General features: G+C 35.3%; 1 long non-coding RNA gene and 1 other non-coding gene across 3 annotated transcripts; both read left to right on the plus strand.

The window, feature by feature from the left end:
- The first annotated feature begins 7,712 nt into the window (after window positions 1-7,712).
- LOC110741378 lies at window positions 7,713-72,935 on the plus strand. 2 transcript variants are annotated; one of them, XR_004177954.1, is made up of 4 exons: window positions 7,713-8,184; window positions 69,143-69,296; window positions 70,650-70,810; window positions 72,908-72,935. It is a non-coding gene; the product is annotated as an uncharacterized LOC110741378 (long non-coding RNA). The 2 variants fall into 2 exon arrangements; XR_002517483.2 differs by lacking the exon at window positions 7,713-8,184 and adding an exon at window positions 35,256-35,473.
- A 14,456-nt stretch (window positions 72,936-87,391) lies between these two features.
- LOC116270210 lies at window positions 87,392-87,496 on the plus strand. The gene has a single exon (XR_004178125.1). It is a non-coding gene; the product is annotated as a U6 spliceosomal RNA (small nuclear RNA).
- The last annotated feature ends 56,683 nt before the right edge of the window (window positions 87,497-144,179 follow it).

Genomic DNA, 144,179 nt, shown 5'->3' on the forward strand with positions numbered 1-144,179 from the left:
GGTTTTTAGTTTGATTTAATCTGATTTGTCTATTTTTGCTCTTGTTGCCCATGCATTTTGAGGTCTTATTCATAAAAGCCTTATACAGACCAATGTCAGAATCATTTCTTGTGTGTCTTCTTGTGGTAATCTTATAGTTTCAAATCTTATACTTAAATCTTTTTAATGCATTGTGAATTGACTTTTGAATATGGTGAGAAATAGGGCCTATTTTTATTCTTCTTCATGTGGATATCTAATTTTTCCAGCATCATAATGAGAAGATTGTCCTTACTCCAATATGTACTTTTGATGACTTTCTCTAAAGTCAGTTTGTTGTACCTGTATGGATATATTTCTGGGCTGTCTTTTCTGTTTTATTGGTCTACGTGTCTGTTCATATGCCAGTTCCATGCTGTTTTGGTTACTAGAGCTTTGCAGTATATTTTGAAGTCAGGTACTGTGATGCCTCCAGCTTTATTCTTTTGCTCAAGATTGCTTTGGCTATTCGGGGTATTTTGTGGTTCCATACAAATTTTAAGACTGTTTTATCTCTTTCTGCAAAGAATGTTATTGGTATTCTGAAAGGGATGTCATTGAATCCTATTGATCACTTTGGGTAGTATGGATATTTAAACAATAGTAATTCTTTTAATCCATAAACACAAAGTATATTTCCATCTAATTGTGTACTTTTGAATTCATTTCATCAGTGTTTTTTTAAAATTTATAGTATAGATAACTTTTATTTCTTTGGTTAAATTATTCCTAGGCATTTTTTTAGATATTATAAATGGACTAGTTTTTTTTTCAGATAGTTCACTGTAAGTATATAGAAAAAGTACTAATTTTGTGTGTTGATGTTGTATCCTTCAACTTTACTGAATTTGTTTACTAGTTATAACAGTTTTTTTTGTTTGAATGTTTAAAGCATTCTATATAGTAGGTCACATTGTCTTCAAACAGGCAGTTTGACTTTCTCTTTTCCTATTTGGATGCTTTTTAATTTTTTTCTCTTGTCTATAGTAGATGTGGAAAAAGTGGGCATCCTTCTCTTGTTTCAGATAGTAGAGAGAAAGCTTTCAAAATTTCCCCATTCAGTATGCTGTTATTTGTGGCTTTGTCATTTATGGTTTTTGTTGTGTTAAGGTATGCACCTTCTATGTCTAGTTTTTTGAGAGTTTTTATCATGACAGGATACTAAATTCTGTCAAATGCCTCTTCTGCAGCTGTTGAAATGGTCCTATGATTTTTGTCCTTCAATTTTTTAACGTGGTGAATCACATTTATTGATTTGCATACGTTGAACTGTCCTTGCATCCCTGGGATAAATCTCAGAGATTCTTTCAATTGCTGAATCTGGTTTGTTGTGGAAACTCTCTATTATATTTTAGATGCAGTGTGTGTAGCCTTCACACAGCTTCTTCGGGGACAAACAATGTCAGCGATAACTGTGGGTGTGTTGGTGACTTAGGTTAGAGAAGTTTGTGGCCATGATGGTGGTAACAACAGTTGTTAGGGTGCTTGGTGGCAAGGGATTGAGAGGCTTTTCTATTCTTTTTTCCCCTACAATAGGGAGACTTAGCAGAGGGGATCCTTCTTGGTTTTGCATCTGACACAGCCTATAAGCAGCTTCAGTGGCACTAGGATCCATGGCCAAGGTGCTCAGAATAGCTGTGGAGCTGGGTTTCTGATCTCAAGGTGTCATAAACTTATTGTGGCACTTGGCGACAGGGCACATCACTGACCCAGCTCCCGAGAAGAAGCTGTACTATAAAGGATTGGGCCCCGGAAGTGGGGTATACATACCATTTGGGAATCAGAGCAATATGGTTCACTGGCAACTCAAGTCCCTGGTGATGAGGCACTGGCTAGTGGTGACTCTGGACTCTGAAACTTGGCAGTACCCCAGACTCTGTGCAGCCAGGTTCAGCAGCAGCAAGGACCCCATAATGTTGGAGCACAACTGTGGTTTCATTTTTGGGGAGCAGGGAACAGTATAGTGATGACTCTATTCTATGGGGTGGAGGTTACCTCAGCAACTTGTACTCTAATGGGCTACTCCAACATCAGGGAAACATAGTACTAGAGCTGTTTGGCCTGTAGGCTTAGTGTTTCAGCCTAGCCACTGCTCTGTCTCCCTGGGACATGTGATACCATTGCAGCTCAGCCATAGGATGTGCAACTGCTCAGTTTGGCCAAAGTATCAATTCTTCAGGTGGCTTTATGTGCTGCTTTAGTTTGGGCCAGGAGGATGGTGATTGCTTTGAGTGGCCCAGGCACCATTTATCTGGGAAGCTGGGTGCCACTTCAGTTTAAGGACAGGGGTGCATAGCCACTCTGGGCAACAAAGTTACCTTTTCCAATGAGGCAGGTTGCTGCTTCAGCTTAGGCACTAAGGAAGTGATTGTGACAGCTGTGGGACACCAGGGTACTATTTTCCCAGGAGAAAGGGGCATTCTTTCAGCTTTGGCACAGTGGGACAGGGTTCAGCAGCTACTGGGTGGGGTATATGGAGTAGCTTTGCCAAGGTACCATTTCCCCAGCATGGAGTGAGCAGCTTCAGCTTGGGCCTGAGAGAGGGGTGCACAGCTCTGACTGGGAGGAATAGGTGGGGCACCTCCACTGCCTTTTGGCCCCATAAGGTAGAGTATAACAGCAGCTCCCAGCTTGGCTTGGGGATGTGGAGCCATTAAGCGAGGGTGGCTTGGCAGGAGCAGGGCTAAGCCTCAAGGATGACAGGGTGCGGCCACTTGCTCCCTGACCAAGACACACTCCAGTAGTAGTTGCATCTCCACAGTGGTGTAGTGTAGCTGCCTTGCAGGCCACAACAGCTAGGGTACAATGTTTGCTACTTCTCTTGGGGAGCACAGCTTTGTTGACTCCAGACAGCTCTCTCAGGTGTGCTTAGTGCTTTTGAGAACTGTAGGCATGCAAGGTGTTGATGAGGGCTGCTGGGGCCTTCTTGCTGATCTTTTCCCTAAAGGGAGAGGTTTCTCCTGGTTCCTATCTGATCCTGGGCTGGGTGATGGGGTGATAGAGGTTGGGTGTTTCCTTCTGTTCTCTAAGTGACTTTCCTAAGTTTCTGTGCTCATCAGAGTTTCTGCTACCCCTTTGATGTACTTCTGTGCTCCCCTTAAGTTATCTTCACTAAAATGTAGTTGCTTATTTGTTTTGGCTGTTTTTGTATTGGAGATCAGGACCAAGGGCTTCTGGTGGACCATCTTACTGACATCACCCTCTATAGATTATATTAGTTCTTCACTTCCATGGGCAGAGAATCACTTTGAGGTACTTCAGATATTTTCTTGTCATTTGCATCTTCATGAGTCATTGAAAATTTTATTTCTTTGTATTTCCTTTGAGAAGGTTACATGACATTTTACTTTCCCCAAGAAGTTCTTCATTAAAACAGAATCAAACAAACATGAATCACCTTTTGAAATTTATTTTTTATTCTAACCTGAAATAAAATTGAATATCTGAAAAAAGACAATTAGGGCCTCCTCTGTATACTCAACTAAGCTTATCTAATTTTGATTTGCTGTTTAGAGCAGGGACTTATTCCAAGCTTTTGAAGGTGGGGTCATTTTTAAAATATGTTTTCTTGTAAATAGTTGATGCACATCTTTAGACCGTAAGTCGATCTTTCAAGTCCTCCTTTCCTTGTAAAGCTCTGAGCATGTTTATTATTACTGAGTAGTGATTCACAGGAACGTAGGACCCACCGTCTATTTTCTTATGACTGTTACCAAAAATATCACATATGTGGCTAAATATCATATGAGATAAAATATTTTTCAAAGACCTTTGCCCTATACATTATACTTAAAAATATAAAATTCATCAGGCCAGTAAAATTTTCCCCGTTTGACATGAAGATTTTAAAAGTTAAATTATCTGTTTCTGACTCTTACAATATTCAGGGAGCAGTAGATACCCCTAACTGTATTTTACCAAAGCAAGACATCAATAACTGGCATGATACTTTATTTTGCGGAAAGCCAATGCCTTTACAAATGATTTCTACCAATATGAGAAGAAAATGGAGAAATAAGACAATAATCAAGGAGGTAATTTTCATTAGCACAGTTATTGCCTGTGTCATTATTGAATCATATGTGCCTATTTGTGTAAGTGTTTAAAATGATCTGCTCTACATTTATTTCTCTTGTGCCTACTTACTTTAGTTATTTCTAAATGTAAAGGAGATCTTTAACAGCTGTCAAGCAAGGCTTAAGAAAATTGTTTTGTTCATGTAATCATACTTAAATATATATTAGAAAATATATGTGTATATATATGCACACACAGAATTCTACATATACATTATGGTCGCAAAACTTGGCTATATATTTATATTTGTTACGTATATGTATATTATACATTTATGTTTAATTATCAGCAGTCTCCTGCTAGCATATAATTGCATTTTTTCACTCACATTTCTGGTTACACTTCACTTAAAATTATATTGAATTTTGCTATTTCTGGTTTTTATCTCTTATTCATCATCCCCCTGCTGTGGTTATGGGTGCTTGACAGTGAAAATAAGATTCTTAGGTTCATGGAATCTTTATTATACAAAATGTACATTAATGTCATTTTTATCTACTAATAGTCTCCATAAGCAGGAAAAGCAATGAAAGGGAATGAAAATTATTATTTATTCACCAGCTTGGTAGGGCATGTCACTAATGAACCATGACTACAGATTGTCTGAACAAATTTCCAGGGTCAGGGAGGGTCCTATCTTTTGATTTTCTTGAAACTATGCATAATAAATATTTACATTTTCAATCCACATTTATTTTAGTAAATTGGAAATATGGTAGGAATCATATACAGCAGATATGATGCTTGATAAGTGAGAATGCTATTAAATTTCTTGTGATTCACTATAGCATTATACATTTTCTACTTGCTATGGAGTGGTAAATTTAGACTCTCTTAAATTCTTCCATATTTCAGTTATTAAATGGAGAAAAATGTCTTCATATAATTTAGATTCTTAGAACTTGAAATTAAATAAATATTGATTCAGTGTGCCTGAGTTTATGCCAGTTGTGTGGAAGAGAGATAATAGTGAGACACTCAATATCATCAAGAAGTCATTGCAGAAGAAACAGCGTGTCAATGAATGTGTAGATTTTTTTTTTTTTTTTTTTTTTTTAAGACGGAGTGTCGCTCTGTTGCCCAGGCTGGAGTGCAGTGGCCGGATCTCAGCTCACTGCAAGCTCTGCCTCCTGGGTTCATGCCATTCTCCTGCCTCAGCCTTCCGAGTAGCTGGGATTACAGGCGCCCGCCACCTTGCCTGGCTAAATTTTTTTTTGTATTTTTAGTAGAGACGGGATTTCACCGTGTTAGCCAGGGTGGTCTCGATCTCCTGACCTCATGATCTGCCCGTCTTGGCCTCCCAAAGTGCTGGGATTACAGGCTTGAGCCACCGCGCCTGGCCAGAATGTGTAGACTTTTTGAAAAAGTTTCTCTGATTACCCTGTCTTTATTGCTGAGATTACCACCAATTAACATATAGCAGCTAAAATTTCACTTGCTCTAAAAACTTTTTGTATTTATGTCATGTTGTGAGATTTTTCTAGTTAGCGATCTGATACTTCTGTGGTGTGTTTGTGTGTCTCTGTGTGTGTGTGTCTATGTGTGTTGTGTGTGTGTTTATGTGCATGAGTTTGGTTATAGTGCTTTATAACAATTATCACGTTTAGTCCATATGACAGTTCTAAAATCAACATATATGTGTTTTCTCTTTCCTCATTCTAAACCATAGCTTATTTGATGCCCATATAGTTCTGCTAAATTATTGCCATTGTACATTTAGATCTTAAAGTCACCTTGTTTCACTCACTAAATGAATATTTCTTTGCTCAGGGTTTTACTCTCGATTAGTGCTACTGTATTATCAGTGATATAGCCAAGAAGACCCATCCATCACCCCCAGTTCTGTTTCTTGACTTCCTTACTTCCAACAAACTTTTGAAAAATCTCCTATATTTAACATTCTGATAATTAACACTAGACCTGTTCATATCCAGAACCATAACTGTATGAGTCTGACCCCTTCCATTTGCCCTTGACTCTAATTGGTCCACTCCAAGTTACTTTTTACCTAATTTAGACCTCCAATCCATCAATCCATCAAACTTTTCCACTATCCAGTCTCCATATGCTATCTTCATTTCTCTTTGTACACACTTAAGCTCATAAGACATTATTTATCCAGTTTTTTGCAAGCAATCTCCTGGACTCCCTTTTATTCCTCTCTCCCTTTACTCTCTCTATCTGAGAACACCCTAATTTGGGTTGTAATATTCTTAAGTATTTTATCTTGCAATTATCCCTTATTTCTCTGAAACATTATTCTCCATTTCTACTGAGTTATCCCCATCAGTTTGTCAATACATGCCATGTAAAGCCAATAAAATAAAAAAAAAAATTATACTGACCCCTCCATTCACACCCAGCCATTGCTCCACTTCTCTGCTTCTTTTCACAAAAATACTCCAAAAATGAGTTGTTGCTCTTTCTTTTCTCTATTTCCTTGCTACTTTTTCACTCTTCAACCTACTGCATCTCCCTCAAGTTTTCACATCTCTGCTACTACTGTTGAGGTCAGCAAGGGTATCTCTTGGTGCCAAATTTAACTTTTTGTTCTGTGGTCCTTTACATGCCTCACCAGTACCCTTGCACACAAATAGCTGCTCCTTTCTTCTTGAAATACCTCCCTCCCCTTGCATACCTTTTGGTCCATATGGTAAATTGACTCTTTTGATATGTGTTCCAATATTTTATATATAATTTATTATTTGAAAATAACATATGCAGGGATTTTAGTAATGACCGTGGCAAAGTATAGAGATTGAAACATTCTTTTTGTGTAGCATGATTATTTTTTATTTTTTATTTTTTTTTATTGATAAACTTTATTTTTTATTTTTTATTTATTTTTTTTATTTATTTATTTTAATTTATTTATTATTATTATACTTTAAGTTGTAGGGTACATGTGCATAACGTGCAGGTTTGTTACATATGTATACTTGTGCCATGTTGGTGTGCTGCACCCATCAACTCGTCATTTACATCAGGTATAACTCCCAATGCAATCCTTCCCCCCTCCCCCCTCCCCATGATAGGCCCCAGTGTGTGATGTTCCCCTTCCTGAGTCCAAGTGATCTCATTGTTCAGTTCCCACCTATGAGTGAGAACATGCGGTGTTTGGTTTTCTGTTCTTGTGATAGTTTGCTAAGAATGATGGTTTCCAGCTGCATCCATGTCCCTACAAAGGACACAAACTCATCCTTTTTTATGGCTGCATAGTATTCCATGGTGTATATGTGCCACATTTTCTTAATCCAATCTGTCACTGATGGACATTTGGGCTGATTCCAAGTCTTTGCTATTGTGAATAGTGCTGCAATAAACATACGTGTGCATGTGTCTTTATAGCAGCATGATTTATAATCCTTTGGGTATATACCCAGTAATGGGATGGCTGGGTCATATGGTACATCTAGTTCTAGATCCTTGAGGAATCGCCATACTGTTTTCCATAATGGTTGAACTAGTTTACAATCCCACCAACAGTGTAAAAGTGTTCCTATTTCTCCACATCCTCTCCAGCACCTGTTGTTTCCCGACTTTTTAATGATCGCCATTCTAACTGGTGTGAGATGGTATCTCATTGTGGTTTTGATTTGCATTTCTCTGATGGCCAGTGATGATGAGCATTTTTTCATGTGTCTGTTGACTGTATGAATGTCTTCTTTTGAGAAATGTCTGTTCATATCCTTTGCCCACTTTTTGATGGGCGATTATAAAGCAAATTAATCTAGTGATGACTTCTTGTCTTTACATTGTGGCCAAGGAAGTGTGATCCTGTAGCCAGCACTTGAGACGACACCAATATTTTTCATCAGATGTATGACTATAACATGCGAAACTATTCCCTTGATAGGCAACCTCAGTTACCTTGTTCTGGGAGTAAATTTATGGAACAAGCCCAACCACCAAATTTGTAAGCATCTAATTTCCTGTGTCTATATTCTCTTATTCTCTTATCTGCAACTAAATTCTGTATGATGCAATTTCTGTAACATTCTCTTGTTCTCTTTATTTCTCTTGTTGCCACTTTGGAGTCTTCTCAGCTAACAACTTTTCTTCTGCTCAACCTCAAACAGTAAACATCAGGTATCGTGAAAGCATTTCTCTAATTAAAAGAAGATTTGATTTACTTTCTGAGATAATCTCATTCAGTCTCACGCTGTATATATAATACCATCTATGTGCTGATGGCTGCCAACCCATTTTCATCTTTTAGTTTAAATGTCTTATGAGCTGTATATTTTTATATCAAACTTCTTCCTTCATATCACCACTTGTATCTCTTTGACACATTCTAAAATACTCATTTTTTCAAAACAGTATACTTGTTCCTCAACTAGTACCTTTTCTTCCCCATGAAATTTTTATTATCTTTCCAGGATTATATATTTTGATAAATTGCTCAGCAATCAACCTGAATATCTCAAAAATTTCCAGAGATTAGTTTAGTTAATTCTTACAAAGAATCTTATGATGGAGGTGCTATCATTATTATCATTTTACATATAAGAAAATTCAGAGATGTTATGTAACTTGTGACATATTACATGGTAAAATGTAGAGCAGGGATTCAAAATGAAACTTCTACTTTTAGAAAACTCTACTTTAAATGACTAAACTATACAGCATTCTAATGAAAATGAGTGGTTTTAAACTTAAAAGAGCTCTAACATTTGTCAAATGTTCTGTACTGGGCTGCGGGGCTGTGGTTAGATCCCCATGGAATTCTCACAACAACCTCATGTAATAAGCATGTTTATTCCTTTGTAAAAATGATAAACTATATATTCAAAGAGATTCATAAGTTTATCAAGTAAACCTTCACTAAGGAAGGACAAAGACTAATGGCAGACAAGATATACACAGAAAAGGTGTTTGGTACCCAGATATTTATAGGACATCTCCTTTGTTATTGGGCTGAGGTTTCCAAGATAAGTAAGCAGGATTCAGATTTAGTATCTGGAACTCAGTGAAAGGGAATGAAATTAGCAGAACTAGAGTCAGCAGTTGTCATGTAGCAGGTCTTTATCTTTATCTTCCTCAGACAATGGTCTCCATGGAGATCAGTTGCTTTGCATGAACATGACAGACCTGCAGGATCCGAAACTGTGGTCTATCCACAGAAGTACAGTGTGTAAAGAGAGAAGAGTCTCTGAATTAGGGGAACCCTAAGGGGAGGGATGAGTTTCTCTCATGATTTCTCCTCTCCTCCTCTTGCTGCTGCTTCTCCCCCTCCTCTATTTCTTCCTTTCCTCCTCCTTCTCTTCCTCTTTACCTTTTTGTCCCTCTCTGTCTCCCACTTTTCCCCCTCTTTCTTCCAATTGTGTCCTTTATTTTGAAAGACATTTTCCTAAAAGTAAATAAAGGAAATGTCAGGGTTGGAACTCTAATGTCCAGAAGCAAGAAATGGCTGTTCAGAGTTGGTTAGTGAAATCTAAGTTTCTTTTCTTGTCATTTTCAAGAGTGCAGGGATGAGTAAAATTTCAGAGCACATCTTGTCCAGTAAGCCATTCATTCCTTCATCCATCCATTTATCATTTTCTTAAACACGTGTCAAATACTGGTAAGTGTGAGCTACTTGACTATCCTGAAGGTAGAAACAAAACAATCTGAAATTTTCCTGTCCTTGAATGTTGACAACTCAGTAGATATACAGATCTAAAAAGAGGTAGAAATAATATTAAGTAAATTTTTAGCACCATGCCATGTGCCTTGTACAGATTTAACACCTAAATCACACTGTGAATTAGGCATTATTCTTATTTTACAGGTGAGGAAATTGAGGCCTGAGAAACATTTCTAAGATCTCTCAGTTACTGAGTAGAAAAGCTATGATTATAACCCATTTTATTCAGACCCTGAAATCTATACCTCCTTTACTACACTATAGTGAATGTTCTGATAGCAATACTACATATTAAGTGTTAAAACTTATTTGACATTTAAGATGCTGTGAAACTTTAGAAAGGGGCAAGTGACTTTGCATGTAGTTATTATAAAGAGCTTCAATGGAGTCTATAATGATGCGTTTGGATAGCATGTACCATTGTATTACATTTTAAAAAATCGGATTCCTTGAAAAGTGCTGACTACTTGGATTACTAACCTGAAAAAAAAAAAAAGCAGTTTTTAAAATTCGGTTTGTTCAGGGTTTGTTTTTATTTCGTGTTTTGTAACCACTATTTATGTGGTTAATTTGCATCTGTGGAAACAACACATAGCCAAAGCTCAGAGGACATAAGTATGGTGTGTTAGTTACCTGTGATTGCTGTAGCAAATTACTACAAACTTGGTAGCTTAAAACAACAGAAATTTTATTCTCTCCCACTTCTGGAGGCCAAAAGTCTGAAATCGTTTCACTGGTATGGAACCAAGGTCTCAGCAAGACCACACTCCCTCTGGAGGCTCTGGGAGAGTTCATTTCTTACTCCTCTGAGCTTGTCGTGGTTGTTGGCGTTCTTTGGTTTATGGCCACTTCACTTCAATCTTTAAGGGCACCAACTTCGTATCTCTCTCTGCTCTGTCTTCACCTTGTCTTCTCCTCTATGTGAGTCCCATCCCTCTGCCCATCTTTTATAATGATGCTTCTAATTGCATTTAGGGCCCACTGGATAATTCAGTATAATATCCCCATCTCTCAAGATCCTTAATGCAATCACATCTGCAAAGAACCGCTCCCCGTGGTAAGGTAACGTAAGTTCTAGGAATTAGTACCCAGTATCTGCAGGGGCAATTATTCAGTCTACCACGTATGGTTAGCCAGGATGAAAATGTTTCCAGTCTTGACAATTTAAAAATGAAATAATGCTGGCATAAAGTGGACAATAAAATACAGCAAAGAGAGGCGGAGAATAGTATGGGCTATTATATCTTTCTGGAAAGGCCTCAGAGTCTTTACCTCATGAAATAAAGATAAGCACATTCATCAGTCAAGATGAACTTGGTTATGCTGCAGGAAAAAAAATGGCAAAACCATATTAAAGCTGATAAACCATCTTATACCAACAAAAGTTTCAACTGACTCCTATCACTTGTCTTTCATGGGTCAGCTGTGGTTCAATTTCATGTTTCCTTCACTCTGGAACCCAGGGTTATGAAGTAACCTCTATGTGGGTAACTGTGTGTTGTTCTGGAAGAGGAAAAAAAAAATCATGACATAGACTGACTCTTAAAATTTATTCCAGGCCAAGTGAAGTGCCTCATGCCTGTAATCCCAGCACTCTGGGAGGCCTAAGCAGGAAGATCCCTTGAGTCCAGGAGTTTGAGACTCCTGGGCAACAAAGTGAGACTTTGTCTCTATAAAAAATAAAAAATTTGGCTGGGTATAGTGGTGCATGTCTGTGGTCCCAGCTACTCAGGAAGCTGAGATGTGAGGATCACTTGAGCCTGGGAAATCAGGATTGCTGTGAGTCATGATCATGCCCTTGCACTCCAGCTTGAGCAACAGAGTGAGACACTGTGTCAAAGGGAGAAAATAATTTTAAGTTTTATTTTAGAAATGACATACTGTTCTCACATATGTGATTTGAACAAGATTGGGGGTTTAATCCTTCTCCAGGAAGAGGTACCAAATATTTGATAATTAAAGCTAATTATTAATATAATATAAATTAAATATATTGTTAATATATAAATACACAGGCAGCCAATAAATAGGGTAACAATAGGTAGGTAGGTAGATAGATAGAGCAAGAGAAAGACAGAACAATAAAATATAAGGTAATCCTCCATTGTTGTGAATGAGAAAGTCTTTAAACATTTTTTGGCCTAATTTCTATGAATAAATTTAAAGATTTAGGTGAATATGTCAAATTCTACTTTTTGTAATGTTTAGTTTTGTAACTTAGTTGCATAGTTAAAATCATATGTGTAAAAATACACACATACAGATTTAACTTTCTTTCCTCCAATTTTGTGAACAATTTTATTCAAACTCCTTTCATGCATCTTCTATATCATTCGTTGTGACCATTAGAACCACTTTTCAAATAATCTAGCATGGAATTTTAAAACCCATCATCCTCAATTCCATTTACATTATTTGAAATGTAGCAACTTTTAAATTCAAGTATGATCTCACTGGAAAAGTTAAGCCAAGTTCCAAGTAGCATTAACCAATACTGATACCGAATTCTAGTACCAGTATAAATACTATATTGTCTTTTAACAGATTTGTTGTTGTAAAAAAGTATTTTCTTCATAACAAAATTTTTTTATTACCTTTAAAAATGAGTTTTAAAGACACATCTGTGAAGACAGCTAACAGCTGACTGTGATATCATATAAAGTGTTAGTGACTAAATATTTATTGTATCTCTTTGCCTTCTGTTTTTACTCATAGCACCAGATTTTCTTGAGCATCTCAGACAACTGAGGTCATATTGTGCCTTCCTCAAAATATTTTATTTTGTTTAGAACAAGTTAATGGGGAAATGGCCTATGAGACGGAAGCATTTTTTTTTTTTTAATACTTTAAGTTCTGGGATACATGGGCATAATGTACAGGTTTGTTACACAGATATGCATGTACCATGGTGGTTTGCTGCACCCATCAACCCATCATCTACATTAGGTATTTCTCCTAATGCTATCCTTCGTGTTGCCTCCTACCCCCAAACAATCCCCGGTGTGTGATATTCCCCTCCCTTTGCCCATATATGCTCATTGTTCAACTCCCATTTATGAGTGAGAACATGTGGTGTTTGGTCTTCTGTTCCTGTGTTAGTTTGCTGAGAATGGTTTCCAGCTTCATCCTTATCCCTGCAAAGGACAAGAACTCATCCTTTTTTATGGCTGCATAGTATGCCTTGGTGTATATGTGCCACATTTTCTTTATTCAATCTATCATTGATGGGCATTCGGGCTGGATGCAAGTCTTTGCTATTGTGAATAGTGCCACAATAAACATACGAGTGCTTGTGTCTTAGGAGCAGAATGATTTATAATCCTTTGGGTATATACCCAGTAATGGGATTGCTGGGTCAAATGGTATTTCTGGTTCTAGATCCTTGAGGAGTCTCCACACTGTCTTCTACAATGGTGGAAATAATTTACACTCCCACCAACAGTATAAAAGCATTCCTGTATCTCTACATCCTCTCCAGTATCTGTTGTTTCCTGACTTTAATGATTGCTATTCTAACCGGCGTGAGATGGTATCTCATTGTGGTTTTGATTTGCATTTCTCTAATGTCCAGTGATAATTAGCTGCTTTTCATATGTTTGTTGGCCACATAAATATCTTCTTTTGAGAAGTGTCTGTTCATACCCTTCGCCCACTTTTTGATGTTTTTTTTTTTTTTTTCTTGTGAATTTGTTTAAATTCCGTATAGATTCTGGATATTAGTCCTTTGTCAGATGCATAGATTGCAAAAATTTTCTTCCATTCTGTAGGTTCACTCTGGTGATAGTTTATTTTGCTGTGCAGAAGCTCTATAGTTTAGTTAGATCCCATTTGTCAATTTTGGCTTTTGTTGCAGTTGCTTTTGGTGTTTTAGTCATGAAGTATTTGCCCATGCCTGTGTCCTGAATGGTATTGGCTAGGTTTTCCTCTAGGGTTTTTATGGTTTTAGGTCTAACATTTAATTCTTTAATCCATCTTGAGTTAATTTTTGTATAAAGCATAAGGAAGGGGTCCAGTTTCAGTTTTCTGTGTTTGGCTAGCCTGTTTTTGCAACACTATTTATTAAATAGGGAATCATTTTCCCATTGCTTGTTTTTGTCAGGTTTGTCAAAGATCAGATGGCTGTAGATGGCTGGTGTCATTTCTGAGGTCTCTGTTTGTTCTATTGGTCTATATATCTGTTTTGGTACCAGTACCATGCTGTTTTGGTTACTGTAGCCTTGTAATATAGTTTGAAGTCAGGTAGCGTGATGCCTCCAGCTTTGTTCTTTTGGCTTAGGATTATCTTGGCTATATGGGCTCTTTTTTAGTTCCATATGAAATTTAAAGTAATTTTCTTCTAATTCTGTGAAGAAAGTCAATGGTAGCTTGATTGGAATAGCATTGAATCTATAAATTACTTTGGGCAGTATGGCCATGTTCACAATATTGATTCTTTTTAAACATGAGCATGGAGTGTTTTTCCAATTTTGTGTTCTCTCTTACTAAGAAGGAAACATTTTTAAAACCCATACATAAGATGACTCATTTCAGAAGAAAGATTTTAGGGAGCAATCTTCTCTTATATCTGGGCATATATGGTTTATGAGAGAAAAGCAGGCTAAGGAAGAAAGGGAGAGTATAATTAAGCAAAATTCTCAGTTATCTCAGTAGGAAACCAATAAAACCGCTGTACAATCAGTAATTTGCTAAGGAGCTGTATGCATGTATGATACAAAGAGATTAAAGTAACAACTGGAAAACATAAAACGTTAAATGTAGTTTTTGACATTAAAGGGAGGTATTTGAGGATGGAGCAAAATGATTTTTAATTAAGATATCTTTATTATTTTATTTTAAAATTATATACATTATATTTTAACAATTATAACATAGTTAAACGTCAACAAAAGAAATTTAACCCATTAGGCAATACTGTGGGCCTCATAATCCATAACATCTAAAACAAATCTCTATGAGCATATGATAAACCTTAGGTAGCTTGCTCCTATAATCATGTTATGAATTACTTCACTTCAATTAGGAGATACACCACCAAAACATATGCTGCCACTACAGTACTCCTCTGCATGAATTAATGAAAATGCTGCTTTATGCTCTTTTTGTCCTTTTTGGCTGTAATTTGGAAATGCTTGGCTATAGTGCTGTTTAGAAATAGTTATAGGTGGTTGCTAACATTTGTTACGCATCATGTCCTATGGATCCCCTTGGATACAAATGTTTTAATTACTCCAGTGGAATGAAGTGAAACACTTCACTGTATTGATTTGTCAGGTATAAGACATTCCTTGCTCTGCTAATTCTTGGCCCTGGCTGTTAAAGAGCCATGGCATCTTGGTTTGCAGCCCAGAATAAGTTACATAAATAACTTCCTTGTGGCTGGTCCACCTCCAAACTTGATGTGGTGCCACTGTTTGTTAATATCATATCAGTGAGCAGACCTGCTCGGAATATGCAATGGCTTTCTTCATCTAGAAATTGCAGGAACAGTGACAGGTTAAGCACATGAATACAGGTGAAATAGCATTACAGCCCATGGCATCACCCAGAATTCATTTACATAAAAAAGCTATTTTCACAATCAGGTGGACCATATATGTCTACTCTGCTCTTTTTGGCCCAGCTTTTAATAACATTACATAACTTAAAACTTTTCTAAAATAAATTCTTTCCTGTTGATTTAACAGTGACAATTATCTACAGTATATAGGATATAATTATGGATTAATATTAGATGGATTTATATGCATTGTGTTACATCAAAGAGAAATTATATTTCCTTACCACTCCACTTATCACCATAGAAATGACATGAAAACTCAAATAACCTGCATCTCCATGTGATTATTTTCTTTGCTTAATCTCGGGTGTCTCATACTGTGAGTAGGAGGAATACATTTGTTCCTGACTACAACTTAGATGACTGTCCAACATGTGAGGTGATGGTTACTGTGTATAAGAAGCAACTATGACAATAAGAAGTCCAAGCATTTTTCAAATAACTTCATGCACAACTCTGCCCAGTAGCGGAACTCTCTTTGGAACAGGAGCAACCTGCTCTAATGGAAGTATTTTGATGATACATGCAAATGTTAGGAAGAAAAAAAAAAAAAAAAAAAAAACAAAGCAGAGAAACTGCTCTTGGTCTCTGGGAGAATTCTTTCAGCTCTCAGTGTGATCTGTTTATCTTAGACTTAGAAGCATGTAGTCATGCTGTGGTTTAAAAAAAAATACTGTTCTATACTCATACATGTGCAAGTATCATTTTAATAAATTGTTTATCAAACAGTTGTTATATTTCCCCTATTGCAATCCCAACTATGTATTTAGGAAAGATATCTGCACTGTTAAATCTTTCACAAAAATAAAGCAGTAGTTACAAAGATTTTAGGCTGTAGCTGAGGAAAGGGGGAAGGATAATATGCTCTCCCTTTGCCTTTACCTTCTACTAGATTAAAGGTATTCCTGGACTGTAAATATGATTTTGAGAAATGTAATACAATTCTGTCACTCCAGAATATTTTGAAAGCCTCATAAAGCTATAAGATTGCTATTGGTTTTAAAATTTTTATACAGTGCTACTTTTATTTATGAATACTAAATCATTCAAATAACAGCGAGTAAATGGTATTCCAAAAACTTTAACAGTCCCAAATATATAGGAAAGAATTATTTACTCAAAGAAGCCACTTTATGCAAATATGCAGTTGTAGAGTGATGTTTTGTCACATGTAGAAATAGATGATAATAAAGGAATAACAGAGAAGGTATTCGTTTTATAAAATCTAATTTATTGTTGTTGTTGCTTTAGGTTTAATTGTTATCAATTTATTTTGGTAAGAGCATTTTACAAAATAAAAATGTCATGTCCAAATCAGAAGAAACAAAAGCAATTTTTAGCAATACTTATACTAGTAAGGTTCAGAAAAATTGAAGAGTGACAATCTCATCCTCAAGATTCTGTTTCTGTGTAGATTCCAGAAATAATAGAAAAGTACCACGTTGATCAAACCGGTTTTGCTCTCATGGACTGAGTTTATTTATACACCTATATAAAAAGGTATACTGGATTAAATAATAATATATGTTCCACATTTCTTTTTGTCTAAAATATAATTCTGTCTATATATTCACATGTAAATATTTAAACTTTTTTTTTTTTTTTTTTTTACTCAAATCTCTTTCTTCACCATCAGTCATTCTTGGGTATATTTTTCAAAAGGTTTGTAATGAATTTTTAAAATGTTTAGAATAGATTTAGATATAGAGATTAGTGGCGAAGGTAGTACAGAGTTTCTCTATATCCATTACTCTTTGACTTGTTAAATCTTGCCTTATTATGGTCCATTTGTCACAATAAGTGAAACAGTAGTGATACATTCTTATGAACTTAAAGTTCATACTGTTTTCAGATTTTCTCACCTTTTAACTATGTCCACTTTCTCTTTCATGATAACACATTCAATATTCATGTTTACGCAGGCTCCTGTTTACTGTGATAGTTTCTCAGATTTCTCTTATTTCTGGTGACCTTGACATTTTTGAAGAGTACTACTCTGGCATTTTTACAGTGCCCTGTAATTGGAATGTGTCAGATTTTTGTCTCATGATTAGGCTGAAGTTATCCTTTTTTGTGAGGAAGACCACAGAGGTAAAGTGGCATTCTGGATACATCATATCTAGTAGGGTGCACACTGTTAACATGAATTATCACTATCGATGTTAACAATAATCACTTGGCTGTGATAGTGTTTGTCGTATTTTTCCACTGTAACAGAAACTGCTTTTCCCCCTCTTTCCATACTCCTTGGAAATATTTCACTATGTGCAACATACACATAAGGAGTGGAAAGTCAGACTCCACTTCTTTGAGGGCAAAAACATCCTAATAAGCCATTTGGCACTTTTTCTGTGTGAAATATTTGTCTACTCTTTCCAGTTGTTTATTTATTAAATCATTTGTTTATATTAACATAGACTGATGGACATATATTTATACTTCGGACTAGGAGCCAATACTATGTTTATGTGTTGCATAATGTTACAGATTTGACCACTGGTAGTTCTTTCATTTTGCTCCCATATTGCATTCAGATACCCCCATAATTACGATTTTTGTTTTTTGTTTAAAGCATTTCTTTATCTTCAGGCACTACAAAATGCTCCAGGACCATGTTGTACATTTCCTGCCCCAGTTCTAGAATCAGTCATTCCTCCCAGAATCCCTGGTTTCTTTGATTAGAGAATGGTATTAGAAAATAAGATCTGAGTGTTAGAAGCACTCTTTACTACCAGAGTGTCATTGCCTAAGCCCTCTCAGCTGACTGAGCAAGGAAATAACTCTGTGTATACAAATGCATATATATGTGAATATCTGAACATATTTATAACACATCCATCTGTGTCTATATTAAACTGAACATGAGGTCATGTTGATGCCTCCAACTCTAAACCATTAGCATATGGATCATTCTAATATTCTTCTCTTGCTTATCTGTAACCTCCCACTCCAATAGTTTGAAACCTGGCTTCTGCTGTCTACCATCTATTTAACTATCTGATACTAGTATATACATGTATTGTGGTTTTAGGACTGTTAACCTTTACTTTTGTGGGAAGCAATGTTATCAGTTAGAAGTGAAGGTTTATTATGTGCAGTCCCTTTTGCCTTTAGTCATATAGTCCCCATTCTTTTCCAAAGATACTTAAAGTCACTGTATTTCCCCACCCCCCACTATCCTCTTCAGTGAGGTTGTTTCATAATTTGTAATGCAGATAGACTATTTTCTTACAGTTCCCATTCCATGCTGGGATTCCTGGAAATCCCAAATTCTTCAATTTCTATACGCTAAGGTTCACTCTTTATGTGGAGAAGTTCTACGGGTTTTGACAAATGCACAATAGCATGCTATTTTGCATTGCAAAATCAAACAGTATAGTCTAACTACCATTAAAAATAATCCCCTCTGGATATTCAGGCAACTCTCCTACCACCCTCCCAAATCTCTGGTAAGCATTGATGGATTTGCTATCTCTGTAACTTTGCCTTTACAAAATTGTATATAAATAGAATGATGCTATATGTATCATTGTTTGACTTCTCTCTCTTAGCAAAATATAGTTAAGATTCATCTATCTTTTCGCATGGCTTGATAGTTCATAGTGTTTTATCACTGAAAGATAGTGTTCTAGTTTATGGATGTTCTTCTGCTTGCTTATCCATTCATTTATTGAAAGACATTTGGTTGCTTCCCATGTTTTGTGATTTTGAATAGAAGTGTAAATCTTTGTGTGCATATGTTAGTATGAACATAAATTCTCAAATTGATGGGAAATACTAAGGAATGCTATGTCTGCACCACATAGCAAGGCTTTATTTAGCTTTATAAGAGGCTACCATACTGTATTCTAAAGTGGTTATCTCCTTTGGCATTTTGACCGTTAATAATTGAGATTTCTTATTGCTTTGCATCTCCACCAATAATTTGTATTGTCCGTTTCTAGATTTGTAAGCATTAGACTGGGTCAGCACTGGTATCTCATTTTTTAAATTTTCATTTCCTTAATGGATAATGAAGTAGAGTGTGTTTACAGATTTATTTTCCATTTGCATATTTTCTTGGTAAAATGTCTGCTCAGATTTTTTGCTCATTTTTTGGTGGGGGTTCTCTGTTTCTCTTGTTGGGTTTTATGACTTGTGTATGTTGGCTATATTATTTATCAAATATATGCTTTGAAAATATTTTCCCCTAGTCTGACTTATTTTTTGATTATCTTGAGTGTTTTTGATGAAACAGAAATTTGGCATTTTTCTCTCTGCTTTTTGCATGTGGATGTCCAATTGCCCCAGCATCAATTATTTAAAAGTTTATTCCTTCTCAACTGTATCACCTTGGTAGTTTTGCTAAAAATCAATTGACAATATTTGTGTAGCTCCACTTCTGTGATCCATATTTTATTCCAGTTTTCTATATGTCTATTATTTCATCAATACCATACTTATTAATTGTAGCTTTATACTAAGTTTTCAAATGAAGCTGTGTAAGTCCTGCAACTTTGTTCTCCTTTAGGTTTTGTTGGCTATTCTTATTCTTTTATCTTTCCATATAAACTTTTGAATTAGTTTGTTAATATTTACAAAATTGTTTCCTATGATTTTGATTTACTTGGATTGAATCTATAGATCTACATTTTTTTACTTAAGGATGAGAGTGACAATTTCCAAACCCTACATTTTGAAGTTGAAAGTGAAAGTCAGTATCCTTTGATTAAAAATGATATGTTATTGGTGTCTACTAGCGAGATAATAGGATGAGTATGGTATTCTTTTGTCATGGTGGATAGTGTTTCAATAATTTGTTTTCAAATAAGATTCAAAATTAGAATATATTTTGTATGAGCATGACATATATGGCTGTCTTAGTGAAAATAGTAATTATTACCTTGATTTTTCTGTCACAAAACAACTCCCCTCCTTGAAAAATTTCAGTGTTACATTTGATAGCAGATACCCTAATCAAAATGAATTTTCTTTGATTTCATCTGATTTACTAGTACTTAAAAGTTACTGACAAAGTTGTCATAAGCCAAAATTTTAATGTTCGTTTGTTATGTCAATGATTTGGTGATGTAAGTTAGTAGAAAATCAGAGATGGCTAAAAATACCTCCAGCTGTTAAAGGGTCCCAGCCTAAGTTATCCGAGTAAATGCCACATTCCTCTATAGGCTTGTCTGATGTAATGATATATTCAGTGTTAATTAACCATAGAGAACCCATCTGGGAAAACTTAGACAAGGTTGCATAGGAGTGAGACAATAGTTAAGAATCAAAAATTGTAAATCTGGAAATCCTGATGCCCCATGAAATCTTAGCTAGACAATGATTAAAATTATGTAGATATTTTTAAATGTTAACAGCAGTTAACACAAATAGCATTTTTATTACATGCAGAATTAAATTGTATTAAATGCTTGAACTGGAAAATATGTATATTTAGTTACTTGGTTGGAAAATTGGAAGAAATTTACTTATATCCAATATCTTCTCATCATGCATAAAACAAAGACCTAAGCAATCATATGATTCTGGGAAATATTTACTATTTCAAAAAGATTCTCATTGTTATAAACAATTAAGTAGATGTCATAACTGCTTTTAAATAACTCATACACACACACACACACAAAAAGAAAACATTCTGAAACTGTGTCTAAGTTACAAAGGCCCGGGCTAACAGTAACCACAAAAAATGTTTAATAGTATGTTGTATTATGTCATGGTAGATTATTTATGGGCAATGGAGCAAGATATTCTTAAGGAGAGTTCTCAACATATGACAGCATTCCAGCAAGGAAGTCCATAAACCATATCTTCTCTACATTTTTGTCACATAGAAGGGAGACACAACTTTCTCCAATAAGGTGCAATAAGAATATTCGCAGAATAGACATCTTTAACTGTCCCAAACTACCTAAAGCCTAATATTTGCATGGATATGTGATTATAAAATATTAGTAAAGCAAAGGACAAGGGCAAATAAATATTGATGATGAAATTTACACAAACTCTTGAGTAAATAGCACAGAGAAATGAACTATCTAAACTAAAATTTGTCTTCAATTAGTGTAGCAGTCCTAAATGGAGATGGTGATTATATTGATGAGTGTTAACACACAGTACCGACCAAAGTGTTAGCTCACAATACAGACCAGAGTGGGTTACAGTAATGGATCAGAGGGTGATATGGAACCAGCAACAGGCCAGAAAGAATGATGAAAAAATATTTTTTTCTCTAGAATATTATGAATAAATTAGAAGTTAATGTTAGTTTAAAACTAAAAGTTATGTATGTGAATTCCAGTTTTGCATGTGTGGTTATGAAGGCAGTTCATTGTGGACAAATTGCTCAGATTTGATTTCTGGTCCTAATACTTAACAGTGGTATAATACTGGAGAAAGATTCATTTTCCTCATCATCTGAGATAATAAATATAGCAGTACCTCAAAACCATAGGATCATTATGAGGATTAGATAATATAATAAATGCAGTGTGCTTAAAAGAGTGTCTTGCATTTAACAATTGCTCATACAATTAGTTTCTTCATTATATGTTATATAAACAGCATATAAAATGCTGATATGTAAAATACATATGTGTATCATAAATTATGTATGTAATAGACCAGCAAAATTATGACTACTATAGAAATATATGTTAATCACATGTATAAAGTAAGTTTTGCATATTTTTATTTAACATTTTTGTTCAAATATTTGAGAGTGGGGCATTTTATAAAGTTGATTCTATACAGTAAATTAAATTATTTTCAATTTATATTTTTATCCTTCTATCCATAAAATCAAAAAGAGGAAAACATTCTATAGGGAGTAACCTGACATTAGAGTATCACATTATGGAGAAAAATCTCTATTATTTTTGGAATGAGCAATCTTCAGTAGGCCTCATATTAGTGAGTGTAAAATGCACTTGATTGACATATGAATGTTAATCTACCTTTTGTGAAAGAATATTTATAAATTCCATTAAGGGCATCTTTTATAGTCAAATGACTAAATTTTTCTTGTAATTATTTAATGTAATTATACTTGCAATCTAGATTCACCATATAATTATATACTTTCTATTTTATGTTTTATTAAGTTCCTTGAAAATGAGGAATACAACATCAAATCTATAAATGACTTGTCATATTACAATCCCTTACCTGACTTAGCAAACCACACAATCACAGACACACATATGCAAATGCAGCACACATGCAGACACACACACACACACACACACACACACATCTACATACTGTTTCAAACTTTGAAGTAGAAATAGCTTGATTCCAGCAATATGGAGTATAATTAAATGACCACATAATTTATCATCTAAAGCAGAACATCTTGAAAGTGAAAGGTGGCTTTACTTATAATTACTCAGGAATGACAGATGTGAAGGAGATTGTCATAGGCAAGCCAAAATGCATGGTGACCCTAACTGGAATATGGGAAAGAGAGCATATACAGTGTTCATCAGCTTGCATGATAGCAAACACTCTTGATTTGATTTGAATCCAGGTGCTAACCTTTTACAGTTGGATAAGTTAGTTAATAATCTCCTTAGTCACGAGTTTTCTCATCCCAAGAGAGGGGTTAATATTACCTTTCATAGAATTGCTATGATAATCTGATGTGAAAATGTATATAAAGGAATAGTTCTGTTATGTAAACACAAGATAGGTTAACTGCTGTGTTACTACCTCCATAGTTTTAATGATAAAACAATTTGTTTCCTGGTGATAAACAACATACATTAGTTTATCTGTTCTGTTGATAAATATGGTGAATTAAAAATAATTGCATTTTAGGATGTGCTTTGAAAGGAAACTACTTAGATCTTATATATTTGTGAGCCTTCTGCTTTCGTTCTTACCTATATTAATCTCTACATATACTTTCTTCTTAGTTTGCAATTTTCCTGAATATAGGGACCGTGTCAGTAATTTACTTTAAAATATTTAGAGTTTCTCTAAATATTGCTTATATTTTGGAACAAAAATAGTTTTACCTAACTTTAAGTTCTATTTTTGTAACAAATTAGATAACTCTTGAAGCTGCTTTAAAGCTTTAACATGTAGTATTTTCCTATGTTCCAATGTAAAATATATTGCATAAATACAAACAAAATTGGGGATTTTTTTTCAGATTCCATGTAACTTTTAATCTGTTCTGGATATATTACTCAATACTGAAATGCATAAATCTTGTTCTAAAATATGCACAAACTTTTATATACAGAACACAAAACTGTACCCTTAATATGGTTAAATGGTAAATTTTATGTTATATCTTTTACCACAAAGAAAATTTTTGAAAAAATGAAATACTAGCTAATGTATTCTCTTTGGATAGTTAACACAATTTGTGAAGATACAGGCCTCTAAAACATTATATTCGTAATCTTCAATGTGCCAGCAAAAATGAATCATTTAGTTTATTAATGAAATGCAGTGAGGCTTATGAGTAAATTTAAATATATTACTGTATGTATACACAGAATTTGTACATAGTAGAATCTTGAATATAAGTGTCTAGCACAAAAGCTTAGAGTTACAAGGGATCACCCTACAACTAATCCTCCTCCAATACAGATACCCTTTTAAATGACATTTGCAGCAAAAAATGCCCTCCCCATTGTACAGTCTCATTAACAAAGAATTTATTACTTTACAAAAAATCTCACTGTGGTTAAAAAACAATGGGTAAGAAAATTCAATGTTGCCATAACAGTAACTTGTACTTATTAGTTCAGCTTCTAGATTTTGTACTCTAATAGGTAAGTCTAATCTCTTCTTTGATATTCCTTTAAATCTGTGGAAAGAGCTATTAAATCCTCCATTTAGTTGTTAGTTTGTTTTGTTTCATTTTAGGATGAAAGGAAATTATCCCACTTTTAAAAATTATCCTGGTAATTCAAAACTTTTATTCACAGAAGTGATTATGGGAGATGTAGTATAATTTATGCCAGTTACAATGGGTTTGCTATACCGTTTTTTCTGCATATTATATTCCAATTAATACATCCTGAAGGTAATGCTACTTTGTACAGTTAGTTTTAGACTGCAACTGCATTTATTTAAAAGTGTGTGAAAGTAGCGTATTTGTATTTGATATGTAGTGTATTTGTGGAGTGTGTGTTCCAAAGACTGGGATGTTGTATACTTATTTACCAAAATTGGCGTGCTTATTTTTGGAAAATAAATGTTTTACTCATTACTTTGTCAGTCTGCCCTGTCCCCATTCATTATACCACTTGTGCTCATATTCCCTTATAGTTAATTATCAAGCAAAACTCTCAGAGACAAAATACATGGTGATCAGGACAAATATAACAACATGAGAAGCTTTTTAGCATCAGTAGCACAAAAAAATCCACAAATAACCAAAATGCTCATAAAACTCTCAAGTTGAAAACACTGAACGTGATAAAGGAAGGGCTGATTATCTGTTGCATAGGATTATAAGGCAATGAGAAAGGGACATGCGAATAAATTTTGAAAAGAGGACATTGATATAAGAGTAGTCTTAGTACAGAAGTCATATTTGGTACTTTATTGTATTATTTGTATTTTATTTAAACACACCTATATTACATTGATTAATAGACTAATTTATGTAATACTTTGATATCTATAAAATAAAATATTTGATACATCAAAATCAGATTTCATAACCGAAACATCTCAATCACTAAAAGGACACATTATTCAAAAGACTGGCTGTCTTTAAACTTCTCTTGGCTGTTTTCTCACTTTAAATTGGGCAATACAAACTAATCTTCAACTTACCTTCAAATCTGAATAATCTATGATTGAATAATATATAAGAGATCTTAAAGAGAAGTTACAAAATTTACCAAAGGCCAAGATATATAAAGTTCTGAGGCTATTACCATCCTGTCAACTTTCCTGAAAGTGCAGCCTCTTTAGTTCAGAGAACCTTTGTATGGGATTCCGTCTTCAAGTGGAACCCTTTAGACTAAGGTCTATGATTCATATTTATATCTCCTTCCTTAAACCTTCTCATTCACAAATACATGTGTATCTCTAATACCCCCACATAAATAATCAGTATCCATATCTCCCTCTATTCCCACATCCCTTCCCAAATGGAAAGCAAATACTATAGTTACCTTATAACTACTTTTGCTGCCAGAGTCCTGAGAAGAGTTCCATCTTCTATCTAAACCATTGTACTGCCTAACCAAGAAATGGCAGACGTCTCTTCTACAGATTTCCAATCCAACCCAAGCAGGTTTGTTAGAGATACTCATTATCAAGTTTAAAATGTTGTCCTCTCTTCCTAGTTTACTGAGAAGCTTTATCACAAGTTGGTTTTGGATTTTGTCAAATGCTTTTTCTGCATGTGTTGGTAAGATAATAGAATTGTTCTATTTTAGCTTGTTAATGTGATAGATTGTTTTTCCTTCATTCAACAAATATTTATTAATACATTTTTAAATTATGTGAACTGACAGATAATAGAGACAGTTATTAGATGCAATATGATGTTTTGATTTGTATTTACAATGTAGATTGATTAAATCAGACTAAAAGACATAAACTAAAACATATAAAAATATGGAGAGATGCGTCTCTATTCTGGGAATGGCTGGATCTTTCCTCATTCCTTACATACCTGGGAATACTCCCACTTCTTTGGAAGATCAAACCTAACATAACACTATAGTTGGTTTTTCACATAAGGCCCAAATCAGTGTTATGGAAAAAATACTGATGTTTAGTTTTCATTTCATTTCATTTTCATTCATTTTTTTTCTAAACTTTTCATTTTAGAACAATAACATTTTTACAAAATTATTGCAAACTAGTACAAAACTTCCCCATTCTTTCCTATTATTAACATTGTACTTAGTGCTCTGTGTTTGTCATAATTAATGAACCAATAGTGATACATTATTAGGGAGAACAGTTCTACCATTTTCTTTGTAAGTCAGCTATGAAAGTTATTCTGCCTACCCGTTATTTTTTAAGATTTTTCCGTGCCACAGTTACACACCGGTTTACTGTGTCTCCCAAAATACAAGAGATCGTAAAAACTCTATGACTTGTCCTGTCAGAATCTTTTGCCTAAGCTTGAAGTGATGTTAGTGTGAGGGGTTGTTAATCCCTCTATGGAGAGCTAAAAGCTCTCCAAAAATCTTCTCTTATAATACCCACACTCCCTCCCCACTTACATGCTGATATTGTTGAGGGCGTTAAGTCTCCCATAGTAAGTTTTACCCTTCCTCTGCAATTTCCCCATCTTACCCAAGAATATAGTGTCTATTATTTGTTTTCTGTAGCTGAGATTCTCCAATACTTTTGTTATTATATCAGAACAATGCAAATCAAAATCACAAAATGATATACTGCACACATACCACAATGGTTAAAAAGGAAAAGAGAAAATACGAAGTGTTATCTAAGCTGTAAACCAACAGACTGTCAAAGCCTGGTGATGAGACAGTATGTACTTGTAGGATCATTTTGGAAACTATTTGACAGTATCTCCAAAATTTGAATATATTCTTCTTATGATCCAGAGATTGTATAGCCAACAAAAATGTGTATGGATGTTTACCAAAAGATAATCACTAGAATGTTTGTAGCAGCATTGTCTAAAATAGATTCAATCTGGAAACTACCCAAAGGCCATCAATTATAGAATGGACAGATAATAAATAATGACATGGTCAAATCAGGGAAATTATGCCAAAATAAGAATAAATAATCTTTAAAAATCCACAGTTAGGGTTCTCTTTTCTCTACATCCACTCTAATAAAAGGTAACACTATGGTTTATTGACTCCCTGTCAAATACCTCAATAGTAAAAATTATGAGCCTTAATTATCTGGTTCGCATTACATCTGACTTCTATAATTATATAGAAACTTACTGACATTCATCTTTTCGTTAATAGCCGTTCTAACAGGCATGGATGATATCTAACTGTGGCTTTAATTTACATTTCCCTGATAATTAGAGATACTGAACATTTTCTTTTATGTCTGTACACTGTTGGTGGAAATGTAAATTAATATAGTGAATTTGGAAAATAGTATGGAAATTTATTAAAAACTAAAAATAAAATTAACATATGATCCAGTTATCCTACTTCTGGGGTAAATATCCAAAAGAACTGAAGTTGGTATGTCAAAAGGATAGCTGCATTCATTTCATATGTTCATTTTAGCATTATTAATAATAGCCAAGAGATGGAAGCAATGTAAGTGTCCATCAACAGATAGATAAAGATAATGTGTTATGTATACTGAATGGAATACTATACAGCCTCTAAAAAGTAGGAGATTTTGTCTTCTGTGACAACACAGATGAAATTGGAGGACATTATGCTAAGTGAAATAAACCAGGTGCAGAAAGACAAGTATGGTATGATCTCACTTATATGTGGTATCTAAAACAGTTATTCTCATCCAAACAAGCTAGAAAGGTACTTATTAGAGGCTAGAGTAGGAAAGGGGGAAAAAAGGCTGGAAAAAAAGGAGATGTTAATCAAAATGTACAAAGTTTCAGTTAGACTAGAGGAATAAGTTTTGGTGATCTTTTGCACCATATAGATGCCACAGTTAATAATAGTGAGTTCTATATCTCAGAATTTCTAAAATAATGCATTTTCAATGTCCTCACAACAAAAAATGCTAAATTGGTGAGGTAATGGATTTATTAATTACCTTGATTGCATCTTTCTACAATGTATTCATCATATTGTACCCCATAAATATATAAAATTATTTGTCAATTAAAAATACATTTTAAAAAATAGGCCAGGTGCAGTGGCTCATGCCTGTAATCCCAGCACTTTGGGAGGCTGAGGTTGGCAGATCACAAGGTCAGGAGTTCGAGACTGGCCTGACCAACATGGTGAAACACCGACTCAAAAAAAAAATACAAAAGTTAGCTGAGCATGGTGGCGTGCACCTGTAATCCCAGCTACTCAGGAGGCTGAGGCAGAAGAATTGTTTGAACCCAGGAGAAGGAGGTTGCAGTGAGCCAAGATCGGCCACTGTACTCCAGCCTGGGTGACAGAGTGACACTCTGTCTCAAAAAAAAAAAAAAAAAAACAACAACAGTGAACTTCAAAAACAAAATATCTGTTGGAGAATTGCTTTATGGCTGAGCATGTCATGTGGTTGATCTTAGAGTATGTATTGGTGTGCAGGTGAGAAAAATGTATTTTTTTATTGTGTTTGGTGGAGTAGGTATCTGTTAGGTCCAGAGACCATTATCCTAAACAACACAGTAACAGAAAACCAAATATTACATGTTCTCACTTATAAGTGGGAGGTAAACATTGGGAACACATAGACACAAAGCTGGAAACAATAAATACTGAGGCCTACTTGGGGGAGTAGAGTAAGAATTGAAAAACTATCTACGAGGTACTATGTTCACTACCTGGGTGATGAAATCATTTGCACACCAAACCTCAGTGACTTGCAATCTACTCATGTAACAGACCTGCACAGGTAGCCCTGAATCTAAAATAAAAATTGAAAAACGGTAAAAATAAAAACATAATGTTCAATAAGTAAATTCTGACGCAAAATAATACACGTTGTATTATCTCATTTACCTAAAGTGTGTGTTGGAAGAGAAAATCAAAATTGTTTATAAATCGAGCTAGTGGGCCTCCTCTGGGGAAGATAAGGACTAGAAAAGAGTGTGATAGGGGTTCTGTGGCAGTTGCTCTTTTTCTGAATATGAATGCTGGTTTTACAGATATGTTTAGTTTGTGGAAATAAGTCCAGCTATTTATTTATGTTATGGCATTTTACTGCATGTCCATTAGGATCTTAAATTAAATTTAATCCTTTGTGCTGGAGCTGCAAAGTAAGTTAAAAAAAGATTTAATTTTTTTTTCTAAAAATAAGGAAAAATTATACCATTAAATTAATATGGTATAATCATTGTTTCTCCAGGTTTCTCTTAAGTTAGACTTTTTCCATGCAACTGACAGAGGCTCCCTTGTTATTTGATTCTTTCTGATTGTAGCAATTTCTGTTCTAATAAGAGCTAGTACTACCACTCATTGACTTCCTATCGAGTTCTTCACAAAGCAAAAGCTTTGAGCCTTAATTCCCTGGTTCCATTATACCTAACTTTTGTAATTACACAAGAATAGTAAAAAATGTATGTTCTAACACAGCTTATCACTTAGACGTTCCATTTTCTCACGACACCAACAATTAACAACTCCATCATTCTTGTGACTATCCTTTAAAACTTGTTATCTCAGTATATTTCCACATCATGAATTTTATTTTCTCATAATTCATGCCCTTAACTTGAAGACGGAGTCTCGCTCTGTCACCCGGGCTGGAGAGCAGTGGGGTGATTTCCGCTCAGTGCAAGCTCCGCCTCCCAGGTTCACGCCATTCTCCTCCCTAAGCCTCCCGAGTAGCTGGGACTACAGGCGCCCACCACCTCGCCCGGCTAATTTTTTCGGTTTTTTTTTTTGTTTGTTTTTTTTTTGTTTTTTTTTTTCAGTAGAGATGGGGTTTCACCGTGTTAGCCAGGATGGTCTTGATCTCCTGACCTTGTGATCCCTCCCAAAGTGCTGGGATTATAGGCGTGAGCCACCTCGCCCAGCCAATAATCTTATTTCTTTATTCTCTACATCTGTTCACGCCAAGAACTTCTGGTGGTCGTGGTACCGTCTGGACTCTCTTGGATTTATTCCCTTCTTATCAATCTTAATTTTTTTTCATATATCACTTCAGTTTCTGCCATTATCTGCAATTGCCTTATCTTTTTATAATTGGACTTTTTTTGTCAATTCAATAATGCCCAGTTCTATATCTGTACCTAGACTTTCAAATTCTATTGGAGAAAATGGTATAACTTATATGTTGTGGCTATTAGACTTGTGTGTTCTATAAGTGTGACTAGATCTTTGACACATGCATCAGGACATACTGCTTAGTAATGTTGTGTAAGAAACCACCTCAAAATTTTGTGACTTAAAACAACAATTAATTTATTCTCACAGATTTTTGGGTCAGATGGGGTGACTCCATTTTATGTTTGATGTCTATGGGTCTAGGTTGGTTCCACAAGTTAGCTCATTCTTGGTCAAGTAGGCCAGCTGGAGAATTCGTCTCACAGCTATGACAGAGGATCAAAGAATGATGTCTAATAATGCAAATGATTTCTACGTATCTGCTCGCAACACATCTAAAATCCTTTGACCAAAGCACTCACAATCCTGAGCTCAAAGTCAAAAGTGGAGAGTTGTGTGGAAATTTAAACGGCAAAAGACAGTACACAGTGTCCGTTAACAAACCAATACTACGGTATGTTTCTGTTTGGCTCCAAATATAATTCCCTCATTGTAACAGACCCTTTGTCTCCTACTTCACAGGGAAAAAGTCTGTTCAGCATGAATTTCTACAATTTTCTATCTTCTCATTTCCATCTTTGGATTTACCTGTATTTCTTTTTATGCTTTCCTATATCTTTCCATTCTCAAAGTGAAAGAAAAATTTGTTCGTTTTTAGTATATTCTCAAGCTACTTCTTAAAAATTTAGATTCCTGTTTCTCAATTGAGCACATCTGTCTTTCTAATATCTGTGCGTGTACGTGCGTGTGTGTGTGTGTGTGTGTGCAGGTACACATCCTCTAACTTCTCCTGCCTTGTTTATATAAGGTGCTGTAAAAAAGTCTATGTCCTGGAAGCATTTTGTTTAAAACATAATATTCAAAATCAATTATTGGGGAAGGCAAATGTAAAAAATATGTATTTCATCTTTTAAAGCTAATTGCTTTAAAATCCTTCAGGGAGATTACGGGAAAGAAAAAAGTTTGCCTGATTTCTAAGAATCCCTTAGACAGTAGTGGCAAATTAGCAAGGTCAATGCAAACTTCTCAGGATGTACCTTCCTCGACTCCACTGGAAGTGGTTCCTTTTGCAGCCATGGTCTTATCGTTTGGGATGAACCATGTATCCTCTGTCACCTGGCAGAATGGTCTTCTCCAGTATCATATTTCTCTACTTGCTCCTTGTATGTCTTTTTTAAGGTGATTTTGAATATCTGTGATGTAATCTGTTATGTCAAGGTTTATAACATAACTACCCAGGAGAAACCATATTTTTTCTCAATTTGATTTCCTTGAGGACACCACATTGTCAACCCAAGGCATCCTGTTCGTCTCTTTTACCCACTTTTCTTAGTTCCCATCTTGCTCTTTTGAATTACATCCTTCCTCATGAATGCCTCTGGTATTTTACCTGGATAAAAATGTTCCTGTAGTGAGGTGAGTAATGCTGCACAATGTGATTTATTTGGCTCCCATGTTCTCCAGGGGATTGTCCTACTACTGTGTTTTGGATTATTTTGAATTCCACTGTGAGTTATAATAACAATTTATCTATGAAATAAGCCATCTCTCACCACAAAAGATTGACAGAATTGAAAAATGTTTGCCTACAAAAGAAGAAAAAACATACAAAACTATTGAAAAATGCATGAGGAATTCCTACTGACTTATTTAGAAATTCTAGCTACTGTGGGGATAGACAACAAAATTTCAGTTACTTTTTTTTTTTTTTTTTCAAAGTAAACCTTTCCATCAAGTGGGTTGATTTGGATCATGATTTCAGAATGTTTATAAATTCATATGTATCCTCTTGAGAAATATCAAGCTCTTAAAATAGTTTTAAGAATGTCTGTTTGTTGTCAGTGATAAGAACTTTATTTTTAATAATAAATTCAGTACTATAAAATCCAGGTGAAGGAAAAAAAAAAAAAAAAGAAAAAGGACTGGGATGATTCAATAGCTAGCTAAAAAAGCATGACTTCAGGAGATAGATGTTTCTGGTTTGGCTAACTCTCCTCCCACTTTTCTTGTAAACAATGGTCATTTATTTAAAAGGCAACAGAACAGGAAAATAAAATAGTATAAAACAAAACTAAACTAAAATGACAAACACAAAAATATTGAAAAGAGAGAACTTGAGGTTATCATCAGAGAAGGAAGGACTGGGTCTATGAGTTAGCCCTGTTCTTGGCCTGGCCTGAACCTACTCATAAGAACCTAGATTCCTCAGATTTTGATTCTTCCTTTTTCCACTGGCTTTTCTCATGGTCAAGCAAGAATTATTGAAAGTCTCTGCCTTATTTGGAAGTATTCTCCATGTTCCATGCCTCTGAGCAGAGGTTGAAACACTATGTGAGAGGCTGGGTTACATGTGAACTGGTCAGATGCTTCACTGAGTTCTGCATTCACTAAGTCTAGAATTGTGCCCTCAGTTCTCGGACCTATTTTCTTCTTGCATCTCTCAGTCCTAATCACTGCAGACAGGGAAAGGGCAGTAGTGAGCGTAGGAGAAAGGAGCTGGAAGAGAGGCAATTAGTTCTCCCTCTGTTTTTTACTCAACTAGATAGGACTGTTGGAACCCTTGATTCTGATTATAGCATTTCTACCATCTACCCAGCGACTCTGCTTCTAGAACTATCTCTACCACCATGCATCTTTCCTCTAACAGGCTGAACTCTTAATCACAGCATTCCCATTCTGAATTGACTGTGTCTTTTTTGGAACTTGAACTTAGGTATCACATTTTCTAGTAGCCGGAAGAGAGAAACTTTTATAAGGATCTGATTAGTAAATCCTTATTCTCGCTCACCCTAAAATCCTTTAATTAGGCTTGATTTTTCTCTTTTTCTACAAACCTGTGACTCTCATAATGCATGTGTAACCAGAGTATTCAGTAAGCAGTTTAGCAGTGATATTCCCAACAAGTGGAGTGTTAACCTGTATTGTTTTTCTTTGCTTCTGTTTCAAATTCTATCTTAGACAAAAAGAGCACAGGAACATGAAGACATGATGTGAGTAGAAAAGGCTCACCTGTGAGTTTGAAAGCATGAGTGTCAGAGTAACCTGAAAGCGATGTAGAATCCAAATGAGCTCTGAACCCAACTGTGAGCTCTCATGTTTCCTGCAGTTTTCACATTAATCTTAATCACTTTTAAAATCATTTTCTTTTTATCAGTGTTTTATCAATTCCTTCTCTTTTTCTTCCTAAAGGAGGTTTTCACTCACAGAAAAATCAAGAAACCTTAGACATGATTTTTTTCTGCCTTAATTTTCCTGGGGACTTCCTGGATCAGGGATGCCAATAATCACCAAGGATGTCATATTATCCACCCAAAGTTGTCTGCTCTCTTATCCAGTTTCTTTGTAAGGCCCTGAAGGGAAAACTGGACAGAACACACCTGTCCATCTGTTTACTACTCTGAACTCAATTCTGCACTACATTGAGACAATCTCTCTCTCTACATAGATAATCCAACAGGTTGAACATGTACAGAAGAATAAAGGTTGGTGTTTTAGTGAATTTATGCATCTCCCTCATTGCCTCCTCTTATTCCATAGAGCCAGAGGATGTAAATAACTCTGACAGGGGAACTATCTAACAGTTGGATAGTGTGTTTCTCTGAAAAAAAATATCAGCATGCTGTTATCATGCTGAGTATGGTATTAGAAGCTGGGAAAACAAATACATAAAATCTTAAAGGAAAGAACGTCCAGACTCAGCTATAACAAACAGGATCCTCTGTACAGACTCTTTCTGCTTCTGATCTGAGTTTTCTTCCTTGAGTACCCCTCTCCTTTTCCATTATACTACCTTCTCAGGTATCTACCCGATTCCCTCTCTTAGAAAAAAAAAAAAAAAAACTACATCTTCTATGGGAATAGGCTTCTTTTTGTTCGTTTGTTTCCTTCTATTTTCTGGAAAGAAAATTTATTCTTTGGGTTTCATTTGAGTGAAGATTGACATTCCCCTCTTTCACTATTAACAGGTTCCTGAGAACAGAGGACTGTAATCTTCCTGGATCCTACAATTCTAGATCAATAGTGCTACCACTTAGTTACCTACAGGGAGATATATTTTCATATTATATCAAATATGCGGTAAGCGTATTACATGGAAACTACTGACAATTATCACTGGAAACCATACAGTTTAATTGTACATTTGGGAAATAACATTTCCCCTACTAATTCCTATCACCCAGCCTTCAATTACTGACTTTAAGAGCATATGGTTGTTTCTTTTCACACTTGAGAATTCGGCATCACTGAAACTGTCACTAAGCTGCTCCTCAGAAGCTGCTCCTCTATTTTCATTCTGGTCCTACTGTTCTAGAATGAGAAGGAGTTAGCTCATCCATCTTAACAATTAACTATTTCTATTCTCTGCTTGTCTGTTGCTATGAACTGAACTACGTCACTCCCCACCCCAAAAGTCATATGCTGATGCCCTAATCCCCAGTGAGGTGGTATTTAGACATGGGGCCTTTGGGAGACCATTAGGTTTAGATGATGTCATAAGGGTGAGGTCCTCATGATGAGATTAGTGCATTTCGAAGAAGAGATAAAAGAGTGCTTATTTGTTCTCTCCTCTCCACCATCAGCAAATCAGAAAGAGAACATTCACCAAAAATCAGTCATGCTGGCACCCTCATCTCAAACTTCCAACCTACAGAAATATGAGAAAATAAATTTCTGTTGTTTAAACTACTCAGTCTACAGTATATTGTTATGACTGTCCAAGCCAACGAAGACATCCATGAACTTAATAAAGTCAGGGATTGCGTATAGCTTCTTTATAAGTACCTGATTTGTTTTATGCAACCACCAGAGCAGGCGCCAGAGAAAAGGCAAGTAGGCAAGATAAAAAGAAACTTTATTAGCTAGCCAATGTGAAAGAAGAAAGGGCAAAGTTCACCGGTCTCCGGCGGCGGAGGCGGAGGCGGAGGAAGTCACTCCAGCGTTCTGGGAGGAAGTTCCTAGATCCGCATATGCGGAGGGGCCGAGGAAGTTCACCCCGCGTGTCTGCCCGGAGCCGCTTTATGTCTTGGGCCTGGGAGTGGGAGGGCAGTAGGCCGAACATGGGCGGGTTGGGGGCCATGCGGTAGGCGCAGCCAGGTAGGTTTCGGTTCCCTCGGTCGGACGTCAGGTTGCGCGTGCGCAGTTGACCTGTGTCTTTTCCCGGGCGCGGGAAAGTTGGTGATGAAGAACCCGGAAATACGCCATCTTAGTCCCTTTTGTTCTTTGTCCCTCTCCTCCCTCCGTCCAGACAGTACCCACAGGTACTTTACATGTGCTTTGTAACTACAGGTGTTCTTCTGCTTATGTTCCAATAAATCCATGGTAAGTTAAAAATACTATAAGTCAAAAATTCATTTAATACATCTAACCTATCAAACATCATAGCTTAGCCTAACCTACTTTAAACTTTCTCAGAACAATTACATTAGCCTGCAGTTGGTTAAAATCACCCAACACAGAGCCTATTTTATGATAAAGTGTTGAATGTCTGATGTAATTAATTGAGTACTGAGTATGGCTTCTACTGAACACGTAGATTTTATACCATCATAAAGTTGAAAAATCATAAGTTGAACTGTCATAAACTGGGTAGTGTCTGTACCTTCTAAATACTTGATTAAGTACTCAATAAATATTTGTTTACTTAATAAACATAGGTGATAGGCCAGAGAGAAAAAATCTGTTTCATAACTCAAATAATCCAATCCAATTTATCATGGCCAGAAAATCTACATAAGGGATGGGACCTAATACCTGTAGTAATAAACTTTATTGATTTGGGAGAAGAATATTCTTGCATTATGGATGAGCCTTGCAGTGGCAGCAGAAAGCTGACTAAGGAGTAGGACTCTGGCCATCTCTCAATCTCTCTTTATATCAGAAAGAACACTTATATAATTGAAAGCCTGACATATCTGAGCCATCTTCAACAATTCAAAATGTAAAAGAAAGGAAGCAATTAAGTTGGTTACTTTCAAGTAAATCAAACAGTCTCCATTTTCCTGTGAGAGTGAAGTCAGAAGACCCCATTAAAAATCACCTGTGCTTATGTCCAACGCCACAGAAAATATCGCCAGTCTCTTTCCATTGCCTTAATTCTAACACCTTTAACATTGGCTTCATGCATGTGATTTTCTCCCAGTTTCTTTACTGCTAATTTCTGCCTCACTGCACAGAACTTTCAAATTCTTCAGCAGCAATTTATTTTCTTTAATCCAGTTTTTTCCACTAGATGATAGTGGTTCTATGCTATATTGCTCATGGACCAATCTCATTCCATTTCCACATATCAGTTCCCTAATGACCCTGGAGGGTGTTCAGAATTCATTGCTATTGTTTAGAATCCATTACCTGAATTGATAGTTTTTAGGGATACTCACTTGTATCCCTACCCCATGCCTTTGGGCCATGAGTTGAAATGCAGTTCCAACAAGGGTGGAATAAAAACCAAAACCAAACCAAAACAAAACCTTTTTAGATCTGAACCTGTTTTACTATCATGGCTTGGGGCCATAAGTTGAAATGCAGTTCAAACAAGGGTGGAATAAAAACCAAAACAAAACCTCTTTAGATCGGAGCCTGTTTTACGAATGTGGCGGCGCTTGCCTACTGGAGTTGAGGCTTTCATCTCTGCAGTTCCTGGATAAAATCTTGGGAGGTCATGTACATTTTCAGGAAATGCTAAGATCTCTGTTATAGAGAAAAAGAAGTTATAGGTAGGAAAAGGATGATAGGACCTCTTGACACTATGTTTTCTTCTGGTTTGTTTTGTTTTGTAATGGCAGCACAATGGCAAATCATTTCTCTCCTACCACAGGACTTCACAAGACACTCCAACTCTTCTAGCAGTAGCATATTGTAACTATGAATGTCCAAATCCAGAAAGACATGCTGCCATTGCTATTCACAGGCCTGGAAGAAGTAATTAAATGAGGGAAAATATGCAAACATATGATGCTGCAAATAGTTTTGTTGGCAAGAAAATAGGACATTGCACAAAATGTACTCAAATATTAATTTAACAAGAGGCCAGGACATTCTGAGTGTGTAAGGAACTAGAGAAGCAGTTTGAAGAAAGTGTGAGAAGTTTGACGATATCTCTGAGGAAAATGGTGGTGGGAAATTACTAAGTGCAGTCAAGAAAAAAAGAAAATTTTCAAGAAGTATCAAAGGATTTAACTGAAGTATCATGGATTTAATACCATAAATGTAAAGAAACACCTATCCAAACAATTATGTGAATTTCTGTGACAGTGACCAGAATTGTAAAGTAAAGTAGAAGAGTATCTGAGGTGTTCATTGGTTATGTATACAGGGTATGTGGCAAGAGAGTTAAGGGTGCTGACCGGATTGCTTTGAAGTGATATCTCATGGGATATGGGATGGATGAGGGGGAAAGGAAAACTGATAGGTTTTAATCTCTTCCATTTTCTGACTGTAACTTTTATCCCCAAACTTAATGTTTATTCTGGTTTAGATTTCTGATTATTTTCTGAAATGTATTATTCATGGCCCCAGAATATTTAAAGTTTATGCACTCACCAACACATATCTGGTGAGCATTAAAATAATTTTCCCAAAGTATATAACTTTTTTTACTTTTTATTAGTGTTGCAAATTCATTGTAAACTATGCATCTGGTCTTTATGCACCATAAGCAAACAAAGTATAAGAATGACAATCCGTAAAAGAAACAAATGGCAGAAGAAAAATTCACTTTAAAAAAAATTCTAAATTCTGCTATTGGAGAGAGATAATCGCTATCTCTATATGATTTTGTCAAAGGAAATGTTTTCATTAGGCTCTGAGACAAGAAAAAATATATTTCTACAGCCTGGTTTCATTGGTTCAATGTCAATAGGTGGAGTTTAGTTTTGTTTTTTATTCTCCCAGATATGTATCATCTTCATATTCTTAGGACCTTCTATACATTTTTGCTGGTTTTAAAACTTTAATTTTTGTATTGTTGTGAGAAGTATTGAATCTGTATCTACAAAGAAGTAAGCTACATTGAGGAAGCAACTTTCTTATGTTTATTATTACGAAAGAACTATTTTGATTCTAAAAGCAAGTCAGAATAGGCAATTAATCCATTTCTTCATTGAAGACATTATTTAATTTGTAATTAAAATTGTTTTGAATAAAAAATTATGGAATGTTAATTTTATATAGATAAATCTCTGTAGACACTTCATCATGTAAAGTAATGTGATCAAAAGCAATACTGTTCCAGGGAAACAAACAGTAGCTGTAAGAATTTCTTTTTTCCCCTTTGCTGGAATTAGTATCAATCAATTGAGAACTAACAAATGGAAATACTAATGTAGGCACCATAAATATTAACCTGTGGAATTTTGATCACTTCCGGTTATCAAGTCAAACACTCTGTCCTGATAATTTTACGTTTGTTAGTAACAGCCCACAGTTAGGCATACCATGACAAATCTGATAAATTTTCAAGTTTCAGAGTAATAATTGATTTGTTAAGGGGGAAAAGAAATTATTTCCCATGAAAAAATTCACCTATCCAAACAATTGCTAGCTTTTTATTTTTCCCAACTTAGTAAATTACTTTATTTTAGAAACCTGAAATAGGTCACCACAGATACAAAGTGAGCTGATCCCAAGTTTTTCCTTATCTTAGCCTCTGAAAACAGAGACTTGAGTTTAAATCATAGCTCTAATACTTAGCTAAGATACTTCGGACAGCTATTCAGACCTTCTAAGTCTCAGATTTTTTCCTTTTAAAACATGGATAGTGATAGTATCTATCTTATGTGGTTATTGTGAGAATGAGATGAGATGAGAAATATATGCTTAGTATTAGGCCTAGCAACAGGAACCATTTAATAAATGTTAGCAATAATTAGTAGCATTTTTAAAATTATTGAAGGATGTCATACATATTGTTCTTTTTGTTAGGGAATAGCTACAAATCTAAGACAATCAGCATAATTAAAATAATATATTCAAATATAACTTGCCTGAAGGATTTTATTAATGATTTGGCTCATGGAAATTCAATTGCTTTTATTTGCATTTCCCATTTGTAGTACATAAAATTATTATTTTCCATCTGGAATGGTTTGATAACATGTCTTGCAATGTTAAATATTTTTAAATGTCGCCATTATTTTAATGAATAAATTTAAGACACTGAACTGAATAACAGAGATTATTATTATTATTTTTTATTATACTTTAAGTTCTAGGGTACATGTGCACAACATGCAAGTTTGTTACATATGTATACATGTGCCATGTTGGTGTGCTGCATCCATTAACTCGTCATTTACATTAGGTATATCTCCTAATGCTATCCCTCCCCACTCTCTCCACCCCACAACAGGCCCCAGTGTGTGATGTTCCCCTTCCTGTGTTCAAACGTTCCATTGTTCAATTCCCACCTATGAGTGAGAACACATGGTGCCTCTATTGAGATAATCATATGGTTTTTGCTTTTGGTTCTGTTTATATGCTGAATTATGTTTATTGATTTGCATATGTTGAACCAGCCTTGCATCCCAGGGATGAAGCCCACTTCATCATGGTGGATAAGCTTTTTGATGTGCTGCTGGATTCAGTTTGCCAGAATTTTATTGAGGATTTTCGCATAGATGTACATCAGGGATATTGGTCTACAATTCTTTTTTTCTTATGTCTCTGCCAGGCTTTAGTATCAGGATGATACTGGCCTCATAAAATGAGTTAGTGAGGATTCCCTCTTTTTCTATTGATTGGAATAGTTTCAGAAGGAATTGTACCTCTGGTAGAATTCGGCTGTGAATCTGTCTGGTCCTGGACTTTTTTTGTTGGTATGCTATTAATTATTGCCTCAATTTCAGAGCCTGTTTTTGGTCTATTCAGAGATTCAACTTCTTCCTGGTTTAGTCTTGGGAGGGTGTATGTGTCCAGGAATTTATCCATTTCTTCTAGATTTTCTAGTTTATTTGCATAGAGGTGTTTATAGTATTCTCTGATAGTAGTTTGTATTTCTGTGGGGTCGGTGGTGATATCCCCTTTATCATTTTTTATTGCATCTATTTGATTCTTCTCTCTTTTCTTCTGTATTAGTCTTGCTAGCGGTCTATCAATTTTGTTGATCTTTTCAAAAAAAGCAGCTCCTGGATTCATTGATTTTTTGAAGGGATTTTTGTGTCTCTATCTCCTTCAGTTCTGCTCTGATCTTAGTTATTTCTTGCCTTCTGCTAGCTTTTGAATGTGTTTGCTCTTGCTTCTCTAGTTCTTTTAATTGTGATGTTAGGATGTCAATTGTAGATCTTTCCAGCTTTCTCTTGTGGGCATATAGTGCTATAAATTTCCCTCTACACCCTGCTTTAAATGTGTCCCAGAGATTCTGGTATGTTGTATCTTTGTTCTTATTGGTTTCAAAGGACATCTTTATTTCTGCCTTCATTTCGTTATATATCCTATAATCATTCAGCCACAGGTTATTCAGTTTCCATGTAGTTGAGCAGTTGTGATTGAGTTTCTTAACCTTGAATTCTAGTTTGATTGCACTATGGTCTGAGAGACAGTTTGTTATAATTTCTGTTCTTGTACATTTGCTGAGGAGTGCTTTACTTCCAATTATGTGGTCAATTTTGGAATGAGTGTGATGTGGTGCTGAGAAGAATGTGTATTCTGTTGATTTGGGGTGGAGAGTTCTGTAGATGTCTATTAGGTCCGCTTGGTGCAGACTTGAGTTCAATTACTGGATATCTTTGTTAACTTTCTGTCTTGTTGATCTATCTAATGTTGACAATGGGTGTTAAAGTCTCCCATTATTATTGTGTGGGAGTCTAAGTCTCTTTGTAGGTCTCTAAGGACTTGCTTTATGAATCTGGGTGTTCCTATATTGGGTGTATATATATATTTAGGATAGTTAGCTCTTCTTGTTGAATTGATCCCTTTACCATTATGTAATGGCCTTCTTTGTCTCTTTTGATCTTTGTTGCTTTAAAGTCTGTTTTATCAGAGACTAGGATTGCGACCCCTGCCTTTTTGTATTTTCCATTTGCTTGGTAGATCTTCCTCCATCCCTTTATTTTGAGCTTATGTGTGTCTCTGCACGTGAGATGGGTCTCCTGAATACAGCACATTGATGGGTCTTGACTTTTTATCCAATTTGCCAGTCTGTGTCTTTTAATTGGAGCATTTGGCTCATTTACATTTAAAGTTAATATTGTTATATGTGAATTTGATCATGTCATTATGATGTTAGCTGGTTATTTTGCTTGTTGATGCAGTTTCTTCCTAGCATCAATGGTCTTTACAGTTTGGAATGTTTTTGCAGAGGCTGGTACCAGTTTTTCCTTTCCATGTTTAGTACTTCCTTCAGGAGCTCTTGTAGGGCAGGCCTGGTGGTGACAAAATCTCTCAGCATTTGCTTGTCTATAAAGGATTTTATTTCTCCTTCACTTATGAAGTTTAGTTTGGCTGGATATGAAATTCTGGGTTGAAAATTCTTTTCTTTAAGAATGTTGAATATTGGCCTCCACTCTCTTCTGGCTTATAGAGTTTCTGCTGAGAGATCCACTGTTAGTCTGATGGGCTTCTCTTTGTGGGTAACCCAATCTTTCTCTCTGGCTGCCATTAACATTTTTTCCTTCATTTCCACTTTGGTGAATCTGACAATTATGTGTCTTGGAGTTGCTCTTCTCAAAGAGTATCTTTGTGGCATTCTCTGTATTTCCTGAATTTGAATGTTGGCCTGTCTTGCTAGGTTGGAAAAGTTCTCCTGGATCATATCCTGCAGAGTGTTTTCCAACTTGGTTCCATTCTCCCCGTCACTTTCAGGTAAACCAATCAGATATAGATTTCGTCTTTTCACATAGTCCCATATTTCTTGGGACTTTGTTGGTTTCTTTTTACTCTTTTTTCTCTAAACTTCTCTTCTTGTTTCATTTCATTCATTTGATCTTCAATCAGATACCCTTTATTCAAGTTGATTGAATTGGCTACTGAAGCTTGTGCATTCGTCGTGTAGTTCTCGTGCCATGGTTTTCAGCTCCATCAGGTCATTTAAGGACTTCTCTACAATGGTTATTCTAGTTAGCCATTCATCTAATCTTTTCTCAAAGTTTTTAGCTTCTTTGCTATGGGTTCGAACTTCCTCCTTTAGCTCAGAGAAGTTTGATCGTCTCAAACCTTGTCTCTCAGCTCGTCAAAGTCATTCTCCATCCAGCTTAGTTCTATTGCTGGTGAGGAGCTGCATTCCTTTGGAGGAGGAGAGGTGCTCTGATTTTTAGAATTTTCAGCTTTCTGCTCTGTTTTTCCCCCATCTTTGTGGTTTTATCTACCTTTGGTCTTTGATCATGGTGACATACAGATGGGGTTTTGGTATGGATGTCCTTTCTGTTTGTTAGTTTTCCTTCTAACAGTCAGGACCCTTAGCTGCAGTTCTGTTGGAATTTGTTGGAGGTCCCCTCCAGACCCTGTTTCCCTGCATTTCAGCAGCGGAGGCTGCAGAACAACAAATATTGCTGAATAGCAAATGTTGCTGCCTGATTGTTCCTCTGGAAGTTTGTCTCAGAGGGGTATCCAGTCATGTGAAGTGTCAGTCTGCCCGTACTGGAGGTTGCCTCCCAGTTAGGCTCCTTGGGGTTCAGGGACCCACTTGAGGAGGTAGTCTGTCCGTTCTCAGATCTCAAACTCTGTGCTGGGAGAACCACTACTCTCTTCAAAGCTGTCAGACAGGGACATTTAAGTCTGCAGAGGTTTCTGCTGCCTTTTATTCAGCTATGCCCTGCCCCCAGAGGTGTAGTCTACAGAGGCAGGCAGGCCTCCTTGAGCTGTAGTGGGCTCCACCCAGTTCAACCTTCCCCAGTTTAACCTTCCCAGCTGCTTTGTTTTCCTACTCAGCAATAGCAGGCGCCCCTCCCCCAGCCTCGCTGCTGCCTTGCAGTACAGTCTCAGACTGCTGGGCCAGCAATGAGTGAGGCTCCGTGGGCATGGGACCCTCCGAGCCAGGAGTGGGATATAGTCTCCTGGTGTGCCGTTTGCTAAGACCTTTGGAAAAGTGCAGTGTTAGGGTGGGAGTGACCCAATTTTCTAGGTGCCATCTGTCACAGCTTCGCTTGGCTAGGAAAGGGAAATCCCTGACCCCTTGCACTTCCTGCGTGAGGCAATGACTCGCCCTGCTTCGGCACATGCTCGGTGTGCTGCACCCACTGTCCGTCAAGCCCCTGTGAGATGAACCCAGTACCTCAGTTGGAAATGCAGAAATCACCTGTCTTCTGTGTCGCTCACGCTGGGAGCTGTAGACTGGAGCTTTCCTATTCAGCCATCTTGGAACAAAAACTAAACATTAGATTTGTCAAATTATAGAGATATTTTAGAATTTGTCCTATTTGAGTATGATTCAACTGAGATTATCCCAGTTGTGTTATTTAATGATGTTATGAAGAAGCTATTTTTATTATAGAATGTAATATTATTAAATATAATTTTAATGTATATATAATGGTAAATAATTTATAAAGTTTAAAGGTTTAATATTAATAACATACAGGATTTTTCATGATTCACTTTCCTGCCTCTATTTCAAGTTTTATAGCATGTCACTCTATAGGTTTACTTATGCTCCAGTGCTTACAAGCTACATCCTGGCCGCAACCTTCAGTTTTTCAAATGTTAATTCTGACTAAAATTCAGTACCCTCTGCTTTCCCCCTTTCCATGTTTGACACTTTTTATGTCATCCTTCATAATTCAATTAATCCTTTATTTTCAAGGTGAATTCTTCCATGAGCAGCATCTGTTCTCTGTCACGTCTTTCTAGGCCAACTAGAGATATCATCTGTATGTTAATTATATATGAAGCAAATCTCTACTAAAGATTTGTGTATGTGTCTCTTTATAAGTCTGCCTGTTCCAGTATTCTAAGATCTTGAGGGGAAGGAATATGTTTTACTTATTCCAATACACATCTCAGTACTTGACAAAAAGTAAAAACATAATGAGTGGTTGTTCCATAAGCAAATAGATGAATAAAGAGATAAATAAGGCCGGGCGCGGTGGCTCAAGCCTGTAATCCTGGCACTTTGGGAGGCCGAGACGGGCGGATCACGAGGTCAGGAGATTGAGACTATCCTGGAGAACACAGTGAAACCCCGTCTCTACTAAAAAAAAATACAAAAAACTAGCTGGGCAAGGTGGCAGACGCCTGTAGTCCCAGCTACTCGGGAGGCTGAGGCAGGAGAATGGCGTAAACCTGGGAGGCGGAGCTTGCAGTGAGCTGAGATCCGGCCACTGCACTCCGGCCTGGGGGACACAGCGAGACTCCGTCTCAAAAAAAAAAAAAAAAAAAGATATAAATAAATAATGGATACTATTTTTGGCTCTTGAATTACTTCAAGTTGCATTTGGCAGGTCTCTACAGCAATACTGAATTCTTCAAATAAAGTAGATATCATCACTTTCTAAATTGAAGTTTCTGCTATGACTAAAATTCTCAGTTAAATTTGAGGTTTGAATATAACAGTCTAGAGCTTAATAGATTTTACTTCGCTAAAATGGTTTTATTTATAAATAAAAACCAAAAGTAGGTTAAAATAGATGTTTTGATTATATAATCAACATTATAATATTTATAGAACCCTAAAAAAAGATACAATTTTAGCCACAATCTATATTCCCAACAAATAAAAAAATTACTTCAATTTTTCTTCCAGTTTGTATTCATCTTGAGACTTAAATTTACATTTGTAGCCATGCTGTAGAAGCAACTTTATATACTGCTTTTTCAACTTTTTGTTGCGTATTTTATGCAAATTGTTCATGTGTCTTTATATTCACATTACCTTTTTGAAAATGTCTGTATAATAATATTTTGCATGAGTATATCAATTTAGATATTTAGCTTGGATTCTTTTTTTACAGTATAGATAAAGATACAGTGGGTATTTTGTCATTTATTTCTTTCACTTTCTTGTACCTGATTATCACTTAACATTATTTTAAAATATATTTTATATGTATTCACTAAATAACACAAAGTCATCTCATTCTAAAAAATGCAATCGGTCTATCAGAAGTTTGTAAGTGCTTTCCTCCTAACCTTCCTCTTCCCTACAAGCTATTTTGTTAACTTTAAATAAAAGCAATCCAGTCTATCCAAAGGTAGAACATACTTTTTCTGTTATACTTCAGAATTCAATGAATCTTTTATTTTCAAAGTGAATTCTTTCATGAACAGTATCTGTTCTCCGTCAATTCTATCAGAAGTTTAAACATACTCTTCTAACCATCCTCTTCCCTTAAAAGCTACCTTTGTTAACTTTAACTAAAAGTGATCTAAATTATTCTATTTAATAAACAATAGTAAAATCAGAAATATATCCAAATTCTGCTATTAGCCATATTAGCCATGCATTAATTTTTTATTTTTTATTTATTTTTATTTTTATTTTTTTGAGATGGAGTCTCGCTCTGTCGCCCAGGCTGGCGTGCAGTGGTGCGATCTCGACTCACTGCAAGCTCCGCCTCTCGGGTTCACCCCATTCTCCTGCCTGAACCTCCCGAGTAGCTGGGACTACAGGCGCCCGCCACCAAGCCCGGCTAATTTTTTGTATTTTTAGTAGAGACGGGGTTTCACTGTGTTAGCCAGGATGGTCTCGATCTCCTGACCTTGTGATCCACCCTCCTGGGCCTCCAAAGTCCTGGGATTACAGGCTTGAGCCACCGCACCCGGTCGTATTCAAAATTTTTTAAAAAGTAGGTAACGTTTACCTTTTATCTAGTTTGCCAACAGTTTTAATATTTAAAAAATAAAATTTATGGCAATACTTAATTTTGGCAAAGCAGTCAAAAGAGCTTAGTAGGAAGAAAAAAAAAGTCCTCATAATGAATAAAAGAGTAAGAAATCTCAGCAAATGGATGGGATATATAAATATATAAAAATAAAACATACAAATTTCAAAACCAAAAAATTCAATATGTGTGATAAAAAAAAATTGTTGGGCAGTCTTAACAGCAGAACGGCAATAATGGCAGTAAGTCAGCAAACTTAAAAAATAAACCAACACATATTCTCCAATCTGAGAGAGAGGAAAAATACACTGTAGACATTGAATAAAGCCTCAGTAACCTCTGAGACAATTTCTGGAGAGCTAATATGTGCGTATGAGAGTTATTACTGTATTAAAATGTAAACATTGAGTTTTTAACGGTGTGGTATGGCTCATAACTATGATAGTATAATTATTGTATTTATTATATGTTTAATTTTTTTTACAAATTTGCATTGTACTTGAGATGACTGGTCGATATCCATTTTCTTTTTCCTTCCTGATCTTCTCAGTCCTCTTCTTTGCCTTGGAAGAATAGATTTGTAGTGACTACATCAACTTTTACTTTAGCTTCTAGTTGGGTCTGGCTAGCAAGGAGAATGGGAGGTTGAAGGGGAAAAGGGAATGTGAAATCTGGGTTTTTTTCTTCCTGATCCTCTCTCTGCTAGTCTTAGGCTGTTGGTCTTGCCTACCTCTGCAGTCCTTTCTCCAAGACTGTTCTAAGAGCCACCTTTCCGTATCTCTTAGACCTAGGAGTGGTAACAACCACACTGTCCCTAATTGCATTAGTGGCTTCAGTATACCTTGAGCTTACGTTTCTTCTTCCTTAGAACTTTTTAATTAATCCCTTTATTACATCCTCCTGAATTATAATGATTTAAGTATGTGTCAATTGTTTTCTGATTATACTGACACAATGACAAATTGAACAAGTTCTCTATGTTCTGTTTTTGAATGTTATCCATATTGGACTTAACGTGGTTCGCATACATTATCAACCAAATACTTGGCTACATTATCACACTTCATCTGTCTATCTATTAATTGTATTTTGTGAATATTTGTTTTGAGTTAACTTGAGCCTTACTTTTTTTTCTTAAATACATTTCTACATTTAGATGTAAAGAGTTTTAGAGTAATAAGATTCTTTTTCTTAGAAATTTTCCTTCCAAACCCTATCAGTGTTTAGAACACATTAGGAACACTGTAAATATTTGTTGAGTGTGTGAAGAAATAAATGTGAATGAGTGAGCATGTAAATAAATAAATAGCATAAATAAAAGCTTCAATTAGTTTTAAGTAGTTATTTGTTGCCTTCTGTGTTTACGATATGTATTTATCTCCAGCTCTCCCATTTGCTATTGACAATAAATAAGAGGAAGAAACTTTAAGTAGAACAATCCAAAAACACTATTGCCTTGTCTTTGGAAGTACCCTAAGGTAATTAATCCTTTGTGGAGAAGCTTGGGGGCCATTAAACTGAGAGTCAATTAGACTGACGATCACTGAGATACAAATTACTCACTGGAGACCTGAATTGGGAACATTTGAGTGAAAAGTAGTTGAATCTCATTGTTCTATTCTAACTGCCTTATTAGACAAACATTTTGGGAAGAAATTACTAGAACAAAACCTTTGGTAAACCTCCTCATAGGAGAAAGGGGTAAGAGGTGATGTGATTTATCCTCTCTTTGACCCTTGTATGTAATTATCATATTAGAGATTTTATAATTTTCAAATCACATTTTTGAATTAGATACTAATCATTGTACATTATTATTTTAAGTTTCTTTGGAGTCTAATTTGCTAATATAAATTTAGACTTTTTCAGGTAACTCTACCTTAAATTTATCGCCTAAGGTTTTTTTTTTTTTTTTTCCCATTTGGGTACTTTCTTAAATTTTGTTATCAGCATTATAATATCTTTGTAAAATATATTTGGCCCTGGTTACTGTAAACAGCATAGGTGTTGTATATTCCTTAATGCTTTCGAAGACATATGTAGTTGCATCTTCTCCTGGCACATTTCCTGTGGTAATTGTGGAAAGCATTTCATTTCATAGTGAAATGGGGAAGTGAATTATATTTCCTGGATCCTGTGTTTTCTTGGGTTAATGTTGATCATAGTTGGTGAAGTAAAAATTTAGGAGTCATCTTTGAGTTAACCCTTTCCTTGATCCTCCACATCTAATACACCAACAAGTCATGTTGATTTTACCACCAAAACATTTCCCAAAATGCGTTAAATTCTCTCCACCTCCAGCTGCCCTACAGAAGCTAAGGTTGTATCTTGCATTGACTTCTGAAATAATTTACTAACTGATTTTCATACTTGTCTCTGCAATCCATTCCCTGCTATAAATAAGATGATGCCATTCTCCTGTTTAAAGTACTATGTCTATATCATCATTCTCCAATATTTGCTGCTTGTCCTTGGTGAAAGTGTATTTTATGCAACAAATTAAGGCTACGCATATGACTTGCACTGGTCAATAAAATATAGGTTAATAAAATATAAGTAAGAGGAATGTGTGCCTTTCTGTACAAAAGCTTTAAGAAACTTCAGAGACACTTCTCAGTGATCCCTTACCCCTACATAATATCACATATGGTCCTTTGTTTAGTAGAAGCTGGCTGTATGTAGAACATGAGCTGTGAGAAAGAGTAGAAATGGAAAGAGAGATTTAGTTTCTATCCTCTAATATGCAGAAGAGAAGATGGCAAGAGGGTTGGAAATGAGTTGGATAAGCCATCCTTGAGTGTCTTCCACAGACACTCAAGAAAAGAGGCAAGATACAGCAGAATGATTTGTGGAGCTATACAAGATTAGGCTGAGGTGAAGTAAAATGAGGAAAATAATGTTTTCTCACACTTTAAATTCTACCTATTTCTAGAATAATTTGTTCATCTTATTTTCTCAAACTCATCAGTTATCTCCCTGTATAAGAAAAAAGACAAACTTCACTTAAAGCACCTTTTTCATTCTCACTTATTTCTAAATGACATGATTGATATATTTCTTCCTGACTTTACTTACGTCTTCTTTAAGAATCAGATAAACACTTGAGATTGAAAATTCATTAAAAATTACTTGCCAGAGGAGAGTAATTGCCAATGCTAGGCAGAACAGGACAGATAAGACACTCTTAGATAATTTGGGTGGTCCAAACTGTTTTTGATTGTGTTTTAAGCTGGAAGGAAATTCATAAAGAAGGAACTATGCTACTCTAAGTAATTGAGTGGAAATGGTATTTGATTTTGTTTTATTTTCAATGCTGCAATAAAATAATACAATTGTATTTGATAATACTTTACTTTTTCCCCTGAAAGATTACTATACAAAACTGTATTACTTATAGTGGCATTTTATTTTTCTTTTAGTTTTTGTTTAAATTATTATGTAAACATAATAGTTGTACATATGTATGGGGTACATATAATAAATAATAAATGCTTGATTTGATGGAGTTACCCTTATTTGTTCACTGCACACTGTATGCCTGTATAGTATAGTGAGTTTTAAATACAAGAAACCTATGCTGACATTCTTTTTTAGAACCAGAAAAGAAAGAAATATGGTCAGGCCTATATGACAAATAAGATCACATGGGGAAAATCAAACCACATAAATTAAGACCTTACTAACGTTTCCCAGTTTAAAGGAATCCTGCCCCTAGAGAAAATTTTACATATATCATAAGTAGAAGATATGGTACAACTGCAAAATCTCATCTGTAGTTGCCTCTATGATATGCACAATATATTTTGTATGTGGTTTTGTTTTGGACACTCAGCTCAGTTGTGGAATGAATGCTAAAGATGGCTAGAGCTTTAGATATCCCGAGAAATAACATTTTAAGTGATAAAAAGATGTTTAACACTTGGAAGTTTTATGTTATTGAAAGTGACAGTGATTTCAGAGATTATTTAGACCACCTAACGTAGACCTGATTCTTATATGAAAAACCTAGGCTCTGCTTTTCCTTAAATTTATGTTATTTAAATCATGCGTGGACGATGCATTTTTAATTTTTGTTATCAATATAAAGTGGTAATTTTACATTTCTTCTTTTGTGGTTTCTATTTGGAGTAGTGGTATTCAAATATTAATTATTTCTGGTTCTTAGGGTTAGAGAATTTGAAACTAAGATGAAAGACGGCACCCAGAGTTGCTCTTCCAAAGCTGGATAACTGGATGAGGTTTCCTGGAGTTGCTGGCCCATCACTTTGGTATACATATATACACATTTGCACGTATATACTTGGCTTGAGGTCAGAGGATAGAGTTTGTGCCTAAAAGAAGAGACAAAAAACTTGGTGGGAAATTCTGGAAAGGACGAAGTCACAGAAAGGACAGGCCCCAAAGTCTACATTTGAAATTTACTCAACTATGTGGTTATCTGTCAATGTATAAATGCTTGGGAGAACACAGGAGATTTAGGTAAATGTAGTAACTAGAAGCTGAGAAAGAAAATGGAGTATGTTTAAGCTTCTGCCTAACAAACAGGAGGTATAGATTAGAGTTTGGGTTCAGTCAAGTCAACTATCTGATGGAACAGAATTCACTTTTCATAGGAACATTATAGAATGCAGAGTATTCACAAATATCGTGTGTAATATTCACTATCTTTAAACATTTTGTACATTCTAAATTTTCTGGGATGAAAATGAAAATAACATTTGTTGTGAAATCATTATTTGTGAAATTAATATATTTATATTATTTGTGTAAAATACTATGTATGTGAATTACATTATTTAATTTTATAGTGTTTGTCAGGTTTTTTATTCTGTTCTTTCTGTGTCTGAAACACTTTCTAAAGGTTAATAGTCACAGACATATTAATTTAAATAATACTGGTTTTAAAATGTCAGTATTGTTCAATTTCATTAATCATTAATTTAAGATAAACATATTATTTTTGGAATTATGGTGCTTGGTAAAATCCTGAAATCTACTTTAAAAGCATCAAAACAATTTGATTTTCTGAAATATATATTTTTGGCTCTCATAACTTTGTTTCAGTACGAAGGAATTGACCTCTAGCAAACAAATGCAATCCATTTATAATTCAGCAAATTAAAGCTTAATTACTAGCTTTAACAAAAGAACTATACAAAGCTTAATCATTAGCTTTACTGAAAGATTTATATTGTCATAGCTATATAAAATTAATAAAAAGTGTTTTGCCTGAAAAGTGGCTGTGGCAGTTCTAAGATCTTTTCTAGGAAAACGACTATATGACTGACCAGAAATGTGTACATTTTACTATATGAATATGGTGCCCCATGGAGTCATGCACATATTCAGTGACTTTGATTCTATGCTAAAGTCAATGAATCTTTAACACAAAACAAAATCAAATTTAGTGACTGTTATTGGCTAAATTGTGCCGCCCACCATTTCATTTGTTGAAGTCCTAACCCCTACTACCTCAGAAAGTGACTTTATTTGAAGATAATCTTTTTTTATTTTTATTTTTATTATTATTTTTTTTGAGACAGAGTCTCGGTGCATTGCCCAGACTGGAGTGCAGTGCATGATCTCTCCTCACCACAACCTCTGCCTCCTGGGTTCAAGCGATTCTCATGCCTCAGCCTCCTGAGTAACTGGGATTACAGGTAAGCACCATCATGACCAGCTAATTTTTGTATTTTTAGTAGAGATGGGTTTTCACCATGTTGGCCAGGCTGTTCTTGAACTCCTCTGGCCTCAAGTGATCTGCCCATCTCGCTATCCCAAAGTGCTGGGACTATAGGCATGAGCCACCCCACCTGGCCAGAAGATAGATTCTTTAAGGAGGTGATTAAGGTTTGGTTCTAGTCCAATATGGCGGGTGTCCCTAAAAGAAGAGATTAAGACACAAACATTCACAGAAATCACATGAATAAGGGAAAAGATGACAGCCACCTACACACCAAGGAAAGAAACCTCTTAAGAAATCAACTCTGCTGGCACCTTCGTGTTGGACTTCTAGCCCCCCGAATTGTGAGATAATGAACTTCTCGTATTCAATTTGTAACCTCCCAAGTACACCTTGCCCACTGCCTAGACAGAGCCGACTTAACAAGAAAGGGGAGTTGCAGTAGAGAAAGAATAATTCACACAGAGTTGACTGTGCAGGAGACTGAAGTTTTGTTATTACTCAGATCAGTCTCTCCAAGTATTTGGGGATCAGAATTTTTAAGAACAACTTGGTGGGTGGAAGGAAGCCGGTGAGCCAGGTGTCCTCATTGGTTAGGTAGGAGATGAAGTCATAAGGAATTGAAGCTGTCCTCTTGCACTGAGTCAATTCCTGGGTGGGGGCTACAAGATTAGATGAGCCAGTTAATACATGTGGGTGGGGCTGATCCATCAAGTGTAGGGTTTGCAAAATATCTCAGGTACTGATTTTAGGAGCAGTTTAGGGAGGGTGAGAATCTTGTAGCCTCTAGCTGCATGACACCTAAATCTTAAGTTCTAGTTTTGTGGCTAATGTTAGTCTTACAAAGGCAGTCTAGTCTCTGGGCAAGAAGGAGGGGTGTTTTGGGAAAGGGTTGTTATCATCTTTGTTTTAAACTACAAACTAAGTTCCTCCCAAAGTTAGTTCAGACTATGCCCAGGAATGAACAGGGACAGCTTAAAGGTTAGAAGCAAGATGGAGTTGGTTAGGTTAACTCTCTTTCACCGTTTCAGTCATAATTTTGCAAAGGTGGTTTTAAAGCTACCTGGTTTGTGGTATTTTGTTACAGCAGCTCTAACAAACTAATACAGTGACTGTTTAAGTAAAGATGCTATTGTGTTTCTATATTCTCATACTTGTATCTACTAAGGAGCTAGAGATTAGAAAAATAAAAATTTGGCCAGGTGCAGTGGCTCACGCCTGTAATCCCAGTACATTGGGAGGCCAAGGCAGGTGGATCATCTGAGATCAGGAGTTCAAGACCAGCCAGGTTAAAAATAATGAAACGTCATCTCTACTAAAAATTAGCTGAATTTGCTGGGCATGGTGTTGGGTGTCTATAATCTCAGGTACTCTGGAGGCTGAGGCAGGAGAATCACTTGAACCTGGAAGGCGGAGATTGAAGTGAGCCGAGATTGTGACATTGCACTCCAGCCTGGGTGACAAGCAAAACTCCGTCTGAAAATAAATAAATAAATAAATAAATAAATAAATAAATAAATAAATGAATGAGAGAGAAAAAGAAAAGTTTAAAAACTGAAAGTCCTTGCAAAGTAGTCATCTATCAAAAGCATAAAAATGAAATTTTAATATACAAGATGAAAAATACAGCTTAATGTATAAATGTTTACTTAGGGATAAAGTTAAGAGTTAGTATAACCTATATAACATATTAAGAAAGCAATATAACCCATTATTTATGAGTACTTAACTTTGCCACTTGTTATAGTCATGTCCAAAGTGAATTACTTTTCTGTGTCATGAATTTCCAGGGATATTGATGAGAACTTACCTTATTTATTATAGAACTAAAACGACAACATATTTACATATTAAGCAACACAGTGTCTGTTGTATATTATTGCTTAAACAATGTTAGTTATTTTTTATCATTTATTCATTTATGAAAGGAAGTACATTAACAGTTATCAGGTTGTTTACTTATAAGATTTGACCAAAGATATATATGAAAAGCCATTATCACTTTTCCAAAATGAATTCTATCTGTTAGCTTTTCATCAAACAGATAAAACATATCACTATCGTGTTCCTCTTCAAAGATATCGTATTAGGTTTCTTTGTTGTTGTTGTTGTTGTTTTGCTTTTGTTTTGTTTTTTTGCAGTGTGAAGCTGATTAGATTACTTCCAGATCTATTTTATGTGTTATTATAATTCTACAAATAATGGGTTTGATTTAAAATATTGTACTAACCACATAATTTTTACTTTCTTCAAGTTCAATTTATTTTTCTAAAAGTTAAAAAAAAGACTTAAAAAAAAATCCAAAGCCTCTAGTAGCTTACAGTTTTACCAGTCTACTTAGTATGATATTTTAAGCATAATTTAGGACATTATTGGAAGATATGCAAAAACATGGGGCAAGTATATCAAAATAAAATAAATATTCAATAGTTACAAAATTGAGGTTCACTGTTGTGGAACTTGATGAGACCCCAATGTGTAACCAGTTCCAGGAGGGTTATTTTGTTTTGTCTTTATTAATAAAAATAACAGAAAGAATAACAGTTATAGTACAGTAAAAGTTTCATGGGTTTTATAGAGAAGAAGGGATAATTAGTCTCTGAGCTCTTTGGAGCCAATAAGCCATTATCTGGGTTTTGCCTTCAAAAGCAAATTTAGAAAATTTATACAGCAGCAAGTTTAGTCTAAAATATATATGTATTTTTAAAAAACTACAAAGAGACCTCTTTTTTTTGAAGCTTTGATAGGATAAAATAAACCTAGAAGCTGTTTACTATAAAGTTAGTTACTCTAAAATTTGATAGAGATGGTGGAATACAAATGTAGGCGAGGATATTTTTGTGCCTGAAAGTCTGCAAAAAGTGCAAAAGATACAACAGAGTATTATTTTAGACAGTAATTGATGCTGATATAATAGCAGTATGTCATTAACTTGTCCTCGGGTAATCTAATTTCTGAAATTTTACTCCTTATATGATGTCTCTTGCTTATTCATAATAAGATTTCCTAATATGAAATCTATCAAGTACTTTAATTTCTGGAACTTAATTTTAACCTATTACTTGTCTTTCTAGTTTCAGTTCAGTCATCATCTCCTTTAAGATATCCTACTTTATTCCTTTAGTCTGGGTCAAGGGCAATTTTTATTTGGTAAAAATTACCATGTGTGTGCCACTGTTGTAGCATTTATCATATTCTAATTTGTATTGCTTATTAGGCTGTATAACTTGCATGTTTTCATTATCTATGTCTTCTAGCTGACATCTAGACCATGAGGACAATGTCTGCTTATTTTTCTTCTTTATTAATCTTTATTTGCAATCTTAGCACCTAGAATAGTATTCACAAGAGAAGGTGCTCAAAATAACTTCAATTAATACATGAACAATTGTGTAGGAATTAGTCCCATTTAGAAAGTACATTTATACATTTCAGAGTTCCACTTCCACCTTATGGAAAATATTAGAATTCAAAGAATAAAAATGTAAGGGAAAATAACCTCCTCTTTCTTAGCAAATCCAAGTATATTATAACACCATAGGGAAGGTCAGAAAGTTCTTCTGTTCTATGTTACTGGACTATTATAGAGTTTACTCTTCAAGTTAATATTAGGCCCTATGATATATCAGAGCAATTTCTGGACTTTGCTACTTGGTATCTTCTTGCAGAGCTTATTATGAAAAGAATGCAGTGTTAGCACAAACTTCCCCCACAGTGCCAGACTGGGAACCATGGGTTTTATTTTTCAGTGGCCCCATGTGAGCAATTCCCCTATGTTGGGAGGTCCCACTGGACATACACCCTGAAGAGTCTAAGACAATAGCTAAGTATATGACTGAATATTTCACAATTTTTCTTTCCAAAATAAAACTATGGGAATTTTATGGAGCCTAAAGGGGTTACTAGAGATAAAAATGGCTTTTCCCGTATGAGTCAGAGTGACAAAAATAGCTGACACAAGCAAATGTGGCAGTTGCAAACTGCATGCAAAAGATATTTGATAACACTAAGGATTCTCCACAAGGTAGAAAACTCTGCATACTAGAACATAAGGTAGTTAGATTTGAAACTGAAAACAAAACACAAAAAATAGAAAGTGCTGACAAGACCTATGTTATAAAATGCATAACACAACACAATACTACAACATTATACACTAGACTTCAGTTAACTCCTGTGTAAATGCTGCTTTTAAATCCTGATCTGGCTGCCTTAGAAGGTTCATACGAGGACTAAATAAAATGACAAACGTGCGAACGTAATTTGGAAATGCAAATGACTGTATAAATATGACTTGCCCATGAAGTGGTTAATCATAGACAATAGGTGGGGAAATTAGGGAGGTAATGATAGCTTCATATAAGCCTGGGGAAAGAGGAAGAAACTGGTGTTCTACAGAAACTACTCATGCCCATGCGAATTCTCTACCTCTTTGGGTGATTATCTCTCCCCTGCTTACTACTGTTCAAATGCACTGGACATCAGTAGGTCGTCAAATATGCCTGAGACTTTCCCTCCTCAAGCCTGTAACTCAAGCCCTTCCCACTGCTCATATCACCCTTCACCCAATTATTTACAGGGCTCTATTGTTCTCAGCCCCACCTAAAAGCACTTTGTCAGGGAGAGGTCCTCTCTGACCAATCTGTAGAAAGAAAGATTTCCTTCCCAATTGCTCCTAATTTTCTATGTCAATATCCATTCACTGATTTTTCTTCACTTACCAATATTGATTATAAATACAGAAAATTTAAGAGAAATTTAGCTTGAGTCTCCCTCAGTCCACTATAAGCTTTATAGTGAACATTTCTCTTTTGTTGGTCTTAAGTATCCAGAAAAATTCATAGTGCCTGTCACATAGTAAGTGCGATTAAATAAATGAATACTGTGGTTTCTGGGTAAATTTTTATGATTTCAATTTACCTGTAAATTTGGATGATATAAACTACCTCCATGTTTCTTTCTAAAAATCAACACTCTTAAATACATTGACTATGGAAAGAAATCCTTGTATCCCATTTGTCTCTTAAGATACCTATTTTTGCTACACATTTCACTGTGTAAACAGTAAAGAGCAAATAAAGGAGGCTGGAAAGAATGGAACATGTGCAGCAAAAGAAAGACTGAAAGATCACCAGGTATTGTAACATGGGATTGGTCAGTTGATTAGTATGCAATATTGGATAAATCATTTAACTCTTTTGAATTATGGTTTATTCAATTATAAAACATAATTGTTGGAATAGATAATTTTAACTTTCTTCATATCAAAGCCATCCTAGGGGAGTATTTCATTTTATTATATATATATATATATATGTGTGTGTGTGTGTGTATATATATATATCTATTTTTTTTTTTTTTTTTTTTTGAGACAGAGTTTCACTCGTCACCCAGGATAGAGTGCAATAGTGCAATCTCGGCTCACTGCAACCTCTGCCTCCCAGTTTCAAGCTATTCTCCTGCCTCAGCCTCCCAAGTAGCTGAGATTACAGGCACCCACCACAACACGTGCCTAATTTTTGTATTTTTAGTAGAGATGTTTTCACCATAATCGCCAGGCTGATCTCAAACTCCTGATCTCAGGTGATCCACCAGCCTCAGCCTCCCAAAGTGCTGGGATTACAGGCATGAGCCACCACGCCTGGCCCAGTAGGGGAATATTTTTAAAAACTGAGCAAAAAATATTAATTTTGAATTATAGATTTAGACTTGTGTGTTTGAAAGTAATATGATTTATATCTATAATGCATCTTACAATTTCTATGTTATAAAATATATATGAATATATACCTAATATATATAATTACATATGTATGTGAAAACATCTGTTTAAGAAAAATATACTTAAGAAGTACATATTCTGCAAGTATTCTATAGGCTTGGAGTGGTGCTATAATATTGCAATAAATACATAACATTAAAATAGCTCGTGATACACTAGGAAAAATGTGTTAATAAAAGTCACATGGTAAAGCACACAAGTTAATGCTACAAAAAAGTGATATTTCAAAAGAATAACAGTTGTTTCGAGATGTTTTACATCCTTTTTCTGTTTCGTTGCCTTCTAGTGGTTGGTTTGCCAATTCCAACCAAGGAAACATACTTAATGGACTGCTTTGAAATGGATTTTATTAGTTCAGCCCTCTGTAAGCATTCTCATGCATCATTAATATTAGACATTGCAAAGAACTGCTTTCCTTAAACTGTAGATCTTTGGATATAAATTGAAGGCTGTAGTAAATAATTGTCTGACTGTGAAATGAATGCTTGTAGTATATACGCTCATGAGTTAGCTGAAGTGTATAATTAGGATACACATTTTAGTATGGCTTATTAAATTACAAAACACAAAAAGGCCATTGGAATTTGAATGATTGTAAGGAGTAATGAGATTTGAAAGGGGTTACAATGACAGATAGCATTTATGTTTGATATTTCATGTTCATAAAATTATACTTGAATTGAGAATTCTGACTGCTTTATGTATATATCAGGCGATATCTATAATAAGGCAAATAAAAGTTTAATTAACTAAGACGTTCTAAACTATTGCAATACCTTTTAGAGTAGCAAAGTATGTGATTGACCAAGTTGAATGAGCATTTCCATTTCCATATAAAGTGCAACAGATTTAAAAATATGCTTTATTGCTTGTATTTGTAAACCTTAAATTTTCGAAAATAATCCTCTGCACCCCAAAATTTATGTTCCTTGACTGTTTTACTCACCTCCCAATTCTAATTTATCACCAGATCAGACTGATGCCATGTTTCACAAGAGGCAACTGATCTGTCCACTTTTTTTTTTTTAACCACACCGCAACCTCCCTATTCCAAGCCATAAGCATCTCATACTTAGATCATTGTTGTACCCTGCTCACTGGTCTCAAAGGTTTTATTCCTCCACTTCTTCATTCTGCTATTTAATCAGCTGTCAGAGTGATCTTAAAATGTAACTTGGAAATGGCTCTTCCTAGCTGTTCTTGTATGGGACTTAAGTTCACATCACTTTATTGCGCTCTTTTTTTTTTTTATTTTTTATTTTATTTATTATTATTATACTTTAAGTTGTAGGGTACATGTGCATAACGTGCAGGTTTGTTACATATGTATACTTGTGCCATGTTGGTGTGCTGCACCCATCGACTCGTCATTTACATCAGGTATAACTCCCAATGCAATCCCTCCCCCTTCCCCCCTCCCCATGATAGGCCCCGGTGTGTGATGTTCCCCTTCCTGAGTCCAAGTGATCTCATTGTTCAGTTCCCACCTATGAGTGAGAACATGCGGTGTTTGGTTTTCTGTTCTTGTGATAGTTTGCTAAGAATGATGGTTTCCAGCTGCATCCATGTCCCTACAAAGGACACAAACTCATCCTTTTTTATGGCTGCATAGTATTCCATGGTGTATATGTGCCACATTTTCTTAATCCAGTCTGTCACTGATGGACATTTGGGTTGATTCCAAGTCTTTGCTATTGTGAATAGTGCTGCAATAAACATACGTGTGCATGTGTCTTTATAGCAGCATAATTTATAATCCTTTGGGTATATACCCAATAATGGGATGGCTGGGTCATATGGTACATCTAGTTCTAGATCCTTGAGGAATCGCCATACTGTTTTCCATAATGGTTGAACTAGTTTACAATCCCACCAACAGTGTAAAAGTGTTCCTATTTCTCCACATCCTCTCCAGCACCTGTTGTTTCCTGACTTTTTAATGATCGCCATTCTAACTGGTGTGAGATGGTATCTCATTGTGGTTTTGATTTGCATTTCTCTGATGGCCAGTGATGATGAGCATTTTTTCATGTGTCTTTTGGCTGTATGAATGTCTTCTTTTGAGAAATGTCTGTTCATATCCTTTGCCCACTTTTTGATGGGGTTGTTTGTTTTTTTCTTGTAAATTTGTTTGAGTTCTTTGTAGGTTCTGGATATTAGCCCTTTGTCAGATGAGTAGATTGCAAACATTTTCTCCCATTCTGTAGGTTGCCTGTTCACTCTGATGGTAGTTTCTTTTGCTGTGCAGAAGCTCTTTAGTTTAATGAGATCCCATTTGTCAATTTTGGCTTTTGCTGCCATTGCTTTTGGTGTTTTAGACATGAAGTCTTTGCCCATGCCTATGTCCTGAATGGTACTACCTAGGTTTTCCTCTAGGATTTTTATGGTATTAGGTCTAACATTTAAGTCTCTAATCCATCTTGAATTAATTTTCGTATAAGGAGTAAGGAAAGGATCCAGATTCAGCTTTCTACTTATGGCTAGCCAATTTTCCCAGCACCATTTATTAAATAGGGAATCCTTTCCCCATTTCTTGTTTCTCTCAGGTTTGTCAAAGATCAGATGGCTGTAGATGCATGGTATTACTTCTGAGGACTCTGTTCTGTTCCATTGGTCTATATCTCTGTTTTGGTACCAGTACCATGCTGTTTTGGTTACTGTAGCCTTGTAGTATAGTTTGAAGTCAGGTAGCGTGATGCCTCCAGCTTTGTTCTTTTGACTTAGGATTGTCTTGGAGATGCGGGCTCTTTTTTGGTTCCATATGAACTTTAAAGCAGTTTTTTCCAATTCTGTGAAGAAACTCATTGGTAGCTTGATGGGGATGGCATTGAATCTATAAATTACCTTGGGCAGTATGGCCATTTTCACGATATTGATTCTTCCTATCCATGAGCATGGTATGTTCTTCCATTTGTTTGTGTCCTCTTTTATTTCACTGAGCAGTGGTTTGTAGTTCTCCTTGAAGAGGTCCTTTACATCCCTTGTAAGTTATTGCGCTCTTGTAAGCAACTTATACAGCATTGGCAGTACTCCTGTAGCTCCATAGTAAATGACTTCTAAGCACCATGCAGAATAACAATTCTTTAACTGTTCTTCCTTATGTAATTTGCACAGAAACCCTGAGAGGTAGATGTTATTAGATCCACTATGTGTATGAGGAAATTGAGGTTTGTAAGTCACACGACAGGTCTCATCTGAGTAGTGACAAAAGCTAGATTCCATGTATAGAGAGTTGTGACCCCAAAACCCATTAACTTTCTATTGTATAATTAGAAACATAAGGATCCCAGTAAATCAGGTGAGCCTCCCTTTGAATTTATGTTTCTCCTTCCCCAACCATCAACATTGATCCAATATTTACTCATATCAGCTTGTCTGAGAATGTTATGCTCAATAGTAGGTAGAAAGTAACAGGTGAAGTGCTAGCCCAAAAAAGCAGTCAAATGGATCTTTCTCTTCTCTTCTCACCCCTGATTACTATCCTGTGATGACTCGTTATTGCGTGATAAGCCTCCAAGCTTCTCATGCCATTAAATCACTACATTGCTGCCAGGTTTTGCTCAAAAGAATGAATATCCATTTCTCTTTGTCATTTGGTGCCATGTGTCATTGTCTCAGACTTGACTGGAAGAGAGTTGGACTTGTGCACTTTTAATACTTCTGCCCTGCTGTGGAATCCTGAGAGCTCATATCAAGTTTCTAATAGCTACATTAAGTCTTGAAAATAATAGTTGGCCTCATAAAAAATCCTCTCTCCTCATTACGTTTTTAAGTTACAAAGGCTGTAAGGATATTATATTAGTAATATTGTTCTTGGACAGTTATGACTACTGAGGGGAAGTCAGCCAAAATATACCCAGCCTCTCCCATGTACCTGGCAAGAATAGTATATAAAAAGCAAGACTGTATCTGCTGTCAAATATCTATGACTTTGAGATTATCAAGAATATGAGATATTTGTAGTTCATTACTTGGCTTGTGTCCCAAGTCTATCTCTTTGTGGCCTCTATAGCCAGTAAGTACTGGATCACACTGTCTTCTGTAGTCTTGCCCATTCTGTGGATAGGAACATGGTCACTCTACACACTGCATCTTTCCCAGTTTGTTTTCCAGGTCCATCCTCTGGGGCTTTTGTGTATGCTACAGCCAGTCATATCATAGAACAAAGATCACCTAGTTTACCCTGTGGAATGAACTGGGGAAAAATTTGCTGATAGGACACATTATAGTAAAAGCTCTAGAAGGGCACAAAGGCCTAAGTATATAGTGGCAACTCTGTTTTTCCAAAGGAGTCTCTTTTAGTTTAAATAAGATTCTAAAGTCTGGGGCATAACTTCTACAAAACCTATGATGATAATGGACTCCACAATTCATGTCTTGTTCGTGAAATAACTTCTGAGGAACCATCCCATGGGTGTAACATTCAGCTCTGCCAAATCACGTTCTCCCAGAGGGAATGATTGGACTCTGAGGCTACCTGTCAAGTTTTTCCAAACTTAAAGTTTTCCCACTACCCTTCATCATGTTCAAACTTTCCACCTTCCTTCCAGTTTCTGTCCTCTACTCCAAATTAAGTCTTCTAATCTTCACTCAGGGATGGACTTTGGGGAGGTGCTAAGCCTTTGTTACCCTTGAGAAGGGTCTACTATGATGCCATAGGCAATAGGCTTAGCTCCTTTATCTACTGTAAATTATTAAAGAAATTATCCCCATCACACTTACTAAAAGCAATAAGAGACATTCTAATATAGCTAGGGTATTTCATTCTAGTTTAAATATATTTATTCTTCTTCTTCCCAGTGTAATTATGAGTAATGCCTCCTTTCGGTTTCAAAAAAAAAAAATTGACAAAGTGTGATCACATTTTCTACAATCTACAATCTCTACTTCAAGGTACTAGACCATTTCTTACAACTCTCTGAACCTGATGAATTCTGTAACAACACATACCACTACCCCACCATTCTCCTTGCATATAACTTTCTCGTCTCCTCCAGCTGTATTGGCACCTTTCATACACCATCGGTATATAAATTATGCTTGTTGATTTGTTTCCTTCTAACAACAACAACAAAAAAAACCAAACATGTATGTGTTTGAAATGTTTTATATATTTATATGAAATGTTATGTGTGTATATAAAATGTTATATATGATATATATATGCATACATACCATAAATTTTGTTTTTTAAAATATCTATATAGAGAGAAAGAAAAGGAGTGAAAATTGACTGTATTGTATTGTGATATAGACTTCATCAATAGACTGGTCCTCCCTCCTTCCCTCCTGTTTCCTTTCTTTCTTTTAAAAATGGTGAACTTTGAATTTAAGTTTTATAGTGGTAAAAAGTAACTTGGATCAAATCAGTTCCTTTGCTCAAAGACCTTCACGCCTGACCATCCCAATGCAGTCCATGAGGTTCTGTGTAATATGACTCATTACGTAAATTCTCTTTTATGTTTGATTACATGGAATTCATGTCCTTTTTATGCTCCAGCAGAGGGAGGTTCTTTCAGTTCCTTGGTACACCAAGCTACTCTACGTCCCAGAACTGATTATTTCTCTCATGTTCTAGACTTTACTTTTGTAAATCTTATACCTGGAAGGCCATTCAGGTAAGCCTCATCAGCCTCCTTTATCATCATTGATTCTTGCTTTCACTTTCCATGTTTTCAAAGCTTAATTTCCCCCGACACTTAATTGGATTGCATGGAGATAAACACAGAAATGTTTATTGAACATCTTTGTCACATTTTGAATCCCGAGCACTTAGGTATGGTAGAGATTTCTGCCCAAAGTCTCAGAAGGTGGAGCTTTTAAGCAGTTGTAATAATTTTTTTCCCTCAATTAGGAAGGCTCAAACTCAGTCCATACTGAAACAGGAGAATTCCCTGATTCCCCTCTCAGGCATGTGACAGGGGTGTGGCTCACCTGCTCCATCACCCAGCAACTCAAACCCGTGCTGGGAAAAAGCAGGTGGGCAGGTGCAGAGGCCAGTCTTCTGGGCTCTAGTCTTGTGGTAATGTGTAGGGAAGGGTGCCTGCAACCCAAGTGTTACAAAGCTCTTTCAGCTCTGCCATCTGCAGATGGTGTGAGTGTTAATTAGCTCAATGAACCCTCTTCCTTATCGATAGCAAGGGCAGAGGGATAGTGTGACTGCTTTCTGTATCCTGAGCTGTTGCCCAGCATACTGAAAGAATCGGATCACTCGTGGGCTCCAAGAATGAGTGCAAGGTTTTATTGAGTGGTGGAGGTGGCTCTCAGTGAAATGGATGGGGAGCCAGAAGGTGGGAATGGAGTGCGAAGGTGATCTTCCTCTGGAGTCTGACTGTTCTCGGCTTATGTTCAGATGCCTCTTCCCTCCTTCTCTGCCATGACACCCCACCATTCTCCGCTGCTCTGTTCTTCTGCTGCTCAGTTCCTCTGCTGCTTTTGATGTTCAGCTGTTTGTGTGTGTGTCCACTAAGGTCTAGGGTTTTCCCCCTCTTTGATCTTGAAATTACATATGTTTTTATTTCTCCTCGATAGGAGTTGATGTCTTTTGATACCTCACCACCGACCTCATTTTTACCTCATTTGCTAGGTCTTAGCACTTTGCTAGTACTCTTAAAAAGTAATTCAATTGACTCATTTCAGTGCTAATATCTTGTTATAGACACAGTCTATATATGTGGTAACTATACTGAAATCTAATATACAATTTTACCCATCTTTAATAATCTATTAGGTTATTTTTTTGTAATGCTATCATCTTATTATTAGCTGCTAAGCATCTTATGTGACCAGATATCAATAAATTATTTCTCTTCTCTGCTTGAAGTTTCAAATTAGAAACACATTTGAGTGATGAAGCTAGAGCTATTTTACAAAGTTGACTGCTATTATTGGATTGATGAATTTTAAGATGTGGATATATGTGAGAAACTCACCCAACAGATTTCACTGGTTTCTAGGTAAAAAATTGATGTCAAATAAGGAAAGGAGGTAGGAGTAGTAGTAATTGAATATTATAAGGAATTTTCTCTGTCTCTCATTTTGTTTCCAGATAGCCTTTATCTTTTAAATTAAACTCATGTATAAAATCATATATTAGCTCCAGAATTATTGAAATATACACTCATAATTTCCATGAGTTGTCAAAATTTTTGTGATTTCTAAGCCTTAGCCTTTTCAATTTGTATTTTAAATTCTAGGATAATGATTGGTGAATATATTTGTATCTTGTTAAAAAACAGATACTCTACAAAGAACTGTTAGATATGTTGATGAAAACTATTATGTCTTTAGAAGGCATTGGTTAAATATGAAAAACAATCTGGAAAGAAAAAAAGACATCTTTCATTTTAGAAATCAGCTTTTATTTAACGAAACAAAATATTGTATTTTAACATCACTTCTATTGGCACACCTTGGGATAAAAAAACCAAACATGACATATATTTGTTTTCATTTACTTCATTTATTCAAATAATCTTTCATATTCCACAAAAATAGTATATTTCTTCAAAAAGATTCTATGTTAGGTAGAATTGTCTCCTAGAATTTTGATTTTTTTTTTTCTGTTATAACAGATTTTCATCGGTGTATAAGGAAGTTTTAAATTTGTGTTACAATTTACCTTGAATAAAACTTTGTGAGTGAAATCCCTAAGTTTATCAACAAAGGGACCACTTAAAGATCTGTGAACCTCCTCTCTTCAGTCTTCCCCTCTCTGAATCCTCAGCAACTCCTCCCAAACTCAATTGTCTGTCCCTTTCTCTCTCTTTAATGTATTGGTGTCTGAAAAGGGCTTCCAGCAGGGCGAGGTGGCTCACACCTGTAATTCCACCACTTTGGGAGGCCTAGGCAGGTGAATCGCTCGAGGTCAGGAGTTTGAGACCAGCCTGGCCAAGAGGGTGAAACTCAGTCTGTCTCTACTAAAAATACAAAAATTAGCCAGGAGCGGTGGTACACCACTGGGGAGGCTGAGGTACGAGAGAATCGCTTGAACCTCGGAGGCGGAGGTTGCAGTGAGCAGAGATCATGCCACTGCTCTCCAGCCTGGGCGACAAAGTGAGACTCAGTTTCAACAAAACAAAGACCTCAATAAACAAAGAAAAAAAGGGCTTCCAGGTGCAAAGCCTCCAATATCATAAAGGATAATTTTGTTTGTTTTCTTTCTTAGGCACCACAGTTGTACTGCTATCCAGTATCTGAAAATAAATGTTTCATATATTTTATTCAGTTTTCTAGTTGTTTATGATGGGAAGGTTAGTCTGATAATTAGTTTTTCTCATGACAAGCTGTAAAACACCATGAACGTTAATACTGGAAAATTTAATCTGTATAAAACTGTTTTATTACTTCTAAGAAAAAAACCAAAATGATTTTTAATTGGATTAATTTCTTTTTTAAAGTATACTGCACCATAAAAAGTGAGTTTTACTTTTTTCTTTAAAAGTTAAATATTGTAGTGCTAATAAATTACAGAATCATGTGAACTAACAATGTATTTTTATCTTGTTCTGCACTTTAAAGTGAATGGCTTTAATAATTCTGGTTTTATATGATTGTTGGAATGTTAGTTTGAGATTAGAATTTATTTTTCTTAAGAAAATATTTTAGGAATATTAAGAGAAATTTCATTTTTCCTAATGTCCTCTCAGCATCATTTTTCTCTATTACTGCTTTACTAAACCATTCTGGTATTCCTGAAATAAATTCTGCTTGATAAAAAGTCACTTACTATTTTTTAATAACTAAGAGCTAGTATTTTATTTTGGAATATTTACAACTATATTCACAACTGAAATGAGCTCATATTTTTATAATGATACATCGTTGTGGAATAGATTTACATTGTTTTGCAAAATGGGTAGTGGAATTGTCCATTTGTCTATCCTTTACTTTTACAAAATTTATATGGAAATAATAGAATAATTTATTTCTTTGGAAGAGTTTTGGCTGGGTGTGTTAACTCATGCTTGTAATCCCAGCAGATTGCTTGAGCCCAGGAGTTCAAAACGAACCTGGGAAACATAGCAAAACCCCATCTCTACAAAAAGTACAAGATTTATACTGGCATGGTGGAGTATGACTGTAGTTCCAACTACTTGGCAGGCTGAGGTAGGGGTATTGCTTTATCTGTGAAGGCTGCGGTTGAGGTTGCAGTGAGCCGAGATTGTGCCACTGCATTCCATCCTGGGTGACAGAGCAAGACGCTGTCTCAAAAACAAAATGCATTTTGACACACATATACACTTGTGAAATCATCACCACAATTAAGATAGCATCCACACATCATCTTGTTCATTTGCAATCCCTCACTTTCTCTCTTCCTCCTTCTCTGCAGGCAACCCTTGGTCTCCTTTCTGTTACTATAGATATAGATTAGCTTGCACTTTCTAAAGTTTTACATAAATATTACTATACATTTTAAATTACTTTTAACACAACATAGTTATTTTGAGATTCATTCATCCATGTTGTCCATATTTTATTGTTTTCATTGCTGATTAGTAGTATTTCATTCCATAGATATATTACAATTTGTACTAGTGAAAGAATTTTGTTTTGTTGAGTTTTTGGCTATTACGAATAAAGCTTCTATAAATATATGTATGCAAGTTGGTGTGTGGGCATATGCTGTCATTTCTTAAGAGTAGAGTGCTGGGTCATAGCATAGGTGTATGTTGAACTTTTACATTAACTTCTAACCTGTTTTTACAAAGCGGTTGTATTGATTTAGATTCCCATCAGCAGCGTAAAAGAATTGCAGTTGTTCCAGGTCCTTGCTAACACTTGCAAGGGTGTGTGTGGGATGTTTGTAGTAGCATCTGATTGTGGTTTTCATTTGCATTTACTGGATAAATTTTCATAGGCGTGTTGCTCACTCCTATTCCTCTTTTGTTGAAGCATTTGTTAGATTTTTTGAAAACTTTTATTTTTTTTCCTAATAATTGAATTGAAGAGTTTTTTTTTTTTTAAATGAAAGTCCTTTGTTGGATATATGTTTAGCAAATACTGTTTCCCAGTCTGTGACTTGCCTTATCATTTTTGTAATAGTTATCTTTGAGAATTGTTTTTAAAATTTTGATGAAGTTTAATGTGTTGATTGTTTTTTATGCTTTGTTTTAGATTTTTTTTTCCTTTTTTTTATTTTAGATGAAGTTTCACTCTTGTTGCCCAGGCTGGAGTACAATGGCACAATCTTGGCTCACTGCAACCTTCGCCTCCCAGGTTCAAGCAGTTCTCCTGCGTCAGCCTCCCAAATAGCTGTGATTACAATCATGTGCCACGACACTCGAGTAATTTTGTATTTTTTAGTAGAAATGGGGTTTCTCCATGTTGCTCAGGTTGGTCTCGAACTCCTGATCTCAGGTGATCCATAGGCCTTGACCTCCCAAAGTGCTAAGATTACAGGTGTGAGTTTTAGTTTTTTTAGTAATTTTTTTTTAGCTGCCTTCTGGGCTCAAGCAATTCTCCTGCCTCAGCTGCCAGACTAGCTCAGACTACAGGTGTACACCACCATGCTCAGCCAATTTTTTGTTTTTTTTGGGTTTTTTTTTTGTATTTTAAATGTTGCCCCAGGCTAGTCTCAAACTCCTGAGCTCAGACAATCTGAATTCCTTGGCCTCCCAAAGTGCTAGGATTACAGGAATGAGCCACTGCCTCTGGCTGTGTTTTACATATAGTTGTTAAAATGATTATCTTTACCCATTAAAACAGCCTTTTAGGGTTTATTTTCTCCTGGATTTTGGCAAGTTTCCTCACAGAACTTAAGTTTCCTTAAGTACTCAAGCTCAGTAGTCAGCTTGAAACTAATGGGGAACTCTCCTGGGTGCTCTCTCTCTCTTCATTCGAGCTAGATCTATAGATTTCTCATTTCTGGTACTCTGCTCAGCAAACTGAGGCCATTTTGGCCAACTCAAATTCTTAACACTTTTTTTATTTTCAGGCTCTGTTTGGGTTTCCTTTGCCTGCACCCCATCCTGGAAATGCTCCAGGAAGTGAGCTGAAACCATGATGGGACTCACCACATTTTCTTCTCATACGAGTTACACTTCTGCATTTCCTCCTGTCCAATATCTGCAAATTATTGCTTCACATATTTTGTTTAGTTTGCTTTTAGTAGTTTAGTTGGGAAGGGTCAGTGTTACTCCATCGTGGCAGAAAACAGAATTTACCTAAAAAACAAAATTCATTATGTTAAGATAATAACTTTACTAGATAATTTATAGATCATAACACTTCTAAATTCTTCCATGATTACTTGTGTTAAAGTGTGTCCTCAGCCAAAAGACAAAATGGACTCCCTATGGCTAACTGAAGTGCTCAAATTTCAAACAGAAGTAGGCAGCCATAGCGAGGTGAGGGACTTCTCATGTACTCTGTTCTCAGAAAGATGTAAAAGTGTTACAGGACCTCCCTTTGCACAGTCAAGCCAAACCACTTCCTTTTGTCTGCAGCAAGATAAACTACAGCCAGAAACACCTCCTCACTCCCACACACAGGACCTTTGACAGAAACATCTTATACTGACTTATGGTTTGGGGCTTAGAAACCAGGTTATCAGAGCCTGACTATTTAGATAAATTAGAGCAGAACACATTTGAATTCTTCGTTTGTATGAATGCACCTGGTTGGGAATGAAGGCAAGAACTTCCCTTATTTAACCCAGACCTTTCCTTTGTTCTTTGGAGAGCACACTTTCACTTGTACTGAAGACTGTTTCTTCCCAATCTGCAGATTAGTTTTTATAGAAACTAAAGCTCTACCTTTTTCCTCCACAGATCTCATGGTCTTTTCTTAACATTTCTTGGTGATGAGGATGGGATTTGAAGTGGCACCCTAGCTTCTTCCCAACACTCTCTGGACCAATGCATTTGCACCTGCAAGAACCTCTTGAGCTCACTTATCTTCCTGGCTGCACCGGGGAGAAAAGAGGTAAGGCCCCTTGAACCCAAGATCTTCTGATCTTAGGATGAGGTTTCTGGCACTTTATTTTTTTAGTGATTCTTCCCACCTGGTCCCACAGGTTACCCATTGGTGGAGTATACCCATACTTTGTTGTGTACACTCACACCCTGGGGTACACTCATGCTTTCTAGGGTATGCTCACACTTCAGTTTTGCGAGGACACTTGCTCTTCAGTTGCACTCAAAGGGACTGCCTTCATAAGGTGAGTCTACTCATGGGAGTACATTTTTTTTTTCAGGGGATTTTTGGGATTGCCTCTTCCAACTCTCTTCAGGAAACATCTGTAAACATTTATTCTAAACCTAGAAAATTATACTCTTCGCTTTCCATGAAGAGGCAGCTGGATCAAGTTGCAATTAAAATAAATCTCAAATTGTCTGCTTTGAGTGCCCTGAAGGATTGACAAGATAGCAATCCATCCTGTGGTCTATTGGCTAAAATTCTATGCTTTCCTGGCTGTGGCACAGGTTGGATTTCTGATCAAGCAATCAAACCCATTTTTTAAAACTGTTTGTATGACTCTTGACCTTTTGGTGTACCCTTTTATTATTAATCCTTTCCAATGGAAACTTTTGACTTCCAGTCTTTTCCATCTGAGGTGCATGTGAGGTTTTTGGGTCTTTAAGGATAGGTGCTCTGCTAAGAAGCAGCTGGGCCCTAAACAATATGGCTGGACAGTCGTGAGTTACATCCCTTTGAAACTACTAAGACTTTTTTCTCTTTGAACTCCCTTTGGGTGGTTCTAGATCTTGTAAAGGACTACTTTATACATCTTTGGAGATGCCTAGTTCCTCTTTAGTTTTGTCATAATGTTGGTTAAGATGATTCACTTTAAAAGATACTTTTGTTTTTTTTAAAAAAGCTAGATAAAGTATTTATAAAATATAGGGCCAGGCATGATGGCTCGTGCCTGTAATCCCAGCACTTTGGGAGGCCGAGGCAGGTGGAGCACAAGGTCAGGAGCTCTTGGCCAGCCTGGCGAAACCCCGTTTCTACTAAAAATATAAAAATCAGCCGTGTGGTGGCGGGTGCCTGTAGTCCCAGCTACTCAGGAAGTTGAGGCAGGAGAATCACTTGAACCCGGAAGGCAGAGGTTGCAGTGAGCTGAGATTGTGACACTGCACTCCAGCCTAGGCAGTAGAGTGAGACTCCATCTCAGATATTTATATACATGTTTATTTATATACATACACACACATCTATAAATATGTATGTATGTATATATTTATATATAAATGTGTGTGTGTATATATACGTGTGTTGTGTGTATATATATGTATATATAGGCCCACAGCTAAAATAGGCTTACTTCTTTTGCAGAGCTATCCACGCTAAGTCCAGATATAAAAAATTCTTTCTTCACCCTGTTAAAGGGCTGCACCCTGAAATCAGTAATATAATCAAGGAATAAAAGACCTGCTATCTAACTAAATTGGTCTCCTGTACTTTCTGGAATTTAGCTGGCTGTTTGGAAAGTCTTGGTAAGAAACATTTTCATCTATAAAAGTAATCTCCATTTGCAAGGACACCTCCCTCCCTGCACCTAAAGAACTAGAAACTTTTAACATGGAGAATATATTGTTTTCATGTTTACATAAAATACCTTAACTTTGTTTAAGATAGTTTTCCTGCCAATCTTGTCTTGATTGGACCTTTTCCTTGATTGTCTCAGCAAATAATGCGTTTGGATCTAAGGTTTGTACCTTCAAAATATAAAATTTCACCTTAAGAAATCATGTTTTTGGAAATACAAGTTTTGAGTTACCTTGCTCTACAAGGAGAAAAAAAGCTACATGAAAACTGGCAAATGAAAAATCTTGTAAAGCTATATGATCTACTTCTTTGTACCTGCATGTCTATATATTTGTATGTGTTTTGTGTATGTGATATTTCACTATTGAAATATGTGAAAGAAAAATATTTCATCAGAAAAATAGAAACTAACTCAAATGCCTTTAAGCTCAAATGACTTTAGTGATCTTTGGTAAATAAAACTACTTTAAATTAGAATGTTCTCAAAATTGTCAGTATTTAAGTATAATTCAGGCATTTTTGCCTGGACTTACTTGTTATACAAGTTTAGGCTGTTTTTGATAGATGTTTTAAGGTCATAAAACAGTTGTTCCTATACTATTTTTGGTACTTGCTTGATTATCTGTGAATTAAAGCTATAAAGGATAGCGGCTAGGCTTCTACTGAGTTTGTCTTTGAATAAGTCTGTGAACTCCGGGGCCTAGACAAGTGGCCATGTTGGGACCTGGGGACATGTCCAACATGCCTGGACAACCAGCTGCAAGGTAGAGTCAAGCCAAATATGGCCCAATCATCCCTGACCCAGCTTTACTTTCTGAGCATGCTGAGAGGGGTTGGGTCCTACAGTTATCTTCGTAGATGATAGATCTGTCCTCTACCCTAAGCTCTAAGCCTGGTATGTAAACTCAGGATGCTGACTGGACCTGCCCTTCATTATCATCTGTGAGTGCCAGTTGGGTACATGAGACTCAGGACAATTGGAGATGGAATTAGAAAAATTACTCATGTCATAGTTTCAAAATTATTTTTAGTAATTTAAAATCTTGAAGTATGTTATATCAAATTAATAGATAATCATGAAATGTCAGTCATCTTTAAGTAAGTTTAAATATTGGAACACTAATTATTAAAGATAAGTTTATTTTGACATCTTATTTTTATATGGTATAGAAAAGTTAAATATATTTACAACTATTAATAAAAAGTTGAAGCTAAAATTCATGAAATGGTTTTAATCTACAAATAGCAGTTAAAATTGCAGTTCATATAAGTAACTAAAAACAGTTCACTTTACACAACATATTAAGGAAAGGAGGAGTCATTTTTTTTTTCTTTTACATGAGGGAGAACTTTGTGTGGTCAAAATGATGAGAGGAAAGTAAAGTACATTTTTGTCCTAAGGTAGAATGCCAAACACACACACAGAAACAACACAGAAGTATAAGATAAAACTAAAGGTTTGAGCAAGTTGCAGAAGGTTTGTGAAAAATTAATCTGATGAAATAAATTTTGTGTGTGGTCAAGTTGGCTAAAATGGAAAGAAAATTATAAGTTTTTCTAAAAATTGAACATTAATATCAAAAGCACATTGATGCAGGGTCAGGGTGTGTGCCCCTGTGTCAAAACAAAAGGGTTTTCTTGAAGCATTAATTTGCTCTCTAATAGAAAATTGTGAAAAGTTTTTCTTTACCTTTGAGGTAACGGGCCTCAAAAACAGATTCCATTTTGTGTTTTGTCAAGATAATTTCTTGTGTTTTGTACCTTTAAAATCTTTTGTCACTTTGGTTTTATTTCATAGTGATCTGTGATCCTATTGCCATCAAACACTTTAAATTTGTGATGTCTGACAAGCTTCCCAAAACTAAATTTCAAAATCAAGTCTTTTGGACATTAACTTAGTCATAACAGAAATACCCCAAAATCCAGGAGAGACATACTAAGCTTATTCATTGTGTTTAAATCATATAGGAAACACTGTCAAATAGCAAAAAGATATGTACCTTTCTTCAAGTTATATTTATATAATTTTTTTTTTTTTTTTCCAGAGAGAATCTTGCTCTGTCACCAGGCTGGAGTACAGTAGCATAATCTTGGCTCACTGCAACCTCCACCTCCCAGGTTCAAGCGATTCTCCTGCCTCATCCTCTTGAGTAGCTGGGACTACAGGTGCGTGCCACCACGCCCAGCTGATTTTTATATTTTTAGTAGAGACAGGGTTTCACCATGTTGGCCAGGATGGTCTCGATCTCCTGACTTTGTGACTCGCCCACCTCGGCCTCCCAAAGTGCTGGGATTACAGGCATGAGCCACTGAGTGTGACCCTAAATGTATTATTAATATGGGTTCCAAAATTGTATGTTATTCCTAAATTCAAATTTATATTGATATGTGTTATTTACCATAATCATAGTTATTATGTTAATGTCATATGCCACAAAAATAACCAATTATTTTTACTAATTGCATCTTTAACCATGGCTACTTTTAAATTTTTCTCGACCACAGTTATTTTCTTAAATCCTTTTCATACTAAGCCTAAGCACCTAGCTCCTCTTTAAAATTGTTTTATCTGCTTGAATAAATGTTTTACTAGTTTGCCAACATCAATTTGACTGCGTACTTCCAGGTCTTATCCATAGACTTACCAGATGCCACTGAATAGCAATAAGATACACTGAATTAAATCTAGTAGGTGCCTGCCCATCTTCTCACCTTAACTTGACCAAGATGTTCAAATTGGCCACAAATCTCTCAGCCACATGAGTCCCAACAAGGGAACAGGTGGACCCAGTGCAGGTAGCCAGATCATTCTGGTAAGAGTATGGAACAAAAACATAAGCTGATTATCAACACTACCTATGACAGGTTTCCACTAAAAAGGAAGAAAGCTTACTCTGGCCAGGGGACAAAATGGACTCCCCGTGGCTAACTGTAATGCGCAAAGTTAAAACAGAACCTGGTTGCCATAGCTGGTAAAGGAGTGGTCATATACTCTCATGTTCCTGGAAAGATGTCGTAACAGGACCTCTCTTTCTACAATCAAGCCAAGCCATTTCTGTTGTCAGTGCTAAGACAAACAGTACTGCACCTGGAACCCATCTCCCCTCAATGACAGAAGGAAAGAAACATCTAACAGAGAAACAAACACTTGTCAGAGATTTCTAGTTTTTCACTTGGAAACCACGCAATCAAGGCTTGACTGTTTCTACCAATCAGAATGAAATAAGGTTGAATTCTTTAGCTACATAAACTGACCTGATTGAGAACTACCTATTTCAGCCAAATCTTCCCTTTGTGCTTCAGAGAACACACTTTCTGTGACTCTGAAGGTTGTGCCTCTCCAATGTGCAGATTTTTTTAAATAGAAAATAAAGCTTTACCTTTTTTCTTTATGTATCTCATGGTCCTTCATTATCAGTTTTGTTTTTTAACTTATGAGGCTGGTTTGGTAATCAATTTCTTTTCCTAAAAAGAAAATTAAATATGTTAATGTTCATTCACATAAAATTGTTTATATTATGTTGTTTTTTTTAGGTAATTTTATCTAATTGACAGTTCTTTTTTTTTTTTTTTTTTCAGTTTCTGCCTTTATCTTTATTGAGTGTTCCTCCAAAGTACTTTTTGCTTGTTTTATTGTCCCCTTCTTTATTCCTTAAATGGTATGCTGAAATTGTTATTGCTTTTTCTTATAGTGCCACCTATAGCTACAACATTTCTGATTTGATATTAATTATTGTCATTCATTATGACTGCTTTCTAATAATCTGTTTGGGTACTTTTGCTGTCTAATGAGAAAGTAATTTGCAAGTGGTATACTTTTGTTATTTTTTTTTTCAGTTTTTATCAATGTTTTCTCAATTCTCAAATGTCAATAATTTTAAGATGAACCATCAATTTAATTATGGTTCTTTTGGAGGGAAATAATTATAATAAATGTGATTCATACTCCATGTTTGAATGTAATTTTTCTTTACATTCTCTGATTAAAGAATCTTTTGAATCCTTTGACCATCAAAGTTATGTATATTATCACATAAACATCAGACATCCTTAAATCATGGCATTTAACAGGCATCCTTTTTTATAAAAAATATACTTTTTAAATTTCAGTACTGTATTACTAGAATATTTCAAAAGGCATTTTAAAGTAAAAATTAGCTGTCAAAATTTGGGTTTAAATTCACATGCATGTATTGTTAATTCACTATCACAAATATGACTACACTGGAAAAGTCAGACTTAAAAAGTACAAGCAAATACTCTAAAAAGTACAATCAACTTTATTGTTATGCCTCTCCTTTCACCTATTCAAATAATTTTCTGGGAGCTATTTGTATTCTTCCTTTCATGTGAAATGTAGAGCAAGTCTCATGTCTTTTTTTTTTTTTTTTACCTCCTTTTAGGCAATAAAAACCACTTCTGTTAACAGTTAAGAAAAATAAGCATTCTAATGTCATAGTCTACATTTAAAATTCATTCCATGCTTCTCTTCTCCCCATCCTTAGATCTACTTAAAACAAGTCTCTTGGAGTGAAAACATATAGTGTTCAAATTCCCCATTCTCTACTATTTTGGTTTCTCTCATAAGGTTAAAACTGGAAAAGTGGAGGCTGTGTCAGTGGGTAGGATCTTACCTCATGGTTTTGTTGGGGTGTTCAAGCATTGACTTCTTTGGGTTTGGCAGATGTTGAAAGTTTATGTTGGCTGATGGTTTCTTTATCAACCTCTTTCTCTTCCTCTTACTATTAAGTAAATGTATCTATCTCCTCCAATTTGTAGCTCAAGCGGTTTTCTTGCCATCTACGCATTGGCAGTTCACCTCTAGCTTCTTTCTGCTGAGGCAGCTTCATCCCTCCAAGAAATTCTAATGGGCACCATCTAAGTCAATTCCAGGATTATTCTTTCTCAGACTCAAATGAGAAATCAGTTCCTTAAGATCTTACCTCTACCCAAAGCTGCAGAGTCAGCATGTGAAATTCTGAGTGTGATTTTTGAACATCGTTTTTCCCCTCCTAAGGTAGAAGAAATACATTCCTCATCTTAGACCATGGGAATTCTATGCAGTCTGAAAGTTCTTTAAAATTTCCATCTCATCTTCTCCATCAATTTCATAAGCTAGATATCTGTGGTTAGTTAAGGATCTCCACAGTAGTGTTCAGAACCTCCATGATCATCTCCTGCTTTATTGACCATCAACTTCACTTTGAAATTCTGAGACAAGCTGGTACATTTTTTCTTGGAGGCACAACTGAAACAGAGATAGAATCACATTTTAGCATTTTATTATTAATGTATTACTATTAGAAATATTTAAATTGAATAGATGACTATGTTGAGTTATTTTAAAACCATGTATAGTTCACAGAAGTATAGGAATTGATCATTATCTCATGACTTGTGCCTGTGTGGCAGCTACAAGTTTAAGACTCACCTTAATTTTAGAAAATCTAAAATACAAAAATTTGTAGAATTCAGGATTGAAAAAAGATGGCCATTTTAATTTCTATAATACTACAGTTAGACAATACAACCTAAACAATTACTCTTTTGAAATTTACTGAGGCTATGTATTGCTTTCCAATAAATTTTACATGGTGACATACAAAGTAAATTGCAATGATTATATGCTACACCAAGATTAACAAAGATGCGAGTGTTCACCTACCTGCCTAGAGAGCTCAGGGAATCAATATTTGAACACATCTGTAACTCATAAGTATTAGTTAGCAAGCTCTATTTTAATGTGTGATCAGTTTCTGGAATATATTATATTGGAAATGTTCATAATTTAATATATATGTCTCCAGCAGTACTTCCTTTGCCTATTTGACCCTTCAAAGAAGGAAATATGTGAAAGATTCCCATAGCTACTGAATGTAGGCCAATTTATTTATGTGTGCTAAAGGTATTTTGCTTTCTGCTTTTCAAAGCTATGGTATTTCTTAATACTGATTCTTGATTCCTAGAATTTCCCTGTAAATTTTAACATTCAGCTATAAGCTATTGCATTCTCAGGGATAGCCCTTGAAACTGATTAGGAGAAATATCCATCAACTAGAGTTCCTTAACTTGGAAGTGCTGCAATAAGCGGATGATATGTGAGTTGCCTACTTTGACGAAGGCAGTGTGTTTTGAGCAGTATTTTGAGAACTAGTAGAGATTTTGATATTTTTATGAATTAGTGTAGTAGTTTCTTAGGGCTGCCATAATGAAATACCGTGGCTTAAATAACATAATTTTATTTTCTCGCAGTTCTGGAGGCTGAAAATCCAAGATCAAGGTGTCAGTGGGTTTGGTTTCTCCTTAATTCTCTTTTCTTTGCTTGCAGGGGACTGCCTTTTCACTGTGTCTTCACATGACTTTTCATCTGTGTAAGCAAATCCCTGTATGTGTTTGTGTGTTCAGATTTTCTTATAAGGACAGCTGTCCTTAGATTGGATTAGGGCCCACTCTAATTGGCCTCATTTTAACTTAATTACCCTTTATAGGCCCTATTTCCAAATATAGTCACATTCTGAGGTACTGGGGATTAGAGATTTAATATGAATTTTTGGGGAACACAATTCATCCCGTAACTGTGAGAAAAACATTTTAGGAGAAATAAAGTAGTCATTTGCTATTATTATCAACCATTACTAATTTTCCATCTAATAACAAGACCTTTCTCTCCTGGGAGGACTGCATTTCAGGCTTTATTTAGAGATTACCTCTATTTTTGCAAGAGTGGGCACATATCAAATATCTGGCCTATCAGAGTACCAAATCTCTCTGGCTACAATGATTTGTTCTAGGTTAACACATTATTCAAGCTAAAATAGTGTGTGTCTTCATTGTGCCTTGTTAACTAGAACCATCAGAAAAGAGAGTTCGTTTGGAGAAATAAGTTTAGATTGTACATTGGCAATCAATATGCACACACAAAGCATTATAGATGTAACACGAAAAAATTTTAGTTTTTGCTCAAGCTATAGGTTCAAAAAAGTGAGATATTCTCTAGAGATTATTTTTTTATGTGATCACTCCGCAATCTACATAGGTTTCCTTCATCAACGTGAAGCTACCATGCTTCCCACAACAAGGAAAATGAAAGTTAGAAGGATGTGTACTGAATTCTCCCTGCTTTAAACTGTAATTATTTCTCCTCACAGTTCATTGGCTAGAAATAGTCATATGGCCCCACTGCAACTAGAGGGTTGAGGATGTTGGGGGAGCACATGACTTTTTGGTGAGAAATAAACATTTTTTTCCACAAAGTTTATGAATAACATAAGGTATAACTGCTATATTTCATGGTTGAATGAATAAAGCAATTTTCATTAGGACACAATGAGGTCAACATGCAAAGAAGCAAAAATATGTAGAAAGGAAAGACTGAGGTTAAAGACACTGGACCTTAGCTACTTCCTTTTAGTCTCTTAATTAGTGTTACCTTCTGAATAGAGCAGTTTTGCGAGCCAATACAAAATAATTATTATTATTATCAATATTATTTTATTGTTAGTTTAGTTTACCTCCAAAAGCAACTGGTAGAGGTCTACCTTATACAGTATATTGATATATTATTATTATTGTTATATTTTTAATATATTATAATTATGTTTTATGTTTTTCTGTTAAATTTAGTTTGTGACATTTGCTTTGAATGTTTTATTCATATATTACAATGTTTTAAATTTAATATTTATCTTGTTTCAGGGCTTATCGCCCTTTTTTTTTTAACATTCTCAATTTGTTATCTATCTTTTGATTTGGTGAAACTTTCCTCATTTTCCATTTTGTGCTTCTGGTTTGGAAACAATGCTTTTATTTTTATTAATGTAGTGAACACTATAAAGTCATTTTTAAAATTAAATTACAAAGAAGAAAATCAGTTTCTTGATTTTTATATCTGGAAATGAAATGGCTCTAGAGTGTTTTAATCATTTTTCAGTTTCTACATTAATTTTGTAAGGTATTTTACTCATTTAAAGTTTTGTCATTATTTTAATTTACCTCATGTTTAGCATTTATTCAGAATGACCATATTTGCAAATAACTCTACCCAGTTGTTTTTATTTTTCTTTTTCACGTCACTCCTTTTCTTGATTCATGTTCCTAAATTCAACTGTAGTGTTGTAAACTACTTCAGTCTGAAAAATCTTATTTCACCTATACTCATTTAAGAAGTGTAAGGTTAAGATTTTAGGTTGGACCAGGCGCAGTGGCTCACGCCTATAATCCCAGTACTTTGGGAGGCAGAGGCAGGCAGTTCATGAGGTCAAGAGATCGAGACCATCCTGGCCAACATGGTGAAACTCTGTCTCTACTAAAAATAGAAAAATTAGCTGGGCATGGTAGTGCGCACCTGTAGTCCCAGCTACTTGGGAGGCTGAGACAAGGGAATCGTTTGAACCCGGGAAGTGGAGGTTGCTTTGAGCTGAGATCACGCCACTGCATTCCAGCCTGGTGACAGAGCAAGACTGTCTCAAAAAATAAAATAAAATAAATAAAAAAATTAAAGATTTTAGGCTAATGGGTATTTTTACATCATTACTTTGTGATATTTACAGTTTTCTGCTTTTTTCTAACCTTTCTCAGGTGCTAATGGGAGATTGTTATATACTATATAGCTACTCAAAGTGGTAGAATTGGAAGCCACATGCATAATGTCACAATACCATCCTGTACAAGTTAAGCACATGAGACATTCAGAGAATCCTAAGGATTTTTGGCCAAAAAGATCTAGATAGAAATTGAAGTCTGTGCAGAAAAGTTAATAAAACAAGCCTAAGACTGCTATGTTTAGAAATGCCAGCTTGCAAGATTAACCCTTGGGCGGCATCTGGGAACTTGGCTGGTAAACAGTTTCATACATTGATATAAAACGTACCCTAACTAATAAGAGTGGCTTACTGTGCCTAAACTATTTGTACAATGTGGTTTATGGTAAAAATGTGCTTTATTTCTGGGAGTCTAGAACTTTGGTACATGCTAGGCAGATAATACCTACATGAGCAGACCCCAATAAAAGCCTTGGTCACCGAGTCTCTAATGGGCTTCCTTGGGCAGAAAATTCCCACAGCTGTTGCTACATTTTTATTGCTGGTTGAAGTGTGTGCTGTCTGTGACTGCTCATGGGAGGAAGAAAACATGAGACCTTAAATGGACTCTTCCACATGTCTTTTTCTCTTATGATTCAGCTGTGTATCTTTACCATAGCACATTGCTGTAATAAATGTAAGAGTGTAACTATATGTAAAGGTATCACATTGTAACTCAGTATAATAACAATAATTATTTCTTATGTAAGTATTGTGCTAAACAAGCAAACAAAAAATTTCTAATTTTAATGAGGATAGTATCTTTTATCTAATAAGTTTATCATGAAGTCTACATAACATATGAACATGTTCAGTCATTTAAATAGCTATAAGTGAATTTTCTCTTCCTTTTATTTCTCACAAGCAAGTCTATGAGACTAAATAAAAAAGTAAATAAAAATGAATTGTAGGAAAAAGTTCACCTGAAATACATGGAATTTCAATCAAGTGTTACAGGTATGAAAGTGACTTTGGTGAAAAAGAAAAAAAAGTGTGTTATACACTGAGTAAGGAGGAATTCTATTTAAACAAAATATTCTTCAAAATATAAGGTTATAGTGATACAATGGAAATAGAAAAAGAGATCATATTTATTGAATCTAGGGATACAAAGGAGATAGAAATGTAATAAAGTGGCGTTCATTCTAATCCCCAATGGTCTCTTTCTACAGGGGAAAGACACATGAAATCACCAAAAACCAAATCAGCCTCTGTCTCTAATTTCAAGGGAATTTATTGGTATTAATAGGGCACATCATACCCTCAGTAAAACAAAAATAAATTGTACACTGTGAGAATTAGGATCGCCTTAAAGATAAGTCAATATACTTTCTCATTTATCATATAAATGATGCTATATTTCTTCACAGATGTACAACCTATATAAACAAACTACTGATGCTATATTTGTCTTCCTTATTTATACCTACACTGAACTAGCAAGCATTTTTTAAAGGCATCTGTGGGGCTGAGTATTAACATTTGCTTAAACCAGTAAATGGATTAATTATGTAGTTTTTCTTGCCTAATGGTTGGCTGCTGTCAATATATTCTTCTATCTCTATTGCTTGAGTATTGAAGATAGACTTATTTTGGATTCCTGACTTAATGTGGGGAGGTCTCACATTAGTTTCTTCAATTTGCTAAGTTGAAATCCTACTCCTTAGTGGGATTGCTATCCAGGGAACTGTTAGGACTAAGGATTCAGAACACTTCCAGAGCAGCTCTGGCTTTGGTGTGCCCTTTTCCATTCGAGTTCAAGTTGCCAGGTTTTTAGTACCATTTTTGTTTTGCTTTAGGTTTGTTGAAAATTTTTGTTGTGGTGGTTGCTGTTGTTCATTGAAGACTTGCTTTATTTTTGTGAGAGCTCAACAATAGTTTTAGAAATGCATTCCTTCTAACTAAAAGAGTATTTGCATGTTTTACGGTAGGGGATTGTATCAGAGTATCTACCCTTTGTAAATTGGATTTGAATAGTCAGTAGAACTTTAAAAAACTTGATTATGTTGTAGTCAAACTTATTTTTTTAAAAATTTACAATAAAATCTCCATTAAACACTGATGAAGCCCACCTTACTTTTAAATTTAATTTTCAGATTTTCAGAATAATATATGAACGGTTTTAGAATCAAACATTTCTATTAAACTGATAAAAATAAAAAGTAAAGCATTAAAAACACTGTCTCATCACCACTTGTTTCTCAACTCATGCTTCTCAGAGGTAACCAAACTATTTAAACTTTTAGCTTTTCCATTCATTATTAACCTCTACACCTTAAAATACTATTTGTATCATTATTTCATGATTTATTAATTGCATAAATTAAACTTGACCTCTTACTATGGATGGTAAGGAATAGACTTTCACAATAAGCTCTATTTTCAACAATCAGGTTAAAGTTTTACTTTTGATTAAAACTATGTTCTGTATTTTCATTATTCTGATTTTATAACTATTTTTTTGAGTACCTTAGATTTTATAAGTGTGTTTGCTGCCCTGGCACTTTAAATAAATAATTGTTTTTATCATTGGTGTTCTGAATTGTTATACTGAAGCACAAGAGGTGATCAGGTTTGTGGATGGATTTTTAAAACAGATAATTCTGCTAAAGTCAAAGGAGAAAAAAAAGAAGGATGTGGCTTGACATGTAAATTCCATAGGGAAGGAAGATGATGAAGCAGCTCTTGATGCAGGAGAAAGCAAGAAAAGAAAGAAGGTGTCATTTTGATAAAGGTTCACCATTTGGATAGGTGAGAATTAGATCTCATGAGCCAAGGCTACTCCATTAGAATGAGCACTAGAATGGGTGAAAATAAAAAAATGATAGAATGCTTAATTTCAACATTTTATATTCTTTATAAAGAACCTGTTAGAATAACTGTTGTATGCCTATCTAATATGGTGATATAATACACACAAATATGTGTGTGTGTTGTGTGTATAAACATATACTATCAACAATATAATCTTCCTGTTTTTTAAACCGATGAAAGGCCAATACAATTTTAATAACAAGTTCAAAAATAGATGAAGAAAATCAGGAAACTCTTCATTAATGGAAATACCTTTGGAGTGATTGAAAGAAATTTTTTTTTGTTTCATTTTTTTTGTTTGTTTTCTCCAGTTTCATTGGGTGTTTTGTGTGTGTTTGTTTTTATTTTTGTTTTGTGACATATAACTCGAAATGCTGCCCAAAGAGGTTCAATTATGTTGAACAGAGGATATTTTCACCTCCCAATAATGGAATTGCCTCACATCAAGATGGGAAATGGGGAAACCCAAATTGCTTTGTATGATAAAGTGAGAAGAGTCTAAACCGTTAAATAAGGACAGGGATCTAGGGGAGAGAGGAGGTGGGAGTCAGGGAGGTGCGGAATGGAAGGAGGACAGATAATAGCCCTCAGAGATACAGCAGTCCTAAACAAGTCAAGAGAAAACAAACACAAAGATATTTGTAAAATATTTGTGCGGAGATACACTATTCACTAATCACTCTCATTGTCACTCCTAAGGTATCTTTAGAAAAGCAACAATTCTTCTTTAATAAACATTGGATCTTCTAGACAAACTGTAGGAAAGCAGGGGTCTGTATCTGAGTGGTTCTGAAACACTTCAATATTTTTACATTTCAACCACAAACATATTTGTCTGCCCTTATATTTTTGTCATAAATATACATGTAGCATAAAATTTCCCATTATCACAATTTTTCAGTGGCATTAATTATATTCAGAATGTTGTGCAACCATCACCACTATCTGTTTCCAAAGACTTTTATCACCCCAAACAGAAACTCTGCACACATTAAGCAATAATTCCTCAATCCCTTCCTCCACCATCTCCTGGTAACTTCTGATCTATTGCCAAAACAGTGTGATTTTGCTCCCCAGAAAATATTTGACAATGTCTTGAGACTCTGTTCATTGTCACAGTGAGGGAATAGGGAGATGCTACTGTTATCTTATTCCTGCAGGTACCAGTATGCTCCATCTAATAGGATGCTGCTTCTTAAGGTCAAACCTTGAACTCTAACATTCAATCAGAGCCTTCCAAAGATCCATCGTCATTCTCCCTATCAGCCCTAACAGAAAGAACATGACCCAGAGTCACCTCATAAAAGGGGATCAGTGGAAAAACTGCGTATACACTCTCTTATCCTACAGGCATACTGAATTTCCTAAATATTATCATCCCTAACTAGTAGATCACTGTGGGTGAGATTTAATCTGGAGCCTTCTGCCACACCCACATGGATGGTCTGTGAGATGAGTAAGATTCTGTGCCCTGTTGAAAAAAGGACTGATGACCAAGAATCAGTTGATAATCCCTTCCAGCAAACCATTAAAATATTTTTGCATTATTCAAAGATTAAAACAGTAGAAATTATGTTATCCTTTTTAAAAATAAGTAGGCATTTATCTATAGTTATTGTTATATATCCATTTATCCATTTCACTGTAATCTATTTCAATTCCACTGAGGTTTGCCAAAAATCACCTTTCCTGGCTGGCCTCCTCTTTGTCATCCATCTCACTTGAGTGCTTTGGCTTGTCCATTTCAGCCTCATCAAAGAAGGGAGACATCTTCAACTTCAGCTTGCCTATCAAGGAGTTGATAGAAATGGCTTTAGGCGTTCCTACTATAGTCAAAGTATCCTTGGAAAATTTTAAGGACAAACACTCAACTTCTCCTTAATAATTAGTAACCTGGAAAATCGCAATAAGGTCTTGTGTGTGGTCTAGGGACTTCAGTGAGCAAAGAATGCAATGCCACACACCACTCACATGCTGATTGAGCTAGATACAGGACCCTCATGCTTTAAAAAACAGCCTCTTGATGGCATAATTCTTCATTTGGACACAGAGCCCCAGCCCAAGCCCCAGCTGCAGGCCCACCCATTACACTACTTCTAGCCCTAGAATGCTTGGCTGCTAGTCTCCGCGTCTCATCCCCAGAGTAAGTTTACCTGGGCTGTGGAAGCTTCCCTGGTGTTGGGTGCTGATAGGAAAGCCAGAAAGAATAGGCTGTGCCAGTAGGAGCATCGTAAGCTTCAGGCTACAACGAAATCTAGAAAAGGCTTGTAGGTGTTTTTTGTTTGTTTGTTTGTTTGTTTTTTGAGACAGAGTCTTGCTCTGTTGCCCAGGCTGGAGTGCACTGGCCAGATCTCGGCTCACTGCAAGCTCCACCTCTTGGGTTCACGCCATTCTCCTACCTCAGCCTCCCGAGTAGCATGGCGCCCGCCACCATGCCCGGCTAATTTTTTGTATTTTTTTTTTTTTTTAAGTAAAGACGGGGTTTCACCGTGTTAGCCAGGATGGTCTCGATCTCCTGACCTCGTGATCCACCCGCCTCGGCCTCCCAAAGTGCTGGGATTACAGGCATGATCCACCGTGCCTGGCCGGCTTGTAGTTTTAATAGCTGAGAAAGAGGGTGCTAGGTATCTCAAGGCAGGAAAGCATATCCGTGGACAGAAAGGACTGTAGAATAGCCACATCAGAGGGAAGGGTCACTGTGCCTAGTTCAGTGAATGGCCTGAGACAACTGGAAGCAAGACCCCGTTAGTCCTGCCACAGTACACACAGGTTCCTTTTCAAAAGGAAAAAGGGAAGCAAAGAAAAGGAGGTGTTTTCAGTGGCTTTGTCCTCAGAACAAAGGCAAGAGGCAGGAAGGTCTGTTGTAAACAGACGAATCAGTACCAGCCCCTGTGCTAAGTCCAGGCCCAGAGGGAAATTGGGGCTGATATTGTAGACTCAGGATCCCGCAGCTCAGGGGCACATGCAAGGCTCTGACCTGATTTTAGAAGAATCATAGAGGCTTAGGCAGAGATACCTACCATGCCTGAACAGACGCAAGGAAAAACTCCATCTCCAGGCAGAGATTTTAAATGAGAATTCCTGATTTGACATGGCTCCCTCCTATCCAGATGAAAGAAAAGTTCGGAAAAGTACAGCATCACACTACCATCAACGATCAGAATGCAGATTCTGAGGGCTAGAGTAATCTCAGCAGGGACAAGGGCTTCTGAAACCATAAGATATGTTCCGTATGTAAATCCACCAGATGCAGTGATCAGCCCATCTGTCAGATTTACTCCCCTCCCACAATCTCCTGGTTTGCTTCTGCAGGAGCCAAGATCTCCAGCCTTGGACTGGAGAAGCTGGGTTACTCAGGCTACTTTTCCCACTCGGCCAGGTTTTGTTTTGGGAGGTATTTTGCAAGTAAGTCAGAAATTCAGTAAGGAAAATCTCTAGCATCAAGATTTTTTTTTTTTTTTTTTTCCCTAGAAAATGTAGAGATGACTCTGGAAGTTAACAGTGGTTGACTATTGTTTTTCATAGTTTTAAAGTCATTGAGATTTGTGCTAATTTGTTATACAGCAAACAACTATTACACCAAACACCCAAACAATTAAAACAAATCAAAACAAAACAACAGCTCATCCTTCTTCATTCCACAACTGCTCTACATTTTGTATTTGTTAGTATAATGGGAGATGCTTACTCAATTTATAATTCTTAAATAGTACTTTTTGAGTGGGCTATGAGTCAGCCTTCATTCTGTTAAATTGTGTCCAGCATGAACCACATTTGACAGCTGATTTGATTTGGCTGTGTCATCCAAATCTCATCTTGAATTGTAGTTCCCATAATCCCCACATAACCTAGGAGGGACCTGATGGGAGGTAATTGAATCATGGGGTGGTTACCCTCATGCTGTTCTCGTGATAGTGATAGTAAGTGTGTTCTTACAAGATCCGATGATGATGATTATTATTTTTTTTTGAGATGGAGTCTCGCTCTGTCGCCCAGGCTGGAGTGCAGTGGCGGGATCTAAGCTCACTGCAAGCTCCGCCTCCTGGGTTCACGCCATTCTCCTGCCTCAGCCTCCCGAGTAGCTGAGACTACAGGCGCCCGCCACCTCGCCCGGCTAGCTTTTTGTATTTTTTAGTAGAGACGGGGTTTCACACTGTTAGCCAGGATGGTCTCGATCTCCTGACCTCGTGATCCGCCCGTCTCGGCCTCCCAAAGTGCTGGGATTACAGGCTTGAGCCACCGCGCCCGGCTGATCCAATGGTTTTATAAGGGGCTTTTCCCTCTTTGCTTGGCACTTCTCCTTGCTGCCACCATGTAAAGAAGAACGTGTTTGTTTCCCCTTCTACCATGATTGTAAGTTTTCTGAGACCTCCCCAGCCATGTTGAATTGTGAGTCAATTAAACTTCTTTCCTTTATAAATTACCCAGTCTCAGGTATGTCTTTATTTGCAGCATGAGAACAGACTAATACAGCACCAATGCCTCAAAGTATTGACAGATTATTAATAGTTTTATATAGTAACTGTGAAATTCTTAGTTTTTCTCATTTTGCTCAAATTTGTTTGAATAGATTATTGAAGGTTTTAGGCTTTTAAGATGAACAGATGGTTGGACAATGTGCTAGAAGATATTTGTCCCCGAGTAAAGGAAGAGTCATTCTTAAAGAACTTCAATTAATCCTGATATAACATTCATTTGTGTGTGTGTGTGTGTGTGTGTGTGTGTGTGTGTGTTTAGTGATAACACTTGAGGCCTACTGTCAGCAAATTTCACATGCCCAATACATTATTATTAACTGCAGTCACCATGCTGTTCATTAAGTCTCTAGTACTTATTCGTCTTATAATTAAAGGATTGCAATATTTTACCAATATCTTCCCTTTTCCTGAAGCCCAGACCCTGGTAACTATCACTCTACTCTCTGTTGCTATGAGCTTAGCATTTTGGTTTTTAGAGTCTACATAAAAGTGAGATCTTGCAGTATTTGTCTTCCTGTTTCTAGCGTATTTTCACTTAGCATAATGTCTTCAAGGTTCATGCTAAGTTTGCAAATAGTGAAACTTCTTCTTTTTAAGGCTGAATAATTATGTACTTTCATTGTATGTGTATACACACACATGTACACACACATTTATAGTGCTTACTTCGGCAGCACATGTACTAAAATTGGAAAAATACAGAGAAGATTAGCATGGCTCCTGAGCAAGAATGACACTAATTAGTGAAGCATTCCATATTTCTTTTTAAAAAATCTATTTAAAAAATTTTAAAGTATATGCAAAGCACATTTTCTTTATCCACCCATCTGTCGGCAGATAAGCACTTAGATTGTTCTCCTATCTTGGCCATTGTGAATAATGTTGCAATAAACATGGGAGTGCAGATATTTCCTCTAGATCCTGACTTTAATTTTTTTTGGAATATATACCCAGAAGTGAGATTACTGGATCATATGGTACTTCTATTTTAATTTTTTGAAAACTTCCGTACTGTTATTTTTTTTTAATTTTTAATTTCAATAGGTTTTTGGGGAACAAAGGAGGGTTTTTTCTCTTCCTGGTACTGGCTGCCAGAATTATCACTTATAGAGAGGCAATGTGATGATTGTCAAACTATCACCCAATCGCCTGACATTCCTGGTAAGTGGTGGGGTGGGGAGCCCTCTTTTGCCCTGCTCATGCCTGACTACCTGTAACAGTTACATGGATAAGTTCTTCAGTGGTGATTTCTGAGACTTGGTGCACCCATCACCTGAGCAGTGTATGCTGTACCCAGCGTATAGTCTTTTAGCCCTCATACCCCTTCCCGCTGTTTCCCCTAGGTCCCCAAAGTCCATTGTATCATTCGTATGCCTTTGTGTCCTTATAGCTTAGCTCCCACTTATGAGTGAGAACATAATATGTTTGGTTTTTCATCCCTGAGTTACTTCATTTTGAATAATGGTCTAAATTCAGTCCAGGTTGCTGAAAATGTCATTATTTTATTCCTTTTCATGGCTGAGTAGTATTCCATGGTGTGTGTGTGTGTGGGGGGGGGGGGGGAATTTTCTTTATCTACTCATTGATGGGCATTTGGGCTGGTTCTATATTTTTGCAATTGCAAATTATGCTGCTATAAACATGCATGTGCCAGTACCTTTTTTGTATAATGACTTCTTTTCCACCTAGTAGTGGAATGGCTGGATCAAATGTTAACTCTACTTTTACTTCTTTAAGGAATCTCCACACTGTTTTCCAGAGTGGTTGTACTAGTTTACATCCCTGCCAGCAATGTAAAAGTGTTCCCTTTTCACCACATCCATGCCAACATCTACTATTTTTTTTATTATGGCCACTCTTGCAGGAGTAATGTGGTATCACATTGTGGTTTTGATTTGCATTGCCCTGATAATTAGTATATGTTTTTTAAATAATGGCTATACCAATTTACATTCCCACCAACAGTATATTAATACAAATGTTTCCTTTTTTCCATATCCTTACCAACAGGGATCTTTTATCTTTTTGATGATAGCCATCTTAATAAGTGTGAGGTGATAACTCATTGTGTATTTTTGCATTTGCATTCTCATGATGATTAATGATATTGAGCATCTTTACATATGCCTGCTGGCCATTTGTATGTCTTCTTTTTTTTTTTTTTTTTACCCTGATACAGTGTCTCATGCTGTCACCCAGCTAAAGTGCAGTGGCATGATCTCAGCTCACTGCAACCTCTTCCTTGTGGTAGAGGTTCTCCTGTCTCAGCCTCTCGAGTAGCTGGGATAACAGGTTTGCACCACCATACCTGGCTAATTTTTGTATTTTTAGTAGAGATTAGGTTTTACCATGTTGGCAAGGCTGGTCTCAAACTCCTGGCCTCAAGGGATCTGCCTGCCTCAGCCTCCCAATGTGCTGGGATTACAGACATGAGCCATCATGCCCGGCCTGTATGTCTTCTTTTGAGAAAGGTCTATTTAAGTCCTTTGCCCATTTATAATCAGTTTGTTTTCCTGTTCTTGAGTTGTGTAAGTTCCTTATTGACTCCTTATTGGAATCATGGCTTACAAATATTTTCTTTTGTTCTGTAGGTAACATTTTCATTTTGTTAATTGCTACTTTTGCTATGCAGAAACTTTTTAGTTTGATGTTTTCCCACTTATTTATTTTTGTTTGTGTTGTCTGATATTTTACTTTGGTATTTAAAATATTGCCAAAGACAATGTCAAGGAGCTTTTCTCCTATGTTTTCTTCTAGGAGTTTTAAGGTTTTAGACCTTATGTTTAATTCTTTAATCCATTTTGGGTTGATATTTGTATATAGTGTAAGAGAAGCATCCAATTTTATTTTATTTTTGCATGTGGATTTCTAGTTTCCTCAACAATCATTTATTAAAAAGTTTATCCTTTCCCTGTTGTATATTCTTGATGCCTTTATAAAAAGTTAGCTGACTATATTTGCAGGATTTTATTTCTGGGCTATCTATTCTGTTTTGTTGGCCAAGGTGCCTGATTTCATGCCAGTACCATACTATTTTGATGACTACAACTTTGTAGCAGATTTTAAAAATAAGGTAGTGTGATGCCTCATGCTTTGTTCTTTTTGCTTAAGACTGATTTGGCTATTTGGAGTCTTGTGGTTTATAGGAATTCTAGGATTGTATTTTCTATTTCTGTGTATTTTCATCAGGTAAAAAAAACAAAAAAAAAAAGCTTTTAATGGTTTACTGACTGAGGACAATCTACCCCTTCACAATCTAGAACCTGAAGACTGAATCATCTGAGAACAACAGAGATACTGTCCTTGCCATGTACACTCCAGCAAAAACTTCAGGACCTTGAACTTTGGGTTCATAATCTTACAACTGAGAAGGATTCCTCCATGCTCTTCAAACTGTATACCCATGGGAACCCTTCAGGTGAAGCTAACCAGGGAATTTTCTCCCCAGAAGAAGATGACAATATTGATATGAACAGCTTTTTCCAAAATCATGGATCAAGACTTCTACTATCATGAGACTCTTATCCTTGAATATTTTTTCCCTTGCTTATGCCTCTATGAACAATAGAAGTGAAAAAAGGGGCTGTTTTGTACACAAACGGGGTATACATTTATTTGTGAATAATTTTGCAGTCAGCCTTATATGTAGATAACCTTATATCTTGACAGATGAAAGATGAAGGTCCAATGTAGGTGAGAAACCTTAATGGTATCTACATTGTCACATAATTAGAAACAGAACATTGATTCACTCCTCCTAGCCCACATCATGGTTAAAGAGAACATTGCCAGGGGGCCTTCGCTCTTCTAGAAAGGCATCATTTGTTAGGTCCTTTTCTTTCATGGTTTGGAGTTAAAAAAAAAAAAAAAGCAATGATTAGAAATGTATCCCTCATTATATACTCTATTGCAGACTCTACTGTAAAGGCTGTGGTTACACAACAGACTTTAAATTCTCTTTTGAAATAGAATTGCTATAGATTACATACTAGCTAAACAGAGAAGTATCCGAGGAGCTGCTGGCACTTGTGGCCTATGGAGAAATACATCAAATGTAGATTATAAAGATTCAGTTATAGATTAACAAAAAGACTGCTGAGTTAACTGAGTGGCCTCTTATCTAGTTCATTCTTTGATTTCTTTAATTTTAGGTGGTTTGGTTTATGGGGACCCTGGGTAAGAAGCATACACCAAACTCTTGGTATTATTCTCCTGATAGTCATAATAGTTTTCCTGGTACACTGTATTCTCTGAAATGTTTTAAATGTTTGCATGTAGCCATCTCTAGAATGTCAAATGGTATCTCTTCAACTGGAATGACAAGAGCTGACAGACATGTGTGACCGTGGGCACACCATAAACTATGCATGATATGCTGAGACTGGAAACCCAAAATGGTGGTAAATGAAAGTGGCGTTAAGGCCTTAAGTTTTGGTCACATTCTCACCTAAGTGAGATCGTAACCAACAGTGGGGAATTTTTAAACAAAATGATGGGAGACCATTGTTTTGTACTGAGCTCATGTACTAGGTCCTAACAGACCAGAGCAAATCAAAGTGGAGTCACTCACGCTAAATGTGGCATAATCAAGCTAAGACTTTAACGAAACAAATAGATCCTAGAACAGACCTGGTGTTTTTTCTCCCGCAAAGAGGACATTACAGCATAAAGAAGTACCCTCTACTTTAATCCTTCCAAAAACAAAAAAATGAAATAACCTGAAGTCCTTACTTCTACCTTACAAAACCCACTGTTTTGCTATTTTCCAATGAGTTTCAAGGCCAAATAAGTACATTTATGATAGTGATAGTAACATCAATGTCTGAAGTTTTGGTCAATCTCTCAAAATTGAGAAGATAACCAAAATGGTGGGAATTGTTAAATCAGGTTTAGCCTAAACCTGCCTCCTTACGTGTTTAAATTAGGCCTAAAGGTTTTTCTGTACATCATGAACTATAACAAGGAAAGTGTAACCAGACCCGTAGCCGACACTTGTGTCAATCACCAAGTTTTGGCCAGTCAAATGTAGCCAACTGTTCAAACTGTGTTCAAATAAGAAACATCAATCCATAACAAATCCAGATGTTTCTGTGCCTCACTTGCATTTTCTGTATATCACCTTCCTTCTACTTTCCATAAATCATCTACCACATGGCTGTGTGGAGTCTCAGAGCCTATTCTGGCCCAGGAGGCTGCCCAATTTGCAAATCCTTCAAAGTTCAATTAAACTCCTTTAAATTTAATTTGGCTGAAGTTTTTCTTTTAACACCCCAAAATATTTCAATGGAAATAATTTAAATAATCTTTTAGAGACATAAAAACTATGTTATTGGGAAGACTTAACCAAACAAGACATCACTCAAAAAGGGACACAAGTTTAGGTTTTTCAACCTTTTCATCTCTATTGAGAGTGGTTTAGAATAATGAAGTAAAAGGGCTTGAAAAAAATAAAAACCTTATCAGTGCTATATTTTTTTCTTTGTAGGTTTCAAATTTCTGCTCTCAGGTATGGAGAAATTATATTGTTAAGTGCTAACATTTTCATTAGGAAAGCAGAAGTAAGGCCACATAACTTTTTCCCTTAGGGCCATTTGTATATACGCTAATGGGTGCATTTAGGAACAGAGTAATCATTGATTAAAAACAATAGCTGGTATTGATCTATGCTATAAATGTTCTCAAAGTTCATTTAAATAATCCATTGCGTATTCTGGTTTATTCACATTTAGGGAATTCTATTTTAAATGGAACATTGGCCAATCATCTGATTTGATGCAGTTGCTTATACCTCCCCAGAGAGGACATGGAACAACTGTCCTTTAGTCAAGGTACAGATTTTTCCCTGTAGTTTTGACACCCTCTGCAATAGCTCATGGGCTGGACCTACTGGCAATCAGCTTTTGATAAAAATGAGACTCATACAACCCCAAATACTTGGCTTCCACGACTACTACCTGTTTGCTTTGAACATGACAACCGAACAGGCCCTAATGCCTTCCCTTTAACATTAAAGCCATATAGTCTGAACGTGTTTTTTTTTTTTTTTAACTTTCATAATAACTTCAGGGGTACAAGTACAGGTTTGTAACATAGGTAAACTTGTTGTCTAGATTATATTTCATCACCCAGATAGTAAGCCCACTACTCATTAGTTGTTTTTCTAGATTCTCTCCCTCCTCCCACCATCCACCCTCCAAAAGGCCCCAGCATGTGTTGTTCCCCTCTATGTGTCCATGTGTTCTCCCATAACAATCTGCTTTACATCCCACTCCCACAGAGTTCTGTTTTAAGATCTCTGGGAATCTCTTCTTTTTAAATATATGTGCTATCTACAAACCTTTTTCACATGCAATGTCTCATTTATTTTATTTAAAAAGATCTTGCTGTCTGGGAGGTATCATGTATAGCTTACCGATCATCATGCCTCAGCTTACAGATATCTAGTTCCATGCCTGAAGACACAAAGCTAGTTGTTTTACAATTGGAAGACAAATCTGACTCAAAGCTTAATGAGTGTGTGTGTGCACATATGTGTGCATTTGTTTCCTGCTATAGCCAAGATTCTTGACCCTTTTATGTTGGCAGCACTCCTTGAACACTGGAGCATTACTTCCCATTCTTAATGGAATTTAAAAAAGAACTCAAAGAAACACTAAAACATGTCAGCATAATTGCCAAGAGATAACAACCACAGTAAAACAGTGTTTCACATTATCTTTAAAAGCATCTCTATTTACTTACTACTCATTCTGCGGCCTTTTAGCACCATATTGCATTTGAGCAGAACTGTTAACTGCCCTTATATATTCACAAGGCAGTGTTCTTGCCTGCTCTTAAAACAACAACAACAAAAACAGTTTTGCAACAGGCTTGTTAGTGTTTTAGCACACTAACAACTCTTAATACCAGCAAATTGTACCCTCCACCTCCACTCTGTGCCTGATATTTCCAACACACACACACACACACAAAATTTATTGCCATCTCCATTTATTTTTTAAATTGATAAAAATTTGATAGTTCACCTTTAAGAGGACTATTGTACAACAAGGGAGCAGGAACACTGGTTTAAAACCTCTATGGTAGGACAGGGTTCAATTAAATATCTTGTCAAAAAGCAATCTGGAAATTAAGGCATTTGATCTTGCTCATTAAATAGATAAATTCTGATGGTAGGTTTAATGTAATGCCTATACAGCTAAGATGTTCTGAGAGAATGAAATCAGTGATTTACTAAATCACTTCTTCCTTGGCTGTGAAAATGCTTTTTCTGCATATTTTTTTCTTCAGCTCAGGCCTGCAATGGATTTGTACTTTAGGAGAAAGTACCCTTTTTAAATAATATTTCTTCCAAAACTATCTTCATGACCAGCATTTCAGGGACTAGAAGTAGTTTCATAAGTTGATTCTTATTATACTCTCCAGTGCTAAATAAAGGGAAAGCCACAAATGGAACTTTACTGAAAATGCTATGTAACAATAATAGCATTAGTTATGTTGCATGATATGTGCCAGACACTGTTTTAAGTTATTTGCATATATTTTTAACTCAAAACAATTCCGTGAAGTCAATGTATTTATTGTGTCCCTTTCCAGATGGGAAAACTAAGGTATAGAGGAAATGTGCAGTTGACTAAATAGCAGTGCCACCGAGTTTGAATCCAGACATTAGGAATCTAAGGCCTTGATATTTAGACTTTACGTAAAAACAATTCAAAAGGGCGGCTGGGTGCAGTGGCTCACACCCATAATTCCAGCACTTTGGGAGGCCAAGGTGGGGTGGATCACTTGAGACCAGCAGTTCAAAACCAGCCTGGCCAACATGGTGAAACTCAGTCTCTACTAAAACTACAAAAATTAGCTGGGTGTGGTGGTACATGTCTGTAATCCCAGCTATTTGGGAGGTTGAGGCAGGATAATCATTTGAACCAGGGAGGCAGAGGATACAGTGAGTTGAGATCATACCATTGTACTCTAGCCTGGGCAACAGAGCAAGACTTGGTCACAAACAAAACAAAACAAAACAAAAATTCAAAAGAGCAAAGAGAGAGACAGATGAAAAAAAAATTTAAGAAATGAAAAAGTTTGTCATCTAAGCTATAGGATGATTCTATTTTGTTCTCACTGATACTAGCCTTGATTCTATTCCCCTTTCATTATGAGGAACTGACCCAGAAAATTCATAATTTGCGAGTGTGTGTTTGTAGACTTTTGATACAGAAGTGAAAACATGTCAGTGACAGCTCAAATATTCTTTGAAGATTCAAAGTGAAAATTCAAGCACCAAAGCATCTTTTGCTTCATTCTCACCCACAACACCATGGGGAGGACCCAGGGCTATTTTTTCAAAGGTGAATCATAATGTCTACCTACTCAAGAATATTCACCTTCCTACTCAGCTTGTAGTAGGAGGCTGGTTCCTGATTGGAAAAAGCAGATATCACTGTTTTATAGTCCATTTTAAAGTCAAAGAGGACTTACACAATGCCAAATGTGTGCTACTATAATAAATCTGCCATTTATTTCTGGAAGCACTGAAATTTAAGCTCATTACTGACATGTACCAGAGCTTGATTAGCTACCTTAGATGAGCTTTTGCACTGAAGTTTTTATTCTGTAATTACTTAGAAAATAGCTTTCACACTTATGCCAAGATACTAAGTTCTATGTCAGCTGTTAAATTTCAGCCAGCAGTGTGGGAGGTAACACTAGCTGTAATCTTAATGGCTGTTGAAAGTTAATGTTTAATAGCTTTGAAAATAGAAATTAAACTTGAAAAGTCTATGCAGATACCTGGAATGTGGATGGGTTCTCAAGCTTCAAGTGAAGAAAAATATTGACAATTATTCAGTGAATTTATAATGATGGAAAGGGAAATCATTCATTTGAGTCAAGTATCATCCCTGATGAGTGATCATCTCCTTCATGAATAGTCATAAAATAACTATCTATATTGATCAAGTATAGCAAAATATTTCAGAAGTTTGCACCTCATCATTGTGAATTTTGTGGACAGTGTTATAATTTATATAACCCCAAATAATCTTTGGTTCACTAGACAACGAAGACCTTCTTTAATATTGATGCAATTTATGACTTGACTCTATACTTTACAATTGTTCCCATGTTAATTAGAAGGAAGATAACTGAATTACATTTTTAAAAATTTACTGTACTTGATCATCCTAAGTTTTCCATTGGGACCCTTGTTTCAGTAGCCTATATATTGGGCTGCTTTTAAAATGTCACATTATCTTCATGAAAAGTAATGGCTGCTTTTTCACAGAAGTCATTTTTCATAATTAAATCTCTTAGTTATTACAGTGTTTCTCCCCAAATGCCAAAATAAATGAGAATATATTTTTATTTCATAGTTCTTATTAAAAGCTCATTTTCTTGGATAAATAATCAGCGCTTAAGTCATTGGGTCAGTAGACAGTTGTTGTGGATTTAGAATATTTAATTCAAAAGATTGGTTAATATGAACTCATGCATTGAAATATAGCAGTTCTCTTAAGAATTGTTACAAGATCTAAATAAACATTATTTTCTTTGAAAAGGCTAGTACTTCTGAAAATACTCAGAAAATAATTTATAAAATATGCATCTTGAGCAAAGTGTAAATGGCAAAAAAAAGGTTCACATTTGCCATGTTACTAGACGGATTAAATTGTTGTGTTATCCAGTATCCATGATACTGTTGTATCATGCCACTTGTTTTATACTAAAAACATTCTAAAAGAGTATTTAAAATACTCTGAAGGAAAAAAAGGTTTCTGCACATAAAGATGTTTATTGAAGGATACCTGGTTGCCACTTCTTCACTGTCATTTAATTACATATGCCAAGAGGGTGCAAGTTAAGCTTATTAAGGAAATATTTAAAATGGAATATTGTATGACCAATAAAATAGACACATATTGAGGTGATATTGAAATACAAAATAGACTGAAAAAGAAATACTTAAAATGACATTAAAATTATATTTACACTAAAATAATTTTTAAAGTTATGTATTCATATGAACACTAAGAGAACACCACCAAATGAAAGCTTTTGAAAAGACAGGTAAGTTTTATCACCTTTCTTGATGAAGAATTTCATTACTGCTATTGCAGTTCTCATTACATCCCATAATATAAAGAAAATATACGGAAATAATAGAAATCTTTAAATTATTCTCTCTCCTCTTTATTATTTGTTGCCCTGGTGGCATGTTAGAGTAATGAACAAAGAGATAAGAAGGAACATCTTATTGAAATTATCAAGTTACAAATACATGTATATAGAAACATTTATCTAGAGACATATAGACAGATACAAAGCTAGATAGATGAGAGAGAGAGAGAGAGAGAGAGAGAGATAGTGCTGGGAAATGCAATGCAAATCTTCCCAAATACCCCTTAACTCTAATTTTCTTGTCCACTGAATGCTATCAGGAAAATATTAAAATAATTTAGAGAAAAATTTTTAAAAATAACTGACTTTTATTGTTTTTTAATTTTTAATTTCTATGGGTACGTAGTAGGTGTATATATTTATGGAATATATAAAATAGTTTGATATGGCACACACTGTGTAATAATTACATCAGGGTAAATAAAGTATCCATCATCTCAAGCATTTATCCTTTCTTTGTGTTAAAAACAATCTAATTATACTCTTTTACTTATTTTTAAATGTACCATAAATTATTGTTGACTGTTCTCACTCTGTTGTGCTATCAAATACTAGATATTATTCATTCTATCTAACTATATTTTTTTGTACCCATTAAGCATCCCCACTTCCCTACCCCTTGCCACTACCCTTCCTGGCCTCTGGTAGCCTTCATTCTACTCTCCATCTTCGTAAGTTCAATTCTTTAATTTTCAACTCCCACAAATAAGGAGATCATGCAAAGTTTGTCTTCAGTTCCATCCATGTTGTTATAAGTGAGAGAATCTCATTTTCTTATGACATTGTGTGTATGTACCATATTTTCTTTACCCATTTGTCTGTAGATGGACATATAGCTTGCTTCCTAATCTTGTTTATTGTGAATAGTGTTGCAATAAACATGCAAGGCAGCTATCTCTCTCTTTGATACATTGACTTCCTTCCTTTTTGGTATATAGTTAGCAGTGGGGTTGCTGGATTACATGGTAGCTCTATTTTTAGTTTTCTAGGGAACTTCTAAACTGTTCTCTATAGTGGTTGTACTAACTTACATTCCCACCCACCGTGTAGACAGGCTCCCTTTTCTCCACATTCTCTTCAGCATTTATTATTGCTTGCCATTTGGATAAAAGCCATTTTAACTGGGGTGAGATATCACATTGTAGATTTGATTTGCATTCCTCTGATGGTCAATGATGTTAAGTACCTTTTCATATACCTGTTTACTATTTGTATGTCTTTTTTTTCCCAGAAGTATCTATTCAGATCTTTAGACAGTTTTTCAAGGAGATTATTAGTTTTTTTCCTATAGAGTAGTTTGAGCTCTTTATCTAATCTGGTTATAGATCCCTTGTTAGAAGAGTGGGTTGCAAATATTTTCTCCCATTCTCTGGGTTGTTTCTTCAGTTTATTTATTGTTTCTTTTGCTATGCAGAGCTTTTAAACTTGATGTGATCCCATTTGTCAATTTTTGCTTTGGTTGTCTATGCTTGTGAGATATTACTCAATAAATCTTTGCCCAGTTCAGTGTTCTAGAGCTTCCCTAATGTTTTCTCATAGTAGTTTTATAGTTTGAGGTCCTACATTTAAATCTTTCATTCATTCTTAGTTGACTTTTGCATATGGTGAGACATAGGGGTTAGTTTCATTCTGCTGCCTTATGGATATCTAATTTTCTCAGCAACATTTATTGAAGACACTGTCCATTTCTCAATATATGTCTTGACATCTTTGTTGAAAATTAGTTCACAATAAATGCATAGATTAGTTTCTGGGTTCTGTATTCTGTTTCTTTGGCCTATGTGTCTATTTTTATGCCAGTATCATGCTATTTTTGTTACTATAGCTCTGTAGTATATTGTGAAGTCAGGTAATATGATTCCTCCAGTTTTGTTCAGGATAGCTTTGGCTTTCTGTGTCTTTTGTAGTTCCATATAAATTTTGTATTGTTTTCTTCTATTTCTATGAAGAACGTCATTGGTATTCATTGGTATTTTATTAGAGATTGCATTGAATCTGAAGATTTCTTTCAGTAGAATGGACATTTTAACAATATTGATTCTTCCAATCCATAAACATGGAATCTCTCCATTTTTTGTGTCCTTTTGAATTTCTCATATCAGTGTTTTATAATTTTTATTCTGGAGCTCTTTCAATTCTACAAAGTAGATTTCTTTTGCAGACTGTTTGCTGGTGGTATACAGAAATGTTACTGATTTTTTATTTTGTAAACTTATTGAATTTGTTCATTAGTTTGAATATTTTTTGGTGGAGTCTTTAGGGTTATCCAAACATAAGATTATGTACTCTGCAAAGAAGGCTAAGTTGACTTTTTTCTTTCTAATTTGGATGCCCTTCATTTAATTCACTTGTCTGATTGCTCTACCTAAGACTTTCAGGACTCCGTCGAGTAATAGTTGTTAAGGTGGTTATCCTTATTGTGTTCCAGATATTAAAGAATCACTTCTTCCCATTTCAGTATGATACTAGCTGTGGGACTGTCATATATGGCTTTTATTGTGTTGATGTATGTTCCTTCTACACCTATTTGTTGAGGGTTTTTATAAACAGATGGATTTTATCAAATGGTTTTTCAGCACTTCATTTCATTGAAGTAATCATATCGTGTTTGTTCTTCATTTTCTTGATATGGTATACCAGATTGATTGAACTGCATATGTTGAACCATCCTTTCATCTTTGGCATGAATCCCAATTGGTAACAATGAATAATTTTTTTTAAAATGTGTTGCTGAATTTGGTTTGCTATTATTTTGTTGAGGATTTTTGCATCGTGAATATTGGCCTATTGTTTTCACTTTTTGATGTGTCTTTGTGTGGTTTTGGTATCAGAGTAATACTGGCCTCATAGAATAAGTTTGGAAGTATTCTCTCATCTTTTTTTTTTTTTTCTTTTTATGGAATAGTTTATGTAGGATTGGTGTTAATTCTTCTTTAAATGTTTTGTAGAATTCAGCATTGAAGCCTTCAGGTCCTGTGTTTTTGCAGGGGGAGAGTTTTATTATGACTTCAATCTCATTACTTGTTATTGGTCTGTATAGGTTTTGGATTTCTTCACGATTCAATGTTGGTAGGCTTCACGTGTCTAGGAATTTTTTCTAGGTTTTCTAATTTACTGGCAAATAGTTCCTCATAGTGGCCTCTAATGATCCTTTGAATTTCTGCACTATCAGTTATAATGTCTCATTTTTCATTAATGATTTTATTTCTTTGAGTCTTCTCTCTTTTTCTCTTAATCTGGCTTAAGGTTTGTCAATTTTGTCTATCTCTTCAAAAACCCCAATTTTTGTTTCATTTATCTTTTGTATTGTTTTATTTCAATTTTATTTATTTCTGCTCCGATATTTATTATTTATTTTCTTCTACTAATGTGGGGTTTGGTTTGCTCTTGCTTTTCTAGCTCTTTAAGGTGCATTGTTAGGTTGCTTATTAGACGTTCTTCTACTTTTCTGAGGTGGGTATATTTAGCTATAGTAATTCCTCTGAGTACTGCTTTTGCTGTATCCCATAGTTTTTGGTATGTTTTGTTTCCATTACCAGGCAGAAGCCTGAATGGTCTGTCCAGTACTAGAAATTCCAGCAGCTATCGTAGTGGAATTTATGTGTCTCTTAAGATCTAACACGCTTTATCTTTCTCTTTAGCTCTAATATGCTTTGTATATTGGGTGCTCCAGTGTTGGGTGCATATGTATTTAAATTGTTATATCCTCTTGCTGAATTGACCCCCTTATTATATAATGATGTTCTGTGTCATTTTTTATAGTTTTTGTCTTGAAATCTGTTTTCTGATATAAGTATAGTGATTCCTTCTTTTCTGGTTTCCATTGACATGGAATATTTTTTCCATCCCTTAATTTTCAGTCTCTATGTGTCTTTACAGGTAAAATGTGTTTCTTGTAGGCAACAGATCATTTAGTTATTTTTTTTTAAATTCATTCAGTCATGCTATGTCTTTTGAGGACAGTTTAGTCCATTTATATTCAGTATTACTATTCATGAGTAAGAATTTACTCTTGCCATTTTGCTATTTGTTTTGTGGTCTTTTTCTTCTTTTCTTTTTTCATGTTTTCCTTTTGGTGAATAATATTTTCTCTGGTGGTATGTTCTAATTGCTTGCTTTTTGTTTTTGTGAATCTATTCTGTTTTTAAAATTGATGTTACCATGAGGCTTGCAAATAATATAACCCCTTATTTTAAATTGATGCCAACTTAACACTGATTGCAGAAACAAATGCTACAACAAAGAGAAAACTAATAAAAACTATACACTTTAACTCTGTTCTTCCACTTATTAACTTTTTCTTGTTTCTATTTATATCGTATTGCACTGTCTATGTCAGTTCAGCTTTTAGTCTTTCTACTCAATATATGAGTAGTTTCCCACCACAATCACAGTGCTATAGTATCCTATGTTTTCCTGTGTACTTACTATAACCAGTAAGTTTTTAACCTTCAGATTATTTCTTACTGCTCATTAACATCCTTCTGTTTCAGACTGACAAACTCCCTTTAGTATTTCATGTAGAACAGATATGGTGTTGACAAAATCTCTCAGATTTTGTTTGTCTGGTCTTTATTTCTCCTTCATGTTTGAAGGATATTTCTCCTAGATATACTATGATAAGATAAAATAGTTTTATTCTTCGGCGCTTTAAATATGTCATGTCACTCTCTCTTGGTCTGTAAAGTTTCCACTGAAAAGTCTGCTGTCAGACATATTGGAGCTTCATCATGTATTACTTGTTTCTTTTTTCTTGCTGCTTTTAGTATTCTCTCTTTATCCTTGACCCTTGGGAGTTTGATAAATATATTTCTTGAGGTAGTTTTATTTGGGTTAAATCTTTTTGGTGTTCTATAACCTTCTTGTATTTGAGTATTGATATATTTCTCTAGGTTTGGGAAGTTCTCTGTTATCACTTTGAATAAGTTTTCTACCCTTATCTTTCTCTGTATCTCCTCCTTAAGGCTGATAACTTCTAGATTTGCCTGTTTGAGACTATTTTCTAGGCCTTGTAGGCATCCTTCCTTATTTTTTACGCTTCTTGCTTTTGTCTTCACTGACTGTATTTTCACAAGACCTATCTTTAAGCTCACTGAATCTTTACTCTTCCTGACCAATTCTGCTGCTAAGAGATTGATACATTTTTCAGTATGTCAATTGCACTTTTCAACTTCAGAAGTTTTGCTTGATTTCTTAAAGTTATTTCAATCTCTTTGTTAAATTTATCTGATAGGATTCTGAATTCCTTCTCTTGTTATTTTGAATTTCATCATGGTTCTTCAAAACAGCTATTTTGAATTCTGTTTTTGTAAGGTCACATATCTGTCTCTCCAGGGCCCTGGTCCCTGGTGACTTATTTAGTTCATTTAATGAGGTCATTTTCCCTGGATGGTCTTGATGCTTATACATATGTGTTCATCATTCTTTTGGCATTGAAGAATTAGGTAATTATTGTAGCCTTACAGTCTGGGATCATTTGTACCCATGCTTTTTGGGAAGACTTTCCAGATATTTGAAGGGACTTGGGTGTTGCAATCTATCAGTTTTTATTTTAGATTCCTGATGTATATGTGCAAGATTGTTACATGGGTATATTGTGTGATGCTCGGGTTTCAGATATGGATCCTGTTGTCCCCCAGGTAGTGAGCAAGATACTCAATAGGTAGTTTTTCAGCACATGCCTACCTTCCCCTCTTCCTATCTTGTAGCCCCCAGTGTCTATTTCCCCTTCTTCATGTCCATATGTACTCAATATATAGCTCCCACTTACAAGTGTGAACGTGCAGTATTTGGTTTTCTGTTTCTGTGTTAATTTTGCTTAGGATCATGGCCTTCACCTGCATTAATAATGCTTCAAAGGATATGATTTTATTCTTTCTCAGGGCTGCATAGTATTACATGGTGTATATGTACAGCATTTTGTTTATCCTGTTCACCATCGATGGTCACCTACGTTGATTCCATGTCTTTATTATTGTGAGTAGTGCAGCCATGAACATATGAATGTATGTATCTTTTTTGTGGAGCAATTTATTCTTTTTTGGGTATGTAATAACCAATAATGGAATTGGTGCATCAAATAATTGTCTTTTATGCTTTTTGAGATCTCTCCACATTCCTTTCCACAGTGGCTGGACTAATCTACATCCCCATCAACAGTTTAAAAGCATCTCCTTTTCTCTACAGCCTCCCAGCATTTTCTTTCTCTAATTCACCATTGTTGAGTATGTAGGTTGATTCCATGTCTTTGTTGTTGTGAATAATGCAGCAATAAATATATTAAGGTATGTGTCTTTTTGTGGAACAATTGATTTTCCTTTGGGTATGTAACCAATAATGGGATTGCTGCATCAAATGATAATTGTCTTTTGTGCTTTTTGAGATCTCTCCACATTGCTTTCCACAATTGCTGAACTAATTTTCATTCCCATCAACAGTTTAAAGGTATCCCTTTTTCTTCACAGCCTCACCAGCATCTGTTACTTTTTGCATAGAGAAAACATTTGAAAAACATCCCAATGTCTTACATAAAAATTTTCAGAAGACTTCTTTCATAAATCTAGAGATTTGGAGACAATATGTTTTATCTCGTCTCATCAGTCTTGTGACTATTAAGTCAGGTCTCATTACTAGTTGAGTAAAGGTATGCTAATTTAAACAGTGATTAACAAAATATAAAGTTTATAAAAAGTTAGAAATAATCTCCAAGTGCCCACCCCAGAATAAATCTATAATATACTATAGAATAGTGTTGAGAACTTTTGTTGCCAGGATACAATGGCATGGCTTTGATTTAAAGCTCTCAGCTCTGGCAAAAATTAAATTTAAGTTCATTAAACTAAGCACAGTGTGGTGAATACAGATCAGCTCATTACTGAGCATCAACTCAATCATTGTTGAGAGCTCTTTGAAAGGCCCATCATTATAACATAAAATGTCATTTTATTACCAGAGAGTAACTGCCTGATTAAAATCTTAAATGGATGGGTATCATTGAGAAGCCATATTGAAAGTATCTTCCAGCTGATTATTAAAGTAAAGTCTGCACTAAAGGGAAATATTAGTGAAAATAACTAATTTTCTCACCTTAATATCTATCATGTGTGTCCTCTCCTTTCCATTTCTACTGGCGTAAACTTAATCCAATACCTCATTTTCACTCTTTGATTATTGCAATAGCTTTCTTAAAATCTGGCCTTATTGCTTTTACATCCCAACTCCCTTCAAGTACATGCTAAGTAAACTGTTACAGAAACATTTTGAAAGTCTATTTTTAAAAATATGTCAAATATTTGCTTAAAACCTTTTGATAGATGTATAATGACAAATAAAATTCACCAAAATAGAACATTCAAGGCTCCCTTTAATCTGAATACTATTTATTTTTCTATTTTTAATTCTGTAGACTTTTGCTAGAAAATAATCAGGTATACCTATAATGGACTACTTACTTTTCATGTTATTGCCTTTTCTATTCATTAGTCACATACTTTCCACTGCTTAAAATATTCTTCTTTTTCGTTGCTAAATGTTGACATCTTAGCCATCTTTTGGACATGTGTTTGCCTGTTAAAACATGTCCTTTTTTCTCTCTAGAATTTGTCATTTTCTGTATTTTTCCCAGAGCATTTTGCTTTCGTCTTTGCTATCACAATTGTTACACTGTAGCTTTCTGATAGTTTAGAAATAAGCCTATATATTACATAATGTCATGTTTTTGTTTTATTTACCAGATTGTAACTGATGGAAGACAATGTCCATGTGCTATTCATTTCATATCTTCTCAAACTCCTTGAAGGATTCCTAACAGTAGTAAAACTGTAATATCAGTTTATTCAGTAAGGTAGAGAATTACTATTTTGAAATAGTATTTTGAGTCACCTTAGTGCCATTAAGATCTTTGTAATTAACTACCATTGTGTTGGTTACAAAGCTATACATGGTTATAATCCCGTGAGCACAGTAATAATCCAGGCTTGAATTCAAATTTCAGTTTTATTTTATACTGCTTACAGGATTTATGGTAACTTACTAATCTGTTGAAAATTTTTTATCTTTCAAGTGGAATACAAATATTCTAGTTGTATGGATTCAACAAGATGTTACATGTAACGTGTTTACAACATCAAAGCCAGTTAAAAGCTAATTATCCTCTTTCACTTTCCTTCCCCTTTTCACTTTTACACAGAGAAGAGTGATATTTCATGGCAAAGCTAAAGTTGCCAAAACTCCCCTTGGATTGTGAAGTTCATTGTTTTGTAGCTCACGGACATTACTGTGAGTCACAGTGTGCTCACAGTTTCATGATAGAACCAGCAATGTGTCTCACGAAATAAAGAAGATGTTAGATTATTTCTAGTGAATGCCTTTCTAAGTTTACTAAAGACTGGGTCCTGTCTTTGTTGATATCAATCATAGAATCATTTTATGCACTGCCTAAACTAAACTCTTGTTAAATTTCTTTTATAGTGTCATATGATTTGAGAGAATGAAACAACAAAATGATTAGGGGGTAGTTAAAATCAGAATTAAATCCTTATTCTACCTCTCTGAACCCTTCCATCACCATGGGGCTGCCAAAATTTCATAGTTCTAAGAATAAGCTATTATCCCTATGGTTATGGGAAAACAGTTCTTAGCAGAAAGCAAATGGATAGAATGCAGAATATGTCTAAACAATTTAAAAATAAGTCTTTAAAAATTTCTTTTTTGAGGGAGTTAAATATAGACTGTAACTTAGTAGGTAAGGGAGTTGATATTCAAGGGGAGGTAGAAAAAGATTCAACTATGGGGATAAATGAAATTGCCAAGAGCAAGAGAGAAGGATGGCTGATTCAGTCAGTGGGGGAACACATAACAACTACTTCTATCCAGAGGCCCTAATGATTCAAGGTTATGTGAAGTGACAACTCTTTGGGGATTTGGAGATTGAGTTCCCTGCCATTGGACAATTAAGAAAAATCCCCTTTTCCCATCCACTTAGTCCTCTATCTTAAAACTAAGTAATCCCTGGCAGCTCACTTCCAATGGCAAGATTCAGTCATGAGGTCTTGTACTGAGATTTCTAAAGCAAAAGCTATTACCTTTTCTCTAGCAGACCAGAGGCAACCTTCTATTTGAAGCTTACAATGGCTGCTAAAGGATGTGCATTTATAAGAACTGCATGCATTGTTGAACAAACATTTGTTAAATATTGTTAATATTATCCACATGATATGTACAACAAGAAATATTAGCCTGCTTAAGTTATTTCAAGTTTAATGTAATACTTAGCTAAGTTTGATTAATGTATGAACTTCTGTGATATATGCCTGATGGCATCAACTTAGAACTTCCAAGACCCATAATGGATTTGGGGGCAACTTTATAGTGCTTTCTTAAGAATTAATAATTAAAGATTGACAGGGAGCATTAATTATTGTATCTGAGAATAATGAGATTATTTGCTTTAACTATAAAACATAAATACATAATAAGTATAAAATATTGAATTGTTGATGTGATTTTTCTCTTTTGAATTTTGTAGCACCTTATCTTTGCCTTATTTATATTATTCATGTCTTGGCGGTTAGGGTAGACATAACATCATGACACGTATAACAAGAAAAAATGTAGAAAGAACTATGGAGTTTTAGGTATTTCTCATTCTATCCTGTGTAGATTAATAAGGGCCAGGTCTATGGTTTTATTCAAAAGTTTGAAGAAGGTTAAAAGAATAAAAAAGGAGGAGGAGGAATCAGTGTCCGTGGTATCAGCTGGAAAACCCATTATTTTGCAAAAGTTTGAAAAAGGTTAAGAGAAGAAAAAGGAGAAGGAATCAATGTCTGTGGCATCAGCTGGAAAACCCATTATTTTGCATTTCTAAGGAAAAAATAGGAGGGCAAAGACAAGTCTTGTTCTTTTGATAAGTTAAGGTAATATCTAGAACAGAGATATTATGTTGTTTCTACCCCAAATTTAGTTGTCTAGAATGTGTTCCTTTCTACACTAACCAAAAGAGGATGGGCTATACACAGCTGGGTCTGGTTGAATTTGGCATTTCCAAAAGATTATCTTGATATAAGAGGAGCAGAGATGGAAACAAGAATTTGCTGAGAGTATGGCTGGACTATCTTGGAAAAGTGATGGAAGGTGGTGCCACCAGTGAGGTACCAGGTAGTGACTTCATAGGAAGAACTGTAAAGAACCCCTGAAGAAAATAGAAGGCACAGCCAGAACCCAGATGATTCTATGAGCCCAACAGTCAACCATGGATAACTACTGGTTTCTGACCAAAGTTTAATATACCCAATTACATGGTATATGCTGTAGACTCAGAGATGAAAGCAAAGTGGATCAGTAACATCATCCTAAAAGCATGAGGAAAATACAGTGCCTAAGCCTAATGCCATGAAGCCTTAAAAGCCATACTCCTGAATATGTGAGCCTGATATCATATGAAGAAAGAGTGCTGGAATGCAAAAGGCTCTTTTTCAGACAAGAGTAAACATTACTTCAAAAAGCTGCTTGTACCATAGGTTTGTTCTCAGCTTTAATTGTCATAGAAAAGTTACTGATTTTTTATCACAACAAATTACATTTTTTTCATGCCTGGTATTTATTCTGAGTTAAATCTGTGATCCCAATGAACATGAGTAAAACATGTGGATATTTTAATAAAACTAAGTTCCACTGGAAGGGCATATGACACACTAGATACTGTTTTTGCTTTAACTTTTTAATATTAAAGCTTTTATTCTTAGTGTTCCTATGAAAGTATTTTAATACCTTTATGCAGTATTCTTGCAACAAATCTACATAACTGCATATTAACTGAACTAAAGTAATGGGTACTTCCATAGAAAAATAAAAGTAGATAAAATGGGTAAGTAATTAACCAACAGGCAATAAAAATAGATAAATATATTAAACTTTATATAATTTATTATTTAAAAAAGAAATTCAATTTAAAATTAATTACTAAATTACAATATGCAATATTGTAAGCATAAAAAAAATATTCAGTCTCCTATCAAAAAATATGGTATAAACTCATACAGCATTTCTAAAGAGCAATTTTGGAATACATCTCAAAAGCGTTTTAAAAGTTCTTATACTTTCATTTAGAAAGCGCACTTTTAACAATGTATTCTTAGAAAGTAATAGAGATTTAGTAAATAATGGTCATTTTAATGTTACTTTTACATAGCAATATAATTATCTGATAGAAGGAGTCAGGTATATTGATAGTTCATATTTCTACACAAAATTATTCAGCAATTCAAATCCTGTTTAAGAAAAATACAGTGTTTGGAAAGTGATATATGACAGTAGGTTAAAAAAAACTATGTGTTCCATGGTATTTTGTGCACTTAAATGAGATCAAAATTATAGAGTTGCAAAACAAAATGTGGAAGGGGTAAAGGGCCTAAATTGTTGTAAGATACCTGTGTTAGATGGTAAGTAGTAAAAGTACTAATTCAAGGTAGACCCTAATATGCCAAGGATACATATTATAATTCCTTCAGCAAATGAGAAAAAATAATTGAAGGTATAATTAGTAAACTAATCAGGAAGAAATATAGTCATGCAATTAAAATTGGTTGCAAATATAAGGCAAATTGTTTGTATCCCAATATTTGAATTGTATAATATGGAGTTCTGGTAATCCCATCATGTGGCACCATATTTTCCAAGGTTGTCTCCCGTTATGCTCTCTCTTTCCTTGTGTGTATGTGGATATATTCTTCCCATTTAAAGTGCTTCTTTCCTATTTTACCTTTTATAATTTCAAATCATCTTACAATTTTCAAATATTTTAAATTATATCACATAGGTGACTTTCAAATCTACTTTTCTTCCATTATCAATGTGGTAAATTATTTCAGATTTTCTCTATCATGCATATTATTAATCTGAGCTAAATGTGTGGGAAATACAAATTTAAATTAAAAAATAACAAAAAAACTTAAAAAGCCACAAATAATTACAATACAATGTCACAAGAAGGCTGCTAAATAGTCCAGTATGTACACAATGTGGAATATAATGTTTTGAATGAGACATTTTGTTTTGAAGAAGGTGAAAGTTGAGAACAACAGTTAGTTAGTACTAACATTTTTTATTAATGAGTGTGAAATAGAATTTGCTTGTTTATTTTAATAGGAGAAAATAGTTTGGTTAATTCTGATTTACCAGTAGAATTAATTTAACTTGGTTGATGTGTTCATCACTGGACTACTGCATACAAGTGATGAAATTATCTTCTAGGCAGAAGATAGTTTCTGGTTAGGCTTCCTGTCTCCTTTTGCCTCCTTTCATCAATCACCTGGATTCCCTGATTTTTATGTTATTGTTGCATATATGAATTAATTTTGTGATATGACTGAATAGTCAAATAGTTCTGATTGTAGCTTTATCCAGAAATATATCTCTTGAATCTTTATTCTTAGATATATGCAATGCAGCCATTCAAGCAAGATATTACCCATGCCCTTGTTTAGTCTAGGATCACGAGAAATATATACATATGGTACCTGTTTCTTCAAAAACATCCATATCTGTTATCCTAAAATCCCTGGCCAGGAGATATCCCATAGTAGGCTTTGATTTATTATTTACTGAATAAATGAATAAGCAAAACAATAAATTGGTTCTTAGGAACATGAGTTTTCAATGTATGTTTGTTGCTTTGTTGCTTCCAAGGGCACCATCCTAGTCTATCTGTTTCATGAAGGTCTCATAACATAAACTTTGTAGATAATGCCCTGGGGATTATGCAGTTTATCAATCCTGTGACTTTCTGGTAGAAAAAAAAGGGACATTGCTCTCTGAAATGACACTTTATCAACCCTGTGTGCTTCTGGTAGAAGAGAAGGGATAGCATGATCAAAGTTGGAGCCTGGAAATGTATAGCATCTTTGAATAGCGTGAGTAGTATTGTGAGCTAAAATGTGTCGCATGGTAGGACAGAGTTAGAAGGATGATTTAGTTTTATTGATATGGTCTACAGATTCCATACTAAAAAACTTGAACTTTATCCTTTGGCCTATTGGGAATTATCAAAGTTGTTAATGTATGAAAATTACATAATAATATTGATTTAATTTAAAAAACAGTGGAATGATAGATGAATGGTGAAAGAAGGAAGGAGCACTAGGGTCAATCTGGGAAGATGACCTTAAAATTTCAAGTGAAATATGGTGAAGCTTTGAATTTGAAAGTGGAAATGAAAATAGAGAAAGAATTATGTCAAGAATGATTTCATCTTTGCAAAAAATCTTGGGTGAGATTTTAGGTAAAAAGGATAAGGGAGTTCCTTCAGTGGTGGGGGGAAGATTTTAAACATGTTATAATGCTGTTCTCTGTCACTAGGAACAAAAAAATGAAGAATGCACAGAAGAATATAAGGAATTCTGTTTTGTGATTTTTGAGCTTGTAGAGAAGACAGTAAAAAATTAGTATCTAGGGAGAAAGTGGTTTAAAATAGAGATTTTTGAGTCTCCAGTATTATTCATTCAAAAGAATCATTACCTCATAAAACCAAATCAGTGTTTCAAGTCAGAGTCTATATTCTACTCAAAGAAATTCCACACTTATCCGACATAATTTAATATGAACATGAATGTCTTTTAAATGTATCTAGTTTTTTCACACATTTATATGTTTATCTACAAATACTGCTTATAATCTGAAGTATTAGAATAGCCAATCACACATTTACTGTTACATTGAGGAAACATAAAGTGTGTGTAAACTGGAATCATGTCCAAAACCCCAAGTTTGTGTATGTGTATGTTGAAGGGAAACAGGTTAAGAGCTACCACTTTGCTTTGTCCAAGCTTTTTTCAATAGCTGAGCAGCCCTTCCAAAGAGGAATTTTCAGATCTACTTTTCCAACATAGTGTTTACTGGTGGGATTAAATCAGTTTCTGGGACAATTTCTAGATACACATAGGCATCTGATCTCAGTAAGAGTGGGGGACATGGGAACATTTGAAATTATGCAGAGAAAAAGTGAATTCTAAACTTTACTAAGTTATCCTCTTTACTTTCAAATCCTTTTCCTGCTGCCAAAATTTTTGACATTTAGAAGTGTCATAGTCATAAAAGGTTAAGAAACACTGATTTTAAAATGTGATGTTAGCATATTCATTATAACACAATTCATACATACAAAATAACAGAATCACACGTAGAAAGGATAAGGGGGAATAACATTAAAGAGAATCTCTTTTGTGCTGAAAACTATGGTCCACTGAATTTTGACAGCAATCTCTAATGCATATATATGAGTGTCTCTATTTTACACAAGAAAGGAGATCACACAACTATATAAAGGATCTCAACTTTTATCTACTCCTCAATTAAGGTACTATGGTGCTCATAGGCACTTGTGTAGATTGAAGGAGTTCAGGACATACCGCCCCAAAATATGTAAATGTGACATGTTCAATATTTTGAACTTAAGGCACTTGACAAATAGCAGATACAGGAAGGACACTCTGACCTCCCTTTTTCTTCCTGAAAGCAGGAAATGAAACACTTACGTGAAAGATGCTCTCCCTAAACCAGGAGAATAGAACATTCTTAAAACTAGAGATGCAAACTGGGCACTGGGAAAATCTGTATAAACAGAGCTTATTAAAATAACTTTTGTCTATTTAGTCACATTTATTTTAATTAATTTTCCAGAGTTGCCAACCTTTATTCAAACTAACATATAAGCCTTAGCCTTAGCCAGTTCTTTGGGTCTTCATTTTTCTTTTGAAGGCTCTCATGTACATGTAAAAATTGCCAAATAAAGATTGTATGCTTTTTTTTTTTTTTTCTTTTTAATCTGTCTTATGTTAGTCCCTGCCAGAAACCTTAAAAAGGTAGAGGGTACATTTAACCTCCTCTACAAGATAATTATGACCTATACGGGAAATTTGGACTGTATAAATATGCTAATTCAAATATCTATATTTTAGAATAATGACTTATAAGATTAAGTTGCTATGACTATGATTAATTTACTTGCGTTATAGATTTAGAATCAAAACATATGTCTTAAGCTGTTTCAATCTATTATATAAGCACAATTAATTCTGTAATGCAAATTACCTTAATAGATTTTCATCTGCATTCATGTATAGCATGCTATAATTTCAGGAAAAAAAAAAAAAGAGCTTTTCAAATGGGAAATGGCAATAGAAATAGAATTGTCATTTCCTGACTTTTTAATGATTGCCATTCGAACTGGTGTGAGATGGTATCTCATTGTGGTTTTGATTTGCATTCCTCTGATGACGAGTGATGATGAGCATTTTTTCGTGTGTCTGTTGGGTGTATAAATGTCTTCTTTTGAGAAGTGTCTCTTCATATCCTTTGCCCACTTTTTGATAGGTTTGTTTTTTTCTTGTAAATTTGTCTGAGTTCTTTGTAGGTTCTGGATATTAGCCCTTTGTCAGATGAGTAGATTGCAAAACCTTTCTTCCATTCTGCAGGTTGCCTGTTCACTCTGATGGTAGTTTCTTTTACTGTGCAGAAGCTCTTTAGTTTAATTAGATCCCATTTGTCAATTTTAGCTTTTGTTGCCATTGCTTTTGGTGTTTTAGATACGAAGTCCTTGTCCATGCCTATGTCCTGAATGGTATTACCTAGGTTTTCTTCTAGGGATTTTATGGTTTTAGGTCAAATATTTAAGACTCTAATTCATCTTGAATTAATTTTCGTATAAGGAGTAAGGAAAGGATCCAGTTTCAGCTTTCTACCTATGACTACCCAGTTTTCCCAGCACCATTTATTAAATAGGGAATCCTTTCCCCATTTCTTGTTTTTGTCAGGTCTGTCAAAGATCAGATGGCTGTAGATGTGTGGTATTATTTCTGAGGGCTCTGTTCTGTTCCATTGGTGTATATCTCTGTTTTGGTACCAGTACCATGCTGTTTTGGTTACTGTAACCTTGTAGTATAGTTTGAAGTCAGGTAGCGTGATGCCTCCAGCTTTGTTCTTTTGGCTTAGGATTGTCTTGGAAATGCAGGGTCTTTTTGGTTCCATATGAACTTTAAAGCAGTTTTTTCCAATTCTGTGAAGAAAGTCATTGGCAGCTTAATGGAGATAGCATTGAATCTATAAATTACCTTGGGTAGTATGGCCATTTGCATTATATTGATTCTTCCTATCCATGAGCATGGTATGTTCTTCCATTTGTTTGTGTCCTCTTTTATTTCACTGAGCAGTGGTTTGTAGTTCTCCTTGAAGAGGTCCTTTACATCCCTTGTAAGTTGGATTCATAGGTATTTTATTCTCTTAGAAGCAATTCAGAATGGGAGTTCATTCATGATTTGGCTCTCTGTTGGTCTGTTATTGGTATATAAGAATGCTTGTGATTTTTGCACATTGATTTTGTGTCCTGAGACTTTGCTGAAGTTGCTTATCAGCTTAAGGAGATTTTGGGCTGAGAAGATGGGGTTTTCACATTACACAATCATGTCATCTGCAAACAGGGACAATTTGAGTTCTTGTTTTCCTAACTGAATATCCTTTATTTCTTTCTCTTGCCTGATTGCCCTAGTCAGAACTTCCAACACTGTGTTAAATAGGAGTGGTGAGAGAGGACATCCCTGCTTCCAGTTTTTGCCCACTCAGTATGATATTGGCTGTGGGTTTGTCATAAATAGCTTTTATTGTTTTGAGATACGTTCCATGAATACCGAATTTCTTGAGAGTTTTTAGCATGAAGGGATGTTGAATTCTGTCAAAGGCCTTTTCTGCATCTATTAAGATAATCACGTGGTTTTTGTCTTTGGTTCTGTTTATATGCTGGATTACGTTTATTGATTTGCACATGTTGAGCCAGCCTTGCATCCCAGGGATAAAGCCCACTTGATCATGGTGGATAAGCTTTTTGATGTGCTGCTGGATTCGGTTTGCCAGTATTTTATTGAAGATTTTTGCATCAATGTTCATCAGGGATATTGGTCTAAAATTCTCTCTTTTTGTTGTGTCTCTGCCAGGCTTTGGTATTAGGATGATATTGGCCTCGTAAAATGAATTAGGGAGGATTCCCTCTTTTTCTGTTGATTGGAATAGTTTCTGAAGGAATGGTAGCAGCTCCTCCTTGTACCTCTGGTAGAATTTGGCTATGAATCCATCTGGTCCTGGACTTTTTTTGGTTGGTAGGCTATTAATTATTGTCTCAATTTCAGAGCCTGCTCTTTGTGTATTCAGGGATTCAGTTTCTTCCTGGTTTAGTCTTGGGAGAGTGTATGTGTCCAGCAATTTGTCCATTTCTTCTAGGTTTTCTAGTTTATTTGAGTAGAAGTTTTTATAGTATTCTTTGATGGTAGTTTGTACTTCTGTGGCATTGTTGGTGATATACCCTTTAACACTTTTTATTGCATCTATTTGATTCTTCTCTCTTTTCTTCTTCATTAGTCTTGCTAGCTGTCTATCAATTTTGTTGATTTTTTGAGGATGTGGAGAAATAGGAACACTTTTACACTGTTGGTGGAACTGTAAACTAGTTCAACCATTGTGGAAAACAGTGTGGCGATTCCTTAAGGATCTAGAACTAGAAATACCATTTGACCCAGCCATCCCATTACTGGGTATATACCCCAAGGATTATAAATCATGCTGCTATAAAGACACATGCACATGTATTTTTATTGTGGCACTATTCACAATAGCAAAGATGTGGAATGAACCCAAATGTCCATCAGTGACAGACTGGATTAAGAAAATGTGGCACATATACACCATGGAATATGATGCAGCCATAAAAAAGGATGAGTTCTTGTCTTTTGTAGGGACATGGATGCAGCTAGAAACCATCATTCTCAGCAAACTAACACAGGAACTGAAGACCAAACACCACATGTTCTCACTCATAAGTGGGAGTTGAATAATGAGCATATATAGGCAAAGGGAGGGGAACATCACACACCGGGGATTGTTGAGGGGTAGGAGGCAGCATGAAGGATAGCATTAGGAGGAATACCTAATGTAGATGACGGGTTGATGGGTGCAACACACCAACATGGCACATATATACATATGTAACAAACTTGCATGTTGTGCACATGTACCCTAGAACTTAAAGTATGATTAAAAAAAAAAAGGGGGGGGGGCACTCCCAAGATGGCTGAATAGAAACAGCTCCAGTCTCCAGCGCCCAGCGTGAGTGACACAGAAGATGGGAGATTTCTGCATTTTCAACTGAGGTACTGAGTTCATCTCACTGGGGTGTGTCAGACAGTTAGCGCTGGTCTGCCGATGCAGCACTACCAGTGAGAGCTGAAGCAGGGCAAGGCATCACCTCACCTGCGAAGCACAAGGGGGAAGAGAATTCCTTTTCCTATCCAAAGGAAATTGAGACATGCAAAACCTGCAAAATCAGGTAACTCGCACCCTAATAAACACTTTACCAAGGGTCTTAGCGAACGGCATATCAAGAGATTGTATCCCACACCTGGCCCAGAGGGTCCCACGCCCACAGAGCCTCCCTCATTGCTAGCACAGGAGTCTGAGATCTAACTGCAAGGCAGCAGCGAGGCTGGGGGAGGGGCGCCCACCATTGCTGAGACTTAAATAGGTAAACAAAGCCGTCAGGAAGTTCAAATTGGATGGAGCCCACCACAGCTCAAGGAGGCTGGGTTGCCTCTGTAGATTCCTCATCTGGGGATAAGGCATAACTAAAAAAAAAGCAACAGAAACCTCGGCAAAGGTAAACGCCCCTGTCTGACAGCTTTGAAGAGAGCAGTGGATCTCCCAACACGGAGGTTGAGATCTGAGAACGGACAGACTGCCTGCTCAAGTGGTTCCCTGACCTGAGTAGCCTAACTGGGAGACATTCCCCCACTAGGGGCAGACTGACACCTCACACCTCACATGGCAGGATACACCCCTGAGACGAAGTTTCCAGAGCAAGAATCAGACAGCAACACTCGCTGTTCAGCAATATTCTGTCTTCTGCAGCCTCTGCTGCCAATACCCAGGCAAACAGAGTCTGGAGTGGACCTCAAGCAAACTCCAACAGACCTATGACTGAGGGTCCTGACTGTTAGAAGGAAAACTAACAAACAGAAAGGACACCCACACCAAAACCCCATCAGTACATCAACATCATCAAAGACCAAAGGCAGTTAAAACCACAAAGATGGGGGAAAAGCAGTGCAGAAAAGCTGGAAATTCAAAAAATCAGAGTGCATCTCCCCCTCCAAAGGAACACAGCTCATCGCCAGCAACAGAACAAAGCTGGACAGAGAATGACTTTGACAAGTTGAGAGAAGAAGTCTTCAGTGGATCAAACTTCTCAGAGCTAAAGGGGGAACTACATAACAAGTGCAAAGAAATTAAAACCTTGAAAAAAGAATGGATGAATGGATAACTAGAATAATCAATGCAGAGAAGACCTTAAAAGAACTGATAGAGATGAAAACCATAACACAAGAACTACATGACAAATGCACAAGCTTTGGTAACCGCCTCAATCAACTGGAAGAAAGAGTATCAGCAATTGAAGATCAAATGAATGAAATGAAGCAAGAAGAGAAGTGCAGAGAGAAAAGAGTAAAAAGAAATGAACAAAGTCTCCAAGAAATATGGGATTATGTGAAACGACCAAATGTACGTCAGATTGGTGTGCCTGAAAGTAATGGGGAAAATGAATCCAAGTTGGAAAACACTCTGCAGGGTATCATAGAGGAGAACTTCCCCAACCTAGTAAGGCAGGCCAACATTCAAATTCAGGAAATACAGAATGCCACAAAGGTACTCCTCGAGAAGAGCAACTCCAAAACACATAATTGTCATATTCACCAAAATGGAAATGAAGGAAAAAATGTTAAGGGCAGCCAGAGAGAAAAGCCGGGTTACACACAAAGGAAAGCCCATAACATTAACAGCAGCTCTCTGGGCAGAAACTCTCCAAGTCAGAACAGAGTGGGGGCCAATATTCAACATTCTTAAAGAAAAGAATTTTCAACCCAGAATTTCATATCCAGCCAAACTAAGTTTCATAAGTGAAGGATAAATAAAATCCTTTACAGACAAGCAAATGCTTAGAGATTTTGTCACCACCAGGCCTGCCCTACAAGAGATCCTGAAGGAAGCACTAAACATAGAGAGGAACAACAGGTACCCACCATTGCAAAAACATGTCAAAATGTAATGTCTATCAATACTTGGAAGAAACTGCATCAACTAGGGAGCTAAATAACCAGCTAATATCATAATGACAGAATCAAGTTCACACATAACAATATTAACCTTAAATGTAAATAGACTAAGTGGTCCAATTAAAAGACACAGACTGGCAAACTGGATTAAGAGTCAAGACCCATCAGTTTGCTGTATTGAAGAGACTCATCTCGCATGCAGAGACACACATAGACTCAAAATAAAGAGATGGAGGAAGATCTACCAAGCAAATGGAAAACCAAAAAAAAAAGCAGGGGTTGCAATCCTAGTCTCTGATAAAACAGACTTTAAACCATCAAAGATCAAAAGAGACAAAGAAGGCCATTACATAATGGTAAAGGGAACAATTCATCAGGAAGAGCTAACCATCTAAAATATATATGCACCCAACACAGGAGCACCCAGATTCATAAAGCAAGTCCTTAGAGACTTACAAAGAGACTTAGACTCCCATATGATAATAATGGGAGACTTTAACACCCCACTGTCAACATTAGACAGATCAACGAGACAGAAAGTTAACAAGGATATCCAGGAATTGAACTCAATTCTGCCCCAAGCGGGCCTAATAGACATCTACAGAACTCTCCACTCCAAATCAACAGAATATACATTCTTCTCAGCAACACATCACACTTATTCCAAAATTGACCATATAGTTGGAAGTAAAGCACTCCTCAGCAAATGTACAAGAACAGAAATTATAACAAACTGTCTCTCAGACCATAGTGCAATCAAACTAGAATTCAGGGTTAAGAAACTCAATCACAACTGCTCAACTACATGGAAACTGAACAACCTGTGGCTGAATGATTATAGGATATATAACGAAATGAAGGCAGAAATAAAGATGTCCTTTGAAACCAATGAGAACAAAGATACAACATACCAGAATCTCTGGGACACATTTGAAGCAGGGTGTAGAGGGAAATTTATAGCACTATATGCCCACAAGAGAAAGCAGGAAAGATCTACAATTGACACCCTAACATCACAATTAAAAGAACTAGAGAAGCAAGAGCAAACACATTCAAAAACTAGCAGAAGGCAAGAAATAACTCAGATCAGAGCAGAACTGAAGGAGATAGAGACACAAAAAACCCTTCAAAAAATCAATGAATCCAGGAGCTGCTTTTTTTGAAAAGATCAACAAAATTGATAGACTGCTAGCAAGACTAATACAGAAGAAAAGAGAGAAGAATCAAATAGACACAATAAAAAATGATAAAGGGGATATCACCACCGACCCCACAGAAATACAAACTACTATCAGAGAATACTATAAACACCTCTACGCAAATAAACTAGAAAATCTAGAAGAAATGGATAAATTCCTGGACACATACACCCTCCCAAGACTAAACCAGGAAGAAATTGAATCTCTGAATAGACCAATAACAGGCTCTGAAATTGAGGCAATAATTAATAGCATACCAACAAAAAAAGTCCAGGACCAGACAGATTCACAGCCGAATTCTACCAGAGGTACAAGGAGGAGCTGGTACCATTCCTTCTGAAACTATTCCAATCAATAGAAAAAGAGGGAATCCTCACTAACTCATTTTATGAGGCCAGTATCATCCTGATACTAAAGCCTGGCAGAGACATAAGAAAAAAAGAATTTTAGACCAATATCCCTGATGTACATCGATGCAAAAATCCTCAATAAAATTCTGGCAAACTGAATCCAGCAGCACATCAAAAAGCTTATCCACCATGATGAAGTGGGCTTTATCCCTGGGATGCAAGGCTGGTTCAACATACGCAAATCAGTAAACATAACTCACCATATGAACAGAACCAAAGACAAAAATCACGTGATTATCTCAATAGATGCAGAAAAGGCCTTTGACAAAATTCAGCAGCCCTTCATGTTAAAAACTCAATAAATTCTGTATTGATGGAACATCTCTCAAAATAATAAGAGCTATTTATGACAAACCCACAGCCAATATCATACTGAATGGGCAAAAACTAGAAGCATTCCCTTTGAAAACTGGCACAAGACAGGGATGCCCTCTCTCACCACTCCTATTCAACATAGTGTTGGAAGTTCTGACTAGGGCAATCAGGCAAGAGAAAGAAATAAAGGGTATTCAGTTAGGAAAAGAAGAACTCAAATTGTCCCTGTTTGCAGATGACATGATTGTATATTTAGAAAACCCCATCTTCTCAGCCCAAAATCTCCTTAAGCTGATAAGCAACTTCAGCAAAGTCTCAGGATACAAAGTCAATATGCAAAAATCACAAGCATTCTTATACACCAGTAACAGACAAACAGAGAGCCAAATCATGAATGAACTCCTATTTACAATAGCTTCAAAGAGAATAAAATACCTAGGAATCCAATTTACAAGGGATGTAAAGGACCTCTTCAAGGAGAACTACAAACCACTGCTCAGTGAAATAAAAGATGACACAAACAAATGGAAGAACATACCATGCTCATGGATAGGAAGAATCAATATCGTGAAAATGGCCATACTGCCCAAGGTAATTTATAGATTCAATGCCATCCCCATCAAGCTACCAATGACTTTCTTCACAGAATTGGAAAAAACTGCTTTAAAGTTCATATGGAATCAAAAAAGACCCTGCATTGCGAAGACAATCCTAAGTCAAAAGAACAAAGCTGGAGGCATCACACTACCTGACTTCAAACTATATTACAAGGCTACAGTAACCAAAACAGCATGGTACTGGTACCAAAACAGAGATATACACCAATGGAACAGAACAGAGCCCTCAGAAATAATACCACACATCTACAGCCATCTGATCTTTGACAGGCCTGACAAAAACAAGAAATGGGAAAGGACTCCTTATTTAATAAATGGTGCTGGGAAAATTCGCTAACCATAAGTAGAAAGTGGAAACTGGATCCTTTCCTTACTCCTTATATGAAAATTAATTCAAGATGGATTAGGACTTAAATGTTTGACCTAAAACCATAAAAACTCGAGAAGAAAACCTAGGTAATACCATTCAGGACATCGGCACGGGCAAGGACTTCATGTCTGAAACACCAAAAGCAATGGCAACAAAAGCCAAAATTGACAAATGGGATCTAATTAAACTAAAAAGCTTCTGCACAGTAAAAGAAACTACCATCAGAGTGAACAGGCAACCTACAGAATGGGAGAAAATTTTTGCAATCTACTCATCTGACAAAGGGCTAATATCCAGAACCTATAAAAAACTCAATCATATTTACAAGAAAAAACCAAACAACCCCATCAAAAAGTGGGCAAAGGATATGAACAGACACTTCTCAAAAGAAGACATGTATACACCCAACAGACACATGAAAAAATATTCATCATCACTCGCCATCAGAGGAATGCAAATCAAAACCACAATGAGATACTGTCTCACACCAGTTAGAATGGCAATCATAAAAAAGTCAGGAAATAACAGGTGCTGGAGAGGATGTGGAGAAATAGGAACACTTTTACACTATTGGTGGGACTGTAAACTCGTTCAACCATTGTGGAAAACAGTGTGGCGATTCCTCAAGGATCTAGAACTAGAAATACCATTTGACCCAGCCATCACTCACATTACTGGGGATATACCCAAAGGACTATAAGTCATGCTGCTATAGAGGCACATGCAAACGTATGTTTATTGCAGCACTATTCACAATAGCAAAGACTTGGAATCAACCCAAATGTCCATTGGTGACAGACTGGATTAAGAAAAGGTGGCACATATACACCATGGAATACTATGCAGCCATAAAAAAGGGTGACTTTGTGTCCTTTGTAGGGACACGGATGCAGCTGGAAACCATCATTCTCAGCAAACTATTGCAAGAACAGAAAACCAACTACTGCATGTTCTTACTCATAGGTGGGAAATGAACAATGAGATCACTTGGACACAGGAAGGGGATCATCACACACCAGGTCCTATTGTGGGGAGGGGAGGGAGAGGGATAGCATTATGAGACATACCTAATGTAAATGATGAGTTAATGGGTGCAGCACACCAACATAGCACATGTATACATATGTAACAAACCTACATGTTGTGCACATGTACTCCAGAACTTAAAAAAAAAGAAATAGAATTGTCAGTTGTATGTCTAGTGTGAAAATCTAGAAAAATATGTTCCAAATTAATATAGTGTCTAAGTTATGCCCTTATTTTCCTAGATTTTTCTCTAAGTGCTACGTCATTTAAGTAGAGTACACTGATTCCTAGAAGCACGTCTCTTTTGCATCTCTCATTAATGAATAATTAGTCCAACATTCTTGTCATTTGTACCTCTGCTTAGTCAACAGCAATTTTCTTAGCAACCAACCAACAAAGGTCAGGTGGAATATATTTAGCTGTGATATGGCCTACATGGTCAACAGATTCCAGGATACAGTAGAAAAATTTACTTTCTCCCATAATTAATGCAAATAATAATCAGATATTGTGTTGTATATTTATGATGCCCAGAAGACAATCTTTCCCTTTGAAAAGGTATAAAATCCAATAAGTAACTTGAGGATTTGGAAGACTAAAATTGTAACATTCTCTGAATCTTTGTCTTTTTAGCCCACTGTTTCCTATTCTACAGAGGCAGGATTAGGGGTTCCTTTGAGATTGATCAAGGCTATGGATCTATATTCCAGAAAAAATGTTCATGGCCAAAAATATCTCCAAATAATTTGAGGGAATTATCAAGACATATTGGAGCCTTTGGTTTCAGAATAATTAACACTTCTTACCTTATCAAGAAATAATTTGTTTCTCCTTTAATTCCTTCATTCAGAAAATATGTATTGAGTCCTAGTATTAAGGAAACTATCATGCATAAGGCAAATTGCATAGCTTTGAAAAGCTCATATTCTGATAAAAGAGACCGAAATGAGAATAATTTCAGCACAGTGTAAAGAATTATGTAAAAAGGGAAAACATTCTTTGTGGGCACAGAGAAACAAGAAACTGATTCCTGGGGAAGATCAAAAAGAAAGTGGTGTTTGAACTGATTTCTGAAGAATAGCTTATGTTGTTGAGGGAGAATAGATTTCTAAGGGTGACAGCATAAACAAAGCTATGGGTTTGTGAAAGGAGAGGGTATATCTAAGGCAGGAGTTCTTTGATAATACTTTTTCTACAAAATAGATAAACAATATATAATTGCAAAGTAAACCCTTAATTAGATATATGAAATTAACACACAAACACACACATAAATATACATATATATACAGTTAATTCTATCATTGAGTCATTAAAAACCAATAATAGAATTGGGTCATTACTAAATGCTTTGACTATATTTCATTGATTCCTTGTATAACTGCCTTTATTAAGTTGCATTTCAATATTATTCATTGGGCTTTGAAATGGAGGTTGTGTAAAATGAAGCAGTTAAGTCTGTTGCTATTATAGAAATATTGTTTGTTGTAGAAATATTATTATAGACATTGTTTGCCATATTATTCCCATTATGCAACTCTACATGGGAAATTCCACCTACAATTTAATTCTATGTGCAACTTTTTGGATTTCTCTTACAAAATTTTGTTTCCTCCTCTTGAAAACATGTATTTACTGATCATGTTTTCATTATTATTTGGCTGTTTGGAGACTCAGAAAATGCAAAGTTTACATATACTTCTACCTTATTAATATTTTAAATAATTTGGATTCCTTATTTGTGTTTAAATTTTACTATTAATTTGTTGTATGTCTTTTTTCTGTGAGCTGTCATGATCCTTTAAGATCAGGGATAGAGTATAGCAAACTAGCTAACAAGCAAAGCAAATATTGTGAAAACATTTTACAGTTCATGAGCTTCCTGAGTTCTCCATCTCTAATCTTGCAAGTCCTTTAAAATTCTATCCTATGTCTGTATGATATAGAGATAACAAGCATTTATCTTATATAGATGTTACCTTTAAAACAGAGTGTGACATCTCTCTCTAGAGGTTTAATAGTAAAATTAGGTTAATTTAAATATGGATATTTTAGTGGTTTATATTTTTATTCTATATTTTATCTTTTTAAATTTTACATGCTGCAAGTTAGATGAATACTTCACAATAATTTCTGAATAATCTATTGCAATGCATGTCGGCACTCAACAAGAATTCTCCCTGGTTTGGTCTCTCATGTCACTTTGCAAATAAACCATTGTCTACTGGTGGGGTAAAAACACATACTTCTGGTTCTTACAGTGAAAATAGTAACTGAAAAGAAATCACTTCTGGGGTTTGAATTATTTAGAATGGCAAGACACGTGCTCAAAGTCTGTTTGGTTGCTTGACAGAGCTACATGTACATCATGGTATGTATTGTGAAACCCAGATTGGAGAAGTAAAGTAGGAAATTAAATTAGAAAAGAAGTGACGAGCAATCACTTCTTATTGTGCCAGATAAAGGTAACAGCATTGAAGAGAAGCACCTAACTATTAAAAAGAATTTTATTTTTCTTCTTTCACTTAGCTCCTGGGACTTTTACCACTCATTGGTTTTGGCAACCTGCTCACTCCACTGTATTTATAACTCTTCATATAGTTTTTTTTTTTTTCAGTGAGACTGCTTATAGTTTAGTGCCTATGATAAACAGATGTCTTTCACAATGTCACTTTTGGAAAATTTAGATTCTTGTTCTGAAAGTTTTCTATAAATCGCTTCTTCCAAACCTATGGGGATTTAAGAAAATCTTGATATCTCCTAAAGTTAGATATCACCATGTATGATGGAAATTATACACAAAATTCATGACTTGCTGTGATAATGTGTGTAAGATGCTACTGTGGCTAACAGTCACATAAATGCTTGCTAAACCTAAAAAGGTTAAACATTACCATTATTTCTAACTTAACATTTGTCCTTTGGGAAATGATCATCTGTTGTAGGAAAAGAATGAGCAGGTTCAGGGACCATCTGCTCATTTTCAATTTGCTAACATAGAAAGACTCAGGGGTAAAAACTCACAATTTCCGATTTAGTCACCAGAAAATAAAAGGCAACATTTTTGTTCCTTTTTGGGATTTTATTTACCTTATTAGTAAAATTGTATTCTTCTAACTTTCAGCCGCCTTATGCCTTTTTTCTCCTTGATATCATCTTAATTATTCCCTTGCCATTATACTAAAGTGACTTATCCTGTTTTCCTGTTTTAATTCTTGTTGAGTGAAACCCAAACCCCGGGCCAATCTGTTTATCTTTATCATCTCTATATGATGAATATGGAGCCATGCTAATACAACAATATACCAATACAAATATTGATATTATAAAGTCTGTAACCTTACCATTCCCTAGCGATTATTCAGTATTTTATTCAGTCAACACCTCTCCAGTTATCCAAACATGTTAATCAGAAGGATACCTCTTTACTATCACTCTAAAAAATGAATACAACATATGTTCTTCCTAACTATTTAAGTGATAATAGTTAAGGCATCTATCCTTTTTAGGAAGATAGTCCTTTTAGATGTGGTTATGATCCTATAACTTTCTACCCTCTTGGATGCCTTGCTCTTTTAAAAAATTATCTTAGTCTCCACTATGATTCTAAGTGAAGTAACTCAGGAATGGAATACCAAACATTGCATGTTCTCACTTATAAGTGAGAGCTAAGCTATCAGGATGCAAAGGTATAGGAATGACACAATGGACTTTGAAGATTGAGGGGAAAAGGGTGGTAAGGGGGTGAGGGATAAAAGACTACAAATTGGGCTCAGTGTATACTGCTTGGGTGATGGGTGCACCAAAATCTCACAAATCACCACTAAAAAAACTTACTCATGTAAGCAAACACCACCTGTTCCCCAATAACCTATGGAAATAAAAAAATAATAATAAAGAAAAAAAGAAAAAAGCAATTTAATTCTGACAAACACTACAAATATAGCCCAGAAAACATGAATGAATAAATAAATAAATATTATCTTAGCCTCCATATTTTTTATTCCTCCCTTACCAACAGTTTTTTTCCTCTCAATCACTGAATAGTTTTAACCCTTAACTAAAACAAACAAACAAACAAACAAACAAACAAAAAAACTCACTTTACTTGACTTCAGATCTCTTTCCAAATGCTTTTCCATTGTTTCCTCACTCAGCAAAAATGCTTACAATGAGTCTGCACTTGCTGTGTCCACTTTATATTCCATACACCCTTAAACTGACTTTGGTTTGTTATAACCCACTCACAGTATTCTCACAGGAACTCCAACAACCTTCATTTTGCTACAGTCAATGGACACTTCTCAGGCCTTTTGATTATTGTAATGATTAATTTTGGATTATTTGCAATTTCCTGTGATCTGTACCCTGATAGTTGTGAGGAATAGCATCAGTTCTGGCTCTTCATTTACTATATCCACAATTGTATTATGTGGTCCTGAAAAGTATTAATGCATAAATAAATACATAAATAAGTATGCAGGGTAAGCATAGCTTTGGACTGATATACAGCAATGCTAAATTTAAATTATATTGCACAAAAGCATATCTAATTTCTGCTGGGTCTAAATATACAACAAATTTAGACACAAACAATACAAAACAGTAACAGGATAGTTAAAGTAAAATTCCAAATGTATGATATTAGGAAGTGAGGACTAAGGAATTAATATAAGATGAATGCAATTAATGTTTAAGTAATTTGTTCTTTAATTCTTTTTCATAATAACTTTTATAGAGTTATAATTTACCTGTAGTAAAATACAGGGTTCTATGAGCTTTCATAAATGAATATACTCAAATAAACACCACCACAATTAAGATACAGAATTTCCATCATTTCAGATGATTTCTTCATGTCCGATTAAAACCAGTTCCCTTGTAGCAGAGGCAATTACTGTTCTGACTTGTTTTTTTTTTTTTGAGACAGGGTCACCCAGACTGGAGGGCAGTGGCGCAATCTCAGCTCACCCCAACCTCTGCCTCCCAGGCTCAAGCGATTCTCCTGCCTCAGTCTCCCAAGTAGCTGGGATTACAGGGGTATGCCACTACTGCCTGGCTAATTTTTGTATTTTTGGTAGAGACGGACTTTCACCATGTTGTCCGGGATGGTCTTGAACTCCTGACCTCTAATGATCCACCCACCTTGGCCTCCCAAACTGCTGGGATTACAGGCGTGAGCCACCATGCCCGGACCTGTTCTGAGTTTTATCACCCAAGATTGGTTTTGTAAGTTCTTGAACTTCTTAAAAATGGACTCACAAAGCATGTGTTTGTGTCTGACTTCTTTCACTTAGCATATTTTTTTGCTTTGTTTCTATTTATTCCATTATAAGAATAAGACAATCATCTCTTTATGAATGCTTAGTTTTGATCTTTCAGTGATTATAAATAAAGCTTCCATGAATACTTTACAGAAGTCTTTATCTGTATGTATATTTTCATTTCTCTTGGAATAAATACCCAAGGATGAAATTGGTAGGCCATATGCCACACACACATATATATATGCAAAAAAGCATTCAAAATATGTTTTGTCACTTTACAATGTTATGAGACCTATTAATAGATGCCAACATTCCCCACCAATATTTGAAATCACCAAATTTTGAAATCTTAGTCACTCCAGTAGATGCAATGTAATAGCCCACTCTGTTTTTATTACATTTCATTGATGATTAATATCATTTAGCACCTTAACATTTTAGTGTTGAAATTTTTAACTAATTTTGTCTTCTAATTACTTTACACATTGTATTGAGTTTGTCTCTTTTTAAAAGTTTTTAACTGTCAAATAAAAACTGTATATGTTGTCTTGCTTCAAACTCTACAGCTAGTTCACACTGAGCCACCAGAAATGTGTCAATTAGAGCCGTAAGCGATTTTACAGATATTGACTTCATCTCTGAGGGTTTGTTCTTAGAAAGCTATGATTATATATATCCACCTATCTGTTTCTGTAGGTTTTGGCCAACAGTTTGCCCTGTAACCTCAATTCTCTGTTGCATCTAAGAAAGGTTATTGATTTTCAGTATGTTCTTATTCTTTTTGTGAGGATACAAAAAATGACTTCAAAGATATTTATATATTGGACTGGAAACTGAGAGTCCATAAATTATATTTTAAAATTTTATTTTCCAAATGGTTTTTGCTAGTATTCAAAATAGTATTTACTTATTTATATTGACTTTTTATTCTGCATCCATACTGTAAGCACTTATATTTTTCTAGTATTGCTTTGGTACATTCTTTAGTAGTTTCTATATACAAAATATAAACAAGGGCCAATTTACCATTTCCTTTCCAATATTTACATAATTTCCCCCCATTGCTTTGTCTTATTGTATTAGCTTAGATCTCCTGTACAATAGTAAAAAGAGTGAAAAAAGCAAATATCTTTGCCTTATTTCTGACCCCAAACTGGGACTATTCAATATTTCATTTAGTATGATGTTTGTCATAGATTTTTCATATATGCCTTTTATTAGATAGGGGAAGTTTCCTTCTGTTTCTGACTTTCTGAGAATTTGTTATTGGTGTCGCACTTTAAGTTTTAATTATGATGGGTACTCAACTTTGTGAAGTTGTTTTTTTCCTTATATTGAGACAATCATGGAACTTTATCCTTTATCCAGTTAATGGAGTAGATTGCAACAATAGATTATATGCATGTTGCTTAATTAAAAAAATGTGTAAGCATTTACCAGATTGTTACTGCTTTCCTATGTAATTCCATTGTGATGACAGAATATGTTCTGGATGATTTAATGCTTAAAATTTACTTTTAAATGTGTTCATAGTCTAGAATATGGTCGATCTTGGTGAATGTTCCGTATTTACTCAATGCGTATTGTGCTGTTCTTGGTTGTTTGAAGTTCTATAAATGCAAAATAAGTCTAGTTGAATTACAAACTTTTTCCATTATTCTATCTTTTTCAGTGTTTTGTCAATGGTTTTGCTAATTACTGAGAGATAAGTGCTAAAATCTCCAACTTTGTATTGTTTATTAAATCATTGCGATGCATGCAATTTGAATTAACTGCAACACATTTTAAATTGTTTATGTATCTTGCTGAAATGATGCTTTTGCCATTATGAAATATTCCTTCTTTATGAGACTACTACTTTTCTTGAAGTCTTCGTTGTTTGATATTCATATTATAATTCCACTTTCATATATTTAATGTTTCATGGCTTTATGTAATTAAAGTACATGCCCTGTAGATATAGTTGAGTCTTGCTTTGTAATGTAGCTTGATGAGCTCTGCCTTTTAATTGTACGTTTGAATCCTGCTACATTTAATATAATTGTTTGTGATTAGATTTAAGTCTACCCACTTGAGCTTTGTTTACTTCTTGCCCTTTTGCCCTTTCTCTCTGCCTCTTACTTCTTGCCTTCTTTTGATTTAATCAAGTATTTATTAGAATTATATTTTTTGTATTTGTATTTTTAGCTAAATTGTCCCATTTATATAGCAGTTACTCAAGGGATTAAAATATATACTTAAATTGATGAAAGCTTATCTTAACTTCATATTATGTTGCTTCACGTATAAGAACCTTATAGTAGTAGTATCTACATTTACATTTTTAAATGGATTTTTAAAGAATTTCAGAAACTAATCGTTTATATTTATTCGTATTTCCAGTGTTTTTTTTTTTTTTTTTCTTGAAATGGAGTCTTGCTCTGTCCCCCAGACTGAAGTGCAATGGTGCGATCTTAGCACACTGCAACCAGCCCCTCCCAGGTTCAAGCCATTCTTCTGCCTCAGCTTCCCAAGTAGCTGAGACTACAGGCCCATGCCACCATGCCAGGCTAATTTTGTATTTTTAGTAGAGATGAGGTTTCGCTATGTTGGCCAGGCTGGTCTCGAAGTCCTGACCTCATGTGATCCACCCGCCTCAGCCTCTCAGATTGCTGGGATTATAGGCATGAACCACTGCACCTGCTATTTCCAGTGTTCTTTATTCTTTCCCATAGAATTGTATTTTTGACTGACATAAACTTTCCCTCATTAAAAATCTCATACAGAATGTCAGGTGAACGTGCAGGTGATAAATTTTCTTAGCTTTTTCAAAATACAGGTTTAGTATATTCCCTATACGAAATGCTCGGGGCCATAAGTGTTTCATATTCTATATTTTTTTGGATTTTGGAATATTTGCATTATACTTACTGGTTCAGCGTCCCTGATCTGAAAATTTGAAATCCAAAATGCACCAGTGAGCATTTCCTTTAATCATAATGTCAGCACTCAAAAATCTCTGATTTTAGAGCATTGTGGATTTCAGATTTTTATGTTAGGGGTACTCAATCTGTATTAAAACACATCTGTACCATCATTATTTTGGGAGAATTTTTGGTTTTGCTGATACAAAATTATAGGTTTGTAGGTTTTTAATTTTTTTCAGCATCTTGAAAGTGTCATTCCCTTGCTCTTTCAGCTAATATTGTTTCTGAAAAAAACTGCCTAGATGTGTTTTTTTTCTTGTTGTTCATCCTGTTCATAGTACACAAAGCACCATAGACCTGTAAGGTCTGTGGTGTCAAGTTGGGGAGATTTTAAAATAGTACATATGGATACATACTTTCTGTTCATACTTCCCTTTCTTTTTTCCCCCCACAGGTCACTGGAACCTTGTTGCTGTTAGTTTTAATTTATTATTCTCTATATTTTTCACTATAAAAATTGCTATTGACTCATGTTCAGATTTATTTATTCTACCTTTGGCAATGACTAATACTGCTGCTTAGCCAGTCCAATGATTTCATGTATTATATTTTTAAATTTTAGAACTAAATTTTTTCTTTTGAAATTTTCCATGCCTGTCATATTTATACTCTCCTTTATATTATTTTATATATTCATGATAATTATTTTAAAGTTCTATTCTGTTAAGTCCAAAGTGCCAGTCATTCATATAATTATTTCTACTATTTTTGCTTGATCAAAAATCAAATTTTCTTACCTTTTCAAATGTCTAGTTGTTTCTTATTGAAGACTGGTCATTGTGGATTTCATTCTATGTTGGAGCAAAGATCAACGGTCTTTGAACTGTTCAAATATTCATATTAGGATTAGGTTTGGTTTAGGTGGACCTATTTCAGATTTTCTTTCAGGCGTATGATGCATTCTTCAGTCTAGCTATATGGTTCTAATTCCTAAACCAAGACCCTAATGTGCTTTCAAGTAGATAAAGCTCAATATTGGTATTCACTTCGCCAAGGTGGTAGAATTTGGACTTCAAACTCCCCTCCCTAGTCCTACATACAAATCTCTGCCCAGTTCTTAAGTTTACCCAATATTTCTCAGTTTTTTAAAGAGGACTTAACAGTCAAATTTTGACCTCATACTTTTATGTTCCCTTCCCTCTCAACTTACAGATGTTCTGGAAGCACTGAATTATAACCTGAGACTCCTAAGCCCAGGAAAGTTGCCACATTGGGCTTGAGCCCTCTCTTTGGTGTGGTGTGTCAAGAAGCTAAAGAAACTATGGACAAAGAGCTAACAAGAACAAGAAGAATGATATTTCATTAAATAGAGATATCAATAAAAAGAAAGAAATGATCCAAAGGTATAATGAGAGCTCTGTGTCTCTGTTTGTTTGCTTTTTTTTTTTTTTTTTTTTTTTGAGATGGAGTCTTGCTCTGTTGCCCAGGCTGGAGTGCAGTGGCACAATTTCGACTCACTGTAACCTCTGCCTCCTAGGTTCAAGCAATTCTCCTGCCTCAGCCTCCTGAGTAGCTGGAATTACAGGCAAGAGCCACCATGCCCAGCTAAATTTTGTATTTTTAGTAGAGATAGGGTTTCACCATGTTGGACAGGCTAGTCTCAAACTCCTGATTGCATGATCTGCCTGCCTCTGCCTCCCAAAGTGCTGGGATTACCAGCGTGAGCCACCGTGTCTGGCCCTCTCTATTTGATGGCAAAGATGATCTTTAGCAGCAACATGTTACATGATGCTTGGTGCATTTTAGATTTTTAATTGACCCTGATTTCATCATGCAAACTCTTTTGTCAGTCTACCCTTGTGGTAGAGAATTGGGCTCGTGTAATTGACAGCCCCATCAGATGGAAGAAGAAATCTTCTGATAAGAAGAAAATTATAATATTATCAGAAAAAGGAAGAAGTGTTCCAAGATAATTTTAAAAAATAAATAAAATATAAATTATTGCCTAGTACTATGTTTTTATTCTATGTATATTATTTAATTATTCTCCTCCCTAACAATGAATCTACCCCCTTGGACCTAAGATCTGTCTCTTCCATAGAGGGAGAAAACTCACGCCTTGTATCTAGTTCTGAGTCTAGAATCTCCAGATTATATTCATTTTTCTTGGTCAACTGCAGTTCAGCAAATTTGCGGTTGTGTAGTTCTTATTCATTTTACCTGTTCCAAATTCTGTTATCAGGGAACATCATCCCTATCCCTTGTTTTTATTGGCATCAGGGAAGAAAGACTGTCTTGTTTTGACTGCACTTTAGTCTACCATTTTTATTTAGCATGATTGCAGGGACGCAGGTTTTTGTTTGTTAGGGCTCTCTTTGGAAATATTTTTTTAAACTTGCATATGAGGCAATTTGCATACTTTTTTTTCCAAGGTCTAGTAACCAAACCTAAAGAGGCAGTTTAGTTGTGGTCTTTAAATGTAGACCCTGCCTTAAGGCTTTCTGTTTTGTTTTTGTTTTTTTGAGACGGAGTCTTGCTCTGTCGCCCAGGCTGGAGTGCAGTGGCCGGATCTCAGCTCACTGCAAGCTCCGCCTCCCGGGTTCACGCCATTCTCCTGCCTCAGCCTCCCGAGTAGCTGGGACTACAGGCGCCCGCCACCTCGCCCGGCTAGTTTTTTGTATTTTTTTAGTAGAGACGGGGTTTCACCGTGTTAGCCAGGATGCTCTCGATCTCCAGACCTCGTGATCCGCCCGTCTCAGCCTCCCAAAGTGCTGGGATTACAGGCTTGAGCCACCGCGCCCGGCCAAGGCTTTCTGTTTTGGCAGCACTTTTGAGTGGTCTGCTTATCGCTTAGCCCTCAGTTAAACTGCTTCCATTATTCATTTACCTCAGAAATGAAAGGTTGTAGTTATGAAATCCAACTAATCTGATTCTACTCCCACACCACATTTTAGGGATATAAATATTATCTTTGTCAGTACATGAAGCAAAGTCTTTAGACAGAGCTTAAGGCATTTGTCTGTACTCTGGCTGTTCCTAGGTTGTAATATTTTATTCCCATTGTTGTCTCCAATTTCTTACCTTTCATGTACTAATATTAATTTGAGGACAGGTAGTTGGCTTTTCCAACTGAACAGCGTACATACTTATTTGACTCTGAATCATTTGGATTGCTGACTCGAAGCAGAAAATTCTTTTCAAACAAAGCTGTATTTTCTTTCATCTCTTACATGAGCAGCTTGAATAAAAGCTTCACTTTTTCTACTGTATCTTATTGAAAAAGGCATGAGAAGCAAATATTACCAATATCCCAACTTTTTTCTACCAAGTCCTGTAAAGACCTGTCTCAGCTAGACAAATGGGTAGTAGCCAAAGATACAACAGACAAAATTGTGTCCAAGAGCTTAATATCCTCAAACATGAAGATGGAAAAGTGTTTATTCTTTAGTACATTTTATTACTTTTTTTGCTAATGTAGGGTTTGTTTAATGCATGCATTACTTTCATACTTCTAGAGATTTTTCTATTATAATGGCAGAAAACAAATTCAAAACAGTTTCAGCACAAAGGGAAATGTATTGGCTTCCTGTTTAGTACCTATGGGAGTGATACTTTCATATTATATTTTACATGGTAATACACTATGCTATAGAAAAAAAAGTGATGTATAAATGAGCCAAAAGAATCAAATGATAGAGATCATTTATCACATATGGATCAGGGATTAAAATAGTATAATATAATGATCAATAATCTAAAGCATTTACTCCTATCCAGACACTTTTCCTATAGGAAAGTATGTTTCCTGAACTACATATACCTATGTAGAAATATAAAGGAAAGTTATTAGGGAGTGAAGCAAACACTTTGATGAGAGAGAGCAGTTATCCATTTATATGGGGAGAAAATGAGTTGTCGATGGAAGGCTAATTGTTGGGCATTATCTGTGAAGAGTAACAAAAGTAGATTGATTTTCATGTTGAAAGCCAAATGACAGAAATCAATGTGGTCAATGAAGAATTTTTGAAGAAAGCTACTCGTAATTGACTTTTGGTTCCCCTATATACTCTCTGTAACATACTAACCTCACGTCAATCTCAGCAGAAGCTTTAGCATTATTATATTTTTATTTTTGTTTATTTTATATTTTATTTCATTCAATTAAAGAATATAAAAGATCACAGAGTTATTAGGATTTCATCTAGCTCAGCATTTTAACAGATGTTTAAATAGATTTAAAAAGGAAACTTTATAGATTTCTTTAAAAAATAATGGTAACGTGTTTTGTTAGGTTAAAAACACCACCAAAAACTCACCCATACAAAATAAAGACTTGCTTTATGGGCCAAGGCAAGAAGGAATAATTCTACACAGTAATGCCTATAAAAGTGTTCACAGGCTCTTGTAAGTCTAACAATATTATCGTATTTTATCTTCTAAGTCACCCTGGGATGAAAGAAAACACACTTTTCATTTCTAGGAAATGATAATTTCATTTTGAGAGTAGTATCACTTATGTAAAAGAAAGCCAGCAATTAACCTGATTTCAAAATAAACGTTTGATAACTATTGTTTTTTTTTAAACAAAGTAATGGTTAACTAAATTAAGTTAATCTAACCAGACTGATATATGTTCTGATAGGAAATAGATGATTATACATAGAGTTGATTGCACTTATATGTGCTCATTTCTCAGGCAACTTACAAAATTATGAAAATCTAAAAATCATACTGAACCAATGAAAATTTTTACCACCATTTTTCAGAGTTCTGTAATAAAGCAAGTCATAAAGTCAGAATGTGAAGCAATGACTTCATAGCATTTATGAAAAATAAAGAATATATCGTTATTAACAACTTTGAAGAAAGATCACTTTAGAGCTTTAACTTTAGCCGAAAAACGGCCTTATATAAAAGATTCATGACCTTGACTTGATTAATTCAATATGTTTTATTGCCTTATATTTGGTTTAATTTGTTAGATTAGCTGCTATTAAAAAAGTTTTACCTTCAGAGCATCTTCCTTATTATCTAGAAGCCAATTTAGCATCAATAAGGTCACTTTATCTATAATATCATCTATTTAATCTTTACTGTTAAAATTCCAATATTTGGGCAACAAATATCACTGATTTCCATCTGTATTTTCGGTGGTTGATGCTTAACCATAATAAAAAGAATAATTTTATAGTAATTATGAACAGTTTTGAAAGATTTTTATCTCCTGCTCAATACTCGATCATTGTATTGATTAGCCTTCCTAAAAACCAATAGTTTTATAAAATCAACTTCATAAATAATATGGGGAATATTATTAAAATAAAAATGTTCAAGTGTCATCTCTTACCAGGAGAATACTATGTGAAGGGAACTGACCTTTGAGATAAAAATTGGTGGAGAAGGCATTGAAATGGTAGAGTTTTTATGAGCATTTATAGTTAAATTATTATCAGCTTAAATTAGACTGTTAGTATTATGATGGTTAATTTTAGATGTCAACTTTACTGGATTAAGGGATACCTAAAGAACTGGTAAATAATCATTTCTGAATTTGGCTGTGAAACACACAGAGGAGACTGGCCTGTCAGACAGTGAACTGAGGGGACAGATTTGCCCTTAATGTGGATGGGTACCACCTAACATCTATCCAGGCTGGGTTCCTAGATAGAACAAAAAGGAGGACAAAAAGTGAATTATTTTATCCTTCTGTCCCTGGAGCTAGGACACTCATCTCCTGCTCTTGAAGATCAGAAATTCAGGCTGTCTGGCCTTTGTTCTCTTTGACTTACACCAGTGCCCCCATTTTCTCATGCCTTCAGCCTTGTACTAAGAGTGACACCATTGATTTCCCTGGTTCTGATGCTTTCAGACTTGGACTGAGTTACATTACTGGCATCTTTGAGTCTTCAACTTGCAGAAGACCTGTTGTGAGACTTCTCAGCCTCAATAATTATGTGAGCCAATACCCATAATAAATTGTCTCTTATCTACCTATCTTTCTATCTACCCACCTACCAACCAACCAACTAATCAACCATCTGTCTATCTGTCTATCCTATCTATCTATTATATTGGTCAGTCTCTCTGGAGAACCATGACTAATACAGATTCTAAATGTTTCAGCATATTATTTCATTTAAAACTTGCAAGATATCTATTTGCTTGTTTTTATAGTTGAGGAAAGAGGACTAGAACACATCTATTTATGTCAAACCATCTCAAATTACTGATTACCACCACTTCCATTAGAATATTGCAATAAAATATTCATTGTAGTATTGAATGCTGGAAATGATGATTTTGCTTCACCTCAGAATATCAGAGAATTAGACTAGATAAAACAATTAGTTTGGTGCAAAAGTAATTACAGTTTTTGCCATTAAAAGTAATGATACAAACTGCAATTACTTTTGCACCAATCCAGTAATTCTCAAGACTAGTTCCTATTACGCTTTTAAACCTTGCTGTAAAACTGTCTTAGAAAAAGATGCCCATGATATAGAAGTCTAATTGAAAGGAGGGGAGAGAAAAAAATAGGGGGAATAAATACATTAACACTTAATAATTTGTCAGGCCACTCAAATGTTATAATTATTTTTTAAATAATATATTTTCCATATCAGGATGAAGAGACATGAAGTCTTGGGAAATCTATACAGCAGGGTGTTTAGGGAGGGAAATTTGGGAGGGATTTGAAAGAGTAGAAGGAAGATTATTTAAGTAAGTGTTTTAGTCAGAAGCTTCTTCTACTATAATCTGGGTCCCCTGTGGATTATAGTAAGCTGTGGACTAGGCAAGGGTTGCCTTTGCTGGCTGGAGTATCATCAGGGGCAACGAGGCTGCTGTGGCTCTGATTTATGAGATCTTTTCTTCTCAGGTTATCTTGAACATTTTCACATAGTGGTTCCAAGATTCCACAGAGTAAGCAAAAGTGTGCAATAATTCTTGAGGCCTTAGCTTTAAACTGGCACACACCATTACTTCTGATTTCTTTAACCGAGGAAAACCACAAAGCCATCCAGATTTGAGGCAAAAAATCAAAGACAGAATATTTTTAAACACAGTAGGGAAAATAAATTTTTCATATACAAGAGAACCTCCATACGGCTATCAACAGACTGAAATCTTGTTGATTATAAAAGAGTAGGATGATATATTCAAAGTACTGGAAGAAAACAAAATCCAGTCAATAATATTTTGGTGGACAAAGTTGCCCTTCAGATATTAAAGAGAGATAAACACTTTTACAGACAGATAAAAGCTAAGGGAGTTCATCAACGGTAGATCTGCCTTACAAGAAATGCTTCAGGGAGTTCTTCCAACTGACACAAAATTATGCTGATTAGTAACAAGGAAACATACAATGGTAGAATATCACTGGTATGGTAAACATATAGTCAAGTTCAGAAGACTGTACCTCCACATGGAAGTTGCTGCAGAAAACCTTATGTAATGTAAAATGTTTGGATAAAGAGAGGTGTCTATTTTTTATTACTGAGAAGCAGAAAATTTAAAAACAGATTCTGGCAAAGAAAGACAGCAGAAGCCTATTCCCAAATCTTTATTATGTAAGTGGTTTAGTAATCTAGAGTTTGGATCCTTTAAGACTTATGTTTGGTAGCAGCAACTGTGATCAGAGGAAATTAGGGTGATGAGAAATTTCAAATGATCTGCTACAGATAATAAATTAAAACATGGAATCAAAATAATCTAAAATGTAAATAATTCATATTCCATTGGCTTGTAAGCATATCGACCTCCTCACCAAATATCAAAGTTTACAACACTTTTGCAGACTATTACTTGTTATGAGTTGAATGTGTACTAATCAAATTTCCAAATCCAATGTGTAGTATGTTTTGTGTAACTTACACAGTCTGAAAAATACAAATGATACTTCACTATTCATTTAAAATAAGAGGATGTTAAAAAGGCAATGATTCCAAATTTATGTTTAAGAAATTAAAATAAAACGTATTCAAACAGTCTATATATATATATATATATATATATATACACACACACACACACCCCTTATGGTTTTGTGAAACTAGAATCATTCTAGTTATTTGCTTCATTCTTCGTGCAACATACAATAGTAATAAGGGGAAACTAGAAAGTACTTCTCTAAGAAGATACACACAGCACTCTTAACCTTATTAGAACAATTCTTGACATTGTTTGGGTCATCACAGTGAAGTATGAAATGGAGTTCTTTCAGATGAAAACAATCAGATGTGATGAAAAGTTTGGGCAATAGCCCCTCTGAGATAAAGCAAATGAAACTGTTCTCCTTTGACCTAAACGAAGAAAGAATGATTCTGGATTTACTAAGAGACTCCAGTGTATGAAATGGCCCTGCACAATAGATGAGAAGAAGTTTTCCTTTTCTTAGACACAAGAGGAAAAGGGCTCTAATTAGATTATAAATCAGTGAGACAGTCTATCCTATAACAGTTACAAGATCCTGGAAAGAATTATTTTAAGAATAAGAGTAGAATCCGCTACTCTGAATGAGAAGAGTCAATATTAATGGTACTCTGAAGAGCTTGGGCTGAGAGATGGCTTAGTTGACCTCTCCGTGAACACTTTAGCCCTGTGACTTGGTAAAAGGAGGCCTTAGTACAATCTTTCAAAGAAAAATTCAAAATGGATCGCTACATTTCTGAATGGAAATGGAATGTGTATAAAAGACTCAAAATAAATCACTCCTCATTAACAACCATTTAAGTCGATGAAAATAATAAACACTAAAAAAATTCCATAATTGTCTACCAAGTCACTAAAGTATCAAATGCTAATATCTTACAATAATTTGAATGCTAACATCTTACAAAAATGTTAAAAACAAAAGGGCATGAAAGAGCAGGGGTTACCAGCAGTTTCCTGCATTTTGGGAGGTGTAATCTGAACAATAACTTACAAGGATCAAAATAAACCAAGAAAATCTGCTAATAATTCATATGGCAGAATATAAGTTCAATATAATTTCTTAAAGTACTCTGTAGCAGAAGAATTGCTTGAACCTGGAAGGCAGAGTTTGCAGTGAGCCGGGATGGCGCCATTGCACTCCAGCCTGGGTGACAAGAGCGAAACTCCGTCTCAAAAAAAAAATCCAAAATACAGAAGAAAATAATAAAACATAAATCTACCAGTCTAAAGAATAGAATAATACAGAAAAAAATAATGTATGGTATTATAAGCATAATCCTAAAAATAGATAATTGAAATAAATATGTAATTCAAAAATAGGGAAAAAATCATGAACACAATGGAAGAGAAAAAAAAAAAAAGACTGAAATAGGTCACGACTTCTAGAAAACTCAGAGAAAAAAATTCCTCAAAAAATACATTCTGACTTACTTTTTCCTATTTCAAAGAAGAAAAAGATTCTGAATTTTAAAACAGTCTTCTAAGGAACAAAAATTATTCTAATTTCAGAATTTCCTTTGCAATAACAAACACTAGAAGACAGTAAAGTTCTGTTGTGAGAATTTTGAAGAAAAACAACATACGTCATGTATTTTACTCTCAACTTAAAGAAATATATGTAATATATGATAGTGAACAAAAATACAATCTTATATATGCAAGGGTCCTAAAAATAGCATATGGGCCAGGACAAAATGAAAATATTTAAATATAAGAATTAACTAATGAGAGAAATAGGAAAATGAAAATCTTAGGAATAGAGAATTCATGGTATAAATATTTGAGAATAAGTAGAGAAAAACAAAAATATATTTTATAATTGTAGCTATTCTTATGAATACTGAAACAGATATAAATATATACTTAAAACCAGTGAAAATATATATGTTGACCATATATCAAGCATGCCAAAAGAACAGCTTGGGGAGCTCCCAATGACAAATACAAAACAATTTTAACATAAAAATGAATAATGCCATAATTTAATTATATATACCAAATGAACAAATAACAAATGAGGAGGAAGGTAAAAGCCCTTTACCAAAATATTGCAACTAAATCATGAAGGAGATAGATGTTTTGAAATCAACATTCTAAAAAAAGTTTAATATTTTCATTTAACTTAATGTAATTTTTTAAAATTTGGGGGGGCCATTAAAAACATTTAATTTTTAATGTTGTGGGTACATAGTAGGTGTGTATATTTATAACGTACATGAGATGTTTTGATACAAGCATGCAATATGAAATAATCACATCATGGAGAATGGGGTATCCATCCCCTCAAGCATTTATCAGTTTGGAAGCACATATTTGTACTTATTTGGGGGGGGGGCATTGTGATGTTTTGATATACTATATAACTGTAATAATCAAATCAGGGTAATTGGCATATCTGCATTTCAAATACCATTTCTTTGTGGCAAGATCATTAAAAATCTTCTCTTCTAGTGACTTTGAAATATACATTGCATTACTATTGACTGTATCATCCTACTGTGCAATGTCACACCAGAATTTATTTCTCCTAAATAACTATAACATAGTTCATTTAAAAATGAACATAATAATAATTGATTCAGGCAAAGATCATCAATAGATGTTAAAACCATGGGGAGAAAGACTGTTAAATAGTATAATATTTACACGGGTTCATAGAATTGGCCCAAAGAATGGTTGTTAACTGCAAAAAAAAAAAAATTTTTTTTACCATGTAGAAATCTGGGAGATACCACCTTAACACAGTGATCAAATTTGTAACACAGAAGTAACAGAGTTTGACCTGTATTTTAACTTCATTGTTATCTGGTATGTTGCATAGAGAAGGGAAAGATATCACTATGTATTAATAGTATCTGGAAAGAAAAAAAATTTGACTCAACCTAATCATGAGGAAACAATGAAATAAACTCAAACTAACAGAAATTCTGCAAACCTACTGGGTTGCATGCATAAAGTATTTTGTGGCACAAAATATAAAGTTTTGGGGAACTGCATTTTATTTGTTTCTTTGTTGCTTTAATTTGTTAAAGAAGACTAGAAGATTATGACAACTTAATAAAATGTTTACTGAATCATTGCATCCTGGATGAAAACAAGCAAACCAAAAGCAATAAAGGATAATATTGAAACAAGCAGAATAATTTCAATATGGACAGTCATTTAGCTATCAATATTACACTGATGTTAAATTACATCCGTGTTTGCATCTGTGTGTGTGTGATTTTGTAAGAGAAAAATAATGTACATGATCTGAAGTATTTAGAGAAGTGTCATATTATCTGCAAACTGTCATACACATGCACACATACATAAATGTACATATATATGAGTAAATATAGATAATATATTTGTGTGTATGTGTATGGGAGAGAGAGAGAAATGGTGCATCTGGGTATATACAGGTTTTTGTGTTGTTCTTAGAATTTTTCTATAGATTTGAAATTCTTAAAATAAAAAGTTTGGGGGAAATTTCTCTATTCTTGAATATTAAAACTATAATCCTAATATGGATATATCCATATGTCTATATGGATATATGCACATAAATAAGTTGGAAGTTATATATCACCACACTACTGGTAGTTATTCCTGGAGAATCAAAATATCAATATTTTTTATCATTAATGATTTTCTATGTTTTCCAAACATTTTATTATGGACAAATTCACTCTTATTCACTGATAAGAAACAACAGAAATAACATTTCAAAATAATTTAAAAGTATATGTGCTTTTGAATGATTTTCTCCAAAAGTTATGAAACTTTTCCCATTTGTAATATTAATATCCTCTACTAAGTAATTCATTTCTCTTGTTACTTGCCATTGCAAAGATGTATTCATAGTTTTCCAGTTCTTCCCTCATTGTCAGCTGTAAATACACACTCCTTCATTTCTCTTAAGGACATCTGTTCTGTCCTTTCAACATTTACATTGCTCATCTTGGAATACCTTCTAATGTGTTTACGCATTTCTAGGACACATGTCCAGGAAAAAAAAAATAGAAAATACTTAACTAAATGCATAAAATAATAAACACCTAAAATGGTGTTAATTGTGGTGCTTACGAGGACTGTCTCTGGGGTCAGACAAGCTTATCTGAATTACATATTAATCAATTAGTAACTTTTGTATCTTGCCAGTTGCTTAGCTTCTCAGATACTTTGTCTTGTCATTAATTTCATGGTACACTAAAAAAAGTAAATGAGAAATTTGATAATGCAAAGGGCATGCGATCTATACTTAATAATTGTCAACTTTTTCCCCTTTCTGAAACATGCCCATTATCAATACAGGAGAGCTGGTGCTCCTTTCATTTTAAAACATTCAGTATTATTAGAAAAACAACAAGACCTACAATCCTTCTAAGAATGTTAAATTATCACGCTAAGCAAGATAGTAAATTATTGGCTTAGTTATTTACTATTCACCATTGAAAATCCAGTGAACGGAGAAAATCACTAAAGAGTAATAATCATGTTTCATTAAAATAAAATGCTTCATTTGCAAAATTTATGTTGTAAGAAACCCTAACTTAGGAGAACCTCTTTTTTTTTTTCTCAACAAAACCTTTATAAATTTAGAAATTTTTAGAAAACATTTATGTTATTTTGTAAGATTTTGAAAAGCATCTCAGTATGTATGTATATATGTATGTATGTATGTATATATGTATGTACGTATGTATTCTTTTAGACAAAGTCTTGCTCTGTTGCACAGGATGGAGTGCAGTAGTCTGACCTCTGCTCACTGCAGCCTTGATCTTCTGGGCTCTAGCGATCCTCCCACCTCAGCCTCTCAAGTAACTGGGACTACAGACACGCCACCACAGCAGGCTAATTTTGTTTTGCATTTTTTAGAGATAGGGTGTTACTCTGTTGTCCAGACTGGTGTTGAATTCCTGGACTCAAGCCAATCTCCAACCTCGGCCTCCCAAAGTGCTGGGATTACAGGCATAAGCTACCATGCCCGGCCTTGGAAAGGTTCTCTTTAGGATGAAGAAGACAATTTATACACAATTTTCTTTGAAAATTTGTGTCTTCCTCCCAAACCACTTAAACCTTGTACCTTTATCTTTTTGCTTCAATAATTTATTTCTTTTACTTCTTCTAGTATATAATTTTGGAACATTATATTTTTCTTTAAATTTACTATTGAGAGTTTTTCACAAATCAACCCAGAAGAGAACTTGTTAAAATATTCTCCTATAATAATATTGCATACTGCTTATATGCATTCTTTTGCTCATTTCTTCTGATACGGATTTTAAATTTGATTCTGTTGCATGATTTTGAATTACAGAACCAGAATACATATAAAACAAGAGATATTAATGAAGAAAAGGAAACTATGAAATAACCTTTTTTTCACATCAAAAATGTTCTGGGAATTTGAGAAGTTTCTAGCTTGTTTAGAGCACCGAGCTTAGGTTTCGATTGTTCTCTGTCTTGTAACAAAACTCATGTTACTTCCTGCTTCCTAATATATTGCCGACTTAAAATTTTAGAGATAATTTTTGACTGAAATTCTGTTATAGTTTGTTGAAAGTCTCAGTTTTTAGTACTGTGGCAAAATTTATATTCTGAGCTTTCACAGTAATGCTTAGTAAAAAACAGATTTTTTTTTCAAAAAAATTAGAGGTAAAGCTTGTGCAATCCAAATAAATCTGGAGCTTAATTAATAGAAATGTAGCCATGCTGGTTTCTTAGCTGTCATAAATATCATGATTATGTAAAATGTCAAAATTAGGAAAAACTAAGTAAAGGGTATACAATAATGCTGTACTATCTTTACAGTTATTCTGAACAAATAAACTTATTTTAAATAAAAATGTTTATTTAAAAATATAGAGAGATATATTTTAATTTCAACATTTATGTCACCTACAAGGATATAAGTGCAGGTTTGTTATATATTGGAATATTGTGTGATGCTGAGGTTTGGGGTACAGATCCCATCACCCAGATAATCAGGATAGTACCTGAAAGGCAGTTTTTCAACCTGCTCTGCTATTCCCACCCCATCTTGCAGTAGTCCAGTGTCTATTTTCCCATGTTTATATCCATGTGTGCTCAATGTTTAGCTTTTATTTATAAGGGAGAACCTCTGGTATTTGGTTTTCTGTTTCTGCATTAATTCCATTAAGACTGTGTCCACCAACTGCATCCATGTTACTGCAAAGGACATTATTTTATTCATTTTTGCAGGTCTGTAATATTTTATGGTGTATATGTACCACATTTTCTTTATCCAACCTGCCATTGATGGGCACCTAAGTTGATTTTATGTCTTTGCTATGGTGATTAATACAGCAATGCACACATGAGTGCATGTGTCTTTTTAGCAGAATGATTGATTTTCCTTTAGTTATATACCTAGTAACAGGATTTCTGGGTCAATAGTATCTCCAGACTTCTTTCTATGGTGACTGGACTAAATTACATTCCCACCAACAGTGTATAACTGTTCTATGTTCTCCAAAGCCTTGCCAGAATCTTTTTTTCCCCTTTTGATAACAGCCATTCTGACTGGTGGGAGATGGTATCTGTATTAGTCCAATTTCACACTGCTATAAAAATTGCCAAGATGGGGTAATTTATAACGAAACAAAGTCTAATTGACTTGAATTTTAGCATGGCTGTGGAGGCCTTGGAAAATTACAATTATGGAGGAGGGAAAAGAGGAAGTAAGGCACCTTCTTCACAAGACAGCAGGAAGAAGAGTCAAGCAAAGGGGAAGAGTCCCTTATAAAAACCATCAGATTCCATGAGAACTCACTCACTATCATGAGAACAGCATGGGGGAAAACACCCCCATGATTCAGTTACCTCCACCTGGTCTTTCCCTTGACATGTAAGGATTATGAGGATTACAATTCAAGATGAGATTTGGGTGGGGACACAAAGCCTAACAAAATCAGTATCTCATCATATTTTCATTGCATTTCTCTGTTGATTGGTAATGCTGAGTGTTTTTCATGTTTGTTGGTTGTTTGTGTATCTTATTTTGAGAAGTGTCTGTTCACGCCATTTACCCATTTTAATGGGATTATTTTTTTCCTTGTTGCTTTAAGTTCCTTAT

Source organism: Papio anubis, chromosome 13 (genome assembly GCF_008728515.1).
Source record: "Papio anubis isolate 15944 chromosome 13, Panubis1.0, whole genome shotgun sequence".
Lineage (NCBI taxonomy): Eukaryota > Metazoa > Chordata > Mammalia > Primates > Cercopithecidae > Papio > Papio anubis.